The sequence below is a fragment of the Neolamprologus multifasciatus genome, chromosome 4 (assembly GCF_963576455.1).
Source record: "Neolamprologus multifasciatus chromosome 4, fNeoMul1.2, whole genome shotgun sequence".
In the NCBI taxonomy this organism is placed as follows: domain Eukaryota; kingdom Metazoa; phylum Chordata; class Actinopteri; order Cichliformes; family Cichlidae; genus Neolamprologus; species Neolamprologus multifasciatus.
This window is the reverse complement of record NC_140442.1, coordinates 26,273,055-26,390,946: the sequence shown is the minus strand read 5'-3', so window position 1 is coordinate 26,390,946 and position 117,892 is coordinate 26,273,055. Positions and strand designations below refer to the sequence as shown.

Below are 117,892 nucleotides of genomic sequence, written 5' to 3'. Positions count from 1 at the left end.
AGCTATGAACAGTAAATAATGTACTTGCATTTATATGGTGCTACTTTTAAGATTAGGCTTAAAACTCTCCTTTTTGCTAAAGCATATAGTTAGGGCTGGACCAGGTGACCCTGAATCCTCCCTTAGTTATGCTGCAATAGATGTAGGCTGCCGGGGGATTCCCATGATGCATTGAGTTTTTCCTTTCCAGTCACCTTTCTCACTCACTATGTATTAACAGACCTCTCTGCATTGAATCATATCTGTTATTAACCTCTGTCTCTCTTCCACAGCATGTCTTTTATCCTGTCTTCCTTCTCTCACCCCAACCGGTCGCAGCAGATGGCCGCCCCTCCCTGAGCCTGGTTCTGCCGGAGGTTTCTTCCTGTTAAAAGGGAGTTTTTCCTTCCCACTGTCACCAAAGTGCTTGCTCATAGGGGGACATATGATTGTTGGGTTTTTCTCTGTATCTATGAAGCGCCTTGAGGCGACTTTTGTTGTGATTTGGCGCTATATAAATAAAACTGAATTGAATTGAATTGAATTGAAATGGTGCATTTCTCATCTTACTGTCTCAAAACATACAAATCACATGTTTACCATACATTTATACAACAGTTTATTCTATAGTCTAGCACAGAATAATCAATAAATAAATATATATGTTTTGGAATGTGGGAAAAAGCTGGAGTACCCAGAGGAAATGGACACTAGAATCCATCCAGTCCCCAGTCAAGTTATGAATCAGGACCTTCTTGCTGTAAGGTCGGGGCAATGCTAAAATCCTGAGTCTGCAGACTCAGGAAAATGAATGACATATTTACTGCAGAGATAGACATGTACACAAGACCAACTAATCATCACATTATTCAGTAAAAGCACTGGCTGTTAGAATCCCTGACAATGCATTGCTTTAGATGGAGAAAATCTTGGGGGACGGCTGTTATGAGGAAAAGCAGCCCAGAAACTACCAGCGGCACACATCGTTGTGTGCCTTAACTTTTGTTCTTTTACTCAAGCTAATCTGCCATTTTTCCTTGGTTAGGTTTGGGGATTAAAGATCTAATCTAAATTATAATATTAAAATTTGGGACATATCGTCAGTAGTGGACCTTGGATTCATCGGATATTTCGGCCATTATCACTAGACACCCTAATCCTAGGAGGCCCTTCCAGGGTTGATCAGAAGTGTGTCAATGGTTTATGTTAAAATTGTCATTTCTCTTCTCCTTTCTGCTGTTTAGTTTTCTACAGTTTATTCTATCTATTCACTGCACCTGAGAAATGCTTACCTCTTTAACATTTATGGAGCCTCATTTTTATTTAAAGGGACAGAAAATGTGATAGAGAGAAGTAAGACAAGTAAGTAAGATACGCTTCCAACACCTCCTCGCCAGATTGGGCTGTACGCTCTACCTCCCCACTGCCTCCCAGAAGAGGGAAGAAGAGCAGTGGGGAGAAGAGCGGAATATTTTTCTTTCCTATTATTTCATTCCTCCTTTTAGTTTCACTACCATGAGATTAACTGCACAGTCTCCAGGAGGCTCTGAGACAGCTCTAGAGGCTTCGCTGAGGATATCTTGACCACAACAAGAGCCTGTGTTGCTTCCCGAGGCCATCTTCACAACACCAGGACCTGTGCTGCTGGCTGAGGCAATCTACACCAAAGCGTCTGTGAAGGTTCTCAGTCATCCAGGTCATCGTAGTCAAAGGAGCTTGCAAAGAAAAGCGTCTGGACTTCTTTAAGTTACTTGAAGACGTTTCACCTCTCATCCGAGAAGCTTCTGCAGTTCTAAGGTCAAATGGTGGAGAGACCCAGATATAAACCTGGTGGGAGTGTCCCCCCACAGAGGGACAAAAGGACCCCCTGATGATCCTCTAATCGCCTGAGCCAAGGTGTGGAACTGGGTGTGGGTCCCAATCAGCCAGAGTTTCGGGTGAGTTCATTGTGAAACCTGGCCCCACCTTATCATGCGAATTCCTGAGGTCAGATGGCCCAGGGTGTGAGTGGGCGTTAAGGCGTCTAGGAAGGGATCTCAAAACTGGATTATAGATGGCAGAGAGTTGGTGTCGTAAACCACCGCCTCTGTTCAAAGATGGTCGCTCACAGTGGACATAGATGGCTTCTTTCACTCCTCTTTCAAACCATCTGTCCTCTCTGTCCAAAATGTGAACATTGGCATCCTCGAAAGAGTGTCCTTTATCCTTAAGATGCAGATGGACAGCTGAGTCTTGTCCTGTGGAGGTGGCTCTTCTGTGTTGTGCCATGCGCTTGTGAAGTGGCTGTTTGGTCTCTCCAATGTAGAGGTCTGGCATTCCTCGCTGCACTGTACAGCATACACCACATTGTTAAGTCTGTGTTTTGGCGTTTTGTCTTTCGGGTGAACCAGTTTTTGTCTGAGTGTGTTGCTGGGTCTGAAGTACACCGGGATGTCATGCTTGGAGAAAACCCTCCTGAGTTTCTCTGATACACCGGCTACATAGGGAACTACATTTTTTTTCGTTCTTTCTGAAGCCAGATAACACACACCAATTAGTTAAACTGCAGGAATGTCTTAAAGACATAAAGACTTGGATGGCCACTAACTTTCTGCTTCTTAACTCAGATAAAACTGAGGTCATTGTACTTGGCGCTGAAAAGCTTAGAAATATGGTATCTAACCAGATTCTTACTCTGGATGGCATTACCTTGGCCTCCAGTAACACTGTGAGGAACCTTGGAGTCATTTTTGACCAGGATATGTCCTTCAACGCACATATTAAACAAATATGTAAGACTGCGTTCTTCCATTTGCGCAACATCTCTAAAATTAGAAATATCCTGTCTCAGAGTGACGCTGAAAAACTAGTTCATGCATTTATTACTTCCAGGCTAGACTACTGCAATTCATTATTATCAAGATGTCCAAAAAACTCACTGAAAAGCCTTCAGTTAATCCAAAATGCTGCAGCAAGAGTACTGACAGGGACTGGAAAGAGAGAGCATATTTCTCCTGTTTTGGCTTCCCTTCATTGGCTTCCTGTTAAATCCAGAATTGAATTCAAAATCCTGCTCCTCACATACAAGGTCTTAAATAATCAGGCCCCATCTTATCTTAATGACCTTGTAGTACCATATCACCCTATTAGAGCACTTCGCTCTCGCTCTGCAGGCCTACTTGTTGTTCCTAGAGTATTTAAAAGTAGAATGGGAGGGAGAGCCTTCAGTTTTCAGGCCCCTCTTCTGTGGAACCAGCTTCCAGTTTGGATTCAGGAGACAGACACTATCTCTACTTTTAAGATTAGGCTTAAAACCTTCCTTTTTGCTAAAGCATATAGTTAGGGCTGGACCAGGTGACCCTGAATCCTCCCTTAGTTATGCTGCAATAGATGTAGGCTGCCGGGGGATTCCCATGATGCATTGAGTTTTTCCTTTCCAGTCACCTTTCTCACTCACTATGTATTAACAGACCTCTCTGTATTGAATCGTATCTGTTATTAATCTCTGTCTCTCTTCCACAGCATGTCTTTATCCTGTCTTCCTTCTCTCACCCCAACCGGTCGCAGCAGATGGCCGCCCCTCCCTGAGCCTGGTTCTGCCGGAGGTTTCTTCCTGTTAAAAGGGAGTTTTTCCTTCCCACTGTCGCCAAAGTGCTTGCTCATAGGGGGTCATATGATTGTTGGGCTTTTCTCTGTATCTATGAAGCGCCTTGAGGCGACATTTGTTGTGATTTGGCGCTATATAAATAAAATTGAATTGAATTGAATTGAATTGAATAGGGGATGACAATGTTGTTGCATCTGTCCTTCTTATCCTCCCTCGCTGGTGTCTGATCTTCTTTTCTGTGCCTCTTTGCTGACTTTAAAAACGCCCATTTAGGATAGCCGCACGCTTTGAGTGCTTCCTTTACATGTGTGTGTTCATTCTTTTTCCCTTCAGGCTTAGAGGGAACATGTTCTGCCCGGTGGTGTAGGGTCCTAATTACTCCAAGTTTGTGTTCCAGAGGGTGATGGGAGTCAAACAGGAGGTACTGGTCCGTGTGTGTGGGCTTCCGGTAAACTTCGATGTTGAGGTTGCCATTCTCTTCAATGTGCACAGCGCAGTCCAGGAAAGGCAAACAGTCGTCCTTTGTGTCTTCCCTGGTGAACTTGATGTTTTTATCCACAGCGTTGATGTGCGCAGTGAAGGATTCCACTTCTTGTGTCTTGATTTTGACCCAGGTGTCGTCTACATATCTGTACCAGTGGCTGGGTACTCTTCCTTTGAAAGAGCCAAGAGCCTTCCTTTCCACTTCCTCCATGTAAAAAGGTTGGCTACAATAGGTGACACGGGGGAGCCCATGGCACAGCCATGTTTTTGTCTGTAATAGCCTTCGTTGTATTTGAAATATGTAGTGGTGAGGCAGAGGTCTAACAGTGTGCAAATCTGATCGGGTGTAAAGTTGGTCCTGTCCTCCAAGGAGCTGTCTTCTTGTAGTCGTTTTCTGACAGTCTCCACTGCCTCCGTGGTGGGTATGCACGTGAAGAGAGAGACTACATCAAAGGACACCATGGTTTCATCTGGATCCAGGGTAAGTTTCTGGACCTTGTCAGTGAAGTCGGTGGAGTTTTTGATGTGGTGTGGGGTGTTCCCCACGAGAGGAGCATGGATGGTAGCAAGGTGTTTTGCAATGTTATAAGTGGCTGAGTTTATGCTACTGACTATGGGTCTGAGTGGTCTAAGTGACAGCTTCCTTGTGGATTTTTGGAAGTCCGTAAATGCAGGGTATGGCATCCCCTGGGTAAAGGCGGTGGTAAGTAAGGCGGTCAATGATTTTGTCCTTTTCCAAGTCTTGAAGGCAAGCTATAACTTTCTTTTTGTAGTGTGGGGTTATGATATTATTTTATGCCATGTTAGACCCCTAATTAAAGATTGTGAATTATTATGTAGTTTTAGTTTGCATTATGCTCCTGAACTAGAAGAAGGTGATAATTATTACATTTGGTAAACTGATTTGCATTACATTAGACTGTTGATTTATTGTGAATGAATGATATTGTTTTATGATGCATTATACTGCTGAGTTATAAGAAATACTGTTCACAGAAAGTCATCGTCTCATTTGTCTGATTAGAAGAGAACAGAGCATACTGCCCCATTTCATCAGGAGCAGATAAACAGGGAGCCAAGGTCGTAGCTTAGGCGCTGTGTGAGAAAGAATGTTTAGGCTCTGATGATTAGGTGGGGGCCACTAGAGGCTATAAGAGTTTGATCAAGGCTCCACCATTTTGAGATCTGATGCTGTCTGCTGTATGGTGTCCATCTCCCACGCGTGTGTTCATTAAATCATCGTTTGACTTGACCCGGCCGGACCAGTGTGGTTATTTTGGTTTTCCTCTTGTATCCATCCCCAATATTTGAATCCGTAACAGTTTTGGGGGCTCGTCCTGTGGTATTGGGGTGGAAGTTTTGGAGGCTTGGACGGTCCGAGGTGGTCAGACGGGCAGACATTATCCGGCAATCGAACTGAGTGGACAGGCGCCTTTATAAAAGAGGTAGGCACAGGCCTGTTGATTTTATCCGAAGTGTGCTGAATTGGACGATAAAATTAAATGTCTATTCAGTAAAAGTTGCCGGTGAGTGTCTGTTTTGATTTTGATGAAAAATCTCATGAGTTTTGAAACTTGAAGTAAGGTTACAAGTAATAATACTGGGTTAGAGTCCCAAGATAAAGTAATAATACTGAGTTAGAGTCTCAGGTAAAGGTAATAATACTGGGTTAGAGTCCCAAGGTAAAGGAAAATAATACTGAGTTAGAGTCTCAGGTAGTTGGATAGGGAATTGGTCATTTTGTGAGTTAGAGTCTCCATTGGTCTAAGGATTGCATCTGTGTTGGTCATTTTGCGAGTTAGAGTCTCCAATGTCCATAACGTTGCATCTGCCTCAGTCATACTCTTGTTTTTTGGGTGTTGTCTGTTGTTTAAAAGTATTATAAATTTTGTTAGAACGGTGGTTAGAGTCCACTAAGAGGCGCATAGCCCGGAGGTTACGCTCCCTCCTGGCCGCGGACGCGCGACCTTGACCTGTCGGCGAACAGGGTTAGTTCAGTTGGCTTGACTGTGGGGTACAGGGCATCCTGGAACAAGCTAGGAGTTAGAGTCTCCTTATCTGCGCTTTTTTGGACACTTTAAATTGAGTTAGGGATTTTAGAGATGAGGCCAGATACAGTTAGAGTCTGATACTGGTTAATTGATTACAAAAAAGTTGGACTTTCTTCGGTTGGACCCGTTATCTTAAATTTGTCAAAATTGTGTAGGCGCTAAAACTTTCAGGCCTGAGAATGATTGTAAATATAAGACGTCTTTGTAATATAATAGAGAGTTGAGTGTGAAACGAGGCTGTGTGTGATGATAGCGCGCTGCAGGCTATTTTTAGATAGTGTGTGAACATGCAAATGAGGTGGCTGCTGTGAAGCCCACAGAGGACTTCCTGTTTAGCGTGTTATTGAGTTTTATAAGTATGATTTGCAAACAATGATACATGCCTGTAATTAAAACGCTGATTTTGCTGATTATAATATTACAAATAAAGTTTTGAATGACTACGGTGAATGTTTAATGTTTGGCTGAGTTTTGATATGGGAGAGACGGCTTCGCAGCTGCTGGGGGTAAGTGACCGGAAACTTGCATGCCCATAAAAGGCAACTGCCTGACTGTGTGAACTATGCACCAAGAGAGAGTAAAATCTAGGTGGATGAATTAAATGGATGTTGTAAGAAAAATAGTAAATGAATGTTTTAGTCTCTTAATACAGGTGGATTTCTCTCAACCTGGAAACCTGAGTACAGCAGCAAAAGGATAGATTAACAAAATTGGGACGACAGACAGGCCAAGCTCTGGCTCAAAATTTTACAGCTTGACCTCTCACTTTGTCCCCACCTGAAAAAGAAGCTTAAAGGACATCTTCTCCTCCAGTTATCAGTTACCATCACTGGAAATTTTCAGGCAAGTTTTTCACTGAATTGTTTTTGGCACCATGTGTCCCTGAATCTCACAAGCAAGCTCTAATTCCTGGCTGAAGACATGGAATGCTGTTATTTAAGGTGGGAAATCAAAATTTGGGAAACAAAATTAAAAACATACACAATTAGAGAAATGCCTTGTTTGAGAAAAAAGTTAAAATAACCCACCCACAAACGCACACACACGTAATGAAGAAACAGCTTACATTCATGAACACGTGAAGATTTTCCAGCAAGCTTAAAGCAGCAAAACTTAACATACACCTGATGTTAAATGATAAAGTCTATCCACTACTAACAATTAAACTCTCTGGGTTGCAGGACAACAACTTGACTTCAAAATGACAGACACTGGTAAATCACAAACCAGTGATGAAATAATAAATTTAGTGGTTAAAAGAGTCTAATTGTGACATGTTTTTTTTTTCTGATTGAATAATACAAGAGATTACTGAATGAAATAAAATTCCTTTTTTGAATTATTAAACATGATCTTAAGAATTTTAACGTGTACCTGTGTTGTCCTGTCAACTTGGTGGGTTATGAGTTGATTATATAGTGAGAAAAAACAAAAAAAAAAAAGGGGGGGGAGAAGGCTGACACAGGGCCTGGCCCCTCTCTGAATAACACAGCCAAAACAACATCATTTTCCTGTTCGTCTGTTTTTGTTTTGTTTTTGTTTTTTCTCTTTATGTTTAATTACAGGCTGCTTTGTCGGCCCGGAAAGCCGAGGCTGACCTGGACTCCTGCTCTCCCCTCTATCATCTTTGCTCTCCCTTCTACCATCTTTGATGTGACCCTGACCAAATGCTACAGCAGCTGGACCCACAACAACAGCCTGAGAATGTCAACAGTGCTGCAGGAAAGCGATCTCATGCAGCGGAGACGGAGAACGTTAAATCCAAGGCCCGTTTCACGACACGGGGGAGATTTCCAGACAGCTTCAGCTGACAGAGCTGTGACGAGACGCCTATTAAGCCCAGATGAAAAGTGAGGCCGAGCAAAAGAATGCTGACCTTAACAACTCTGCATTAAAACTGTGCAGGACAGTGACGGACCAACACGGATGATCGGGCAGCAAAAAGGGCGTGCCAGAGACACGAGGAGTAACTGAGGTCAGAAGGCACCTCAGATTGGACAAAAGCAGCAGAAGAACATAAGCTGAAGGCACAGGTGTCGGGGCTCGGTCAGGAGCTGACCTCTGAGAAGAGCCGAACAGCAGAGCTGCAGAAGGCCGTGGAGCAAAGCAAGGAAAACATCAATAAACTTCAATCTGACGTGTACGGAAAAGACTCTGAGGTTTCTGCCCTCAGTGAGAGCTCAAGACATCAGAGCAGAAACTGAGCATGGCTCAGGAGGAGCTGGCTGCTAATCGAACCCATCAGTCAGGCTTGGAGTCCCAGATACAGGACTTAAAATCAGGCCGGCGCTTGCTGGAGCAGGAGGTTGCCAAACCTGACGAGAAGCTCCAACACAGGAGCAAACCCTGAAGGACCTACAGAAGCAAAAAGGGTCAAGTTAAGGAGGAGCTGGACAAGGAGAAGATGCAGGACACTGGAGAAAAGGACTGCCTCAATTGGGGTCAGAACCAGTATGGAGAGAACTTTGGGCAGCAGCACCAATGGACCCAAACGGACTGAAAAGGGGGAGGGCAGGACCCCAGAGCACGCTTCAGGCCATGGTTTACCCAGAACACCAGAACAGGAAAGTGATGAACACAAACACACACACACAAACACACACATCTACATATACTGACTCAGAATCAAGAGAAACACACATATGAACACATATGCACTCGTTGATTGACTGAGAAATGACACACACACACGCACACAAATCGAAATGCTGATTCAATTCACTGAGAAGTGACACACACACACATACACACATACATATACATGTTTGTGCAATGAAGAGTGATACACACACGCTGTTGCAATGAAGAATGCTTTACTAACAAATGCTATGCTGATACGCAAAATGCTGCACACAAACGTCCAAATACAGAATTTGTTACAACAACAAGAAGCCATTGATTGTTAATTGGTTAAATGCATTTCATGTCAGCCAGAGGGCATTTGTGTAGATTTAGGGGACAGGGTCTAAAGCAGTTTGGTTATGAAAACAATGTCTGTGAGTGATGTCTGTTTATGGCTCAAGGCCTCGACTGAATTGTTTACTGTGCTTCACACAGCCTGATAAGGAGCAGTGGTACAGAGTGAAAATGATGAATTAACGGTGTGAGCCTTATTTCGGAGCACCACATTTTTGTGATTGAGATTTAATTGAAGGAGGAACACACTGAAAAAAAATAAATAAATAAAAGAAAAGAAAAAAAGAAAAGGGGGCCAGCCCTTGGATTTATGTAAGCATCCCACATGTATTTAACACAATTGCCTCAGGCTTTAAAGATCTGTACAAAATTCAACAGGAAATAATAGCTTCCCTGTATTTCCTACATTGTTGGCATGCTGGTGAGTGCTGTTGCTCCACAGTAAGAAGGTCCTGGGTGCAAGTCCACAGTCTGGTTAGTTTGCAGTGGTTTCTCTCTGGGTATTCTGGTTTCCTGCCACAGTGAAAAGTCATGAAGCTATTAGAGTTAGGTTAATTGATGATTCTAAATTATCCGTGAATGTAAGTGTAAATGGTTGTTTGTTTCTAGGTGATAAACTGGTGACCGGTTCGGGTGCACCCTGCCTCGTAACCTATCACTTTAGAGTTATTTCCCAGCCCTTGTGCAATTAGGATAAAGATAGGAGGATGGTAGTTGTTGTAGACCCATTCAATTTTTATGGTAACCAGAATTTAGACTTTGTTGAACCGTAGGCAATATGAAGACAACATGTAGTATGTAAGGGACCAAGTAGAATTTGGATAAAAGTTATTGAATAGTGTTGAAATAAAATGACAGAATTGTGAAGAATTAAAATATTCCAGGAGCTCAACTTACTCCATCTGAACATGTCTTAATCGTGTAATATGAACTCAAAATGCACAGGTTTACTGAATATGAAAAGGTTGTGTTGATTTAACTCAGTTGTTTAAGTTTCTACCAAAGCAAAACATTTGTGTGCAACTAGTGTCCACTATTGACTGAAATAAGTCCAACATGTTTTTGTCAGTGCAAAAAGAAGTTACGGTACCTGTATGCTTACACAATATTGTCCCGGGACGGAGAAAAACTTTCTGGTGAAGTTTTGGTTGATTTTGGGTTTTGCTTAACACTAGGTTGATTTTATCAGTGAGGTTTGGATTGTTTTCTTTCTCTAAGAGAGAGAAAGATGGTTTTATGCTTGGACATGTTTCCAACGGGCCCCAGTATTTGTTATTATATGAGTATTTTATTGGTTACGTTTGTCTTTGCTTTTGTTACAGTGCACTGAAATAAGAACATCTGAGAGGAGTGATCCACCGGTGGTGATATTTTGGTATTTTGTGAGTTCCTGATTTAACAAATCAGCTCTTTAATCCAGGCCTGAGAGATTGAACTTTAAAGCGCTATAAAACATGATTACTAGAAACAGTCGCAAAGTATTTTTCTCCATGATTATAATGGGCTCTGGAGAAATTCACTTATATGGGACATTGATCACATGAGAAGTCCTGAGCCTAAAAGGATTGCAGCGAGTCAATCCAGTCCAAAAAAAAAAAACAAGGAACTGTTTTCCTTTAAAATGATGACGTCATCTTGCTGGTGATGGAGCCTCGAATAGGTTGCGTGTGAGACTCCATTATCAGCAATATCTGGTATGAATGTGTGTGAATGTATGCCTGTGACTGGACTGTGATGGACTGACGACTAAAAGTTTTAACTGACTTGACACTGAGACAAAAACGGTACCGACTTTAGGATTAGTAAATGCCCACAAACAATTCACCCCGCCTGTAAAAGAAGGGTGGATGTTTTGTCTTGCTTTGTTTTGTTTTTGCAGGAGTAGAAGGAGGACAGAGACTAAAGGGGGAGGCTGTAGCTTCACATGAGTGTGAACTGCAGACTTAACCCTTTGGTTGCTAATTTTGAGCTACTGATGTTTCCATTAAGAAAATTGTGTTTTATTAGTTGTGTTTCGATTAATGTATCACATTATATTGTTGGGAATGTTAAATGCTAAAGTGAAGAGAAGCTTTGATTTCATTCAAGACTGAACAGGTTATTATTAACCATAGCAGGCCACTGTAAAAAAAGCCAATTAATTTTGATAGAGAAAAAAGCAAAAAAAACCTCTATTGATGTCTATGAATAACAGGGGAATGATAGACTTGTCACATTTAAAATAGAGATATGTAATGACAAACACTGGTCCATGTCATTTAGGTTCTCCATTGAAATAGTCAATAATTTAGAAAAGTAAGATAGAACCGACAGGGGCATGTGCTGAGATGTGGTGCTGCACAAGAACAAGAGCAAAATAAAAAAAAAAATTATTGTGTTTAGCTTTGATAAATTAAAATTAAAATGTACCATTACACTCAGAGGATCAATATGAAATTCAATATATGCTAATTTTGTATGAAGTACATGACTGATAACTGTTCTGTCCTGAGCTTTTGTTTTTACAGCACCCACTTGACCACACCAACAGTTTCTCGCCACTAAAAGGGGGTACTTGCAAAGAATAGGAAGGAATATCATCAGAAGTGGGAAAGGTAAGCCCCAATGGGGGTGATAACATCATTAATTTCACGTATGGTCAAATTCTTAAAACTTGACCCCTAACATGAAAAATTCTTCAAACATTTAGAGACAGAGTGGAGTTCTAGATAAACATAATGTAGCAAACCACACAAGGATGGAGCGTTGGAATTAATAAGATGGTGAAAAAACACGCAGGAAAAATGTTGATCATGTTGATTATGTTTATTCCAGTGTGCAGAGATTGGCTAATCTGACCAGGAAATGTTATAAAATGGATTGTCGGAACAGTCAGCGTTAAAGTCACCTTTGACAGTCCAGACTAAGATGGCGTTGGACATCTTCAGGGCGGAAAAGTGTTGGTGTGACCAAGGTGGGGTTTGGCTTGTTGTATGTATATTCCAAGATGATATGGCTCTGGATGGACCAGTTACCAGGGCATGGAAGGAGGACAGACTCATTAAATGAGGAGAAGGAATTTTCTGGGATTGGAGATCCTGTGGGTGAGTGGTTGACTAAAAGCATGCAGAAAATAAGAGCTGTCGTTTGTTATTGATTGGTAATAGATTGATAATTGGCCACATTTATAGCTGCATTGACTTGTAGTGGACGTAGTCTACTTCATGTTTAAGCACTCTAATTAACAGATTGAAAATAGTGACATTAAAGGAAGAATATGCAGCACCACCCTGTCAGATGCCAGTGCCGGTGGGGCTCAGTGATGAATCAGGTGAGCTTCATGGCTGAATTAAAACATAGATGCCCCTGCTGTGGTCAGTAAGGGATAAAAAGGGCGTGTTTTACTGTTATTTTAGCATCAGCATTATTGTTACATCAGAATCATATAACAAGCATTGCATTGAACATTTATTGAAGCTATTGACATATTAACATTTGTATTACAGTGATTGTTATAACCCCATGTTAATCTTCTATCTACAGGTGTCAAAAGTAGTCAACAAGTTCATGTTGAAGTGAAGTTCATAATAATATAGGTTTTGTTTGTAGACGATTGTGAAGACGCAGGCTCTGGGCAGAGCCAGGAGTTGAACAGATCTAACATGACAATTAAATTGATTTCATTCCCTAACACAGGATAACAAGACTGGAGCAACGACACTGGATAGGAGAAAGTCTGATACTTTTTGAGATATGAGGTCACTAACCTTTTCTTTTAATTTTCTAGCTTCATTGAATGGACACATGTTAGAATTAGAAATGGCTAATTTGTTTATGTCTTTTATTAGAATGAGTGGGTTTAATCATTTTTATACATATCTTGCAAATGTGCTTATAATGAGTTGGCACTCGGTTTTTTGAAGGTCATAAGCTTCGTTCGGCGATAGTCCGGACTGATAAAGTGTAGGAAATGCCTTGAGTGCAGCAGGCTAAATGCAAACACGCTTACACACACATACACTAAATTAGGATAAGTCCTTGGGACATTCTGAATATTTTAAACAAATTCTGAATCACCAAAAGATCAGTAGACAGCAACATTAGATTGTTAGAGCTGGGAAGAGAGGTGTTTTGGTTTTCTGTCTCTTACAGAGAAAGGAACAGACACCAGACGAGGTTACAGATATACGAGGATCCTTGGCAGCAGAGACAGATACGGTGACTGCAGAAACATCAACTGGGTTCAAGTGTCATGGCATTTTGGGCTCCAGTTAGTCACCTCAAAAGGATGGATCCCATAAACACAGCAATAATCATGAAGGGGTTGACGGAAATCCAGGAACACCACACCAACGACGTTCGAGAGGCTGTTGGTCATAAGGAGAACACCTTTCTGTTCCTTTTCCTGGGGAACACAGCTGTGATCCCAGAATACACAGATCATTGTTTGAAATCGGGGCAGAATAATCCCCTGATCTGTGCAACGACTGAAGGGTTGTCTAACCCCTGAGGTTGAAGGAAACAAGAGCAGAGGATCACCCGACTGGAAGACACTGGTGCCTACAGCAATAAAATAAAGGTTAAAAGCTCCTCGGACAGAGGTTCTAGTCTGAGTACGTTTGGAGGGTATAAGGTAGCACCGAAATAAAGCTGTGGGAGAACTGGGGAGTGATGGGAGTATCATCTGTACCTACTGTTGTTGTTGTAATAAAAGTTTTTCTTGCATCTGAACTGCGTAAACACAGAGGTCATCTCACATATGGTTCACCCAACAGGGGGACAAAAGGCCTCAGGAGTAAGGAGAAATGAACCCGGCAACACTGGATTGCAGGGTGTAAGTGAGCTCTTTAAGTCTAAAGAGCTCATCAGGGGGAATTGTGGGGTTATGATATTATTTTATGCCATGTTAGACCCCTAATTAAAGATTGTGAATTATTATGTAGTTTTAGTTTGCATTATTCTCCTGAACTAGAAGAAGGTGATAATTATTACATTTGGTAAACTGATTTGCATTACATTAGACTGTTGATTTATTGTGAATGAATGATATTGTTTTATGATGCATTATACTGCTGAGTTATAAGAAATACTGTTCACAGAAAGTCATCGTCTCATTTGTCTGATTAGAAGAGAACAGAGCATACTGCCCCATTTCATCAGGAGCAGATAAACAGGGAGCCAAGGCCGTAGCTTAGGCGCTGTGTGAGAAAGAATGTTTAGGCTCTGATGATTAGGTGGGGGCCACTAGAGGCTATAAGAGTTTGATCAAGGCTCCACCATTTTGAGATCTGATGCTGTCTGCTGTATGGTGTCCATCTCCCACGCGTGTGTTCATTAAATCATCGTTTGACTTGACCCGGCCGGACCAGTGTGGTTATTTTGGTTTTCCTCTTGTATCCATCCCCAATATTTGAATCCGTAACAGTAGCTGCTTGTGGGGTCTCGCTTTAAGGCTTCATAGGTATTGTTGTCACTGAGGAGAGTAGTGATCTTTGTATGGTAATCTGTAGTGTTTAGGACCACGGTGCATCTTCCCTTATCCACTGGTAAAACAGTGATGTTGTGGTCTTTGCTCAGGGAAGCGACGGCCTTCTTTTCCTGTATTGTGAGGTTGGACAGAGGGACTTTGGCACTGGAGAGGGTGGCTGAGACTTTCATCCTGATTTGCTCTGCTTCTGTCTGTGATAATTTATTAATCCGTATGGCAGATTCTGCAGCTGTGATGAGGTCCACTATGGGCAACTGTTGTGGAGAAATGGCAAAATTGAGACCTTTGGCTAATACTCTCTTTTCAGGTTCAGTGAGATTCCTGTCTGAAAAGTTCTTAACCCATTTCTCCTGACTGTCTTCAGGTGTGTTTTCTTCTATGGGTTGTGTAGGTTCAGATTCAGAATGAGGAGTGTGTGTTTTTGAAAGCAAGGTGTGAAATTTCCTGCGTTGTCTTTCTTTTCCTTTCGAGTGTTGGGCCCGCTGAGCCTTGTCCACAAACTTGTAAACCTCTTCTAAGATTGGAGAGGGTAGACTCTGCCAGTTCCTGCAGAGTCTGGCTGATCTTGATCTGGAGGGCATCTATAGTGAAATGGACCTGTCTTATCCTGTCACTTAAAAGGTGATTTTGCGCTCTCTGTAGAATCAAGTCTGCTCTGTATCCCCTGACAGTGGATCCAAGGCGCAGGCTCTTAGGAACAACTCTGGTTTGTCTGCATCTTAGGTTGAAACGGAGATGGTTCCTATAATCCGCTAGTTTCCTTGATTCCCTTTCATACTCCCGCACCAGTTGAAGGGTGTTCCTCCCAAAATGTACGGCAATATGTCTGTGAAGGTTCTCAGTCATCCAGGTCATCGTAGTCAAAGGAGCTTGCAAAGAAAAGCGTCTGGACTTCTGACTTCTGGACCCCTGATGATCCTCTGGGGATCATCAGGGGGTCCTTTTGTCCCTCTGTGGGGGGACACTCCCACTAGGTTTATATCTGGGTCTCTCCACCATTTGACCTTAGAACTGAAGAAGCTTCTCGGATGAGAGGTGAAACGTCTTCAAGTAACTTAAAGAAGTCCAGACGCTTTTCTTTGCAAGCTCCTTTGACTACGATGGGCTCCCATGGGCTCCCCCGTGTCACCTATTGTAGCCAACCTTTACATGGAGGAAGTGGAAAGGAAGGCTCTTGGCTCTTTCAAAGGAAGAGTACCCAGCCACTGGTACAGATATGTAGACGACACCTGGGTCAAAGTCAAGACACAAGAAGTGGAATCCTTCACTGCGCACATCAACACTGTGGATAAAAACATCAAGTTCACCAGGGAAGACACAAAGGACGACTGTTTGCCTTTCCTGGACTGCGCTGTGCACATTGAAGAGAATGGCAACCTCAACATCGAAGTTTACCGGAAGCCCACACACACGGACCAGTACCTCCTGTTTGACTCCCATCACCCTCTGGAACACAAACTTGGAGTAATTAGGACCCTACACCACCGGGCAGAACATGTTCCCTCGAAGCCTGAAGGGAAAAAGAATGAACACACACATGTAAAGGAAGCACTCAAAACGTGCGGCTATCCTAAATGGGCATTCGTAAAGTCAGCAAAGAGGCACAGAAAAGAAGATCAGACACCAGCGAGGGAGGATAAGAAGGACAGACGCAACAACATTGTCATCCCCTATGTAGCCGGTGTATCAGAGAAACTCAGGAGGGTTTTCTCCAAGCATGACATCCCGGTGTACTTCAGACCCAGCAACACACTCAGACAAAAACTGGTTCACCCGAAAGACAAAACGCCAAAACACAGACTTAACAATGTGGTGTATGCTGTACAGTGCAGCGAGGAATGCCCAGACCTCTACATTGGAGAGACCAAACAGCCACTTCACAAGCGCATGGCACAACACAGAAGAGCCACCTCCACAGGACAAGACTCAGCTGTCCATCTGCATCTTAAGGATAAAGGACACTCTTTCGAGGATGCCAATGTTCACATTTTGGACAGAGAGGACAGATGGTTTGAAAGAGGAGTGAAAGAAGCCATCTATGTCCACTGTGAGCGACCATCTTTGAACAGAGTCGGTGGTTTACGACACCAACTCTCTGCCATCTATAATCCAGTTTTGAGATCCCTTCCCAGACGCCTTAACGCCCACTCACACCCTGGGCCATCTGACCTCAGGAATTCGCATGATAAGGTGGGGCCAGGTTTCACAATGAACTCACCCGAAACTCTGGCTGATTGGGACCCACACCCAGTTCCACACCTTGGCTCAGGCGATTAGAGGATCATCAGGGGGTCCTTTTGTCCCTCTGTGGGGGGACACTCCCACTAGGTTTATATCTGGGTCTCTCCACCATTTGACCTTAGAACTGAAGAAGCTTCTCGGATGAGAGGTGAAACGTCTTCAAGTAACTTAAAGAAGTCCAGACGCTTTTCTTTGCAAGCTCCTTTGACTACAACAAAGCAGCACCTGTGCTGCTGGCTGAGGCCATCTACACAACAGCAACACCTGTGCTGTTGGGCAAGGCCACCTGCAGCACACCAGGCCCTGTACTGTTGGGTAAGGCCATCTCCATCACACCAAGGCCTGTGCTGTTGGCTGAAGCCATCTATATTACGCCAGGGCCTCTGCTGGTGGCTGAGGCCATCTTCATTACACATGGGCCTGTGTTGCTGGCTGAGGCCATCTTCATTACACCAGGGCCTGTGTTGCTGGCTGAGGTATCAACAGTACACCAGGGCCTGTGCGGCTCACTAAGGATATCTTGACCACAAGAGAGAGCCTGTTTTGTTTCCCAAGGCCATCTTCACAAAACCAGGGCCTGTGCTGCTGACTGAGGCCATCTACGCCAAAGGAGCACCCGTGCTGCTGGCTGAGGGCATCTACATTACACAATGGCCTGTGCTGGTGGCTGAGGACATATTCAGCACACCAGGTCCTGTGCTGCTGGCTGAAGCCATCTACACGACAGCAAGACCTGTGCTCTTGGGCAAGGCCATCTACATTACACTAGGCCCTCTCCTGCTCGCTGAGGCCACCTAAATTACACAAGGCCTGTGGAGCTGGATGAGGCCATCTACACCACAGCAGCAAATGTGCTGTTGGGTAAGGCCATCTCCATCACACCAGGACCTGTGCTGCTGGCTGAGGCCAACTACGTTACACTAGGGCCTGTGGTGCTGGATTAGGCCATCTACAGCACATCAGGGCCTGTGCTGCTGGCTGAGGCCATCTACGTTACACTAGGGCCTGTGGTGCTGGCTTAGGCCATCTACAGCACATCAGGGCCTGTGCTGCTGGCTGAGGCCATCTACATTAAACTAGGCCCTCTCCTGTTCACTGGAGACCAGCCGACCTGGCTACATCAGCCAGCCAACCTGGACACATTATCGAGCCGATCTGGCTACATCAGCCAGCCGACCAGGACACATTATCCAGCAGACCTGGACACATTAGCCAGCTGACCTGGAGCATAAGCCAGCTGACCTGGGTACATCAGCCAGCCGACCTGGACACATTATCCAGCAGACCTTGACACATTAGCCAGCTGACCTCGACACATTAGCCAGCTGAACTCGACACACTGTCCAGCCGACCTGGCTACATCAGCCAGCCGACCAGGACAAATCAGCCTGGCGACGGGGACACATTATCCAGCCGACCTGGGACATAAGCCAGCTGACCTGGGTAAATCAGCCAGCCGACCTGGACACATTAGCCAAACGATCTAGACACATTAGCCTTCCGACCTGGACACATTATCCAGCCAACCTGGCTACATCAGCCAGCCGACCTGGAAACATTATCCAGCAGACCTGGAAACATTAGCCAGCCGACCTGGCTACATCAGCCAGCTGACCTCGACACATTGTCCAGCCGACCTGGCTACATCAGCCAGCCGACCAGGAAAAATCAGCCTGGCGATGGGGACACATTATCCAGCCGACCTGGGGCATAAGCCAGCCGACCTGGACACATTAGACAGCCAACCTAGACACATTAGCCTTCCGACCTGGACACATTATCCAGCCGACCTGGCTACATCAGCCAGCCGACCTGGCTACATCAGCCTGGCGACCGGGACACATTAGCCAGCTGACCTGGAAACATTATCCAGCCAACCTGGCTACATCAGCCAGCCGACCTGGCTACATCAGCCAGCCGACCTGGACATATTATCCAGCCGACCTGGCTACATCAGCCAGCTGACCTCGACACATTGTCCAGCCGACCTGGCTACATCAGCCAGCCGACCAGGACAAATCAGCCTGGCGACGGGGACACATTATCCAGCCGACCTGGGGCATAAGTCAGCCGACCTGGACACATTAGACAGCCGACCTACACACATTAGCCTTCCGACATGGACACATTATCCAGCCGACCTGGCTACATAAGCCAGACGACCTGGCTACATCAGCCTGGCGACCGGGACAAATTATCCAGCCAACCTGGAGCATAAGCCAGCCGGCCTGGAGCATAAGCCAACCGACCTGGACACATTATCCAACCGAGCTGGCTACATCAGCTAGGCGTCCTGGACACATAAGCCAGCCGACCTGGACAATTCAGCCAGCCAACCTGGACAATTCAGCCAGCCGACCTGGACACATGCCCTGTACCAACACAGAGCAGAGCAGCTATCTGAACGCTACCCCAACAGAGGTCGATTATCTTGTTAATAATTTCACCTCCTCACTACGTACGACTCTAGATACTGTAGCTCCAGTGAAAACTAAGGTCTCTAATCAGAAGTACCTGACCCCGTGGTATAATTCTCAAACACGTACCCTAAAGCAGATGACTCGTAATCTGGAGAGGAAATGGCGCGTCACAAATTTAGAGGATCATCATTTAGCCTGGAGAAATAGTTTGTTGCTTTATAAGAAAGCCCTCCGCAAAGCCAGAACAGCTTACTACTCATCACTGATTGAAGAAAATAAGAACAACCCCAGGTTTCTCTTCAGCACTGTAGCCAGGCTGACAAAAAGTCAGAGCTCTTTTGAGCCAACCATCCCTTTAACGTTAACTAGTGATGACTTCATGAATTTCTTCACAAATAAAATTTTTATTATTAGAGAAAAAATTACCAATAATCATCCCACAGATGTAATATTATCTACAGCTACTCTTAGTACCATTGATGTTAAGTTAGACTCTTTTTCTCCAATAGATCTTTCTGAGTTAACTTCAATAATTACTTCCTCCAAACCATCAACTTGTCTTTTAGACCCCATTCCTACAAAACTGCTCAAAGAAGTCCTGCCATTGATTAATTCTTCGATCTTATATATGATCAATCTATCTCTAATAATCGGCTATGTACCACAGGCCTTCAAGGTGGCTGCAGTTAAACCTTTACTCAAAAAGCCATCTCTAGACCCAGCAGTCTTAGCTAATTATAGGCCAATCTCCAACCTTCCTTTCATATCAAAAATCCTTGAAAGAGTAGTTGTCAAACAGCTAACAGATCATCTGCAGAGGAATGGTTTATTTGAAGAGTTTCAGTCAGGTTTCAGAGTTCATCACAGCACAGAAACAGCTTTAGTGAAGGTTACAAATGATCTTCTTATGGCCTCTGACAGTGGACTCATCTCTGTGCTTGTCCTTCTTGACCTTAGTGCAGCATTCGATACTGTTGACCATAATATCCTATTAGAGCGATTAGAACATGCTGTAGGTATTACAGGTATTGCACTGCAGTGGTTTGTATCATATCTATCTAATAGACTCCAATTTGTGCATGTAAATGGAGAGTCCTCTTCACACACTGAGGTTAATTATGGAGTTCCACAGGGTTCAGTGCTAGGACCAATTCTGTTTACATTATACATGCTTCCCCTAGGCAGCATCATTAGAAGACATAGCATACATTTTCACTGCTATGCAGATGACACCCAGCTCTATCTGTCCATGAAGCCAGATAACACACACCAATTAGTTAAACTGCAGGAATGTCTTAAAGACATAAAGACTTGGATGGCCACTAACTTTCTGCTTCTTAACTCAGATAAAACTGAGGTCATTGTACTCGGCGCTGAAAAGCTTAGAAATATGGTATCTAACCAGATTCTTACTCTGGACGGCATTACCTTGGCCTCCAGTAACACTGTGAGGAACCTTGGAGTCATTTTTGACCAGGATATGTCCTTCAACGCACATATTAAACAAATATGTAAGACTGCGTTCTTCCATTTGCGCAACATGTCTAAAATTAGAAATATCCTGTCTCAGAGTGACGCTGAAAAACTAGTTCATGCATTTATTACTTCCAGGCTGGACTACTGCAATTCATTATTATCAGGATGTCCAAAAAAACTCACTGAAAAGCCTTCAGCTAATCCAAAATGCTGCAGCAAGAGTACTGACAGGGACTAAAAAGAGAGAGCATATTTCTCCTGTTTTGGCTTCCCTTCATTGGCTTCCTGTTAAATCCAGAATTGAATTCAAAATCCTGCTCCTCACATACAAGGTCTTAAATAATCAGGCCCCATCTTATCTTAATGACCTTGTAGTACCATATCACCCTATTAGAGCACTTCGCTCCCGCTCTGCAGGCCTACTTGTTGTTCCTAGAGTATTTAAAAGTAGAATGGGAGGGAGAGCCTTCAGTTTTCAGGCCCCTCTTCTGTGGAACCAGCTTCCAGTTTGTATTCGGGAGACAGACACTATCTCTACTTTTAAGATTAGGCTTAAAACTTTCCTTTTTGCTAAAGCATATAGTTAGGGCTGGACTAGGTGACCCTGAATCCTCCCTTAGTTATGCTGCAATAGATGTAGGCTGCCGGGGGATACCCATGATGCATTGAGTTTTTCCTTTCCAGTCACCTTTCTCACTCACTATGTATTAACAGACCTCTCTGTATTGAATCATATCTGTTATTAACCTCTGTCTCTCTTCCACAGCATGTCTTTTATCCTGTCTTCCTTCTCTCACCCCAACCGGTCGCAGCAGATGGCCGCCCCTTCCTGAGCCTGGTTCTGCCGGAGGTTTCTTCCTGTTAAAAGGGAGTTTTTCCTTCCCACTGTCGCCAAAGTGCTTGCTCATAGGGGGTCATATGATTGTTGGGTTTTTCTCTGTATCTATGAAGCGCCTTGAGGCGACTTTTGTTGTGATTTGGCGCTATATAAATAAAATTGAATTGAATTGAATAAGCCAGCCGACCTGGACACATCAGCCAGCCGACCTGGACACATTAGCCAGCCGAACTGGAGAATAAGCCAGCCGACCTGGACACATAAGCAGCCGACCTGGACACATCAGCCAGCCGACCTGGACACATCAGCCAGCCGACATGGAAACATCAGCCATACGAACTGGCTATATATGCTAGCCGACCTGGAGACATTAGCCAGCCGACCTGGACACATCAGCCAGCCGACCTGGACACATCAGCCAGCCGACCTGGACACATTAGCCAGCGGACATGGACACATTAGCCAGCAGAACTGGAGAATAAGCCAGCCGACCTGGACACATCAGCCAGCCGACCTGGAAACATTAGCCAGCCGACCTGGACACATTTTCCAGCCGACCTGGCTACATCAGCCAGCCGACCTGGACACATTATCCTGCCTTCCTGGACACATTATCCAGCCAAACCTAGACACATTATCCAGCAGACCTGGAGAATAAGCCAGCTGAAATGGACACATTAGCCAGCCGACCTAGATACATACGCCAGCCGACCTGGACAAATTATCCAGCCAACCTAGACAAATTATCCAGCTGACCTGGAGCATAAGCCAGCCGACCTGGCTACATCAGCTAGCCGATCTAGACACATTAGCCTGGCGACCGGGACACATTATCCAACCACCCTGGCTACATCAGCCAGGCGACCTAGAAAAATAAGCCAGCCGACCTGGACACATCAGCCAGCGGACCTGGACACATCAGCCAGCCGACCTGAAAACATTAGCCATACGAACTGGCTATATATTCCAGCCGACCTGGACACATTATCCAGCTGACCTGGCTACGTCAGCCAGCCGACCTGGAGCATAAGCCAGCTGACCTGGACACATTATCCAACCGACCTGGCTACATCAGCCAGGCGACCTGGACACATCAGCCAGCCGACCTGGAAACATTAGACAGCCGACCTGGACACATCATCCAGCCGATCTAGACACATTAGCCTTCTGACCTGGACACATTATCCAGCCGACCTGGCTACATCAGCCAGCCGACCTAGCTACATCAGCCTGGCGACCGGGACACATTATCCAACCAACCTGGCTACATCAGCCAGGCGACCTGGAAAAATAAGCCAGCCGACCTGGACACATCAGCCAGCCGACCTGGACACATCAGCCAGCCGACCTGGAAACATCAGCCATACGATCTGGCTATATATTCCTGCCGACCTGGACACATTAGCCAGCCGACCTGGCTACATCAGCCAGCCGACCTGGCTACATACGCCAGCCGACCTGGCTATATATGCCAGCCGACCTGGACACATTATCCAGCCGACCTGGAAACATTATCAAGCCGACCTGGACACATTAGCCAGCCGACCTGGACACCTCAGCCAGCCGACCTGGAAACATTAGCCAGCCGACCTGGACACATTTTCCAGCCGACCTGGCTACATCAGCCAGCCGACCTGGACACATTATCCTGCCTTCCTGGACACATTATCCAGCCAAACCTAGACACATTATCCAGCAGACCTGGAGAATAAGCCAGCTGACCTGGACACATTAGCCAGCCGACCTAGATACATACGCCAGCCGACCTGGACAAATTATCCAGCCAACCTAGACAAATTATCCAGCCGACCTGGAGCATAAGCCAGCCGACCTGGCTACATCAGCTAGCCGATCTAGACACATTATCCTTCTGACCTGGACACATTATCCAGCCGACCTGGCTACATCAGCCAGCCGACCTAGATACATCAGCCTGGCGACCGGGACACATTATCCAACCAACCTGGCTACATCAGCCAGGCGACCTGGAAAAATAAGCCAGCCGACCTGGACACATCAGCCAGCCGACCTGGACACATCAGCCAGCCGACCTGGAAACATCAGCCATACGATCTGGCTATATATTCCTGCCGACCTGGACACATTAGCCAGCCGACCTGGCTACATGAGCCAGCCGACCTGGCTACATACGCCAGCCGACCTAGCAACATACGCCAGCCGACTTGGACACATTATCCAGCCGACCGAGACACATTATCCAGCCGACCTGGAAACATTATCAAGCCGACCTGGACACATTAGCCAGCCGACCTGTACACATCAGCCAGCCGAACTGGAAACATTAGCCAGCCGACATGGACACATTAGCCAGCGGACCTGGACACATCAGCCAGACGACCTGGATACATCAGCCAGCGGACCTGGACACATTAGCCAGCCGAACTGGAGAATAAGTCAGTCGACCTGGAAACATTAGCCAGCCGACCTGGAAACATTAGCCAGCCAACCTGGACACATTAGCCAGCCGACCTGGCTACATCAGCCAGCCGACCTGGACACATTATCCTGCCTACCTGGACACATTACCCAGCCAACCTAGACACATTATCAAGCCGACCAGGAGAATAATACGCCAGCCGACTTTGACACATTATCCAGCCGACCGAGACACATTATCCAGCCGACCTGGAAACATTAGCCAGCCAACCTGGACACATTATCCAGTACCGAGACACATTATCCAGCCGACCTGGAAACATTAGCCAGCCGACCTGGACACATCAGCCAGACGAATTGGATACATCAGCCAGCCGACCTGGAAACATTAGCCAGCCGACCTGGACACATTTGCCAGCCGACTTGGACACATTAGCTAGCAGACCTGGACACATCAGCCAGCCGACCTTGACACATTAGGCAGCCAACCTGGCTACATCAGCCAGCCGACCTAGCTACATACGCCAGCCGACCTGGAAACATTAGCCAGCCGACCTGGACACATTAGCCAGCCGACCTGGCTGCATCAGCCAGCCGACCTGGACACATAAGCCAGCCGACTTGGAAATATTATCCAGCCAACCAAGACACATTATCCAGCCGACCTGGAAACATTAGCCAGCCGACTTGGACAAATTATCCAATAGACCTGTACACATCAGCCAGCCGACCTGGAAACATTAGCCAGCCGACCTGGACACATTAGCCAGCCGACCTGGACACATTAGCCAGCCGATGTCACGTAAAGGAATGTTATTTTATTGTCACTATGTTATTATTCACATGCACGGTCATTATTTCATCATTACTTCATTAGTCTGCATCACTTATCATCAGGTTATCACCCATATTATCATGTATCATTTATCATTTAGTATATTTGCCAGAGCACGCAGAATAACACATTCGAGATGCAATACTTCATCATGCATAGCACCAGCATAGTGGTGGGTCCACAGTAAGTCAGATGAGGACGCTGAACTTTCGGTGGCCGGGACCTACAATCTTATACAACTGCACACTCGTCTTACACAATTGTTATGTTCCCAAATACTGATGATGGGAAACATCTGGTTTCAAGTCTGGGAAAGGGTTGTTGTTGTTCTGATAAGATGACTCCCAGGAATTGTTCTGACGTCATAAAGGCTATAAAGCTTGTTGTAGCGAACAGAAAGGGAAGTCCGGCTTCCCACACTGTATAATACGTGTGTGTTTAATAAATCACTTTTTGGACACCCCCTAGGACTCTGTCTGCGCTTACTTTTCTTTCCAAATCAAAAAGAACCTTACACCGACCTGGACACATTAGCCAGCCAACCTTGCAAAATCAGCCAGCCGACGTAACTACATACGCCAGCCGACCTGGAAACATTAGCCAGCCGACCTGTACACATCAGCCAGCCGAACTGGAAACATTAGCCAGCCGACCTGGACACATTAGCCAGCCGACCTGGACACATCAGCCAGCCGACCTGGATACATCAGCCAGCGGACCTGGACACATTAGCAAGCCGAACTGGAGAATAAGTCAGCCGACCGGGACTGACAGGGACTAAAAAGAGAGAGCATATTTCTCCTGTTTTGGCTTCCCTTCATTGGCTTCCTGTTAAATCCAGAATTGAATTCAAAATCCTGCTCCTCACATACAAGGTCTTAAATAATCAGGCCCCATCTTATCTTAATGACCTTGTAGTACCATATCACCCTATTAGAGCACTTCGCTCCCGCTCTGCAGGCCTACTTGTTGTTCCTAGAGTATTTAAAAGTAGAATGGGAGGGAGAGCCTTCAGTTTTCAGGCCCCTCTTCTGTGGAACCAGCTTCCAGTTTGTATTCGGGAGACAGACACTATCTCTACTTTTAAGATTAGGCTTAAAACTTTCCTTTTTGCTAAAGCATATAGTTAGGGCTGGACTAGGTGACCCTGAATCCTCCCTTAGTTATGCTGCAATAGATGTAGGCTGCCGGGGGATACCCATGATGCATTGAGTTTTTCCTTTCCAGTCACCTTTCTCACTCACTATGTATTAACAGACCTCTCTGTATTGAATCATATCTGTTATTAACCTCTGTCTCTCTTCCACAGCATGTCTTTTATCCTGTCTTCCTTCTCTCACCCCAACCGGTCGCAGCAGATGGCCGCCCCTTCCTGAGCCTGGTTCTGCCGGAGGTTTCTTCCTGTTAAAAGGGAGTTTTTCCTTCCCACTGTCGCCAAAGTGCTTGCTCATAGGGGGTCATATGATTGTTGGGTTTTTCTCTGTATCTATGAAGCGCCTTGAGGCGACTTTTGTTGTGATTTGGCGCTATATAAATAAAATTGAATTGAATTGAATAAGCCAGCCGACCTGGACACATCAGCCAGCCGACCTGGACACATTAGCCAGCCGAACTGGAGAATAAGCCAGCCGACCTGGACACATAAGCAGCCGACCTGGACACATCAGCCAGCCGACCTGGACACATCAGCCAGCCGACATGGAAACATCAGCCATACGAACTGGCTATATATGCTAGCCGACCTGGAGACATTAGCCAGCCGACCTGGACACATCAGCCAGCCGACCTGGACACATCAGCCAGCCGACCTGGACACATTAGCCAGCGGACCTGGACACATTAGCCAGCAGAACTGGAGAATAAGCCAGCCGACCTGGACACATCAGCCAGCCGACCTGGAAACATTAGCCAGCCGACCTGGACACATTTTCCAGCCGACCTGGCTACATCAGCCAGCCGACCTGGACACATTATCCTGCCTTCCTGGACACATTATCCAGCCAAACCTAGACACATTATCCAGCAGACCTGGAGAATAAGCCAGCTGAAATGGACACATTAGCCAGCCGACCTAGATATATACGCCAGCCGACCTGGACAAATTATCCAGCCAACCTAGACAAATTATCCAGCTGACCTGGAGCATAAGCCAGCCGACCTGGCTACATCAGCTAGCCGATCTAGACACATTAGCCTGGCGACCGGGACACATTATCCAACCACCCTGGCTACATCAGCCAGGCGACCTAGAAAAATAAGCCAGCCGACCTGGACACATCAGCCAGCGGACCTGGACACATCAGCCAGCCGACCTGAAAACATTAGCCATACGAACTGGCTATATATTCCAGCCGACCTGGACACATTATCCAGCCGACCTGGCTACGTCAGCCAGCCGACCTGGAGCATAAGCCAGCTGACCTGGACACATTATCCAACCGACCTGGCTACTGTCGGGTGAAAAGGGGTGTTTTATTTCATTTTTAGCAGAATCATCATCATTATATCAGAATCATTTAATAACCATTGCATTAAACATTGATTGAAGTTATTGACATTACATTTAACCTTTGAATTACAGTGATTGTTATAACCTGGTGTTAATCTTTTATTTACAGGTGTCAGAATAATTATATGATCTCTCTTTGCAGGTGTAAACATGATCACCTTACACATATGGCAGTTTGTTGCTTATTATAGGGTTGTGCCCGAGTTAATAAAGGTCAAAAACTTCAGTCAGCGCTATGACTGGCTGATCCATGGTGTGAGATGACTTTGGGCCCAGGAGGTTGCACGCGCTTACATAACACTGATATTATGTGATTCGTTGTGATTTTTTATTCAGTTATATCTTTTATTAAGTTTTTAAGTAATGGTAGTTCATTAAACCAACATGTATTTAATATTGTGTCCCTGACTCAGCGTATTATATACAGGTCAACTTGATCATTTGGAAAACCTTGCAGCTGTAATGTTGTGTCTCCGTAGGGGACAGTCCGCTCCAAGGAGAGGCACTGGAGCCAGTGTCTGTCCTCGAGACGAAGAGAATGTTTTTCTTGATGTGTCTAAAGTTGTCAATATTGACTGTATTGTACTATCTGTACGCATGAGGGGGCGTTCTAATACCCTGATTTCTATAAAACAATGAGTGTGTGGAGTTTGTATTGAGATCTGATGCTGTCTGATGTATGGTGTCCATCTCCCACGCGTGTGTTCATTAAATCATCGTTTGACTTGACCCGGCCGGACCAGTGTGGTTATTTTGGGTTTTCCTCCTGTATCCCTCCTCAATATTTGAATCCGTAACAGTTTTGGGGGCTCGTCCTGTGGTATTGAGGGGGAAAGGTTTGGAGGTTTGGACGGTCCGAGGTGGTCGAACGGGCAGGCACGAGCCAGTGGTCTGACGTGAGTGGGCAGGCCAGCACATCTAAAGGTAAGGCACAACCTGTTGAATGTAAATCCAAACTGTGCCAAATTGGATTGTATAAATTAAAAGTCTACTCACTGAAATTACTGGTGAAGGCCTGTTTTGATTTTGATGAAAAAATCTCATGAGTGTTGAAACTTGAAATAAGCTTAAAAGTAATAATACTGGGTTAGAGTCCCAAGGTAAAGGAAAATAATACTGAGTTAAAGTCTCAGGTAGTTTGATAGGGAATTGGTCATTTTGTGAGTTAGAGTCTCCATTGGTTTAAAGGATTGCATCTGTGTTGGCCATGTTGAGAGTTAGAGGCTCCATTGTCCATAACGTTGCATCTGCGTCGGTCATACTCTTGTTTTAGAGGGTTGACGGCGGTTTAAAAGTATTATAAATTTTGTTAGAACGGTGGTTAGAGTCCACTAAGAGGCGCAGTGCCTGGAGGTTACGCTCCCTCCTGGCCGCGGACGCGCGACCTTGACCTGTCGGCGAACAGGGTTAGTTCAGTTGGCTTGACTGTGGGGTACAGGGCATCCTGGAACAAGCTAGGAGTTAGAGTCTCCTTATCTGCGCTTTTTTGGGCACTGTAAATTGAGTTAGGGATCTTAGAGATGAGGCCAGATACAGTTAGAGTCTGATACTGGTTAATTGATTACAAAAAAGTTGGACTTTCTTCGGTTGGACCCGTTATCTTAAATTTGTCAAAATTGTGTAGGCGCTAAAACTTTCAGGCCTGAGAGTGAGTGTAAATATAAGACGTCTGTGTAAAATAAGATAGAGAGTTGAATGTGAAACGAGGCTGTGTGTGACGATAGCGTGCTGCAGCGCTGCGTGTCTGATTGGATTGTGTGTGAACATGCAAATGACGTGGCTGCTGTGAGGTACACAGAGGACGTTCATTTTTGTTTAGAGTGTGATTGACTGTTATAATTATGCTTTGCAAGTACTGTTAAAGCCCTGTAAATAACATGCTGGTTTTGTGTATTATGATAATATAAATGAGTTTTGAATATTGCTGTGAATATATGATTAATGACTGTGGTTGGCATATTTCTCTTGTGTTACATGGCTGAAAAGTGAAAAGTTTAAAATGCTTTTGATTCAAGCAAGATATATATGAAGTTATAAGACTGTGAGCGTCTTTTTCTTTCAGTGTGAGACTATAGACAAGTATGCTTGATTAACCCAGTTGCTTTCTTGTGATAATATAAGATATAATACATATAACTCTGAAGTTATTGTGGTGTATGCGGAGGTGAGTGTTTACAATTTGGATCAAATGGTAATGAAATAATTTGAGACAAAATTTAAGTGTACTTAGAAAACCACACATTTATTCCCGTAGAAGAATATTAATCAATAATACCTTTAGATAAAATTGTTAAAAGGTTATGAGCTGTCTTGATACAGAGAAAGTGGAGTTTGTCACCCTAAAAAGGATGAAATGATGCTCTAACTCTGTGTTCAAGTCTAGACATAAGTTTAAGTATATATGTATATATACATCTTACACTGCAGTATAAGAGTCCCGCCACTAAGAGGCACTACAGGCTTTCAAACCAACTGTTTCTGTTTCCAGAGCGACTCCAACCATCACCACCGATCATCGTACATAACCTATGGATGTATGTTTGTGTCGATACATAACTTAAAGCCACCGCTGTGAAAGCATCACATTACAGGGGTTGAAAAAAAAAACAACCTTTGCACTGACTATAGAAGTACTACAACCCGGCCTTTAAAAAAATACAATAAATTGCAGTCCTCTATTTTAGAAATGTTGGTCGTTATCTGCTAGAATAAGGGTTCGGGTAAACACTTGTGATTGTGTGTTTTTAATCAAATATGTTTTATTACTGATATTGAAATGGGTGTTAACCAGGTTGGTACAGTTCTTGTTGTTGGATTTTCCCACACAAATACCTCTGGGATTTACAGAGAATGGTCAGGATGAGGGGCCCCACCTTGTGGCCAGTCCCCTTAATATCAAAGGACAGTCTTATATCCTTTATATTGGAAGCCCTTGTTAATGTTTTGTGTGTTCGGTGTTCAGCGAGTTCTGGTTGCAATGTTTTGAGGTCTGGGTTGATTATGTTGTATTCCACATGTCCAACTGATGGTTTAGAATTTCTATAAAATGCTGCCACTAAATGTAAATGGCCTAAATAGTCCCATTAAAAGAAGCAAACTAATTGCCAAATTGAAAAAGGAGACAGTAGATATAGCATATTGGCAAGAAACCCATCTAGGCAATGCAGAACATGAGAAATTTAAAAAAATGGGTTTCAGACACACATTTTATTCATCGTATAGGGCGGGGAAAAAACGAGGAGTGGCTATCCTTATCTCAAACAAAATAAAATTTGAACATATATCTAACATAAGCGATAAGGAAGGTAGGTTTGTCTTAGTAAAAGGCAAGATAGATCACAAGGCTGTCACACTAAATGTCTATGCACCCCCAGGAAGCAACACAAGTTTCTTCAAAAAGATATTTGATTTGATCTCTAAGGAAACTGTGGGAACTCTCATTCGTGCAGGAGATTTTAATTTACTGTTAAACCCCCAATTAGACTCAAATAATAGTGGCAGGGAAAGCACGTCTGGAGAGAAACAAGTTAAAGGAATGTTAACAGAATTAGGGCTTATTGACGTGTGGCGGTCTAGTCATGGGTCAGCATGAGGGTTTACCTTTTACTCTGCTCGACACTAAGTGTGCTCAAGGATAGATTACTGTTTTATGTTTAATAGGGATTTAAACAGGATAAAAGACTGCAGAATAGGTCCAAGAGATTTCTCTGACCACAGTGGAATTTATATAACATTACATTTGGATGGGAAACGGAGGACAACCTTGTGGAGACTAAATACTGGTATGTTAAATGATCCCGCTTTTGTGAAACAAATGATAGCTGATCTTAACTTGTACCTGCAGGACAACGATAATGGAGAGACAAACCCCAGTATCGTGTGGGATGCAGCTAAAGCTGTCCTCAGAGGAAAAATAATTGCGTGGTCAACCATGCTTAAAAAGAAAAAGTCACAAGAACTGTTACAACTGCAGGATAGATTAAAGGTCTTGGAACAGTCAGGTCTGAAGGATAAAAATACAAGAGTAACCCACCAGATCAGACAGATCAAGCAGGAAATAGATAAGATATTAGGTGAAGAAGTAGAGAAAAACATAAGATTTATGAAACAGAGATATTATGAGGCGGGACCTAAAGCTGCGAAGCGGCTAGCATGGCGGATTAGAAAACAGCAAGCTGAAAATAATATTTATAAGATTAGAGACCCAGTTGGTAATAAAGTTGTAACCGACTTGGACAAAATTCTAAGAGCATTTGAAACGTATTACAAATCGTTATATAGCCAGTCTATCCAGGGTGATGTAAATAAGATAACTGACTTTTTGAACTCTTTAGACCTGCCTACAATTGGTCGGGAAGCAAATAATAGGTTAATGTCTTTAATATCTCAGGAGGAAATAATTAAAGCTATTTCTAGCCTTAATTCCAATAAGTCACCAGGTACCGATGGGTTCCCTGCCGAATGGTACAAAACCATGAGGGAAAGCCTTCTACCCTTGTTGGAAACCAGTTTTAATTATATCTTGAAAGGAGGACTGGTACCTCCCTCCTGGAAAGAGGCCTTCATATCTGTTTTGCCAAAGGGGGGACAGGATAGAATAAATTGCAAATCTTATAGGCCAATAAGTGTTCTGAACTCAGATTACAAACTATACACAACTATTTTGGTAAAAAGAATGGATGCTGTAATGCCTTCATTAATTGATGAAGACCAAACGGGTTTCTTGAAAAATAGACAAACCCATGATAATATTAGGAGAGCTTTACATATCACAGAACACATTAATAATAGGAAAAATAGCTCAATTATTCTTAGCTTCCATCCATCCATCCATCCATCCATTCGCTTCCGCTTCTCCTTTTCAGGGTCGCGGGGGGCGCTGGAGCCTATCCCAGCTGTCATAGGGCGAGAGGCGGGGTACACCCTGGACAGGTCGCCAGTCTGTTGCAGGGCTAACACACAGGGACAGACAACCATTCGCACTCTCATTCACTCGCACATTCACACCTAGTGGCAATTTGGATTATCCAATTAACCTATGCCCACAAGCTGCATGTCTTTGGACGGTGGGAGGAAGCCGGAGTACCCGGAGGGAACCCACGCAAACACAGGGAGAACATGCAAATTATTCTTAGCTTAGATGCTGAAAAAGCTTATGATTCAGTGAATTGGGACTTTCTCTTTGATGAAAAGATTTGGTTTCTGTAGTGAATTTATCAAATGTTTCCAAGCTCTTTATTCTCTCCCTACTGCCAGAATAAAAATAAACGGTAGTCTCTCCAATACCATATTTTTAGAACGCGGATGCAGGCAGGGGTGCCCAGCAAGTCCCTATCTCTTCAATTTGTTTATCGAACCCCTAGCCCAGGCTATACGTCAGGAAACATCGTTGAAAGGGATTGTAATAGGAGGGGACGAGTACAGGGTATGTCTATACGCAGACGACGTCTTGGTAACAATCACAGACCCCAGCTCAGGTGTACCAGTATTAATGAAGATGTTAGAAACATATGGCTTATATTCAGGGTATGTTCTTAATGTCGAAAAAACACAAGTTCTGACGTTTAATTTCTCTCCAGATCAGACACTATTGTCAAAATTCAAGTTTAAATGGAAGGCAACAACTATCAAATATTTAGGAGTGTTCCTGCCTAAAGACCTAACACAACTGTATGATATTAATTACAGTCGTACTAATAGAGAAATATACAGTGACCTCAACATTTGGAGCCTGCTCCCTCTCGACTTTGGCAACAGGATACAGATAATTAAAATGAGCATTCTTCCTAAATTACTCTATCTCTTCCTTGCTTTACCTATTCCAATTCCAGAGAAGCAGTTCAGGGAATGGAATAAACAGATTTCGAGATTCATTTGGCTTAACAAAAGACCAAGGGTAAAGTTTTCTACTTTGCAGTTGCCGAAGGAGAAAGGGGGCTTGGCCATACCTTCATTAAGGGATTACTCCTTTTCTGCTCAGCTGAGGTCTTTGGTGTGTTGGTGTAACCCATCCTTTTGTGCAAGGTGGAAGGCGATTGAGATGTCTCTCTCGGACACACCGATCCAGTCTAGACTTGGTCACGCAGCTTCTGAGTTGGACAATATCTTGACAACCAGCCAATGGGTCAATTTTACATTAAAAAATATGGAGGGGGGTGGTCAAGCAGGCACAACTTCAGGAAGAGATAAAACTTCTGAGGTGGCCAGCGTACGACCCTGATGTTTTACCTGCCTCCCACGACAGTAGATTTAGACAATGGGTATGGCATAGAATTACTGCTGTGTGTTGTTATTGTAAAATCTAAAATTATGGCCTTTGATACCTTATGCAAGACTTACGACCTCAAGAAACAAGACTTTTTCCGATACTTGCAATTCCGTGACTATATTGGCAAAAGAATAAACAGCTGTGTCCCTGGAGACTTCTCGATTGTTAACATCTTCATTGACGCTTATGACTCCGGGAGTAACAAAGCCCTGATAAGTAAACTGTACAAATGTATTACTAAGCTCAAAAGGGACTCAACAATTTACATAAAACAGAAATGGGAAAAAGAAATGGACATTGAGATTACAGAAGATGGGTGGACACGGATTTGGGAAACACAGTTTACCACAACTAACTCCAACATGTGGCGGGACTTTTGTTGGAAGAACATTATACGCTTTTTCATAACACCTAAACAAAAGTCTAAATTCAGTGCTACACCTGCGCTTTGTTGGAGAAACTGTGGGGAAGTCATGGCAGACCACAGACACATATTCTGGTCCTGCCCATCCATACAACCCTTCTGGATGGAAGTTGTAAAAATAATCACAAAGGTACTTGGATTCAATGTGACTTGTACATTTGCATCATTGTATCTGGGATATTTTGCAGAAGATTTAGTTACAGATGATGTTTATCTCCTGAGAATTCTCTTGGCATCTGCGAAAAATGCTATAACATGAACTGGAGACTCGGCTTTGCACCCTTCTCTCACCCTTAGCTAGCCAGGCCCCTGTAGCTGGTGCAGCCGAAGATAGCGTAGGCCCCGCTAGCTGTTCCCTGGCAGATCCCAAGCAGCTGGGGAAAGACGGCTGGGTAACGGTGAGGAGGAAGCGTAGTCCTAAACAGAAGCCCCAGGTACACCACCAACCCGTTCATTTGTCTAACCGTTTTTCCCCACTCGGTGACACACCCGCTGGGGGTCAAACTCTGGTAATTGGTGATTCTGTTCTCAGACATGTGAAGCTAGAGACACCGGCAACCATAGTCAATTGTCTTCCAGGGGCCAGAGCAGGCGACATTGAAGGAAATTTAAAACTGCTGGCTAAAGGTAAACGTAAATTCAGTAAAATCATAATTCACGTCGGCAGTAAAGACACCCGGTTACGCCAATCGGAGGTCACTAAAATCAATATTGAATCGGTGTGCAACTTTGCCAAAACAATGTCGGACTCTGTAGTTTTCTCTGGTCCCCTCCCCAATCAGACCAGGAGTGACATGTTTAGCCGCATGTTCTCCTTAAATTGCTGGCTGTCTGAGTGGTGTCCCAGAAACGATGTGGGCTTCATAGATAATTGGCAAACCTTCTGGAGGAAACCTGGTCTTGTTAGGAGAGATGGCATCCATCCCACTTTGGATGGAGCAGCTCTCATTTCTAGAAATATCGACAAATTTATTAAACCCCTCAAATTATGACTATCCAGAGTTGGGACCAGGAAGCAGAGTTGCAGTCTTACACGCCTCTCTGCAGCTTCTCTCCTCCCGCTACCCCCCCAAAAACCCATCTCCATAGAGACTGTGTCAGCTTCCAAAAAGACAAAAAACAAACTAAAAACCAGCAACAAACAACTTAAACATTTACAAAGAAAGAACAATACAGTATCCACATCTGAACCAAAGAGTAAAACAGTGAAATGTGGATTATTAAATATTAGGTCTCTCTCCTCCAAGTCTCTGTTAGTACATGACTTAATAATTGATCAACAAATTGATTTACTCTGCCTTACAGAAACCTGGTTGCAGCAGGATGATTATGTTAGTTTAAATGAATCAACACCCCCGAGTCATTTTAACTACCAGAAATCTCGAAGCACAGGTCGAGGGGGCGGTGTGGCAGCAATTTTTCACACCAGTCTATTAATTAATGAAAGACCAAGACAGACTTTTAATTCATTTGAAAGCCTGATGCTTAACATTGTCCACCCCAGCTGTGAAACTCAGAAACCAGTCTTACTTGTTATCATCTATCGTCCGCCTGGGCCTTACACAGAGTTTCTGTCTGATTTCTCAGACTTTATATCTGATTTAGTTCTGAGCTCAGATAAAATAATTATTGTGGGTGATTTTAACAACCATGTTGATGCTAAAAATGACAGCCTCAACATGGCATTTAATCTGTTGTTAGACTCAATTGGTTTCTCTCAAAATGTAAAAGAACCCACCCACCACTTTAATCACACTCTAGATCTTGTTTTAACATATGGCATAGAAACTGAACATTTAACAGTGTTTCCTGAAAACCCTCTCCTGTCTGATCATTTCTTGATAACATTTACATTTACAATAATTGATTACGCAGCAGTGGAGAGTGGACTTTATCAAAGTAGATGTCTTTCTGAAAGCGCTGTAACTAAGTTTAAGAATATAATCCAGCCACTGTTATCATCGTCAATGCCCTGTACCAACACAGAGCAGAGCAGCTATCTGAACGCTACCCCAACAGAGGTCGATTATCTTGTTAATAATTTCACCTCCTCACTACGTACGACTCTGGATACTGTAGCTCCAGTGAAAACTAAGGTCTCTAATCAGAAGTACCTGACCCCGTGGTATAATTCTCAAACACGTACCCTAAAGCAGATGACTCGTAATCTGGAGAGGAAATGGCGTGTCACAAATTTAGAGGATCATCATTTAGCCTGGAGAAATAGTTTGTTGCTTTATAAGAAAGCCCTCCGCAAAGCCAGAACAGCTTACTACTCATCACTGATTGAAGAAAATAAGAACAACCCCAGGTTTCTCTTCAGCACTGTAGCCAGGCTGACAAAAAGTCAGAGCTCTTTTGAGCCAACCATCCCTTTAACGTTAACTAGTGATGACTTCATGAACTTCTTCACAAATAAAATTTTTATCATTAGAGAAAAAATTACCAATAATCATCCCACAGATGTAATATTATCTACAGCTACTCTTAGTACCATTGATGTTAAGTTAGACTCTTTTTCTCCAATCGATCTTTATGAGTTAACTTCAATAATTACTTCCTCCAAACCATCAACGTGTCTTTTAGACCCCATTCCTACAAAACTGCTCAAAGAAGTCCTGCCATTGATTAATTCTTCGATCTTATATATGATCAACCTATCTCTAATAATCGGCTATGTACCACAGGCCTTCAAGGTGGCTGCAGTTAAACCTTTACTCAAAAAGCCATCTCTAGACCCAGCAGTCTTAGCTAATTATAGGCCAATCTCCAACCTTCCTTTCATATCAAAAATCCTTGAAAGAGTAGTTGTCAAACAGCTAACAGATCATCTGCAGAGGAATGGTTTATTTGAAGAGGGTCAGTCAGGTTTCAGAGCTCATCACAGCACAGAAACAGCTTTAGTGAAGGTTACAAATGATCTTCTTATGGCCTCTGACAGTGGACTCATCTCTGTGCTTGTCCTGCTAGACCTCAGTGCAGCATTCGATACTGTTGACCATAATATCCTATTAGAGCGATTAGAACATGCTGTAGGTATTACAGGTATTGCACTGCAGTGGTTTGTATCATATCTATCTAATAGACTCCAATTTGTGCATGTAAATGGAGAGTCCTCTTCACACACTGAGGTTAATTATGGAGTTCCACAGGGTTCAGTGCTAGGACCAATTCTGTTTACATTATACATGCTTCCCCTAGGCAGCATCATTAGAAGACATAGCATACATTTTCACTGCTATGCAGATGACACCCAGCTCTATCTGTCCATGAAGCCAGATAACACACACCAATTAGTTAAACTGCAGGAATGTCTTAAAGACATAAAGACTTGGATGGCCACTAACTTTCTGCTTCTTAACTCAGATAAAACTGAGGTCATTGTACTCGGCGCTGAAAAGCTTAGAAATATGGTATCTAACCAGATTCTTACTCTGGATGGCATTACCTTGGCCTCCAGTAACACTGTGAGGAACCTTGGAGTCATTTTTGACCAGGATATGTCCTTCAACGCACATATTAAACAAATATGTAAGACTGCGTTCTTCCATTTGCGCAACATCTCTAAAATTAGAAATATCCTGTCTCAGAGTGACGCTGAAAAACTAGTTCATGCATTTATTACTTCCAGGCTGGACTACTGCAATTCATTATTATCAGGATGTCCAAAAAACTCACTGAAAAGCCTTCAGCTAATCCAAAATGCTGCAGCAAGAGTACTGACAGGGACTAGAAAGAGAGAGCATATTTCTCCTGTTTTGGCTTCCCTTCATTGGCTTCCTGTTAAATCCAGAATTGAATTCAAAATCCTGCTCCTCACATACAAGGTCTTAAATAATCAGGCCCCATCTTATCTTAATGACCTTGTAGTACCATATTACCCTATTAGAGCACTTCGCTCCCGCTCTGCAGGCCTACTTGTTGTTCCTAGAGTATTTAAAAGTAGAATGGGAGGGAGAGCCTTCAGTTTTCAGGCCCCTCTTCTGTGGAACCAGCTTCCAGTTTGGATTCGGGAGACAGACACTATCTCTACTTTTAAGATTAGGCTTAAAACTTTCCTTTTTGCTAAAGCATATAGTTAGGGCTGGACCAGGTGACCCTGAATCCTCCCTTAGTTATGCTGCAATAGATGTAGGCTGCCGGGGGATACCCATGATGCATTGAGTTTTTCCTTTCCAGTCACCTTTCTCACTCACTATGTATTAACAGACCTCTCTGTATTGAATCATACCTGTTATTAACCTCTGTCTCTCTTCCACAGCATGTCTTTATCCTGTCTTCCTTCTCTCACCCCAACCGGTCGCAGCAGATGGCCGCCCCTCCCTGAGCCTGGTTCTGCCGGAGGTTTCTTCCTGTTAAAAGGGAGTTTTTCCTTCCCACTGTCGCCAAAGTGCTTGCTCATAGGGGGTCATATGATTGTTGGGCTTTTCTCTGTATCTATGAAGCGCCTTGAGGCGACATTTGTTGTGATTTGGCGCTATATAAATAAAATTGAATTGAATTGAATTAACAAAACGCTGGCTTTGTAAACGCCCTCCCACTATAATACTTTTTACCTCTATAGTGGAAGACATCAAATTGATGGAATGTATGACTTTCACCCTGCGACTTCAGGGAGACTTGGGAAGGAGACGTTGGAGAAAATGGCTGGGTTTTACAAATTGTGGCAGCACTCTTTAATGCATAGAACTTGCAATACCAAAGTATTGATATATGTATGTGTGGATGTGCAGCTGTATACACGGGCATATATTGTCTTCCCATGACCTCATAATATTTTGGGGGTTTTTTTTCTGCATAAAAATGTTCCTAAAAGTATAAAAAAAAAAAAAAAGAAGAGAGGATGGTCAGGAAGGCAACAGCAACTCAAATAACTGCTTGTTACAACCAAAGTATGCAGAAGAGCACCTCTGAACACACAACAAAGCAAACCTTGAAGCAGTAGAGCTCGCTAGGTGCCCCTCATGTCAGCTAAGAACAGGAACCTGAGGCTATAATTTGTACAGGCTCACCAAAATTGGACAATACAGGACTGGAAAAATATCGCCTGATCTGATGAGTCTCCATTTGTGGTATTGGGTCAGATTTTGGGGAAAACAACATAAAAGCATGGACCCTTCCTGATCAGCTCAGGCTGATGGGTGATATTTTCTTGGCACACTTTGGGATCAGTAATACCAGCTGAGCATTGTGTAAACATCACAGCCTTCCCAAGTATTATTGCTGACCATGTCCATCTCTTTATGATTACAGTGTATTCATCTTCTGCTGCTTCCAGCAGGATAATGCAACACATCGCAAAGCTCAAATCATTTCAAACTGCTTTCTTGAACATAATTGGCTTCCACAGTCACCAGATTTCAATCTATTTTGGGATGTGATTTAACAGGAGATTCACATCATGGATTCATATCAAATCTGCAGCAACTGTGTGATGCTGCCATATCAATATGGAGCAAATAATCTGAGGAATGTTTCCAGCAGCTTGTTGAATCTGTGCTACAAAGGCAGTTCTGAAAGGGAAAGGAGGGCCAATCTGGCACGAGGTGCAACTAATGTAATGGCTGTTAAGTGTATTTACTACATGGTGGAAATCACTGGAGGCAAATTGCCTTAGACAAGTCATTTAACCCTTGTCCTGTACTTTTATTAACCAGCAAATTCCAAAGATCAACTGTTCACTCAGCACCAGGAAGTTTCTATCCAGACTCTAAGTGTCCAATGAAGCCAGAGTCCAAATTTATACACGACTAAACCAGGGTGAGAAACTTCAGCTTTGCTAACAGTTTCTATGTAGGTAATTCATGCTGCCTGAGTCAAACACAGAAGCCTTCTTATTTTAAATTAAAGCTGCCATTTGCTCCAAGTTATACAAAAACATGTAGAATTTCACATTTAGGCTCATGTTTCCTGTCTCAATGGTTTCAGATAAGTTAAACTCTCTAGTTAAAAGTAAAAGGTAACCTCTATATGTCCAATGTGTTTTCTTGTGTAATAAAGTGTAATAAATAATAAATTAGTCCCTTCTTACCTGTGCTTACCATCATAGCTTCTGTAAAATGGCACAAATGCTTGCAGCCAGTTCAAAAACTCCCAGAAATGTGGATTTTATTTAAGAATCAGTCACTTTTAGACCATATAAACATATCATGTATCAACTTTGGTGCTAATTTACAAGCTGAAATGTGCAAAACGGACACAAGCAAACAAAGAAAAAATCCCCCTTTCAGTGCCCAATATTGACAACAGGTTTTGTTTCATTATCACAATGAATACATTTATCACTGAATTCCTCATTAACGGACTACATTAAATAATCATTGGTCAAATACACAGTGTGTGTGTGTGTGTGTGTGTGTGTGTGTGTGTGTGTACAGTGTGCTTAGCTGATTAAGTAGATAGCATACATACATAGATGTTTACATGGATAAAATACATTTGTTAATCACATCTATTAGCTAGATTTAAATGTAGCAAAAATAGATTTGTTACATTAAATTATTAAATCTGATTGCACAAGACTTTCATTACAGGAAGTGATAAAAAAAATAGAAAGATTCCAGTGATTTAAGGGATTTCTCTCAGGCCTTTGTCCTTTGTAGTTAGACACTTTCAGATTTTATCCTGCAGTAAAGGATCATTGAGACAGCCATGGCACATAACTGAAGGAAATAAAATTTCAAAAATAAGGTAAGAAAAGGTGCCAAAAGGAGAAAAATGAAACATCCATTTACCATATAGTTCAACTTAATGTAACGGTGGTGTCATACCTCCAGAGCTGCAATCCCGAGCGCCACTCCCACTATAGCAGCGGTGTTATCGTCAATCAGCTTCCGGATCTTTGGGAAGCAACCAGTGATTGTCTAAAGAAAATATGTAGTAGGTGTAGATTAAAGAGATATCGTAATTATAAAGACATTTTGAATATTTTTTTTCTACTACTTTGAATTGTCCTTACCCCATTAGTACATGTGCTTCCAGGGTTCAAACAGCACTGTGGTGGAAATGTATTGTTGTGGTTTTTATAGTAAGGAGAATCCTTGAATTCTGATGAGTTGTAGAATCCACAACATTTAAACTAGCGTAGACAGAAAAAGTGGGCACGTTACCAAAAGTGTTGCTGAAAACAGAAGCCACTGACTTTATTGTTTAGCAGATTTTTGTACCGTGCTCATTGTCGAATTCCACAGTCCTGTGATGTCAGTATTGTTCCCATAGCCCTGCTTGATGCTCTTCACTGCTTCCTGACCAATCTTGTTAAACAGCTCCTCAGCCTAACATACACACATGAAGCAAATTTTGCATTCAAATAGTCATGATAATGCAGCTACTAAGATTATCTCTGTAAGTTCTTTAGAGACTTACCAGCGGTCTGAATACCAAAATAACCACTGCTCCTGCCACCTCTGCTATGAAGATCAACAAGACTATGATAAAAAACTGTTGAGGAGATAAGAATATCCATTACTGGAATGGGTTTGTTTAAAGTGTAGCTTAAATAAAAAATAATAGAAAAAAACTTGTTTGAGAGAGCATTTTAAAAGAAATTTTTTGACCTTTTATTTTCACAAAGTATCCATAAATTAATTTTCTTGCTTAAAGAATTACAAACAAACATGGAGGTATAGCCAGCAACTGGCTAGCTTAGCAGAAATAATGTTTTTAAAGTGTTGGTGGGGAGCTTAGTAGTATTCTAACCAAGCAGCAATCTCAGAAGGTGGAACATGAAGCCAAAGCTGAAGTGCGAAAACTAATTACGTTCCTAATAATTTTGCCTGCTTCCTGTCACAGACTTCCAAAAACGTTTGTTCTTCATTTTGGTGATTAAACAATACAGCTATTCATCTGGTTACTTATGCTTTGATCCATTTGAGGTGGAAAGTCAGGAATCATGAGTTTTCTTTTGAAATGATCAGGAAGTCAGACTTCCTACTCTGATGGTCAGAGCAGCCACACCAACACCAACTTCACAGTTCAAGATAGCAGAAGTGGGCGTAAGCAGAAAAACCTGTAATCTGTCCTGCCACTGTTGTGTAATTTTCTTGGTAAATTAGCCATACAGAGATCACGGACCAAGCGTTATCCGTTAACCTGCTGCAGCAGTGTTTTCAGTACAAAGATTAAAGGCAATGGATTGTACTCCAGGTCAAGCTGGTGTCGGATAGATGGCTCCACATATTCTACCTTAAAAAAAAGAAACTCCACTATTACTGCAGTGATTGCACTTATTACTTGCTATAGCTGGTGGTAACATGTGGTCTAAGTAGCAGGTACCAGGCATCTGTGTTTGTCTGTTTCTCTTTTTAAGGGTAAACTATTGCTCTGTAGTGTCTCTGTACACAGACTAGAATAAAGTTTTGCAAACTGTTGTTTACATGTTGTAGTTGTTTACTGTCACTAGAGAACAGTGTCACAACCATCCAGCCTGTGGGCAACCCTAGCTTGAGTTGTTGGTCCTTGGAGAAGCGTGGAGAAAAGCTGATCTCAGTTTGTGTATGAGAGGAAGAAAATGATGGTCCGCATTGTTGATATAGACATTACTTTTATTCCTATTGCACAAAAGGACAAGGGTGCAATGGTAAAGTGCAAACTGCATCTAGGACAGAAACAACCACATTACGCTTCAGGTCTTTGCAAGCATCTGCATGGACAACACGTTAATATTTGTAATGTGCAATTTACAGTTTACAACTCTTGTTGGTGGTGTAAAAATAACTAGTGATTTGTATTTGTATGCTTTTGTACAACATTCAGACTACACAGTACTGCTGAGTCACACTTATAGAAAATTGTAAGTAACTGTCAGCATCCTTCAAACTTAAATAAAATTATAAAACAATGAGGTCTTTGCAAGCATCTGCATGGACAACACGTTAATGCAAAGCTAGCCAAGAACCCTGAGTGATGTTAAAGTGTAGCACTTGCTGACCCTAGCCCAGCAGCCAGACCGTGAACTTCAGCAGGTAATAAACAGATGAGCAGTGAGGCTCCAGCCTCTGTTTCTACCTCTTTATGTTTCTAAAGTAGGATCACTGTGGTGTTCGCTTTGAAGTCTCTTTGGGCTGGTCTTCATCTTTGTGTTGTCGGCTTTGTGTTTATAATACTAAAAGAAAGATCCTACATGTGTCTTCATAAGGATAGGGATTTGTGTTATTAGCAGAACTGAAGCCTAAGGCTTATATTGTTAACTGGTAATTATGTACAATTCAGGTAATTTTATAGACCATACATTTGCTAAAGGTCACAAGTGCTGTACCAAAAATTCTCCGTTAGAGTTTATAGATATGTCTTGCTAACCAAGCTTGCTAGCAATAACTGACAACATAGTTCCTTAACCTTTATATCGTAACTTCTGTATTGTCACTCAAACTCAAACTCAAAACTGAAACCAGGCTGGTGAGTCATCTCCCTTATTTGTTGGCTGTATGCATTTTACGCAATGAATGATTATGTTTGTACTAGATGAATGGACTTGTGTACTGAGGGTGACTTGTTCCCATAAAATAAAAATTATTGCCCTATTGACCTTCAAGGGCTCTACAATCAAGAAAGTGTGCCAAAATGTCAAAGTATTTCTTTAAGCCTCTATAAAATAGCAGGCAACAACCTACCAGCAGTAGCATACACTTGCTCTCCCTCATGGCTCCACAGCAGCCTAGAAAGCCGATGACGACTAGCAAGATCCCAATTGCAATCAACAGGTAGCCCACATTGAGCACCTGGCTTAGCTCTGCTGGCATGTTGTCAATTTTCCCAAGAAAGGTAAGGATGGAACCGCTATCCACCTTCACCCAGATCCCAACACCCAGGATGGCAGCACCTGCCAGCTGAAGAAGAAACATGTGGAGGGTGGAGAAGTTAAAAGAGCACTTCACAGATTTTATGCATAAGAGACAGTCTTTGTTGTCACGGTGACTGCTACCATGCTTTTGTCTGTTAAGACTTAGGCAGGAAGGGTTTTGCCTTGAGACTGTCTGGTAGAAAATGCATTTTTACTCTAATAACTTTAAAATGGATAAGTCCAATACTCAATGTTCTGAAAATATTTGTAATGTGCAATTTACAGTTTACAACTCTTGTTGGTGGTGTAAAAATAACTAGTGATTTGTATTTGTATGCTTTTGTACAACATTCAGACTACACAGTACTGCTGAGTCACACTTAAAGAAAATTGTAAGTAACTGTCAGCATCCTTCAAACTTAAATAAAATTATAAAACAATGAGAGTCTTTACTTACAAAGATGATGCCGTTGAACGCAAACATCATGAATTTGAGGAATTGAAAGCATCCCATTTTTGCTGCTGATATTTCTACCTACAGTCAGAGGAAGAATGATAGAGACACATTTTTCAACTTTAGTCTGGTTTTATCTCACTAAGAGCACTTATTTAGCAACACTTTGCTTTTACCTGCATGAATGTCTTTTTCTGTAAAGAGCATTAATCATCCTGCTCACCTGTTGTCTCAGGTTTCACTTCTTCCTTGAAGAAGCAAATTAGCCAATGAATTAGTAGAGCTGCCTCCTCTGTGAGCAGGGAGGGCACGGGGTGGGGTAGCTTCAAACTCTTGTCACCTTTTAGTCTTTGTGAGCTTAATAACTTATCTTAAACACTTGAGCCTGTCATTTACACTATGAGGTCACTCACAATGCACATGTAACTGTGAGCGCTTTTGGTTTAGCAGTAATCGGAGAAGAGAGGTGACGATAGAGGAAGTAAATCTCACTCTATACTGGAAAGTTTGTCACCGCACAAAACAAAACAAAAAAGCCCAGTGGCATGCAAAGGAGGGGAGGAACCCAATTCGGAAGATGAACACTATTGATAAGCAAATGTTCCCTATTTGTGGACTTTTTTTCATCTCACCAGTGCACTTGCTATGTCCTTTCATAATATTTTGAAATGTTAAGAATAAAGAGGGTATAGATCCTAGTAAAAACACCAGTGTATGTATTTGCATAGGGAGCGAACTCTGTGGCCAGCCAGCGCACCATTCCCTGAACATGCTGTGGGGGTGAGTTGATGTTTGAGTTTAGGCTAAACTGAGGTGTAGTGTGACAACCCTTTCACTAACTCTGTACAAGGCTCTTTACTCCAATGCATCATCCATCAAACTCAGGCACACAGATGACAGCATGCTGTCACTAAGTCTTCTCCTACCACCCTCTGTTTTGAGTCACTTAAAGGTTGTCACTTACAAATGTGTGTGTGTGTGTGTGTGTGTGTGTGTGTGTGTGTGTGTAGGTGTGTGTGTGTGTGTGTGTGTGTGTGTGTGTGTAGATCTCCCAGAATGGGAACAGCACTCTGTGTGGTGTGAGGAAACAAGACAAGTTGTTAACAGCTATGACTGAGCAGAATCCGCCTGTGTACAGCAGCAGGCTGTCTTCCTAGAATTTGGATATTCCCTGTGCCGTCGTCTCTGCATTACCTCTCTTGGAAAATTTAAACCACAGCAGCCTTTATAGTCCTTCCCTATCAGCTTACACCAAACATCCATTCATCCAAACATATCACATTAACCAAAACCAGGAAGTAGTTTCTCTAATAATTTAGCTCTGCTGCTCTGTTAGAATAAAGCTGGTTGTCATCAAGTTAATCATACATTCAGATGCCAGGATACTGCTCCAAGCATAATGACTTGTTGCCTTGACTCCCCCAAACTTTAGCTTGTTCACTCCTTCAAGCTCTTCCTGCTTCCTTAAGGTCACTGATTCACTCTGACACTGAGGAGTGGGCCTGGTGATGTATTAATGAGCCGAAGTCACAGAATAATCTCAAAATGCCTCCGTGATTACTGTAAAAGGACCCAACGGCGTACTGACTGGAAGTAGCAGTCTTGTCTGGAGGTGAGATATTTTACACTTTATGCGTTAAACATGACGTGCTGTGTTTGTGTTTTTAAATGGAACCTCTAAACTGTCTCCAATTCGACAACCACCATCAAAGAAAACACAGATGGAGAAATCTCAAAGGATGCCATTGAACAGAATAATTGCAGGCAGGTCTCAGGAGACAAAGGATCATTGTTGGGTGGATCTCTCCCTGTGCGGGTACAGCTCTCAAACAAAATAGCCAGACTTGCACGCTCACAAGAAGCAGCCTCATAGAACAGTTCAACAGCAACGAATCCAAGTGAAGCGGCCTACCTTTTCTCAAGTGTTATCCGAGGACGTTCTCCGGCTCCTGCATCCACTGCTGTGATTCAGACAGCTGCTGTGGGAGCGCACCGTGAGGTAACAGGAGCACAGGTGTCTGTTGTTTTGCTGTCCTCACAAAAATGACCCACACTGTGAAACGTACGTCTCGCTTCTGTGGCTGTGGCACTGTGTTATGTGTAAACAACTTGCAAGAGACTTTTTCAGGATTCTGCTCTTATTTTTGGGCTGTTGGCTGATTATAAGCAGAGTGAAGGGAGGGGAGGGCACAGGGTGGGTGTGACCGAAGCAGCTGAGTAATAGCACATCACCATGGATCTAGCTTTGTAGCTCCCAAGGGAGGGAGGGAGGAGGGAAATGAGGGAGGGATAAAGATCACCTGTGCATGGTCAAAGCAACCATTCAACATTTGCTCTGTTTCAAGGTGTTAATTTGAGCACAGCATGTAAATATGGCATAATTATGTGACCAGTTGTAATAATTTGCAATAACCACAGGCTGATCTTAAAGTTACTGAAAACTAAATGTTTTTTTTTCTCTACACAAAATAAAATGTCTAATATGGTTTCAGATGTATCTATATACATAGGTCTGAGAGTTTAACTTCAACATGATGTAAGTAATACATTACAAACAAAAAAAACACACAAGCAAATAAGCTCACCCCTGAAAAGGTCATGGACCAAAGGAAGCAAGGCCCCATGGTACACTTTACAGGCATGTGCTTTAAAGAAAATATGAAATCAAATGGAAAGAAAAAGGTGGTATGCAAACAGTGTTGGGAAGGTTACTTTTAAAATGTATTCCATTGTGGTGGACCACTGGAGGGCTCCACTCACACCCAGTTCTCAGGAAGTGTTGTTGCTGTGTTTTGGAGGGAAAAGTGTTCAGTTGTGTGGTGATAAGTAATAAACGAGCAGTGTCAATCGAGAGCTCTCGTGTCGTCTGTGTTTACCTCCACATTGGTGACCCCTGACTTGAACATGTTGCAGTCCGATGGTGGCACCGACTCCACTCTGGATGCATCAGCAGCCGCCAGCCCTCTGCCTCCGGCTGCAGCTACGTTTGCTGTGGCGCTCGAGCTGCCGGACTTTTGGCTTCACGATCCCCCGTCGTGGTTCGTGCACGTGGAGGCTCAGTTCGCCCTTTGTGGCATCTCGGCTGACGACACGAAATATCACCATGTAGTGGCTTCTCTCGACCCGCTAGCCACCCGTCGTGCGTTGACTCTCCTCCGGGACCCACCCACCCGAGGGAAGTACGCCGCCCTTAAGGAGCTGCTTCTTCGGCGCTATGCCCTCTCCGACGCAGAGCGAGCCGAGAAGCTCCTCTCCCTCTCAGGCCTGGGTGGCGGTACGGCTCTCGAACTGATGGAGCACATGCTATCCTTTCTCGGACCGGATGACGGGGGATTCCTCTTCGCCCACATATTCCTCCGACAGCTGCCGGCGGCCGTGAGAGCCGGCCTCGCCAACTCTCCGCTTCTGGGCACGAAGGATTATTGCTCCCTGGCTGAGGACGCGGATCGTATTCTCCTGGCTACCCGCACTTTCCACGATCACGACTTAGTTCCAGCTTCGCCGGCGGCGCCTTCCACTTCCCCACTGACCTGCCCCGACGTCTCCGATCCTTCGCTGACGGCAAAGACCGCGGCACAGCGACACCACGGATGGGACCTCTGTTTCTACCATCAGCGTTTTGGCGCCAGAGCGCGCCGCTGCCTGCCGCCTTGTGCTTTTCCGACCCTGGGACATGGACCCCGCCAGCGCGCTGTAGCGGCCGCGACCGCTGGCGACAAAGAAAAACTGCTCTTCATAGAAGACTCGCGCTCTGGGAGACGTTTCCTGGTCGACTCCGGCTCCCAGAAGAGCTTCCTTCCCCCGTCCGGAGCCGACAGTTTGGCAGCGGGCTGCGGACCGCAGCTTATTGCGGCTAATGGCTCTCCCATCGCAACGTTCGGGGAAAGGTTCGTGACTGTTTGTTTTCATGGTCGGGATTTCCAATGGAACTTTGTTGTTGCCGCTAGCTCTGTACCTATTTTGGGCGCCGATTTTCTTTGTGCCCACGGACTGCTGGTCGATGTCGCTAACAGATGCTTAATCGATGCACTGTCTTTTTCTTCAATACCCTGTTTCACTCGCGCCATTGAGCCCCTGAATCGGGCTAATTTAGTGACTTCAGGGAATGTTTTTCAGCGTTTGCTCTTGGAGTTCCCTTCACTGACTGTTCCTAATTTCTCGAACACGGCAACGAAGCACGGGGTTGAACATTATATCCCGACGGTCGGTCCGCCGGTGTTCGCACGCGCGCGTCGCCTCGACCCCGCGAAACTCTCCGTCGCTCGGGAAGAGTTTGCCGCAATGGAGTGCCTCGGCATAGTGCAGCGCTCTAATAGTGCCTGGGCTTCTCCGCTACACATGGTGCCCAAGTCAGACGGTCGGTGGCGGCCGTGTGGGGATTTTCGCCGTTTGAATAATGTCACGGAGAACGACCGTTACCCCATTCCCCACATCCAGGATTTTTCCGCCCACCTCGCCGGCACCTCGATTTTTTCTAAAATTGACTTGGTGCGGGGGTATCACCAGGTTCCCGTGCGCGCCGAAGACGTCCCCAAAACTGCCGTTATTACCCCTTTCGGCCTGTTTGAATTTTTGCGCATGCCGTTCGGCCTGAAAGGTGCCGCCCAGACTTTTCAGCGGTTGATGGACTCTGTTTTGCGCGGGCTGCCCTTCGTCTTCGTGTACCTGGATGATATATTAGTGGCCAGCTGCTCTGAGAGTCAGCACGTGTCCCATCTGCGTCAGGTTTTCCAGCGCTTGGCGGCACACGGCCTGATCGTCAACCCCTCCAAGTGCCAGTTCGGCTTGCTGGTTCTGGATTTCTTGGGCCACCGCATTTCCGCTGACGGTGTGGTTCCGTTGACAGACAAGGTCCGGGCCGTTTCGGCTTTTCCGCGTCCTGTGTCCGTTAAAGCGCTGCAGGAGTTCTTGGGGATGGTCAATTTCTACAACCGCTTTCTCCCCAGAGCTGCGCACCTGCTACAGCCTCTCTATGCTGCCTTGAAGGGTAAAACAGCTAAGGACCCGATTGATTGGCTCCCTGAACGCATCCAGGCATTTTCTGGGGCCAAGACCGCACTGGCAAACGCCGCCCTGCTGGCCCACCCGTTTCCGTCAGCGGAGATTGCGTTGACCTCCGACGCGTCGGACGTGGCGGTGGGCGCAGTGTTAGAACAGCGGGTCTCCGGTGTCTGGCAACCGCTCGCTTTTTTTAGTCGCACGCTTAGGGACAGTGAGCGCAAATACAGCGTTTTTGACAGGGAGTTGCTGGCCCTGCACCTGCTTTAGAGGCATTTTCTGCGACACGGCATTTTCGTTTTTTTCTCGAGGGTCGGAACTTCACCGCATACGTTGATCATAAACCTTTGACATTCGCGATGTCCAAGGTCTCTGATCCGTGGAGCGGGCGCCAGCAGCGCCAGTTGGCAGCCATTTCCGAGTTCACAACTGACATTCAGCACGTGGCTGGTAAGTCCAACTGCGTGGCTGACTGTCTATCCCGTGTGCTGGTCTCTCCCGTTTATGTTGGCATAGACTTCGAGGCTATGGCCGCTGACCAACAAGCCGACCCGGACGTCCTTGCCCTTCGGTCTGCGCAAACGGGCCTTGTATTGGAGGACAGACCCGTGTGGAACGGCGGGCCCAGCCTGCTTTGCGATGTTTCCACCAGCCGTCCACCCCCTGTAGTCCCCCTTTCGTGGCGTCGTCGCGTTTTCGACTCCGTACACGCCCTCTCTCATCCAGGCGTCCGGGCCTCGGTCAAGCTGGTCAGCTCTAGGTTCGTTTGGCCGGGCCTTCGTAAATCAGTGAAAGAGTGGGCAGCCGAGTGCATCCCATGCCAACGTGCTAAGATCCATAGGCACACACAGGCGCCCCTCGAATCCTTCCGCGTTCCAGGGAGGCGTTTTGATCATGTGCATGTGGATCTGGTTGGTCCTCTGCCGCAGTCACAAGGTTTCACGCACCTTTTGACTGTAGTGGACCGGACAACCCGCTGGCCTGAGGCAGTGCCTCTGGTGTCCACTACAGCAGCAGCAGTGGCCAGGGCATTTTTGTCAACGTGGGTTTCGCGTTTCGGTCCCCCCGCCGACATCACCTCTGACAGGGGCCCCCAGTTCGTTTCCGAGCTTTGGTCTGCCATGGCTGACGGCCTGGGGGTCAAGGTCCACCGAACCACTGCGTACCACCCGCAGGCCAACGGGATGTGCGAACGTTTCCACCGGTCGCTTAAGGCCGCGTTCCGTGCTTCTCTCACAGATGGCAACTGGGTTGACCGCCTTCCATGGGTTTTACTGGGGTTGCGCTGCGCGGTTAAAGAAGACCTTGGGGTTTCTCCGGCTGAACTGGTCCTCGGTCAGCCCCTCCGGGTCCCCGGGGAATTCTTGCCTGAGAGCCCACCCCCGTGCTTCGCTCCATCTGTGCTGTCTCTCCGTCCCCCAAGAGACTCGTTTTCTTTTCCTGGCCCAGTGCACCATTGTGTGCCCGACACCTTTGTTCCAAGGTCGTTGGACTCCTCGCAGTTTGTTTTTGTCAGGCATGACGCTCATAGGCCTCCGCTGCGTCCACTGTATGACGGCCCCTTTAGGGTTATTCAACCGGGCCGGAAGTATTTCCTTTTGGATTTTGGGGGTCGACAGGAGGCTGTTTCTATTGACAGACTTAAACCAGCACATGTGCTTCTGGATGATCAGGTGGTGCCGGCTCAGGCCCCCCGCCGGTGGCCGCCCGCCTTCCACTGGACCGGACAATCCTGCTTCTTCCTCTGGGAGCGCCCCCCACCTGGCGGGGCCCGAGCTATCTTCAGTTTTTCCTGACCGCCCATGCCAGCCTGGCCCTCAGGCTCGTTTCCCCTCCGCCAGCTCTCCACCTCCCCGGTTCAGCCGTTCTGGACGTTTAATTAAAGCGAGGGTTCTGGACTAGGGGATGACCCTACTGGGTGTTCGGGGGGGGCATGTGTGGTGGACCACTGGAGGGCTCCACTCACACCCAGTTCTCAGGAAGTGTTGTTGCTGTGTTTTGGAGGGAAAAGTGTTCAGTTGTGTGGTGATAAGTAATAAACGAGCAGTGTCAATCGAGAGCTCTCGTGTCGTCTGTGTTTACCTCCACACCATTACAGAATACAGAATACATGCCCCAAAATGTATTCTGTAACGTATTCCGTTACGTTACTCAATGAGAGTAACGTATTCTGAATACTTTGGATTACTTAATATATTATCATGCTGTTTACAACTACATGAATGTACTATTGCTGTGATTTATTACTGTTACTGAAGGTTCGTGGCTCTGAACCGTAGTAAAGGGACCTCTGGCTAATACGGTGGGTTCTGTGTCGGGCTCATAGCCGAAAACTAGCTTTACTTTGTTGTCTGGGTCAACTTTGCTAGCGAGAGACAGAGAGAGGCGTTGAAAGGCTGCTCCAACAGAACTTATTGCTTTTGGAGGAAAACACGAACACGGTATACAGTCGAGTCTTAATAGCTTACTTACAAATGGGCTCGTCAGGCACTCTTCTTGGCTGCAGTGGTTATTATTATATTTACATGCTTCCAGCTCCTGTTTCTGCTTGATGACAGCTCATACTTTTCCTTTTTCTCCCTCCCTCGCTCACAGACACATAACGGGTATGGCAGTCCATTCTCCCTGCAGCACGGACTACACTGCCTATGATGCTACATTCTTTAGAGCTATACCGGTAGCATTCTGCCTATTAGCTTAGCACAACAACAACAAAAAGGCCTCTCTCACCCAGGAAACACGCAGAGAGAGAGAGAGCGTCACCCTGTAACCATGGCAACCTGGAACACCAGAACGTAGCCGTCAAACAAAACCCAAACAGGCCTGACCCGCCACAATATGAAACAGGGAAGTACCGCCGTGTAATCCATTTATTTCAACAAAGTAACTGTATTCTAAATACCACCTTTTTAAACGGTAACTGTAACGAAATACAGTTACTCATATTTTGTATTTTAAATACGTAACGGCGGTACATGTATTCCGTTACTTCCCAACACTGTATGCAAATCTAAAATCATCCTTTCCAAAGATTTCTCTGGCTCATTTCCAATCACTGAACTCAGCTTATCAAAGCCTGAAAACCCTGAAATTCTTGAAAAAGCTTTTGCAAATTACATACCTCCTTGCAGTCAGGGCATACAGCACATCATATCACAGAATCAGAACTGGTGAAAGTTGCTATTGATCTTCAGACAATAATCTTTTTTATTTTCCTGTCAGATCTTAATGTAGGTTGGAAGACCACTGATGACGTTTTATTCCACACAGGAATGTTTCATTGGGATTAAGGGATATGCCCTACTCTGGTTTAAGTCATATTTCTCTGAAAGATCATAATTTAGTTATGTAAAGAATATCTTTAGCTTTAAAGTTTCACACAGTTCTCTACAAGTACCGGCGCTCATCCATTACTTAGATGGCTATGATAATGTTCTAATTTGGAATAAAGAGGCAGGTGGGATATATCACATGCTGTGAACCCAGAGACCGTGGTCTGTGTCTGAATTCACTTGCTGTTTATTACCTCCGCAGAGGAGGTCATGTAGCGTGTGTGTGTCATTCTGCCAGCTGCAAAATTTGCTTTACATTCACCACAAGTCTTTAAGGTTAACTTAATGATTCATGAGTTAAAAAAAGCCTTATCATTTAGAAAATATTATTCTGAAAAGTGTTGTGTGTACTGTTAACATATAGAAAGAGTTTAGATGAGGGTCACGTGGTACGCCCGCCCAGGATGGCAGCTTAAGTCGGAGCAAAGCTCGTATTCCTCCCAAACTCTCGTAAAAAAATAAGTTAAAGTCCATTGATTTTTTTTTCTTTGGTCTAGGTCCTGCAATTGCAGTGTAATGAGTTAGAAAAGTCATTATTTCACACATACCCAGCCGAGTACCTCGCAAAGGGAAAGCCAACAATTCTCAGGCTACTTCGTTATCCAGAATAGCCGAGTCACTAAATGGAGCTGACGTTAGGAGTTCATCCAAAGATAATGTGGCTGCTGAGTTGACTTGCATAAGATCTATTCTGGAGCTGATAGCTCATGACATGAACGCAGTGAAAGGTGGAATTGAGTCTCTTAATGAAACTGAACAGAATCTCCCGCTTGGAGGAAAAGATGGAGTAAAGATGATTGTTTTCCCAAAGCTCCAGTATAATCTGTTTAAGTTACCTATAATATTTCCACTCAACCTCTTCAAGCTTTATAATACAGTTGTGGAGGGGTATGTGTGGGCAGGCAAAAAACAATCTTTCTTTGGTCCAAAGTACATGCTGTCAAAGATAGTGGTGGATTAGCACTATCCAAGATGGACTGGTACCATTATGCGTTTTCTCTCTCCCAATTAGCTAAGATAAATAACTCTCCTGAGTGGAAGCTGTGCTGGGTAGTGACTGAGGAAAGCCTAGTGACTCCGACATCTTTAGAGGCCTTTTTCTCTCACAGGGGAAGACCAATACTGGCTTTTAAACAAGAGACTTGGTTTAGAGCTCACCAGTTCATTAATACCAATCCTTATCTTACCTCTAAAGCCTCTATTTGGTATAATAAGAAATTATTAATTGGTAAGAAACCGTTTACGTAGGCTAGTGCAGGAATTAAGTTGGGGGATTTATTTGGTAACCAAAGAATCAAACCGTCTAAATTCTGTGGGATCTTCAGAGAGGCACAATCGCCTGTCTAGAGGGGCTGAAGCTGGGCTGGGAGAGAGATTTGGGAATCCAGATTTCAGAGGACAGTTTGAAGAAGATGGTTATATGTTGGTATGGTTGCTCATGCCACACGCAATCACAGCGTATCCAGTACAAATTACTCCACAGAAGCTATTGGACCCCTAGCAAACTATTCAGACTGAATTTAGTTGACAAAGACACCTGCTGGAAGTGTCAGAAATAAGCCGGGACTTTCGTTCATATGCTGTATGCATGTGAAAAAAATGTCCACATGTGCGATGGGATCATTAACCTTTTGAAAGGTCCTTTTCAATTTGATCTCTCGAAGTCTTCCACTTTGTGTGTCCTGAGTCTGTTACCAGATAGCATTAATCTATCTGGAAGACAGAAGCTGTGGGTGCGTCTGGCCGCCATAACAGGGTGCAGGATAATAATGGCACACTGGACGTCATCTAACTCTTGCTGCTTTAAGGAATGGACTGAAAAAAATGGCTTTATATGAACAGAGAGGAGAGAAGATATCTTTGATCAGGTCTGGGGTCCCTTCTTGCACTACATAGAGGATAGGTCTGTTTAGACAGATATTGTGATATGTGTTTTGTATTGGATGTAAACGTTTAGTATACCCAGAAGTCAAGCTCAAGCTAAGTTTATAAACACTCTGTTTTTACTTTTTTAAAATTTTTGTTTGTTTGTGATTTTGTTTTCACTTTTGTGCGATATGGTTTTTTTAAGTACTATTCAAAAAACAGGACAGAGACTTGACTGTATGGGGATAACTATTCCTGTAGTCAATGTTTTTATGTTCTGCTGTCAGACAAAAACATGAATAAAAAAAGAAAAAAGTAATTTATTTAGAATTTAGATTGAAAAAAATCATGTCACATCTGACCTTTGACCTTTTCTCAAAGGCCAGTAGATTAATCTGACGGTTAGTGACAACAATACTATATAAAGCTTTGTAAAATATGTTTAGCACTGCCATTGCTTGTATTGACAATGTCTTGATGCATTCTCAATCATCCAGGAATATAATCATCCATTATATTGACAATATATAGACAAATAGAGAGTGATATATAGGGATTATAAATAATATTCCTAATAATATTAACCCAACCTCAGATAATATTCCTTTGACCTCTTCTTCAAGGTCAAATAAGGTCAAATGTTGAGAGAATGTCTTTTTTATATTTAAAACTTTGCTTTGAATTCTGCTGCCGTTGTTTGTATTGGCAAGACTTTGGAAATGATACTACTAAATGACATGTCTAAATGTCCCACTATGTAGTTGACATCCAAAGATCATGCCACAAACTTGACCTCTAATTTCAAGTCTTCCTTTCTTTCACGTTGGCATTAGAAAAAATGCGTTAAAGAAGAGAAGTAAGAGAAACAGAATGAACTGCCTAGTTAGTTAGAAATATACTGCAGTATAATATTATATAGTAAACTCAAGTTATTCATACCCGATTATTTATAAATTAGAATCTAATATCATCCATTATCTACTCCTTTATAAACTGAACATTTGTCATGTTACCCGTATCTGATATTTACTGCATCACAAACTTCTTAAAGTACACTTAAAAAGAACAAAGAAAACAACATGAATATATACAAAATACAAAATGATTCGCATAAAAGTAAATACTGCAACACATTACAGTGCTGTGTCATTAGTTATTTAACAAAAGTGAGCTAAATTGCGGTAGCAGTGTGTGGAAAAACTAAGCACACGCTTACAGCTTCCATAGGAATTAAAAAGGTAAGTACCGACCAGGTGCTGATAATCAAATGCAGTTGCTTAACTGATCATCAGCTAGTGTGAGCACCTCTATAAAAGCAGGAGTTCTGGCAGTTGTTTGCTGCTCTGTAGCTTTCACGTGTGTGTTAACACAATATCGTATCAATATCTTCCAAACATCAGACCGTGCAATGCTCAGAAAAACTGTCAACCCCCCCCCCCCCAAAAAAAAAACAAACAAAAACCAAACAAACAAAAAAACAAAGGTTATCTCTCAGACTCTACAGGCCTCAGTTAGCATGTTAAATGTTAAAGCTGATGACAGTATAATTAGGAACAGAGTGAAAAGGTGTGACTTATTTCTAAAACGAACAAACACGGTTTAGGTTTGCAAAGCTGCGTCTGAACAAATCACCAGAGTATCCTTTGGACTGACGAGACCAAAGTGGAGATGGCTGGCTATAATGCACAGCGCCATATCTGGCGAAAACCAAACACAGCATATCAGCTCAAACACCTCATTACAAACTGCTCAGTTATTGCTGCTGAAGGTTATTCTACAAGCTATTGAATCATGAAGTATACTTTCCCCACTCTGCCGCTGGATTAGGTTTTGTTAAATAGAATAACACACATGCTGTTGTTCATCTGACGTTGTATTTACCTAATTTTAAGACCTGGTAAGGTCAAGATAATTTATTATGTCTTGAATCAGATATAAACTTTAGAATCGACAAAGGGTTTAACTTGCTTTAACCTCCTAAGACCCGAACTTGTTTGTTTGTTAAAACTGAAATGACCATTTGCAGAATAATTAACAGTGATTTTTATACCAAAGTGATATGAGCTTTTTCCCAATTGGACAACCAAACAAAAGAAAAACAAAACGGTCTGTGTCTCGTGCTCAATTGGGGAACCCGATTATTCCATCTGAGCAGGGCAGGCCACCTATGAAAGAGGCAGGGAAAATATGGGACAGTGCTTTTCTATTATAATGTGAAAGAAGTTGTTTACCATGATGACGTACTGAGGGAGTGGCAGTTTGCACAAGCATCAGCAGAGCGGCTATTCTGTGATATTTCTCAGAACAATAGGACTGCTTCTTGACATTTAAATAGAGCTTTGTTTGTACGCATGCACACATCAAATATATTCCGTCCTTCATTACAAAATCTTCATCACTACATTCGGTAGTCCTACTAAGGTGTCTGTTTATGATGCGTTTGTGATTATAGAGTGGATGGAAACTGTTCATCTGTGAGTGGGGGGTATTTTTATTTCCATTTACAGTTGTTGCTGTTTGCCATGTCCTGTACTTCCTTTCCAAAGGTTTTGGTCTCATGAGTTTTGATTTCTGCTGCATCAGCAGTTCACACTGGTGGTGCCATAAGGATAGCTTCTTGGCAAATTAACACTAATTGAGAACTGTTTAAACTATATGGCCTAACCTGAGTATTGTTGCTGACCGTGTCCACCCATTTATGGCCACAGGGTACCCAAACTTCTGATGGCTGCTAACACACAACGTAACAAAGTTTAAATCACCTCAAACTGGTTTCTGTATATGAAAGCATAATAGGTTTACTTTCAATAAATGGAAAGTTAGTTAGTAGCAAGATGACTGCTCCTGAGACTTTGGCCTCATGTTGCTTACACTGTGACTTTTGTTTTACTTGAAAATCACACAAGCTAATAAAAAAAGATCAAAGAGGGTCAAAAACCACTCACTCAAAATTGTTAAAGAAAGAAGAACAGATCAAAAACACTAGAAAAATGTTCAGTTAAGGCGCAGCAGACGTGAAGACTAAATAAATCTTGGTAGCCTATTGGATGACCTCATATTTCACTCGGAAAACCTGTAATTTCTTTCCTAAGCATCTCATCTCAGTATTTTAATGTGACCAGGAGGATTCTAATGTGCCCCAAGCTAAACGTTTTACTGAAACCATTTTCTAATGTTCAATATTCTTCTGACTCACAGGGTCCACATCCTGTGAAAAGATTTCATAACTAGGTGTCATCTGCATGGTTTTCATGATGCTTCTTACTCCTTATGCACACCCACTCAAAAGCACACACATACACACACCCTGGGTTGCATTATGTAACAGGCACAAACAGCCTGCATATTAATCATGTGTCAAATAGGTGTCATTAAGAAAAAAGAAAGAAATGGCACAAACATGAGTCATAGTGACATATTTTTTACTGATTCACCAGTTAGCCAAAGTGACAGAAGAGAAGAAAAAGTGCATTTTCTTAAAAAAAAAAATAAAAAAAATACAAAAAAAAAATACAAAAAAAAAAAAAAATCACAGGACAAGAAGACAAAGTGAATTTTCCTGAGAAACTGTCACATCAATCTCACATGCTTTCCCATTGGACTCTGTCAAATAAATACTGCTCTCCCGAGCAACGCAGCTAACAGTCGCCTTGAGTGACTAAAACAGAAAAGCCTACATTTGAATTTGTACATGCAGTGTAGACAGACACAACCTACAGACCAGTTATGTTACCTGGTTCGATCAGTTCTGTGATTCTGCCCATAAAAAGCAAATTGCTCCTCTCTGCAAACGTGCCAAAACCACTCTCTTCCAATTTGAATTTAGTTTTGGCGAATAAGCAGGAAGCCAAATGAAGCAAGTAGAAGGGTTGGGAATTAACTTTGTCAGGATGGATAAAAATTTGAATTTTACTGCACTGACAGAGAGCAAACAATAGTTGCTGTGTTTGAGGAGGCCATTTCCAACTAATCAGATAGCTCAGGACTTTAAACTCTAACTTGTAAATGACAAAGAAAACTGAAAATGGTTGTTTGTTTTCCAAGTCACAGACAGAGATACAGGTCTCCTTAACAGTTATGACTCATAGGTCAGTCTAGTGAGTCCATGGTGTAGTGGCTAGCACATTCATCTTATGTGCAAAAGATCACTAAATCAACTCCAGGAGGAGACACAAACCCAGCCTCAGCTGGTCCAAAGCTGCTGTAGTCCTGGTACTGCTCCCAAGGCAAGATATATGCTAGAGTTGCACCAACCTCATATAATATCTGTGCTAAATTAAAACCTGCAGATTCATCAACTTGGAAAATATCAAAGGAGCTGAAAGTACTTTCTTAGTCATTTTGACACGAAAGTCGATTTTACCAGGACCACAGATGCAAGTGGTCAGAATGAGACTTCCAGGGATCGACTCAAACATAGCAATGGTGCTTCGGAAAAGGACTGTGAATTTGAGTTTAGCTATATTTAAATCAGCTGAGGATTTTGCTTTTTAACGAACAAAGCCGAGAAACCAATGAAGTATTTTTGTTCAGAGCAACCCAAATTTTCCTTTTTCATAAAGCTTATAAACTAGGGCTCGTCACAATGAACCATCCCTTAGTTAAGCTGTGATAAACCTAAGCTCCAGGGGGCTTCCCGTGATGCACTATTTTGACCTTTTAGCTCTATGCCATTAGTGTCTTTTGTCCTGTTTCCCACTGGCTGCCCCTCCCTGAGCCTGGTTCTGCTGGAGGTTTCGTCCTGTTAAAAGGGAGTTTTTCCTTCCCACTTTTGCAAAGTGCTTGCTTATATGGGGTCGTCTGATTGCTGGACTTTATATTGACTTTACTATTTAAAGCACCTTAAGGTGACAGCTTTTGGGATTTAGCATTGTATAAATGAAACTGAACTGAATTGTTTAAGGAAACAGAGATCTTCATGGTTACACATGAAAAAATACATTTTTGTTTTTGTATGTTTTCAATATGCCCTTTATGTAACTGCAGGACACTTTCCAGAGCCTACAAAAACATTTATTATTACACGACTGTCTGCTCACGCCAGAGGAAACAAATATGGTTGCTGAAAAAAATTAGCATCCTGAATTGGTTCCCACAGATTGGGGAAATACTACCCGGTGTGTGGGCTGGTCATGGATGTGACCGGTTCTTTTACTTAATCTGTAACCCCAAATAAAAATTAACATGTAACAAAGCACAACTAGCTCAGAAAGCAACAGTTACTAGCAAGCTAGTTAACGAGCCTTGCTAATGTTTACAGCTATGTTTAATCACTTCTTCTTTTTTAATATCGGAAATTGTCCTGAAAAACAAAACAAAAACAGAAAACATATCAAATTAATTCTGACTGATTTTGCCAAGTCTGGTATGTGAATAGTTGCTTGAAATATTTAGGAATCACTCTTTACCAAATGAGGAAATTAGCCTCTGACACAGCATGCGTCCTGCACAGCTGTTAGTCCGAATCACTCCTGCCTTCATCCTCAGCCTGTAAGAACACGGCTGATGTTCATCGCCCTGGACGTGCAAGGCAATACAGACGCGGCAAAGTCTCTCTCTTCACTGGAAGACTTCCTTTGGTCTCGGAGGTGTCCAGCCAGTAATGCTTATGCACCTCAGGTTGCCTGCTTGTCTGGGTGACTCTTTAACTTGTGGAATTTAACACTGTCCAGCTTCTCAAACCTCTTGTCACAGAACTCACAGGTGAAGTTGTAGTGGGCCTCTGGAGTGTGTTTCTTCATGTGCCAGTTCAGAGATGCGCGCTGGCGACACTGGTAGCCACAGATTTCACATCTGACAGATGAAGACGATGACGTGGGTGACAAGATGTATGTGAGAATGTTAATATTTGGGGCCATGTAATAAATTTAGCTCCCAGAGAGACTAGTGACTCAACAATTGCTCCACATTTTAATTCCAATATAAAGCAACAGTGATCTGAACTTCTGAGTGTTTAATTACTAAAAAGAGTAACAATAGGATCTGTTTAAAGCATTAGTAACTTACTGGAGTGGTGTTTCTCCTGTGTGGGTCCGCCTGTGAACCTCCAGGTGATTTTTGCGTTTAAATGACTTTCCACAAGTCTCACAGATAAAATCTCTAACGCCTGTAGGAAGATTCATGTTTACATTTGGAAGTATATGCAGATAACACGCAGGAAATACACAGGGGCGTCTTTTGCGAACTCACCAGAATGGATGATCATGTGGCGATGCAGATGGTTCGACAGGTAGAATTTCTTTCCACAGCCAGGGTGGGGGCAAACCTTTGTCCTTCCTTTCCTGTGAACTAGGTTCACGTGATTCTACAGAGAGCAGACATTTAGATCTCGTGTGTGGAAACAGAAAAAGCTCAAATGCAGAGCACGACTAATTAACTTTACCTGAAAGCTGCTAATTGCTACATAGACTTGACTGCAACCCTCGTACGGACAGTGGAACATCTTGAGCATCCCATCAGCCTCGATCACAGGGCCTCGTCTGCTTCTCTTTGACCTGACATTGCAAAAAGGGGCAGTGGACTGAGTGGCACACTAAGGAGACCAACTTATAACAGTGACCTGATGACAATGGCATTCTCTATTTGCTTTTAAGATGATGTTGAGTACGTAAATCTCAAACCTGCTCAGACTCCTCTGCAGCTGTCTGTCACTGCCCAGCTCCAAAGTGTCAACACTGGGCTGCAGCAGTTGTTTGTCAGTCATACCTGCAGGGAAACGACAAGTAAATTCTTTTAGAGAAAACATAAAGACTCCCATTAGTCAAATCTGAGTGCTGGGAAGAAAATTCAAATCATTTAAGTCAATATCCAAAGTGTAAAGAAAACAAAATGCAAATCAGTGCACATTACACTCAGCTACTCTTTCTTGGTATTAGGTGTTGGCTGGATTTAGTCAGAAACTATCAGACTGGTGCTGCATGTTGCAGGAGAGCAAAAGGGATTCACACAGGTAATCTAGAACTTCCTGTTTTACAAAGTTCATGCCCACTGCGAGCAGTGGCGCTAAAATGCATGTGATTTAGACATATATACACTGGCATGAATTTATATAAATTTATATAAACATAATCAAATATATGCTTATATAACTTGAATTGACACATCTCAGTAGCACGAACATATCATAACATTCAAGTTCTGTGTTTTATTCACATGGAAATCAATGGACGGGATGTTTACATGAAACAGGTATGATTCAAATCTATGTAAATATGCTTCTCTTGAGTTTGCTGACAGTAAATAAACCCAAGACAAAAAGAGGCACTTTATTGCATTTCCAGTGACGTCAGTTATGGACATGTGACAGTCTCTCACAGAGTCAGCCAGCAGACTTAGTGAAGCCGATTACTGTAAGCATCTTTTAAAAGTGGAAATCATTCCCAGAACGGATGTGCTTCCTATTAGAACCTAAACTTTCACAAAATGCTTACAGTTTTCAAGATGCGCACAGTTGAATATTTTAATATTCAACAGCAATATTTAATTGCTGTGTTTTTATTAGGAACTTACAACAACTTACAACTTCAAAACTTCTTCAGAGCTTTTATGCTCATTTTAGCAACAAATGTTACATTTTAAACATAAAACATCAGATAATTTTAGTTATGCTTTATTTATTACAATAAGACTGAACACTTTGAGTATCAAATGATCATCAAAAGACTGACAGATATAGGAATATTTCATTTCAAAGTCCAGGAATTTCGAGTTCCAAAGTAGCACACCTGTCATGGAGTCCTCATCCTCTGCTGTTCTGATTTTCGAGTCAGCCGTGCACACCTGGTTGTAGGTGACGCCCCCGATGACGGTGCAGGTGACTTCCTCCACATTTCTGCCTCCCATGTTGAGTTGGATTCCCTCGGATGCCAGGGCTTCGTAGCTGGGGCCAGTGATGATAATTAACTAGGAACGATGGGAAATGTAGTTTATGAAAAAGAGTAACACACTCCTCCTGCAGTCTTATTTCTGTGAGATACTCGTTTACCTACCTGTGAGCCCTCCAAAGCAGTCCTCTGGTCAGGAATCTCACAGCCGGTCACCACCGTTTGCAGAGTCTGAGGCTCAAACAGTTCGCTCTGCTCTTGGACCTGCATAGTCGGTGGGACTGACAGTTCTGTCTGAGCACTCAGGCGCACTGAGCCACTCAGGCTCTGCGACAGCACCAAGTCCTCATCAGACTTGTCAAGTTCATCAGCTAAGGATGCCGTCATAACGCACTCGTAATCGTGCCTAACAGTCCTGACTTCCTCTTCTCTGAGGTGTTCTTCTTCCCCTCCATCCTTACCTTGCCTCAGATCTTCAGTCTCCTCCTCTTCCTCTGTGGGGACGGAGAGAAAAGCCGCTGTGAGGGAGCCTTGCTGTCGCACCATCTCCACTTCCCAGATAGGCTGTCCTGTCAGTGGAGCATCCTTGGAAGAGGCCAGTACGCTGGCTTCAGGGGTTGGAGCTACAACCTCTTCTACCTGGCTTACAGTTTCCTGATGTTCCTCAGAAACATCCACATTTTCTCCCACGTCTACAAAAAGAAAATGATTAATAAAACGGCAAGTTGGTCATTAAGAAATGTAGGATTTACTGAAGTCTACACAACAAAACAAACACTTACAGTACGATTCTACACACCTTTCAACTGTCTGTGAGCCTCCTTCCTTCTCTTCCGGCTTACTATGTTTTTTGCTTCAGACACGTCTGTTTTGACTGCACACTCTCCCTCGCTGTCCCTGTTCACTCCCTCCTCATGCTCAGAGTCACTTGCCTCCCCCAGAGGTGAGAAAAGGTATTGCACAAACGAGTGGTTGCCTTCACATTGCCAGACTGCAGTGGTGGAGAAGTTGGACTGGGTCTCTAGAGCTCTAAGCTGGGGCTCGTGTGGGCAAGAGTGCGAGTGCTGCTGGTACCAACACACCAGGCTCTGGAGGCTGGACACACATTGCTTCCTGCCTGAGCGTATATGCCGGGTTGCGGGGTGGGGGGCATATGAGATGGATGATGAATGGCAGATTAATTTTTGTTGGATAAACAGTTTATAGAATGAGATTAACCACATGTCAACTAAGACTCAACACGTGCAGTAATAGCGTACATGAAAGTTGATTCCTTAGCAAAGAAGAATAAATATGGAGTCAGTGTAGACATGCATAAAGCAAAAAGATTTAAATTTGGTCACAGTTGGCTTCAAGGTGACCTTTCTGTTTGCAGAAATGCTGCCTATTTTAGATCACTCCATGGAAGTCCTGGTCTAACATAACTCTTGCACTAGACCTCCTCCAATGAGTCAAAACAGCAATGCTTCAAGTACAAGTTCACTTTGGTGAAGCAGGGATGCAAATGTGGCAAGTACTGCAGGTAGTGAAGAACAATATTGCCCTAAGCAGCATGATGGCACAACAAGTGCCAAAGTGCCACAGATCAGGATATTTATTGAAGGATTTCTCCATGCAGCACCACAGAAACGAGCATGCTCCTGCTTGCACTCAGGCTTTGACATGGAAGACATCTTCCAATGTTTGAAAGTGTCTTCTGAGTTGCAGACAGTCTCTAATGACTGGTGAACGTCTGATCAGTCTGACACAGATATGACTGTTTGCTCTATGCCACAGGTTTGAAGTAGATGGATAATTTGCAGATGGAGGGTGCAAGCGTGCAAAACAAGACACCTAGGGTGTGATCTAAGAATAGTAGCAGCACTGAAAGAGGGGCACAAAGAGATCGATCCCCTTGAAAGGGAGACCAGCCGAAATTTAAAGAAGTTCTAGTTGTTTGACTGCTTTGATTACATTTCACATACAATTATGTAATTAATACTATTTTTATTTTTTCATTTTTCATAACATGTTGATAATGTTGAAAACTTGATTTTTAGTTATAAAACGTTAGAAAATGCAGTAACATTTGCGTTCACACTTAAACAATATGAGAAACATTTCATGCATATCTGCTTTAGGATAGGGATTTGTGTTGGGATGTGGCACTGTACTCAAGTTTTATGTTGGAATAAGTAAATAAATACTCACACACTGCTTAAAAAATAATGACAAATGTGTAATAAAATACTCTTTTTATGTTATAACCTCAAAACTGTTCTTCTGGATCTTTGTGAAATTTTGGATCTTTATTGTCTGTGTATTTAACTTGATGCAAGCACTTTTCTCTAGAAAACATTTAGACAAGCTCCAGTTTGATACACCAAATAACTGAGCCGCTTTAAACAGACTTCATTTCCAACCTCAAACCCTACGTGCTTAATTTGGAAATATTTCCATGTAATAATGGCTCCACACACCTCTTTTCTGTTTTGCCGAGACTTCTGGGGTAATCTTCTTCCTACAACACAGAAACACATCATTTGGAAAAAACAGATTAGTCACTACAAACAAACAGTGCTTATCTAAAGTTGAACTTTTGTGCTTTTGATTGCTTTTTATCATACTGTTACAATGGTGGGTACTCGTATTAAAAATGATGTTACAAATTGCAACATTTATTTCAAACCTTCTGTTTGCTATATGCAGCAAATCAGGAAAGAGTTGGCTTAAGGGGAGGGGGAGTGAGAATGAACAGAGGGACTGAACTAGGGCATAAACAAAGATTATTTTTGAACAGTGAATTATGAAAATATACCCTCGTAGAGTCCAGTTATAACAGTAAGTGCCCTTTAAGATGAAAACTAGTACAAATGTGAAGAGCAATGTCTGACAGAAGAAAACAGCTAGTCAATATACCACTCTGGTTAGATAACGTGTCTGCAGCACATTCCTACCCGCAGTATTTCTGCTGGTATTTTTCTCCATAGGTGGAGTTGAGTAGGATGAGATATTCTGCCAGCCCGGCGTCGCTCAGACCGGTCCGCCTGCGGAGATCACTCCACAGCTTGTGCGACTCTCCGAGGTACACCCTCCTGACATCGTACTTCTTTCTGGATTCCAGCCGCCTCTGCGCTCGGTCGGAGTCTGTGAGCCTGGGTCTCCCCCTACAGCGCCTCAAAACACCCTTTCCTTGCTCCCCGGCTTGGTTTGTGTCCAGGGGAGCCTCCACTTCTGCCAGCTGATGCGCCATCTTGGCCATAACAGCTGATGCTTTGATTATCCGACATGCCGGAAGTTGTGTAAGGACTCGCAGGAAACACTGATATCAACGCATTTTGAGCTCGTCTTCCTCGCGCTATAGATTCATAAACTTTGCGTTGGCAATATCTAGTTTTTCCTTTTAAGCTAGGCGAAGACATCGGTGAAATGCTAATAGAAATATGAACCGTGTGGACCGAGCGGAACGTAACAATGGACACAATGCGTTGCATCCGGACTGCAGTAGCACGAACACCATCGTGCACCATGTAAACAAAGGCGGGAAGCTTGAGCCAGAGCATCATTTTTGGTTAGTAAAGTGTTGATTGTGGGATTGTGACACATGGCTGATATTTTGACGCTCGTTTTTCGGACGTTTATGTCACAATCCGATTTAAAGAAGGACGTCAAAGCTATTACTCCGTCACCAATGACCTGCAGCACCCTGGTGGTCGGAGACCACAGCCTCAGCCGCTCCGTGCTGCTTTTGGCTTCCGTCACAGCTGCCGCGGAGATGGGCATAAAAGTGATGTTCTTTACCCAGACTCAGATCCAGAGCCTTCCACCGTCTCTGCAGAGATGTGTTCCCAACCTGAGCCCAGAAAGTCTAAAGGTAGGGGTCGTTTTATGTTTAAACTGTGGCCAAATTCGCAAAAGTTTTTTTTTCACTACTCGTGATAAACAACATTTTAGTAGCCCAGGTCCCTTGTGTGTTAGTGTTTCGAGGGTTGTTGTCATGGAAGTTTTCTCTTCTTCCAACATAGGTGCTTGCATTTTATTTAATTATTTAGTCATTTAGTTGCAGATCATCCAATCTGTGAATGCTATTTACATTTTATAATATGAATATATAAACGTTACAGACCTGTGCAAGTGTTTAAAATGACATTTGAGCAGACATGATACCCCTCTTTTTTTAACTCCCGTTTTTATTGTTATCTGTTAACCTTTTTTGGGTCAGGGAAACAAATAAATATTATAAGAAATTAGGGCTGCCACAAACGATTATTTTGATAGTCGACAAGTCACCGATTATTTTTGCAATTAGTTGACTAATCAGATCATGCATCCATTGTACATAAAACGGACAGCTTATTGCACCAGCATGCATCTGCTCTTATATAATCATAACTAGCTTACAGCTTGAAGTGTTTAAGGTATGTGCTAACTAAAAATAAAGACAAGATGGTAGTTTATCAAATTTTAATTAAATGTGCAGGTTGTTTCGGTGGAGTTTAATAAACTCAGCCGATTTACTCAGGAACAAATAAAATACTGAAAAAAGCCAAACAATAACATTTTTAAGTTATCTAAGTGACTTGTATATCATGTTTAACCTGAGTAGCGAAAGATGGCGGTGGGTTTGAAAACGATTTGCCGGGAGTCCGGTGTTCTCACGGGCTCTAGTGAGCCTTGCCCCCGGCTAGCTATCGAGCTGGTGGGTAAAAGACGTCTCCGACAACGTCGGAGCGCTTTTGAAAATATGTGGTGTCTTGATAAACTGAACAGATATTTGAAGTTTAAATAGCTACATTCTCGCCTGAAAACACGTTAAACGTTTATTTTGTGACCCAGAAAGAATAATAAGAGTAATATTAAAACTAACTAGCTGGGACGCGCTATGAATTCTGGGACACAGCTTCTTCTTCTTCTGGGTTTAACGGCAGCTGGCATCCTTGTACATGCAGTGCTGTCATCTTATGTTTCAGTCCGTTATTACACTCTTAAATCCTACTACTTATTCCTGCGTCTTTTGGGATCTTACAAAGCTTCAAACGACACGTCGACTATTAAATTAGTTGTCGATGATTTTGATAGTCGACATAATCGTGACTAGTCGACTAATCGTGGCAGCCCTATAAGAAATAACTGAGGTCTAGTTTAGGTTGAAAGTATAGCATAGCAGAACGACACCAGCCACTGCCATGGTTACAATTACTGTACGGCTCAATCAAAGCACATAATAATTGAATACACTTTTACAACCATGGATATGGTGCATTATGTTAACTGGTCACTGACTTGTTAATATCTGTGATATCAATATCTTTGATTGCAGTTAGAAAATTAGAAACTCACAAGTAATTGAACAATTGAGCATTTATCACCACATGTCACGTGGAGCTGGATAAAGCAAAAAACACTAGTATTATAATTGTGTTTTAAGCCTTTGTAGATGAAATGGATCAGGTTATGATTATAATACAACACAGGCAACAATGCCATAATAATTTGCTGATCAATTATTAAAATGTCCAAAAAAATTATTGCCTGAAAAGTTACCCAGCAATTAAAACAAAAATGTAATTGTAGCCCCAGATTTAAAAAGTATTTTAGGTGTGATAAAATTAGGTGGTTAAATCAATAATCTACCATGATTTATTTAGCTTTTCATTTTTTGTGTGTTTATGTATTTATCATTATTATTGTTGTTGTTGTTATTATTAATAATCTATTTATTTATATATTTCTTGTCAAAGAAAATCAAGTTTTCCTATCCCAGGACAGTGGAGGAACTCCTCCAGCAGGTGGCCAGCCTTCATGAGCCTACCAACACGTCCCCCACACCTCCTTCACTCATCATAGTCGACAGACTGGAGAGCTTCCTGTGTGGTCCTGGGGGCAGCAGCCAAAGTGGATTTCACCCTGGGGAGAAGTCTTGCGCTGCGCACATTGCTGCGCTGTTGTGTGACACTGCTGCCTTTCTCACGCAAGTCCTGGAACAGCGGGGTTCAAGTTCAGCCCCCTGCCGCATTATTGCCTCTTTCTTGTCGGAGGTGAACGCTGGTGGGGATCCATCTGCAACAGATCCTATCCTTGATGTACTTGACCGCTATTTCCAGGTACGCTGTACTCTGGACCAGGACAGCAGCTATGAAGCTACAGCAGCTGCTGTACAGGAAGTGTGGCACATTTACCTTTCCGGGAGAGGAATCACAGACCCTTCTTTTACTGAAGACTATAACGACAGGCCAGGTGTAGCCCAAGAGTGGAAGCTCTTCATTTTTCCTGATGGTTTAATGGAGTTTAAGTTGGTCTGAGAGAAATCTTGTGTAGAGACGGTAGTCACAGCTACATTACAGTGTCACAGGATTATCAAAAAATGGAGGGAAAAAGCTCTTCCTTTCAGATATCAGGTAAAAGGACCATAACAGCTGTAGCAGTACAATATTTAATGAGTTTGAATTTTAAATGACATGAAGGTCAATCAAAAACATTAACAGTCTTTACAAAGACGTTTAAGGAATGTGAATGTCTTAAACTAAACAGTGGTTTTCCAACATTTTTGGCTGAGAGTGCCTTAATAACAAGACAAAATGACACAGAGCAAAAAGTCTCTAAAACACATTGTAAATTCTAATAAACACACAGTGTAATGCTTTTCTGTTTGTCTTTCTTTTATCATAATTTGTGAAACTCGAGACTTCAGTAGCTGATATCACATTCAAATAAATTACAAAATGAAAAAGTTTCTCTTATTATGTATATTTAAGCATAAAGAAATACACATTGGGGAGTTCCCCCTAGTAAAGAGCTAGATCCTGTTTGTAGGGGAAAAGACAACTTTATTATAGAAAAGCTCTCGCAAACTAACTGTGAAAGCTAGCGAGTTGTCAGTTTTTGCGCTATAAAATTTGTTTTCCTGCCATATCACACTTTGCTGGACTAAAATAATTCAACAGTGTTGAGAATCGTGCTTTTAGAGTAACTACAATTTCAGTTGCTAGATATTTTGAAGCAACAAAATCAAACAAGGATGTGCAAAAGTATGGAAATCAATTTTTTGGAGTGATTGATGAAAATGGAAATTGGCTTAAAATGTCCCCACGCCCTGCATTAGTAGTGGTTACTAGATTTCTTTTACTTCAAGATCCAAGGTTTTCTTGGAAATGGCAGCAATTTACAGATTTGATCATCCTCTCAAACAATTGTGATAAAAACAGAAAACAAAAACTGTATTATTATGTACAAGTACAGTGAGTTTCACACTTGGATATGATCCAAAATATTCAAAAGTTCTTAAAATTTAAAAAACCTCAAATGAACACCTGCAAATAACATATTAAAAATATATATTACTTATCAAAAGCAAAGCCAAAATGCAGGAGCAGTATAGAAAGACTGAGTACACCTGTCACTTAAAGCTCAAGAACTGAGATCAATTCAATTATATTTTTATAGCGTCAAATCACAACAAGATTGCCTCAAGGCCCTTTATATTGTGAGGTAAAGACCCTACAATAATACAATGGAGGTTCCATTAACTGAAAGAGGGCATGCTTTTTCATAACTGCAGATGGCTGCCAGATTTGCCATAATTATTTTTAAAAAGACAGAGAGCGTTATAGATTTTAGCAAATGTTAGCCAAGCTAAGTTTATTTGTCGTTTTGGAATAATATACACTTGATGCTGAGTAATCTGAGTTTGAAAAAAAAAAAAGAACTTTCTTTTTCACAGCAGTGATGATGAAAAATTAAGTAACAACAGCTGTGATGACGAGCTTGTTCTTGCACAAAGCCTTAATTAATATTATCATCAAAAACCTGCTCTGGCAGAGTTTTTTTCCAGGCCTTCATTCAGTATTTAGTGGTGAGCTGAACAAAAGTATACATAGATATTAATAACTGCTATATGTATGATGATGTTTGTACAAAGTTTCTTCTGGTAATTGGATGATTGAGTAGGTGCTATTTCACAGTTTAATGTCGGTAATGATACAATTTATCAAGTTTTACTTTACAACAATGTAAAAAATGTGAAAGTCGCATTACTTCTAACAAGAAGACATAAAAGCTAGAGGCAAACTCCTACTGCTTTGTTCACCTAAAATTCTGTTATGCTGCACGGAAAGCATTATATAGAGAATGCTGCTCTAACCAAGCAGCATGAACTGCTGCAAGTTCATTTTTGTCTGTGTAGCTTTTGTGATGTGTGAATTAGGGTGCTAAATTGTGCCTCATGCTGAGAAATATAAAAGCTCTATCAGCTGAAAATTATAAAATTTAGTTAAAGCAGTACATTTATTCTATACCTTAAACATGATATGAAAACAAAAGTATGCTATCAATTAATAAGGAGAATGGTGTTAGCGGTGCCAAGTTTGTACTTCTTGCTCCTTTGCACCTCTGTCAACCTACAGGTTTTTTAACACTATTACAACACTTACTTAACACTTACTTTTGTGCAGTCTTTCACAAGAATACCCCGTATTCATTAAATGCTATAAAAGGAAAACTGCTATTATATTGGCAATATGTTATGAATAACTACTTCCTTATTTACCATCAATGAGCAGTAATTAGATAGCAAATTAATTATTTTTGTAGTATATGGTGCAGACTGCAGCATCAGAAAGTGCTTTATAATGACTAATAAAGAACCAGTCTGCTACCAGTATGCATGCTAATAAGAAACCTGTTAATGGTCAATATGTATGCCTTAACATGAAGCTTTACAAAATTCTTCATGGTGGAGAAACTCAAGAAGTACAATCCCTCAGTGTCCTGTACAGAGTTCTTTAGCTTACACTGTGGTGTCAGTCACCTCCCCAGTTACTTTCGAAACAGTTGATGGGAAGCCATGTTGCCTTGGGTGAATATCCAAATTCCCTTACAGAGTATGTTTTAAAACAGTTTAGCTTCCTCTCAGCCATCACCATGGACAGGGTACTGCCTCACCAAGAACGGTTTCCTGTGAGCAGGGATCGCGTTCTTGTACTCGTTAGTGTAGACAGGCACTTTTCCATTTTCATCAACTCTGCTCATGGGGCTATAGTCCATTGAGACCCCAGAGTCTGCCACTGCCATGTAGGTGTACCCGGGGCCCTTGGCCATCCAGGCATGGTTTGGGTACTCAAAACTGGACTGGGAAGAAATGCAACCTGATCCAGAGCTTTGAGGCGCTGATCCCAGGTCAGAGTGAGATTCACACAATGCTGTATTTCCAGAGGGAAAAAGAGCCTCAAGGGGCAAGGCTTCCTCAAGGTTGCTATCCACGGGCTCATCGTCACTGTTGTTGTTGGCACTGAGGGTGACGTAGGTGTCTTGAGACTCCAGCAGAGAAGACTGCGAGCAGGGAACCTGGTGCTGGTGGAGTGCCCGCAAGCGGTCCAGTAACCAGTGGTGGTGCGGTGCGGCTCTTTCCCCATCTGTCTCGCCATCTAAATTGTCTTTTACCAACAGTGCTCTTTCTTCAACCCCATTCCTCAATTCCCTGCCCTCATTCCTGACTGCACTCAAAGCTCTAGAGGCCTTGGGTGGCAGAGGTGGAGAGGGCAGTGAGGGGCATAGGCTCAGTTCTGAGAGTACTTCCAGAGAAGAGGGGCATTCTTCTGAGTAGATGAAAGCTGGCGTCAGCCACAAACCTCCATTGGTTTGCCCTAACCACTCCTATAGAAAAAGACATAAAGAATATGATGGTGTTGATGTGAGCATGTTACATTAAGCTCAAAGTGTCATTGTGCCAGGCTAAGGCTCAGTCTGCATGGCTGTAGACTCTTAATATTTTTCTTACCTGAAAGTTCCCACCATAAATGGTAAAAAGACCCTGAAATTTGCTGTCAGGAGTTGGAATAGCTGGCCAAATCTTCTTTATAAGGAACCTAGAAAAGGAACAGACTCTTAAGATATATTTCACAACTTGTGTTTTCTGTTATTGCTACTTAAAATTCTTGAAGGACATTTTTTGAGACCAGACAGTAAGCAATCTGTTTGTGTGGGCCAGGCTTACTGACCTATGATGGGACAGGAGCATAGCAAGACACAGGACAATGAAGATGAAAGAGATGATGAGCGTCAGGGAGATGATGAGTGGATCAAATTCTAGGGGAGGAACAGAATGATCAATGTGTGTTAGATCTCTGAATACGGTAAACAAAAAAGAAACATGGCATCATTTAGTCCCTTTCATGAGTTGCCAGTGCTTTTGGGGGTACATAATACATTTTTGTTATGCATTTTGATGTGAATAACCACCTGCAGGAAGAGTTTCCATGAACACTGGGTCACTCCAGGCACTCCAGTAGCCATTGTAGCTAACTCCATCCAATTTTACACGGACTTGAACCTTGTACTTTCTACTGGACTGCAGGCCTCTCAAGATATATTCTGAGCATGCCCGGGCCACTTCAACCTGCAAAAAAGCCCCAAAAAGTCCATGTGCGGCCATCATTAAACCTGCTGCTCAGAGTTTAACGTTCAAATGGGTGAGGCTGCTTTACCTGCCCGATGTGGCTGTCAGCCAGAGAATAGAAGACCTCATACATCATGCTGTCATCCATGTACTTCAGAGGAGGTGGCACCCAGCTGACATTCAGCTGGCCTTGCTGACCTGTGCTGCTCACTGTTACATTAGCAGGAGGATCCAGAAGAACTGCACACAGACATAGAGTTGCATAGCAGTTAAGGGAAGAGTCTCACTTTGAAACACTTCCCCTCAATCGATAGGTACCTTGATGTAATGCTGCATGCATACTTAGTAGAAATGGGCAGATGATGGCAGTTATTTCAACCTACAGTACACAATTTTGTTTTTAGGCACTCAGCAGGTGCATAGTCCCTTTAACCGTCACTTTGAACCATGTTCGTGCAGAATGTAAGGCACAAATACTTAAAAACGTATTTAAAAAGCATTAATCTAGTGCTAAGCTTTGCAGAATTTGTTGGCAGGAGCACCGTTTGCAGGAAAAAAAAACATCACTTACAGACGAGTTCGATGAGGAGGCTGCGATTGTGTATCAGTATTCCCTCCCGATGAACTTGGATGTCCATTTGGACAAACATCTGAATTCGGTTCAGATGGCATACAAACAGCATTTTCCCACCTGCTGCAGGGACGGCACTGAGGGGGCACCTGCTGCTGTTTTCATTTCTGCTCAGGATAGAGGAAAATGGGAACATTGTGATGGTAATATTGTATTTTAGTTTTTGTTTTGTAAACAAATCAAGCATTTGGATTATTTTTTTAATAATAGGCTCTGGAACTGAAGCTGTGAAAAAAACCCTGAAAGTATAAGGGGTATCTCCTGAAACCACCCAAATCCACTAACCCTGAAATACTTTCATTGTAGGTTGTGTAATATGAAAAAGAGATAAAAGGAAAAATCACCACATAGACTCATTTTATCTAATAATGAGTGTGACTTACTGGTAGGTGTATGTAAAGGAGTACTGATGCACAGAGCCAGCTCTCTCCTCATCTTCCTCCCAGAAGCACGTGAAGTCCTTCCTCCCTTCAGCAAAGCATTTGGGGGTTTCTGGTTCTTCTTTCAGGAGAATGGACACTGAGGGTGGCAAATTGGAAATGTGAGAGCACTATGTGAAATGGCATGATAGGAGCACACTAACGCCTTCCTGAAAAGTTCCAGAAAAAAACAAAACCAAAAGATGCCTTACCTTTCTCCTCGAAATCTCGAGCGTCTTGGAGGGTGGAACCCGCTCGCGCGACGCAGGCTATCACGCAAAGTGCCAACAGTCTACTCAGAATCTCACATGTCATCATGTCTTCTCGGGGAACAGAACGACCTCGGCCCTCTATTGTCCACCTGCATCACCGGAAAACAACCTGCCACAAACACATCTGCCGCAGCTCTCTCCTCGCTTGTTTTGTGTTTCGATACCATGCATAGCGCAGCGCGGTTATTACGCGCCTGCTCGTGAGCGATAAGGTGCTTATACGCCGAGCTGTTTACTTTCTCCTTGAGTGAGAACAGAAGAGGTGGGGCAAATAAAGTCTTTCAGAAGTTTTTGGCATGGTGGGCGGGAATCACGCGCTCATTGATGTTTACAACATGTTTGCGATGTCTGAGATCTGTTTTGCGTAAAGGCGCGCAGATAGAGAGTTCGATCGATAGCTAGATAGATGGATATTTAGATGGATAGATAGATAACACTCCTTTTTGAGGAAATGGTGCGCAAACACTGACTGGCCCGAGGAGGTGGTCTGTCCCCTGCTGTCTCCTGGGACAGTTTAATTCCTGCATGTGCTCATGTAACAGAAACCGCTGAGTACCCACTCACACTCTGTACGAAGCAGGCCTAAACGGTTCCTTATCTACTCACTGCACCCCCGTGTTTTCTTGGTTTGGCTAGTATTATCAGAGGTGCAGACAGCCCTGTTTCTTCACCCAAGATAAGTAGTCTCAGCCCATCCCCGTCAGTTTAAATGCAATTCAGCACGTCTTTACATCACTTACAAAGGGCAGTATAATGACTGTGAGATGGGCACCGACGTAAGAGCTACGTTTTGTTTAAATAATGACACATTTGCATACATTTGCTCACTTCAGTTTCACATCCCTTCCAGTCAGCTAAGTGAGAATTCTGTTTAGAAGCAGAGGCCTCCCTTGCATAGGGAAGGGAAGTTGTGTCTTATGGCAGGAAGAAGACATCTGTATTGTTGCGGAGGACAAGGACAGAATGTGGTTTCTCTGTTTCTTCAGATAAAACAGATGTTTGGGGTTAGGATGTGTGATTCCTGGTCATAAATTAAACCTTAGATGTAGCCATGACCGCAAAGACACGTGTACAGGTTTCCGAACTCATTTATGAGATGAACAGACTATTGTGCTCTCCCCTCTTTTTTGTAGTGAATATATTCTTTATTTTCATAAACAGATTTCTACATCTGTCCTTGTTTATAAGATGCACTTTTTTCTTTCCAAACAATGGGTTCACCCTGCACATTCAGAAAATATAGTAAACAGCACAAAGGATCTAATCTCCCATCTTTTAGAAAGCTATCAATCAGGAATGTAAGACATTAAAATACATATGCCATAAGCATAAGAAAGAAAGAACATCTCTAGGACTAGAGATGAGGTTCAAACAGGTTTGAACCTCAGCTTTTAAGCTGAGGTTCAAACCTGTTTGCACAAGAGTGTCTGAGCACAATGGCAGATACCTGCTGAACTAAAATGTGATATCAGTGGACAGAGCAGAACAGCATGTTTCAAGCAGCAGTCCCCATCAGAAGCTCAGTAAGAGAAACATGATTTTTGCATGCCATATACACTGCATTTAATACACTGCAAAACTGCATGATATAATACAAATAGTGTTATGAATTACTGATCTTGCACACAACTTCCCTATTTTAGACCCCTGCATCAAAGCGCAGCATGCCACAGACACGTGATATGATAACATCTAATACCTGTCAAACTATATCACTATTCAGCAGCACATGCTGACACAAGCGATAAGTGGCCGCAGGCTCGTACAGTAGCAGGGAGTGGGCTGACCAGCAGTTAGCAGTGTGAGGCTGCTATCGCTGTACAGAGGCTATGGTTAATACTAACTGATAGTCAACAGTCTGCACATGGATGGTAATAATAAAAATAAAAAGATTTAAAAACAAAACAAAACAACAACACACAATTCTTGTATTCCCATCCCTGATTTGTGGTGAAATCCAAAAGACGCTCCAAATTTCAATCTTTCCCATCAGGATGACGTTTTCAGGAGGGTCAAACTGACCTTTCAACGCTGAAATCTTGTCCAAACAGCAGGAACAAAACAAGATGTATAAAATACAATTATGTGGAGTCATTCTAAAACTGCATTTTATTCACATTGATTTATAACAGTAACGGGGAATAAAGTGATGCTCTGCACCGGCTCACTGTTCCTCCTGATAGTTGCAACAGCACGGTTGGTGTCCGGACTTATCGTCCTCACAGATCAGTGGTTGTCCCCCTTTCTGGGCACAAACACACGTAATGTGCTGCACTTCTTGAAAACAGTCGTATCAGTAACAAACAAAGGGAAAAAAAGATAATTTAACACATTGTAACTGCTCACCTACTAAACACAGTGCCATGCTACAGTTAAGGGAGCAGTATGTGTGTGTTTGTGTGTGTGAGACAGAAGGCGTTAAAGAAAAGAGTGGCACAATGGGGTGACTGAGGACATGTCACATCAAGGGCTTGCTGACACTTGTACATCACACTGTGTGGCAGACCTGACATTTAGTAAACAGCAAGAGGAAGAGGTGAAGGGAAGCTCTAGACTGGTCACACGTGTTTGTACAGTAGTTATTACGCTTTTACTGCAGCTGATTTACTATATTCTGAGTGGGGAAAAAATCAGCATGTTTTGAATATGAAGTTTAGTATATCAATGTCTTTATACTTGACTAAGTTAACCAGCTCTAGGCAGTAGCTTTATTTACCATATGCAGCAGTGGTACTTTTTTTTTTACTCCTGACAAGAAAGCAAAGTTCTTGTCAAACTTGCCCTTGAGGGTTGGCAATGCTGAAAACTTTCAGCACGCTGTGCAAGACTCATTCATGTTTCCTCCCTTTAATCAGTCCCTAGAGCATCCTGGACAAGACTCATCAAGCACAAAACGTCTTGGACCTGCTAAAATCCATCAGAAATCAATACTTTAATAAATATTAGACCAAAGAGAAGTCCTATTGGAACATGACATTACTGGTTTCTACAGTATAACATATTTAAACAGTTCATCAATCAAATCAAAATTTTCAAGATAAACTGATAGCTAGCTTGTTGCTGTATATAAAAATATTTGTCTAAGAAAACTGAATGCACTGAATAAATGTTTCACTAGATTTCACGTGGTAGTTAATGGCGCTACAGCAGTCAAAGAGGTGTATGTGGCGGCTTAAAGTCTGCAGGCTTAAAGTCTCCCTTAAGAGAAAGAAAGCGACAGAGTGGGTCTCTTCGAAGAAAAGACAGGTCTGAGGAGGAGGAGGAGGAGGATGTGCTGAAGATTATCTGTGCTGTGTGGATGGGGCAGAGCTCGGTATGGCTCAAGTGAAAGGGGAGGTGCGGCACTTTTCATGGTTGAGGCACAGACAAGTTATTCTTCAGTGTGTGTGTGTGTGTGTGTGTGTGTGTGTGTGTGTGTGTGTGTGTGTGTTGGGAGACTAAGAAGGCAGATGGTTTAGCAAGCACAGCCCCCGTGGCTCTCTGAAGGTGAGTCTTTAAGGCCCTGGTTGCTGTGGTTGGCTATGAGGTTGGCGTCTCCTTCCATGCTCTCGTTCATCTTCTCACAGATAACATCCACTAGATGTTCAAACACCTGCTTGACGTTGATGTTGTCCTTGGCACTGGCCTCAAAGAACTGAAAACCTGACATGAAGCAAAGTCACAAAGCTAAATGGTATTTCAGTTCATGTGCTATGAAAAATAGATGTACTAATGTCAGAATCTACAAAAAAACAAAGTCAGACGTGTCTGCAGACTCTAAGCTAAAAAGAAATAACACTGTGACACTAACAGCTTTTACCTAGCTCCTCAGCCAGGCGCTGGCCATCCTCTGTGGGTATAAGCCTGTCATCCTCCAGGTCACACTTGTTACCAACCAGGATTACCTGAGCATTGTCCCACGAGTATGTCTTGATTTGTGTTGCCCTGAAAGACAAAAGCATAGTTGCAAAGTCTACATGATTAACAGCAGAAATTTTTTTTATATATATAGGACACTCTGATTAAACTATTCTTACTATAATGATCAAAGCATATGTATATACATATGTCTGCATGAACTGTATCTCTTAACGGGTAAGCCAATCAGAATAACATAACGGGAGTTACGTTCTAAAAATAACCTGCGATAGGTGAAATCCGTGAAGCAGCCAACTTTATTTTTTACAATTATTATAGATGTTTTAAGGCTGTAAAACCCCTCACTACACACTTTATACACTTTTCTCAGACAGGCATGAACATTTTCACTTTTCTCTCTTGTTTAAACACTCTCAAAGTTCAAACCTTGCAGACAAATAAGTCCAGTATTATAGAATGAAACCAAAGGCACCCGCAGGTGATGACGTCTTGTCGACATTGTTGTGTTTGTTGGGGAGAAAACTTACAAACATACAGTACAGCACTTCAGAGTCACGTTGCTAGCGATCGAAGATTTATGTAAATTTGACAAGCTGAACGCATTCTGTACTGTGCAGGAAACACGGCACGAGGTCAACTGAAAATAGTCTACAGCCAATCAGGATGCAGAGCTGTAAAAAAAAAAAAAAAAAAAAAAAAAAAAAGTATGCAAAATTGCACACACACACACACACAAAAAAAAATCAGCGAAACAGCGAGGTGAACCGCGTTTTACTGAGGGACCATTGTATATGCAAAACATTGTTACATATACAACAACTATTAATATCTATATGTTAAAAAAACGATTTATTATAAATCCCACTGTTTTACATCCACATATACATCCTTTTTATTCTGTTATCTCCTTGCCAATGCAGTGTTGGGTCACCAGCGCCCAAAGCCAAAGACATTTTAGCAACCATCACGACTGAATGAACCCTTCAGCAAGTAATACTACATTTTGTCTAAAACTTAATTTTTCATTTTAAATATTTTGTGGGTTTTGCTAATCATTCTTGTTTTGAATAAAGAAGAAAATAAGATATATAGGGCGAGTTTTTCCTAGTGTCAATAAAACTGTTGTTTTGAAAGCTAAATGTTTTCTCTTCTTTCTTGGTAAAGGATTCCAACTGCACAAAACTTTTCATTTTATAATGCACCAAATGTATTCATTATATACCAACCCACACGGTCCCAACCCTCTTTAGTCTGAGGACGTGGCATCCATGATTCCCACATTTTGAATCATCAGTCACAGAAATGGTAAATGGTAAATGGACTGGTTCTTATATAGCGCTTTTCTACTCATCTGAGCACTCAAAGCGCTTTACACAACTTGTGCATTCACCCATTCAGACCCATTCGCACAAGCACATCTTTCTAAGTGCTTTATAGCTAACATTCACACACATTCATACTCCGATGGATTGTCTGTCCCTGTGTGTTGGCCCTGCGACAGACTGGCGACCTGTCCAGGGTGTACCCTGCCTCTCGCCCTATCACAGCTGGGATAGGCTCCAGCGCCCCCCGCGACCCTGAAAAGGATAAGCGGATGGATGGATGCATTACTGGTCTCTCATCTAATCTCCAATGAGCATTTTTTTTCTAAAAGCTATATGATTTCTCAGTTTCAACAGTTTATATGTTGTCTTTGTACTTTTTGTATTGTCTACTGTACTTTGTACTATTTTCAGTTAAATATAGACTTTATTGTACATTATTTACAAATTCTTGCATGGCAATGCATTTCTCATCTAATTTGGGCTGCAACTCCAAACCACAAGAATCTAAACCCCCTGCAGAGGGTTGGTGGCACCCCTCAGGCTCCTACTAGATACATTTATGGAATCAATTTCTAAATCCTGGGTGACGTCCTTCTCAAATTATCGCATTCACAAGACTTTCAGAAAACTTGTCCTCTGCCCACTGATCTTGACGCTGGGATCACTGATTTTGAACTGTTTTGAGATTTTTAGTAGATATACCTACGGTATCAATTTGAAACTCCTACATCCCTTTGTTCTAAAGTTCACAAACTTCGGTGTCTACGTCAGGGTGACGACAATTACGGCTGAGGGGTAAAAACCAGCTATCCAGTGCTGTTCAGTGTTTTTAAATAAACATTTTTATTTAGAATCATCCAAATATGATAAGTAGCATATTTGCTGTAGATTCACTAAACTCTTTGGGAAATCTGGCGAAAAAAAATACATTGAGGTCCATACCTTGTTAGACAGTGACACAATTTTGAAGTTTTGCCCACGTACACCATTGCAGTGGGTGTTAAATGATCAAGATATGATTGAAATGCAGACTTCCACCTATAACTCAGCCATTTTTATACAGATGTTTTCAGATGTTCAAAATGAATGGGACAAACTAACATGCATTTAAATATAAAGACTTTTTTTTTAAACCTTGTTGAAAATCCTTTTCAAACAGTGACACCTGAAGTCTACAACCCATGGATGTCACCAGATGCTGCCTTTACTGCGGCCACCTTCAGCTGCTCTTTGTGGATCATTCTGCATTCAAATTTTAAGTTAATAACTGGGAAGCGATCTGCTAGGTTGAGATCATGTGACTGACTTGGCATTTGACGTATCTCCAATTTCTTTGTGGTATGCTTCAGATCATGAGCAGTTTTCTCCTTCTCCACACTTTTCTCTTTCCATTATTCTGGTACGTTCATCTTGGTTTCATCTGTTCAGAGAATTATTTTCAGAACTGCACAGGCTTTATTAGATTCTTTAGATGTTCTTTTGGACTTCCTCTTCTTGAGACAAACAGGAAGTTCTATATTTACATTCACCCTTCGTGAATGTAAATATAAAAGGACTTGTTAGATACCTTCTATATATACATTCACAAAGGAATCTCTTGATTGTAGACCTTGACAATGATACCTTCTCAAGAGTGTTTTTAACTTGGTTAGATTTGTGAGGCTTTTTGGTATTGCTGAGGCGGCCACTGCATTCATTATTTTGAAGAATGGCTCCTCCTAAAATAGTGCTGTCTCAGCGATAGGTTTACTTTTATTTTTCTGCCTTTTGATGGCCTCCCTCACTTGCACTGACATCAATGGCACCATCTTTGGGCCTCATTATAAGTCACGTTACTATTAAACCATTAAAGATTTTGTTTGTTCATTTCTTTGAATTAAAGCTGAAAATCTGCACTTCACTCATATCTTGATTGTTTCCACTGTGGCTGTGTACAGAGATAAAACTACTTAACTTTGTACAATATATTATTGCTCTAACTGTATATAAAAAGGACAAAGAAGAACAGGGATGTCACTCTACGCCTCAGTTCACAACTGACCACATGATGGCACTAACATACCAAAAACGTCTTCATGTTCCATCAACTGGCATCAACTTCACACTTTAGATAAAATACTCGAGAACGTATTTTTTTAAATTGTTTTTTTTAGATAAAACAAAATTACAAATACATAATCTAATGTAGACAGTATTAATAGTAAAGCTTTTCACTCATTCCACACTTACCAGTCCTGAACTGCGTTGAAGGAGTCCTGGTTAGTGATATCATACATGAGCAGGAAGCCCATGGCTCCTCTGTAGTAGGCTGTGGTGATGGTGCGATAGCGTTCTTGCCCTGCCGTGTCCTGCAATTATACAATAATACACAGTCCATGAAATACTTTATTCTATCAGCTTCATTCACTTTACATTTTTAAGGTTAAAAATCTCCAGTATATGATTTTAGACCACAGGGGGGCAGTATTGCCAAAACTAACCCTGGACTCTTTCCAAGTAACAGTTATCTAAGGTGTCAGCTTTGACTTTACCAAGTGGAGCTGTTTGACAGTCATCCATTACAGCATTAATGCCCTATAATTGCATTGACATCCTATAATTTAGAAATATCTTGCAGGGATGGCTATTTTTTTCATGTAATGATGCTACTAGTACTCCTAGTTTCACCAGCTTTGATGATTCTTGTTAGTACTGGTTAGGTAAGTTCTATTCAAGTGTTTTTAAGTTAAATTCAAGTCAGATTTGTATTTGGTTTTATTAGACATGTACTGGTAAATATCAGGGTAGGTCAAGCCTCAGCTGCACTCTGCGAGACCTTCATGTAGTTTTTTTCTTCCAAACCAACTGGCTGCATTGCTTCAAAATGCCATTTCTCTGCACCACACAGTCCAGGGGAAGATGGCATTTAGATATGAGCTCCTGCCACAATCATTTCTCATCACACTGGGACTTGTGGCTTGGATTACTAACCACCTGGAGGCTGTGTAATATCACAGCCAATGGCTCAGTTTATTTATTGGACAATTAAAGCATAAAACATCAAAAAGGTTGACTGAGTTGGTTGATTATCTCGCCGCCACTCTCGTGGTTACCCGGTAACCTTTCTAAAGTCCTTAATTTGCATCAGGGGCCTGTGTGTGTCTGATGTTTTCCTCATTTTGATGAGGAGGAAGAGTGTGTTGTCCAGGTAACCAGAGGGCATTGAAGGTTATGCATGTTCCATTACAGCTAGGACTGCTCTAGGTGGACAACCAGAGCGATCCTTCTCACTTTACGAAAACAACCAACACAGAGGGCAGTCTGCTGGTAAAATCCCTCGAGCAGAGCGATCAAGCTTTATTCTTTAATCTTTCCAGAGCCTGCTCTGTCAGAGGTTATTTTTGTTTCAGTAACGTGTGATATAGCCCAGGTCCATCTTTATCTCATCCACGAAGGGATGATCAAATATTTGGCAGCATAATAGCATTACTAACCAAACAGTCAGTCTCCAAGGTTGCTACAATAAACCCCAAACAGTAAACAAAAGCTGCTCCCTCGTGTGCATATATGCGATGACAGATAGGGAGGAGTTTAAATTAGGCTTGTGCACAATCAGAAGCTCTGACGTCTCTGGGACCCTGATCTTTAAACATGCGTCACCTGCGTTTATATAAGCGACCGGCATGAAGCAGTGGCACACACAGGACATCATCCCCAGGGATAGCACGCCCGGGCATATGTGCGGCAGTATTTATGCTAAATGTGCAAAAGGTGTGTGTGTTTGCTTAAAGAAAGGAAATGTATTTCCATGACATGAGAGCAGGGATGTACACAGTGTGTGTGCACAGTGTGTACATATTGTACATGAGTTCCTGTATGTTCATGCACTGTGCAAGGGCCACGTGGTGCGTTATCAGACTACTTTCCATGATACACACAGTGAGGCTGGCAGCTGGCACAATGGCTTAATTTGCAACTCTCTTTGTCAAAGGCTCTGGTGAATTCTCTTATGTTAGGTATCCAACTTTAATTTAGCATTCCTGAATTATTACAGAGTTAAATATTAACACGATGTAAGAGAGTGCTTGTTTTAAGACATGCCTGCTGCTCCCACACCCTTTAAATACACTACTGAGTTTGCAGTCGATCTTCGCTATGGCTCAGTGAGACGCTGATAAGGAACTTCCTCTGTTTCCTGAGCCTAGGAAATACCAGGTTTCTTTGTCATCCAACAGCACCATCAGTACTTCAGGGCTGCTTCTGTAGAACCCCATAACAATGTCCTCTAATTATTGAATACAAAGTACACAGTCAAGTTAGTTACTGCTGTTTTTTTTCTCCCTCCTGATCAGCTGTTAGACTAACACCACTAACACTGCATGTCATTTATAAGAGACACAGTTTTAGTAAATGGTAAAAATGGCCTGTATTTGTATAGCGCTTTACTAGTCCCTAAGGACCCCAAAGCGCTTTACACAACCAGTCATCCACCCATTCACACACACATTCACACACTAGGTGACTGTGTGTTTTGGTGTGGGCTCCTCTCGGCTGCTGATTCATTCGGGTCACTGTTTGTGGATCATACAGTGGCTCACAGATTGCTGGTTTGAATGAATCATCTGTTTGATCAGCCTAAACAATGTATATAGACAGGATTTGTGGCATAGTGTGAGGGAAGGCGAGCTGCCAGGATACACCTTATAGTACAATATGAAAGCCCATTCCAAAGTTAACTTTGTTAGTAAAGCTGTCAGTGGGGCTGATCAATCATAGAAGCTGATTCCTGCTGTTTCTCAACTGCTAACTGTAAAAAGGTGTAAAAGTATTGTCTCAAAAACTGGCACAGACATATTTAAAGGTACCCATTATAGTTCTCTGAAGGTGGAAGTTTAAAAGAAGAACAAAAAGAAACTGGGGTGAAACAACAGAGTTTGACATATTTTTTTTGCCCCAGCCCTGGTCCAACACTGAATCCTAGATTTCCCATAATACAACTACCCATCGATTTTTTAAAAACTAGTAATCCACCCATGCCATCCTGTCACCATGTTGCAGATAAATTTGAGTGACTTAACCAGATGTTACCATAGAGTTTAAAAAGTGGGGTCAGCCATTGAAGTTCCTTTTGAAGCCCCAACTCTATTTTGGCTGTTGTTATGGCGTGGGGTGGATCCTCATATAATAGTGACCTGTCAAAATGCTTTTTCATGTAATTTACTCTAAATAAACTAAAATTTAACAAACAAGCATAATGTTGTGTTGAAGTTAATAACTGAGGCGGAAAACTCATTGGTAAAGTGTTTATTGAGGTCATAAATCAAGCGAGAAGCAGGGTTATTCTTTCAGAGACTTCAACTCAGTTTGACTTCTTTTTGCAACTACGGCAGTAGTTCCTGAAAGCCAGGGTTGTGCAACTACATTTAAATGAAATTACAATTAGAACTTCTAATGATTATGGCCAAGACGACAGAAAGAGAGACTTTGGTTAACAAAAAGATTCGAGACCTTAATGCTGAACAAAATAATTATGATTTTTTTCCACAATCGAGCAGCTCTATTTAGAATACAATCTCACCGACTTCACTTTTCAGACCTTTCCGGAGTTTGCATCCACTCTACAGTACATCATCTTTTAGTTATAGTCTATCGTGCTGACCCACAGTAGACATTATACAATTAATGTAAGGCTTAACAGTTTTATTCATAATAATCGAACTGTTCACAATCTAATTATGTGTGTTTTGATATTTTTATCTTAACTGTATGACTATTAGGGGAAGTAATATCTGCTTGCCCGTCAAAGAAATGACAAATTCATGAAAAGCATCAATAGCAAATTCTCCAAAATCATGTTCTTGTGTGATAAACATGCATGACAAAATGAGTTAGCAAAGAGGAACAGTGGTGTGAAGTACAGCAACAACATCAACTGTCGAACGCAACACCCAACAATACTACAAACTGTAGCTCAGAAAAATAGCTGAATCAACACCTGAAGACTTCAACAACAAGGAAGCATTAGTGCTAATGTGACTGTGGAGCTACTGTACTGTTTCAGATGGTGTTTAACTTACAAACAACACCATCACAACACCTTGCCTGCTATAAATGCTGCACACAACGTATTGCGTCAGTGTCTACGTGAAATGTACAGCAACTAAACAATGAATACATCTTACTTTCTCAACCTTGGAAGCAAAAGAGGAAGGAATTTGTGCCCAATTTGTCAAAACACATTTTATATTTAAATGAAGAGGACATCATAACCCACGATAGAGAACACTTTTCCACCTTGGCATCCAGGTGACACTGTAATCAGCAGATAAAGTTAGTTAAAGCTAGTGAACAGTCATGTGAACAGCAGCTAAGTATCCAGAAATTTATCTTAAGATTTAGTAGAAATTGTATCTGCTTGGACAGTGATGTCAAACATAAGGCCCGGGGCCAGAATTGACCCGGGAAAGACAATCCGGCCCACTAAACGGCTTTGGAAAATTTTTTCTGTTAATTGACAGAAACCTTCTGTTTTATAAATACAACACAGTCTGGAGATTGAGCTACCAGAACTTTTTCTGTAATTTTACACATTTACCTCTTACAGCTTAAGTCCAAATCGTATGGACAGATTTTTTTCATTTACCACAAGAGCATTTCTTTAGCATGTAGAAAACGTAAGAAATACTGTTGAAATTGCATGTATGTAAATGTGTAGTTAATAATGGATTGGATTTATATAGCGCTTTTCAAGGCACCCAAAGTGCTTTACAATGCCACTATTCATTCACTCGCACATTCACACACTGGTGGAGGCAAGCTACGGTTGTAGCCACAGCTGCCCTGGGGCAGACTGACAGAAGCGAGGCTGACATATCGCGCCATCGGCCCCTCTGGCCATCACCAGTAGGCAGTAGGGTAAAGTGTCTTGCCCAAGGACACAACGACCAGGACAGAGAGCCCCGGGGATCAAACCGGCGACCTTACAGATACGCTTCCCAACCCCCTGAGCCACGGTCAGCCCACAAGTTAAACTGACAGAAAAGGCAGATCCACTTGTCCAGCCCACGTAAGATCAAAATATGGCCCACAATGTAAAATGAGTCTGATGTCCCTGTTCTAGGCTAACACGTTCACCATACCGATACAAAAGGTGGTCAAAAAAGTGTCAAAAAACATTCATACCATAATGAATGCGTATAAAACATGAGGAAGTCATGCTTTTTACATTTACACAATTCACAGGTTACACTTGCACAACTGCCAAACCACAGTTTGAGAAAAATGTATTTTTAAGACTTTTGTTCAGTAAGAGGTGAAAGACTTAACATGTTCTAAACCAATAACACCTTTAGAAGTATGGAGCTTCCACTCTGATTTACAACAGCTTATCACAGAGTACACATGAAGCTCCTCTTCATTCTAGCAAACAAAAAGGCAGAATGAACTGATGCTGTAGCTTGGCAGAGAGAACTTCTCATTTATCTCAAATCTACCCACCCAGATCTGCAACTTGATCCTCTTGTCATTGCGGAAGACAGTCTTGACCTTGAAGTCAATGCCCACGGTGCTGACGAAAGCGGAGGTGAAGGAGTCGTCGGCATAGCGGAACAAGAAGGAAGTTTTCCCCACGCTGCTGTTGCCAATGATCAGCAGCTTGAACATGTAGTCAAAGTTCTGGTCGGCTGCATCCTTCTGCGAGGGCTGCTGCTGGAGCCGCGACTCAGTTGATGCCATCTGGAAAATTTACGAGAGGGCAAAGTCTATGTGAATAATCAGGATAAACTAAAGCACTTGCTTGAAACATCCTACCAAAATCATCTAACGGCATCACAACTGCATTATCACATCCTTCACACTGGTTAGTGGTTACAACTAGCAAAGCAGCAGCTGCATGGACAGACAATCAACGCACAAACATAACACCTCTGTTCACAGCTCTCACACACATAGAAAAATGTTTAGTTTGCAGATTTCTACTGAGGAAAAGCAGAAATCATCATTAATTTAAAGAAGCAGAGAGGAGGAAGTGATTGGCATGTACGCACGCTGAATGACTACTTCAAGAAGTTGACTTGATGATGTTGTGACTTAACTAAGTCACTAAACAAAATTGCTGATTGTATATATTTTCATTCGATGTGCCATTTATACACACACTAAAAACCTGAAAATTTCCTTTAAATGAAAGTACAGGACGTCCTGCCATCTGTCCAATCGCTTCATTATAGCCATTAATCTCAGTGTAATCTCTTCTGGGGCAGGTGTGAGATTACCTGCCATCAAACCTTTTATTGTCAGTCAACCAAACACAGGGAGGAGGAGGGTAGAGAGCTGGCCATGTGTGTCCTTTCAAACAGACACACACACACACACACACACACACACACACACACACACACACAGCAGATCAATCGTTGCAGCTCAGCCGTGCCTCTCTCTGGTCAGACCCGTCTCCGTGGAGACCAGACTTTGACTCAGCTGCCCACAAGACCCATTAGCGATCAAGGCAGTCAGTACGCTCAGCTTTTAACTGGTCAGATGGAGGTCTCCAGAGCTCGACACAGATATCTATCTCACTACCATGAGAGCTAAAGAAAACAAAATAAGGAGGAAAGAGTGTATTCACTCTCTACTGTCAGAATAATTGCCATACAGGGCATAAGAGGACAAGTCTGTGTGTTTCACTTGTTAAGAACTCTGTCTGTATATAAGTGTAAGACCACCTTTTTAAAAGTAGCTGCAGTTTAGCTGGAGGGTTAATCCAGACTTTAAACCTCACTTCAGTTGAGCATTTTAAATTGCCTCTGTGGGTTTTGTATTGTGAAACTGTGTGAAAGTAAAACAAGTTTTCTTTCCTGCTGAATGTGAGCCCTAGGCACACCTGCTATACCCTCTCACGGTTCTTTTAAATGGAAAAATGTGTTTCTAGGTATTAAAGGTCCTGGGCCCCACACCATGTCTCCCAATTCTTTCTAATCTCTCAGGATACTGGCTCTGAAACCCTGAATCACATGATGCCTGTGCAACTTGAGGTACATTTTTCTGTCTGTCAAGTTCTGTGTCACTTGTCCTTTGTGTTTACTGTGCAGCGTAGAACGCCTGCAGGCAGAAGCAGACTCACATAGGCTTGCTGACGTTTCTTAAAATTTTAAGAAACTAAAACTTTAAAACTTGTTCATTACATGTTGTAGAGATTACAAGAATTTAAAGTGCTTTTTCTGTTGTGGTGTTGCTCAGTTCTGCAGAGTCAAGTTACTTCTGGGTATGCAAATGATCTTTAAAAAAAAAAGACTATTGCAAAGCAGGACAGTTATAAAGATTTCTTTCTATGGTCAAAGTACCCAATGGTGTCTCTGAAATAAGTAGAACAATATGAGGAAATAAAAGCAGCTTATTCAAACATCACCACAGAACCAGGTCTCAGTGAGCAGTTGGGAAGACTAAGACAAGCACCTGCTCTCATACCACAGACCAGCCATCCTCCATGAAGTGAAACTGGCCATTCAGGGAGCTGCAGAGTGGATGAGAATGGGAGCTCCTTTATTGCACAAAGGAGCGTCATTATCCCCAGTAAAACAAATAGAGGCCATTATGGTATATAGAGCCTGATGGCAGTGCGGCCAGATCCCTCAGCTGGCATTGTTTGCTGAGCCAGAGGCAGCAGTCTGCCTGAACCAACAGGAAATGACCATTATCGATTAGTTGGCAGCAGCACATCTGTTCTCTCATTAGGAGCGGGACCGAGACACAAACACAGATGGAAAATTCAGGTTTAGGCTTCAGTACTATCTCGATACTGGGTGAAAACAAAACAAAACAAAACAGATAACAGCTTAGTCTATGTCAACATATTTCCTGCAAAACGAGAGTGTGTATTATTACTCTGTAGGGATAAGCCTATTATCCATAAAGCAGGAAACACTGAAGTTTTAGTAAAGGTTCCCAGTTAGTAGTCGGACATGAAGGAAGCACTGTGCAGGAAAACAGCTGGGAAGGGAGAAACGTACCTCTTTTTTTTGCGGAAGAAAGGAAACGTCCAACTCTGTTCCCTTTCTACTTCTGGTATCTTCCGTCCGGTCCGGCAAACGACCTATCAAAGTCTGCTAATAAAGTGCACCTGAAATATCCCTCCCCAGCGGCAGCAGCACCCGCAGTAGCCGACCTGTTTCCCTTCCTCAACAACTACTTTTTTTCCCCCTTCGCTTCGCTGTTCGCGGACTACAACCTGCTCTCGGTTTGTGGACAGCTGGGGCTGAAGCCGCGGCTCTCGCTGTGACAGAGTTGGTGCGGACACTCAAGCACCCTAAACGCCACGACACTGTGTAGGTCTGCCACCAGCGCGAGGAGGAGAGAGGGCTGACCAGCGTGCGTGCGTAAGTGCACGCGCGAGAGCCACACACCCTGAATAAACAACACAAGCAATTTCTAATATCCTTACGCAGACGTGAACGACTCAGTAGTTAGTTCAGAATATTATATTATATTATATTATATTATATTATATTATATTATATTATATTATATTATATTATATTATATTATATTATATTATATTTACTCCTATGTTTTCACTATAGGCAGGGCTGCATTAGCATGGCAACACCCCCCAGTTCGCTGTGTAACCCTGTGATGTTTTCATTAATTGTTTCCTTTTTTGTGAAAGAGGTGATACTTAGGTTATTTTTCTTTCCCCCAGAGAGTTTGATGATAACATCACTCTGCCCCAGCAGCTGTTGCACGTATGGAGATTAGAACTGGGGGTGGAAACAGCTAACTCCTCTTTGTTTAATGAATAATAAATCCCTGTACAAGCACCTTTAAAGGAGTACAGCAAGAGCCTACTATGAATGGATAACAAGCAAATCTTTATTTGCTTTATTTGTGGTCAGGCTTAAAGCTTACTGTTGTATTTTGTTCAATTGGTGCCAGTAAAATGATACTTTGTGGTTCTGTGCTGAGTGCCAGACTGACTTGTCAGGGTATAGTGGGGGTCGGGGAGCCAAACGTTCACCGTGTAGTATTCACTGTAACCAAGATTCATCCTTCCAAGACAGATATACACATTAAATATAAAGGGATCTAACCTGTGCTTGCTGACATCTTTTGTTACCCCCCCCCCATCCCTTTTTTTGTCCTGTGATTGACCCTTTAAGCTTATATACAAGATAAGATAAGATAAGATAAGCGATAACATGAGAGATACAAACGAACCTGTTAAGTAGAAGGATAGATAAGAATAGATACTCAACATTAGAAGAGAGCCTAAATGGTGCAAACACTGGCATCAGGAAAAATGTCCAGCAGCTATTATCACAAAATCTCAGTTAAGACGTGGAGCTTTGCTCATTTTTTTTCTCTGGTGCACACTGCAGAAAACTTGATCATGTCTAAGGTGAAGCTGTGTGAGACCTGGCCCTTAATGCTTGTATCAAAGTGAGCAGCAGAATCCTTTGACAGATGGTTCTATTAGGAGCTCAGTGTTTTATGATGCATAGGTGCATTATCCATCACTGAAATCAGACAATTGCAAATTGGACCAATTTCTCCACAAGACATGATGGAATAAAGCAGCTTGAGACTTCTAGACTCATAATTAATTTAACACACTATATTACTGCAGGGCTGCACTGCAGTACCATCATGACAAATAATAGTCCCCGACAAACTAGCAGGCGTTTTCAGAATACCGACTGCAGTAGAGACTCTTACGTTCTCGGAAACAAATACAGACTCATTTCCTTGTGTGACTCAGGAATGAGGGAGGAATGGTTGGACCTGTCTGCTAGGAGGCCCCAACAATTCCTTTTGTTCTCAGCATTCTTTTGTTTTATTTTGCACAGCCAGAGTTGAGGAATTTTAGCTGTTTTTAACATCGTGTGTTCATCCATATTCTCTGTGTCCACCTTTTTTCCTCATACAAAGAATTCTTGTACCATTATTAACTCTTATAATATATAATATAATCTTAGAATCTTATAATATAATCACTAACAGCTCTGTAACTGCATGAGAAATATTGAAGAGATCAGTGAATAAACCTTTTCCCTGGTTGAAAAAGGTTTATTTCCTGATTCCACTGCAGCAGATAACCTGATAGGCAGGTAAAGCTCTTACACTCCTCAAAAGGTTGGCATGTGTAGCTGTGCTGTTTCCTCAAGACTCTTTGACTAACTTCCTTGTTTATTTTGTGACGTGACTGCATGGCACATCAGTGTTTTAGTAAGATAAAACTGTATGTTCAACAGCAATTCTGCCAGTTTATACAATGCTGTTTTCATTGGGTTGGAAGAAAACATTAAAAACCTGATCACAGCCTTAAAAGGACCAACATTAATTGCATTGGGGACAAAGTAATTCATTTACTTTCAGCCTCTAGCCTATGCTTTTTATATTGAAATGATTTCACTACAGTCCATTAGTGCTCATATTCTAATAGCAATGGTGCCTCGATTATCCTGTAGTTGGTCGGCAAAGCTCTGTTCCCCACATCCAAGGCTGCTCTCCTCAAAACCTGACGTGCATCACCGAGAATTTAATTAAAACCTGCTTATTCCGAAAGCAGGCGCTGTCTGTTTGGCCTGGCTTTATTCATCCACAAGGATCATAAGACCACTTCTTCCTAAACCAATTCTTTGAAATAAGTGTTTGCTTTTAAAGCTCGTGTCACTAGGCCAAACACCAGAAAGACTTTGACATCACTCGGTTGATCCAAATGGAAGAATCAAAACAACACTTTAATCATCCAGTCATAGTTTTCATTAAACAGTGGTGACAAGTTTAAAATGCACTACAAGATCAAGAAAGTCATGGTGCACATGAAATAGCATTATGCTGTGTGCTATGATGGATCTGAAAGCTTTGTCCAAATATCGCCCCCTACTGGGAAGGGACGTGCATTGCTTCCATGTCACTTGGTACTTTTCTTTGCTTTCTGAGAAATAAAACCAACTACGTTAAAAAAAAAAAAAATACAAAAAATAAAATAAAATTATACAAGATTAAAAAAAACATATTTAATTAAAAAGGTTAAGAGTGCTTAACTGACAGCAGTGAAGAGCACATGATGAGTTCTGCATGCTCACTGGAGATAGTTCTTGCACATAAGGACACTTGGGGCAGATAAAGTGATTCAGAATTCTCTGTAATTACATTTACAAAATGTCACATATACTGCTATTTATGATTCACGCTTCATATTCAACACTGATATGATAGAGAAACAGTTGGCAAAATGATTTTGTAAATTAAAGTACTTCCAATCCAAGTCGTATGAGTGTGTGTCCTAACCCTACTGTATCATAAAGTGATAAAAGAACCAACAAATCCTGCACATTTATCAGTGTTCTGACCCAGAAAGACTGTTAGATAACAAAGTACAAAAGTGTGCACGGCATTTTAGTGTGTGTTAAAGTGTGCACTATCTCTACTTTTAAGATTAGGCTTAAAACTTTCCTTTTTGCTAAAGCATATAGTTAGGGCTGGACCAGGTGACCCTGAATCCTCCCTTAGTTATGCTGCAATAGATGTAGGCTGCCGGGGGATACCCATGATGCATTGAGTTTTTCCTTTCCAGTCACCTTTCTCACTCACTATGTGTTAATAGACCTCTCTGTATTGAATCATATCTGTTATTAACCTCTGTCTCTCTTCCACAGCATGTCTTTTATCCTGTCTTCCTTCTCTCACCCCAACCGGTCGCAGCAGATGGCCGCCCCTCCCTGAGCCTGGTTCTGCCGGAGGTTTCTTCCTGTTAAAAGGGAGTTTTTCCTTCCCACTGTCACCAAAGTGCTTGCTCATAGGGGGTCATATGATTGTTGGGCTTTTCTCTGTATCTATGAAGCGCCTTGAGGCGACTTTTGTTGTGATTTGGCGCTATATAAATAAAATTGAATTGAATTGAATTGAATTTTGGTTCTTTATCTTTTCTTTAATAACTAAAACATTGTCTTTAAATGGTGGCTAAATTCAAAGCTGTGTAGACCAAATTAGTTGTGGTGCAGAGGAATCCTATCAGGTTGCAGAGGCTGGACAACCCATGGTAACTGCCAAACTTGCCCCTGTAGGCTTTGTACTTGGGATCCTGCTCTTTGAGCTTGGCGTAAGCCTCTTTCTGGCTGCCCAGGCCGATCTCTTCGCCGAGGTTGTGCTCCTTCTCTACCTCCCTCATCAGGAACATCAGCTCAGTGGTCTCTGGGCCAAACCACTGGGCGTTCAGACCTGCAGTGATCAGCGCCACGAAGAACAGAAGCATCTGGAAGATGAAAAGGGAAAGCTTGCAAGTCGATGATGATTCACTCACAAAATGTTTTCTTTTTTCCAATCAAAAGTGCTCAGTTTTTTCATTCCTAGCAGCATGTGATATTTCACCTGTACACTTTCATGCCAGTCCAGCAACTCTCTGGGATGGTACACAGCATACACAGCCAGGCTGACAAAGTTACTTCCCAGCACGCAGTAGAAGTACACCGGGAAAAGCTTACTCTGCACCAGGCCGAAGGTGTGCCGAGTTACCTGCCGAATCAACACAAAGCCTGCAGCCACAGACGTTAAACACGGTGTCAAAACAGGAACGCATGCATTTTGTTGAAGCCATGCCTTGTTGCTCTGTGGCCCACTTACCTGCAATGAAGGAAACCCAAAGCTGCATGCCCCAGGTGAAAGAGAGAACTAGGAGGTGCAACACTTTAACAAAATCTGTTGGCTCCCCCTCCGTCACCATGGTGTCACCTTTCAAAAGAGACAAGACATGCTGTGTGGGACAGTCCAGCCAAGGTGTTTGTTTTTCAGGTTTTATGAGTGAAATTCTAGTATTTTAACCGCCTGCTACTCCATGCTAAAGATAACATAACACTCCACCCTTGTTCAAACGAGGTCCTGGCTACAAAAAAAACTAATAGAGTGTGGGGCAAATTGCAAAGACTTAATTTTTTTCCCCCCCTTCTGATTTTATTAAAATTTATTTTTAAAAAAAATGTATTAGAGCCCTTCGCTGTGCCACAAACCAAGTTTGCATTTGATTGAGATAATAAAACAGAAAAGACAACAATTCCAATAACAAAAATCTAAACAGTTAGGATTTCTGCTGTATAAAAGCAGTCACAGACGCATGCTCATATGATCATACATGTCCCATATATGATCACAAATGTAGATGCAGCTTCTGGAAATCAATATACAGTGTTCCACAGCCAGAGTGTTTTACAGGCAAATCTCTTGCAGTACTGTGCAAAAATGTTGCATCACCCCTCCTTTCTTTACAATGTTGCTTGGAAAATGGGAAATGTGTTTACCGGTTACCTTCTAGGTTGTTTTGGGTAAATTATAGAAATAACGCAAAAACAGATCTGTACAACTCTAACAAGCTTGAAAGTCAATATTTTATTCTTCAAAACAGTCTGAATTCTCTTGTCATTTCTTTAAGTAGTCTTCCAAAATAGTTCTCCAGACTTCTCCAAGGACATTCACAGCTCCTCTGTGGATATTGGCTGTCTTTTGTACTGTTCTTTGTCAAGATGATCCCTTACTGCTTCAATAATGCTGAGCAACAGTTTCTGGAGAACTATTGCTCAAGACCAGTTAAAAAAAATAAAATAAATAAATATTCTAAGAAAGTATGACTCATTGAAAGCAAATGTATAAACATACAACTGGGCATCACATTCATTTTATAATATATTGTTAGGTTTTCTTTTTTGAGCTATAAAGTCCAAGGCTCTGGAAGAGTCCAAATATTCATCCGTGATAATAAAATGGCGCCAGAGAGATAAATGTGTCATTTGAGGGTGGTTCTCCACATACGCAGCAGACCTGATAAAGTCCACAGATTAAGATATGGCAGGAGAGGCAGAGCAGGAAAAATACATATCAGAGTATACTGACAAATGAGCAGCCCGAATGCAAAAGTTCCTTAAAAGACAACGATAAAGAACACAACACGGCAGAGAAGCAGGCAGCATGTCCTCTGATAACAGCAGGCAAAAGTCTAACGTTATGTCAAGCTAGCCAGGTTTAGCCTCAGAGCTAACAAACAGTTGCTTAAGTTTTATATCAGCGGCGGTGCTGGCTTCGTTTTGGACCTCATTGTGACAGGTACAAGCGCTTACTACTTGTTACACAAACCTGCACTTAGCTGTTTTCCTTTCCTCTGCGTTATTCTGAATGAAAAGGACCAACTAATAATGTCAATGGACTCCAAGTTTCAGCGGGTCATCAGGCGCTTCCTCTGTCTTCTTATCTTGCCTGCAGGTCCCGCCCCTCCACCGAAGACGAGCCAATGGTAGTCTATGAAAATGAAAATTTTATGATATGCGTGTTAATCATTGGTTCCCCTGTGATGTTTACATTCAGGGCCCCTCCCCTGTACTTACCCGCTACACAAGTGTGCCCTGCAGATGTTGGGAGGATGATTGGACCAGCGTAATCTGCAAGTTTTTGGTTAGCTCAAAAAACGTCAGTTTAAAAATAAATCTAGCAGTTACTGAACTTGCACTACAATATAGATGTATCAGTTGTGTTTTATATATTTTTTAATCAACTGATTTATTTATTTATTCATAGAATAATTATTAAAGGTCATAGTGGATTGAAGATTTACTATCTAATCTGTGTACAGTGCGTGTAGAATCATTCTTTTGCAACTTTGGAAGCAAGAAATAACAGAATCTTCCTTTTACAGTTCACATATCAAAATTATAGTTTTGATATGTGAAGGCTATGAAGCGCCTTGAGGCGACTTTTGTTGTGATTTGGCGCTATATAAATAAAATTGAATTGAATTGAATTATAGTGGACGTAATATACTTTAGGCACTGGTGTATGGATCAGTATGATAAGTAGCTTATGATAACAGAGAAGATGCTGACTTTCTGTTTCGTTCTTTCTGTAAAATTGAATAGCAATTTATACAGCTTGATTGAGTGGGTGTTCCCCAGTTTTCTGTGTAACACTATTAGGGATATTATGTTGGACGATTTGTGAAGCAGTTTGATCTGAGAGTTTGTCCTTGCGACCCAATGCTAAGCCTTTTGAAAATGTTGCACCTTAAATAATTTTTAAACGAATTTGAGACAGGAAGTCAAATATTTAATAATGATAATCAGTTATTTCCACAGAAGACAAGTGATTTCATACAGGGAAATGATTTACTGTCAGTTTGGACACAAGCCTTGCTGTGGCTCATACAGAATTTGATGATTATGCACTCTTTAGTAACCACTTACCTCTAATTTATTAGTCATATGGTCAGGCGTTAATAAACCTTCTTACATACTTTCACATTTTCTTTGGAGTAGTGTTCAACACCCTGTAATGTGTAATGTTTTCTCAGAGTACATTTTGATTGGAGTGCTTTCATGAGTACTGGGGTGCTTTTTACTACACTCAAAAACAATCTGTTGTTGGACGAACACAATTTAATCATGGCACCTTTTTCCATGTGATTTAACAAAGTACAATAACCCCTTTTTTGACCATGTCAAACCAACACATTTGGCATTTGGTGGTTTGATGTAATCACATTAAATTGGATCAACGTAGTATTGACTTGAAGTGATTGATTTAAGTATGTAGAGTGAAATTTGTTTTAATCCATTCTACACAAGTTAAAAACCTTCAGGAAAATGCAATGAAATCTTATTGTTTGAACAACTGCTTTGTTAATCAAGGGAAATACTGCTAGTCTTGCTTAATGAACCAATATGCAGGTTGATGATTTCATGGAGACAAACAACCATTTGCACTTACATTCATGGGTAAATTAGAATCACCAATTAACCTAACTCTAATTACACACCGCAAACCAGCCAGATTGTGGATTTGAACCCAGGCCTTTCTTGCTGTGAGGCAACAGCACTAACCATCACACCACCAAGCTGTCAATCCAGGATTAACAAAACTAGGAAAGCTATGATTACAAGGCTTGATGCAGACTTTTCTGTACATTTTTGTCCTTGACAGGTTAAACCACAATAAATAGCAATAGCATACACGTGGTGTGGGTGTACCTGTCTGCCTCTTAAAACTCTTTCCTGCAGTTTGACATCTAATGTGATCTTGTAAATTTCGTGAGTCCAGGCAACAAACCACTCTTACTAGATTTTATCATGTCATCTCAACAAGAACAAATTAAGCTGCTGAATTTCATGCAGATGCTACATGATTTTATTATGTTCACCATAGAAACATGAAATTATTTAGTTCAAATTACAAGTTTGAATCTTGTACATGTAACAATCACCCAATTTAATTTTTTGAGTGTAGAGTATATTTTAAATTAAATAAACCTACTTTTATTTAAGGACACTTTTAAGCACCAGGAGAGCACTGCAAAGTAATCTGTAGAAGGTGCTGTGGCATAGGGGGTAAAAATGTAAAGAGGAGATGCTGGGTGCAAATCCCAGCAGTGCCACAGTTAATATCATGTTCTAGGTAAGTGAAAAGTTACTTTACTGATTCATATACGGAACTATGAAGATGCCTGTGCATGTGATCTATAGTCTACATATGTGATGTCAAACTCATTTTACCACATGGGTCGCATACGGCCCACTATCATCTCGACCAATGAAACTCCTCTTTCTATTACAAAAGCTTTAAACACGGGGACATCCTAATATCAGAAAAAGAAGTGCAATTTAGACATTTTTCTACATGACGGAGAAATTGCTGTAGTTGATTCTGCTCATCTGTACGTAGCGTTTTAAGTGGGAAAAACGTTTCGTAACTCATCCAAGTGACTTCTTCAGCATCAGCTGACTGAAGGTTTCCCTCAACCCTGTAAACAGCAGTGATTGAAAGTGATTGAAAGAAATATGCGAGCATGATTGCAGTTGGGATTAAACTGCAACAAATAAATATGTAAAACTACAGAAAATCTGCTGATTTCTTATAACCTAGGTGGTCCTTTGTAAAACTGAAAGTATTTCTAATTCATGTAAAATGTCATTTTTATACTGTGGACCCAACATTTCTAGAGTAGATTTAAAAAACAAAAAAACTTTTCTTCCATTTAAGAATTTATCTGTTATTTAATTACGTTGGTGTGGTTTTAATGGTCACGGTGGGGTGTCTTTATCAGGAAGGAAAGCTGTAAAATTTACGAAAATACAGGTCCAGAATTTCAGCCCTCCTTCACATTTTACAAAGCAGTCCAGAGTCCTTCGTTGGCCCGGTTGCTGAGTCCGGGGCGGTTTGATGTCACTAATCTACAGTATCAGCTTGTTTATCAATCTGGAGGCGGATCCCCAGAAGACAGCCAATCAAAAGCCTGACCAAACTCCCACCTAACCAATCAGAAGCGTCCTCAGCGAGACGCTGCATCTGTACCAAGTTGAACAGCGGAGCATCCTCTGCCGAAAGACATCTCGTTGGTAAGACAACCGTCACGTCGTCGCTCAAATGTCAAAAGCTGTAGTGCAGAGAAGCGCACTGTGTTTACCGGTTACCTTCTAGGTTGTTTCGGAAAGTAACTTTTTGCGTCAGTCAGAATCCTCATACATGATAGCAGCATGTTAGCGCGTTAGCTGCTAACATATAGCGGTAGCTTTTTGGCGTTTATAGAGCGAGCATCTCCGCATCCCGTCTGTTATTATTTTAGCTCTTTGGAGGAGTGTCCACACTTCGAAGCTATGACTATAATAAAACACATTTCAGGTTTTGTTTACACATTGGCAACAGCGTTGGTTATCGTTTCTAAGATATTTTAAGTAACCCACATCTCGCGGCAGTCATTGTTTTGGAAAATAAACTTTTACTGATAAGCAGCTGCGTGCTGGGATTGCACTGTCTGCTGTGTTAACAGTAAGCTATGTAAGTGATGGGTTAGAGCCGTCTCTGTTTAGTACAATATGTGAAAGATTCATGTGGTGTTGAAATAATCGGAAAAACGAGTTTCCTGTGGGGACATTTTAAACGAATGTACACTCAGGCCTAGCAAACAACTTGGAAATTCGGAGAAATTTTAGTCCAAGACTTTCTCTAAAAAAAACAAAACTATAGCAGATGAAAGTAAATAATTGATTGCAATTTTAATCAACATTTCAAGTTCGTGTTTTGTATGATGGTTTTTGCTAATCTTAGCTGCTCATATAGGATAGTAATAGTTGCTGTCTACTTATATTAGTCAGAAAAGTTGTTTTATAACAGCCATACTTGCAACAATGCAGATAAAGTGTTTATATACTGTGTGATTATGTTGAATATAAAAACACACCAAGCAATAAAATCGTATGAGATCAATGTAAAGGCGCATAAACACAACTTCAAAGTCCATATGAGTGCAAGACACCACTGCAGTGACTAGTCAGATAACATGGATCACATAAGTTAGGCAGGACACACAGATACATGTCTAAGAAAATCTTCTAAATGAAATGGAATGTGAAAGCGTAATGGAAACACCTGTGTTTTTTTTGTCTACAGAGATATAATGGGCCGCAGAAAGTCAAAAAGAAAGCCACCTCCTAAGAAGAAAATGACAGGTAACTTGGACACCCAGTTCACTTGCCCTTTTTGCAATCACGAGAAATCCTGCGATGTCAAAATGTAAGTATCGCTCCAAATTCTTGAAACATTCATGCATCGGGGACATCCTGCCTAAAGTAACTGTCTCCTAGGGAACGAACCCGCAACACTGGAATTATATCCTGCAGCGTTTGCTTGGAGGAGTTTCAGACTCCCATAACATGTATCCTTTTAATCAACAAAAGATGCTGCCTGCTGCCAGGGATGTTTGATTTTGCTTTTTATTTAGAAGTATATTTCAAAAAGTATTAACTCTCCGAGGTCTAAGTTATCAGAGGTGGTTACTCGACCCCAACTTTATATTTTGGGAAAAGGGAAAACATACTTTTTTTTAAATTTTTTTTTTAAACTAATCACTTGAACGATTAATTTGTTTGTTCTCTGGCTGCCATGACTTGTGACACAGACATGTGATTGCATAGAGTTAGGATTGGGTTTGTCTGTGATGATGACTTAGACCTCAGAAGGTTAAATCCACTCTGCACTTGAATACAGTTCTGGATGCACATGCACATAAAGCACTTTCATTTAAAGTAATACATTTAAGGATTGATCAACTTTGATGCAGCACGTGTGTGTTGAATTTTTGAGCACTTGGTTTGGTCCTTAACCTTTTCTCAATAGATCTGTCCGAGCCGGTGGACGTCTACAGCGACTGGATCGATGCCTGTGAAGCAGCCAACCAGTAGCGTTCCTAACTGACCTTCTAACCTCAATTTCTGCTTCTTGAAGTAATTCCTGTTGAGCTAGCACAATGTAGCAAACATTTTGTTTTTCTCTTGAGTCACCTGGTGTTCTTAGTTTCTTTTAGGTTTGTTTTTTTCTTGCTGATTATGACACGTTACTCTGGTTGGGCTAGAGTGTGGCCATGTTCTTCTGACAGTAACATGTAGCTATAAAAAGATCAATGTAAATGTTTTCATATCTTATGTTAGTGAACTATTGTAGGACTTAACCTTCCCTTCTTTCAGACCAAATTGTTATATAATAGTTTAAAATGTAACCTATGAAATATTTCTTTATATATCTTCTCTTAGATCGTTTCAAAGATTTATTTAGCATCTAGATGTTGACATATTTAGATTCTGGTGACACAATCATAGAATAACTTTTGTCACATGTAGATTTTGTTTATTTTTTCCCAACTGTGTCACTATTGCACTGAAAACATTTTTTTCCTTTTGGACCAATTTATATTTTTACTGCTAGATTTTCCTTAAAAACAAACAAACAAACAAACAAACAAACAAACAAACAGACAAAAACAAAACCACTTCATGTATCTCTTGTACACTACTTTGATGTATTTGTGTACTTCAAGTTGCTGACAGTAGTAAGAAAATAAAGTCACGAAAATGCTTTGTGTGTTTTTATTGCACAAAGGTTTATGAATGTTTCATGTTTAGTGAAAAGCATATTGATAAAGAAACCAAGAGCCAGCATGTCAGGGTGAAATGTTAATGAATCTGTACTTGTCAGTGCCAGTATCAGCGGGTTAGTGATGATGAAAAATTAATATGCTGTTTAAAAAAATAAAACAAAACAAAAAACACTACATTCTTAGCTAGATTGTAAAGCTTGTACAACACTAGATGGCACACCTCTACAACTTATAAATCATGGAAGCTTTTGAATGATGGGGAGCTGAGAGGAGAAAAAGCATGCACCACTTTCTGTAATCCAAAGCCAGTCTGAAAGCCAGACAGCTGAAAGTAGCAAACAGTTTGAAATTGAGCTCAAATGGGATTTAAATGTTCTCGGGTTATTTCGCCCCAACAATCTCCAGCACGTAATGCTGCCAGATTTGCCCCTCAGATCGAACAATTCGACTGAACCTGAAGGTCACTTCCTCTTTCATGCTGTTTTTGAGTGCATTAATGGTTAATGGGAAGAGTACATACAATAGCTAACTTAACTTATTAAAGGCACGCCCATCTTTGATGGTTAGGCTCTTCGTGTGATGAAGAGGTGATGGCTGTGCTATCCACCTGCTGAACTATTTATTTATTAAAATAACAGTCTTGGTGCTTATACAAACTGTGCTGTGTGTGTAGACTGTTTCGTTTTGGACAGCAGTCCTAGTTTGCAGCAGTCGTTTTGACATAAAAATAGTAGGGTAGCAGGCCTAGCCAACAGTTCTGTCCAAACTGACGTCAGTGAGGTTATCTAGAAAGCATATTCTCACTTTTCCATCACATGTATGATTTTATTTAAACTGGGATTAAAAAATCTTTAAAAGTTTAAAATGTAAGCAAGAAATTTAACTTGCTTATACAAGCAGACACCCTGTGCACATATCATGAACCCTGTGATAGGCAGTGGGACCTCTAGCTTTACAAATAACGTTACATTCAAGACATTCGGTGGGTTAAACAGTATGTTGCAGAAACCTTAAAAATTCTGCATATTTGTCATGACTTACATAAGGATATATCTGCAAGCGCATGGGTCTGCTTTGCTGTTGCTTTTCCCAGCCAGAGGTGAACAAAAAATAAATAATACTTCATTATAGGTCCTGCTTATGAAAAATATCCCCCTGTGTGTGGTAAACTGTATCTGTGTTTTATTCTTTAAGTATAGTTAATAAATAAATGAAGTAAAAAGGAAAACACTATCTGGACTGTACAGCAGGAGTGTCATCAAATGGAAAATATTTAAGTTTAGGTGCTCGAATGTGTAACTAATTGTTCGGGCATCATTCCAACACTGGTGGCGTGTGGCCAGGTAGAAGTGCAACAGTAAAGCCAAAGTTCCCAAAAGTCGAAATATTACAGGACTATTTTTTGCAGTGCAAAAACAACTGGTGACCACGTACCAAACTTCAATCTGGATACCACCACACCTGCACGTACTCCTTTATAAAAACCAGTGCACCGTGTCTCTCAGAACCTTAAAAAAAAAAAAAAAAAAGACTCTGAAAATGCTCCACAACAAGCCATGTAAATGAGCCCTGCAAAAATGGCACAATGGGTAATTTAGCAGACTTAACATTACTATTTGTTAGTGCAGGTGCTCGCGGTGAAAAAAAAAGCAATGTCCGCACAAAAGCTGCGCATCGCGATCAGTCTGTGGACCCGGAGCTTGTGTGTCATCCAAAGGAGTGGTATCCTGGAGCCTGCAGAGCTCTTAATGTGGACGTGTTCCAACTGGGTCAAAGTTCAATAGCACCAACTTGTTTCCCCTCCAGGAACTTTGCATATTTTGCTTCATTATGTTCAAACTGGACTGGTTACACGGGGGTAAAAAAAAAAAAAGAAAAAAAAAAAAAGAAATTTTCTAAATTACAATGCAAGTATAAAAAGCTTTAGGAAAAAAAACTATAAATAGTAAAAGATCAAAGATCAAAAAGTCTGCTTCAGAGCGTGGTTATTTTTAGCTGTAACAATAACATCATAAACTAGAGCGACTGAACTTGGCCACCACAATTTTTTTTTGTGACGGAAGGTCAGTGTAAACACATTTTTTCTCTTTTACTCACGGAAAGCCAAACAATAAGCTGAAGAGTCAAAAACTTGTTTATAAAAGACAGGAAATGAAGCAGACAATGACGTCAATCGATCTGAAAGGTCTGATCGTCGCAAGGACAGTCGCGGCTGGCTGGCTAAAGTAAAAGCAAAAAAAAAAAAGAAAGGAGGGTGAGGGTTGGGGTGAGGGAGAGGGAGGTGGGAGGGAGGATGCTGCTGTCCATGGTTTTTCCCCTTAGTCAGAGTACTGGTTGTAGCCATCGAACTCCATCTCGCTCCCGTTGTTGCAGTTGGCCTCAGTGGGGTTGATGCAGTACTTGTTGTCGTAGACTTGGCGGGGCAGGCCATAAGTGGTCATGCCCTGTTGAGAGGCCCCTTTGTTTGTGCCCATCTGCAGAGAGATGGTGGTGGTGTCACAGTCCTCCAGCTTCAGGTTCTTGTCAAAAATATGCCTCCTGGTTCCTGGAGCCGTCATGCCGGACTGTAGCAGAGAAAAGCAAGATGGAGGGCGCAGCGGTGTAAATACACTATACCGTTGCATTCACGACAGAGATGTGTTAACAAATCCAAAGAATCCACCAAAACTAATGAAGTGATCTGAGCAACCAATTTCTCTATATTTCAGCCTGACGTGTCTTAGTCCTCCAAATGCTATTAAAAAACAGTCAACAAGCACGAGGATGTGACTCACTAAGTGTCCTTATAATAAGATAGTCCAGTCAGAACCACATTAGTCAAAGAAAGAACAGTTATCAAATCTGTGATAACTGTCTGACTGTTTGGAGCTCCATGTATATGCACAAAAAGGCAAATGAGGGAGGGCAATACTGGCAACAGATGTGCAATCACTTAGATCGGACACAGTATGAAATGTAGGAGCTGAGGATGGAGGTGGGTTGCAAAGTGGCTTGCAGGAGTGCAGCAACTATGGTTAGACTAAACCCTGTCAGATCAACTCAAGTTGCAGTTCCTCCTAACATGTTCCTAATGTGTCTTTTTAATAAGTGTATATATTTTGTGTAATAACATTTTATCTCTTTGATGCAACAATAAAAAGGGATTTTGTTCATTTCAAGATACATTTTAAAAACGGCAATACATACTAACCATGCTAGAGCTATATCACCAAGAAACTGTGTAGTGAACAAGTGTTACTTTAGTCTAAAATTATACATCTCTTCTCACCTGGCTGGCTCCCTTGTTGGTGCCCATCTGTAGGCTGATAGTAGATTGGTCAGGGGTGTCCATGCCTATTTTGGCATCATACAAATGGCGTCGTGTCCCGTAAGAGGTCATGCCCTTTTGACTGGCAAACTGGTTAGTGCCCATCTAAATACAGAGGAAAATGACAGGATTTACATGACATGCAATGTAGTTGCCACGGTTATTCTTTGGAGTGTCTCCAAAAACATCACACTTTAGGATCACATATGAGGTGTGGTTATCGAACTGTCCATTCATTCATTCATTCATGCATTGTTCCTTGTTTGTTGTTAAAAAGTTGAGAAGACTGTTTGGGGAATATTCATTCAGCAAGAATCCAGCAGGGGGCACAATAACAACACACTGAGAACAGGCTTGGCCAGCAGAACAACGCTGCACCATGACAGCTTGGCCATAACACAGTACATTACACGTTTAGCCCTTTTGCCACTCTGACCTGCAGGCCTATGATGTTACGTCCCTCCCTGAGCTTCTCGGGAGCGAAGCGCCGCTGCTGTTTCTCTGCGTACTTCACGCCTATATCGTACTTCGAGTGGAAACCTTTGGACTTGGCCTGAGAGACAGAAGTGGTGGTGACAGAAAGGAAAAATGGTGGTAATAAGAATGCACTCTTCATACCCACATTGCTTTTATTAGATCCATGCTGTTGCCATGGAAATCTAAGCAAAAAAAAAAAAAAAAAAAGTATCAAGATCAAATAATAATGTGCAGCCAGTGGTGATTTCAGCGAGATGCCGACGTATGTGAATGTGTGTGCACCGCCGCCCTCACCATTCCAGCCAGAGCGATGAGTGTGCACTGGACCTGAGTGTGGTTGACATTCTCAAACAGATCGTTGGCCTCAAAGATGTCGTGTGGCTTCAGGCCGTACTCCGTGATGGCACGGACGAAATTCCCTATGTTTTCCAGCTGAGAGAAAGAGCAAGAATACAGGCTGGAATAAGATCTTTTGGGCATTTATACATGCCTGGATATATTGGCAGAACAATGGTACTGGCCAGTCTGGCCCTGCTGACAGCTGTCAGCCTATTTGCTATCGGCAAATAGTGACATTCAGCAAAAGGCAGAATGTCCAAAAATAATGTAATAAAAGATCTGAAAGGTCCTTTAAATTTTTTTTAAACTAGATTTCTTTGTTTCCCTGGTACAAATGATGGGATCAATACAAACAAACAAAATAAACAATTAAAATATCTATCAGTATATCAACCAAATTAATATTATTTTAAACTCTTATGTTACCGGCCCAGAATTTCATAAGCAATCCATGCCTTTTACAAACTGTCTGAGTAGATCCTGTGTTTTTCTTCCTAGAATAAAACCTTGCATAGCAACAGAAAAATCTGTGATGGTTGCCATCTTGTAACACAAGAAGCTCTGCAGTTTCAGAAATGATCTTATTCGCCTTTTTTTGTGATCTCATGTCGGAACTGAGGCTACAGCTCGTGGGCAGTCAGCTTACCTTGGCACCAAGTATTAAGATTCAAGCTCAATAACTTTTGCTAAATATTGACTCTCTCGATTTGCGCCCATGCCCTTGGAGAGTGCGACTGTGTGACGGTCTGTGTGCATGTGCGGCAGTGTCAATATCACAGCGAGAACTTTCTGAAAGGCGTTTTAATCAACGCTTAAGAGCTCTGTTTGCTTTTTCCTGGTCCAATACTAGGCTAATAAAAGCTGTGCCAAGATGAGCCTCATTTGATATGGAAGCTACTTTATGGAAGGTAAATAAAAGTCTTTGTTGTCAGTGCGGGAGACAAACCAAGTTCCACTCTGTGTGGAAAACAGGCCTGAGTTTTGAGAGCTGGAGCATTACCTGGTGCCAGTTTTGACTGGAGTGGTTGATCTTTTTCACAGAGCCCGGCTGGAGAGCATTTATGAGCCTACAAAAAGACAGAGCGAGAGAGAGATTTGAAGAAAGTTCCTTCTTTAAAAAAAACAAAACAAAAAAACCCCAAGGTGGCGTCCATCCACTCACTCGCACAATAGTACTCCATCTTTCAGGCTATCCATGAAGCTGTCCCCGGTCCTTTTGCCAGTCACATCTTCAATCCACAGTCTCAGCTCCTCTTCCTTATGTGGGTCATATTTTCCTGCAAGCTGAGAAGCAGAACAGAGCAGAGATGATCGCTCAAACATGATATGAATTTAGATTTTTTTCTGGTTTTGTTGATTCAAAACAGTAAGACATTAAAAAATTAAATAAATAAAAATAAGACAGCTTCCCCTTTTATGGGCCCTGTAGAAGAACAAAGAGGCATTAATGTGTGTCTACAGTGAAATAATATCCAGTGGATCATATATACATTAAACATTTATATTGTATTTAGTGCGTATTAGACTGTGCCTGCTCTGACCAGAACAATGTAACTGTGTACAAGCTGTAAATATTCATCTAAGACAATGTTCTCCAGGCACGCTGAGATAGTGCAAGGACATTGGTATTAGAAGCCTCCGTTTAGTCTTGGGACCTAGTTAAAACAAGGTCCAGTTTCAATCTCACCCAGGAGCAAAACTGTAAAACATCCAAACAAAATACACAAAAAAAGCAGAGCAAAATAAAGAAAGGCCACTTTGCAAGTGATACCATTTCAAATTATGCAGTGCTAGAAGGGCTTAATTATATTTCCTCATTCAGGGGGTCACGTTGGGGGTTACTGCATAGGGTCTGCTTTGCAGCATCGATTTATTTTTTTCCCCCCATCAGGTTTCTACTTCATCTGCTGGGCAACTTCTCTCCTCAAGAGACTGCCAACTGATGCATAGTGTTCAGAAAAATGTTATACAACTCACAACAAATTTTTACTTTTTGTAAACTGATTCAACTTAAGATTATTGTAGACTAAATCTAATGATATTTAGTCAACCAAAATTAAAAGAATTTAAAAGCCTAAATTATGACTCAAAGAATTTAACAGTTTAGTCAAAAGACTGACTAAAACTAAATCAAAACTGACACTGGTCGAGTCCTCCATTAACACAAAGAAGCCTTGATGTCTACAAATCTATGGGAAACGGTGGCTGGGTTTCCTTGACTTATGACCTCCATAAACACTTTTTCAATGAGAATATGGTTCCAATTGCTTGTTTCCAAGTCTTATGGAACATATAGTGAAGTCCAAATATTGTCAGAAAGAGTGATAAAACAGGCCACACTTAAAGGCAGACCTGCTTTGTGACTGACAAGTTGCTGTGATGTGTGTTGTGTGTTTGAGAAGCTAAATCTTTATATTTTTCTGGGAAAAATGGCTGCTGCAATTTATTGAAGCATGCAAACATAAAGAAAAATGCTGTATATATGGTAACGTTTGTACAATTCTAACAAGCTTGAAAGTCAACTTTTGGTATGACCACCTGATCTCTCTTAGGCAGCTTTCTATAATTTCTTTAAGTAGGCTTCAGGAATAGTTCTCTAGGCTTCTTGAAGGACATTTCAAGCTCTTTTTTGATGTTAACTGCCTTTTGTTCCATTCTCTGTCAAATTGATCCCACATTGCTTCAATAATGTTGACATCCCAGCTCTTGGGAGGCGAGTGCATAAGTGATAAAGTTCTATTGTGTGTGTATGCTTTTATTGCATTCGCAGTGTCTTTGGGAGCATTGTCATGCTGAAAAATGAAGCTGTTGCCAATCAGATACTTGCCCTATGGTACTGAAAGGATCAAACTTGACAGTATTTTTTCAGTATTCATAATTCCATCATTTTTGACAAGAGCACACCACTAGCTGAAATGTGGCCCTAACCTCCACCATGTTTTGCAGATGGCTTAACCCGCCCACTGTTATACCCCTCTCCTGACGTTCTCCATACATATTGAGATTATCTGAACCAAAAGTTTCAAATGCAGATTTATTGCTTCCTCAGACTGGCTTCCACTGATTTTCTTGTATAATGTGACATAGCCCAGCCTTTTCTTCCTGTTTCGGTTCTTTAAGAATGGCTACTTCTCAGCCATCCTTCCACTGACACCTTTTCTGATGAGATGGATCAAAAGGACCAGATACATCTCTCAGGTTCTGAGTCAGATCTTTGCTGGATTTCTTCCCCAGTTTCTTGATGTTCCTAATGACTTTTAAATAAAGTTTATCTGCTGAAGATATTATTTGGTTTTTTTTCTTTTCTTTTTAAGACCTGGCACTTTCTTTTGTTTACTTGTCCCTCCTTTTAAGGACACACAGGCTGAGCTTGCTACATTTTCAGCTAATAGCTCTTTGGGAATCACCTTGTTGGTGCAAAAATACAATTTTATTCCCCTCAAACTCATATATTTGGCAAATTTTATTTTATTATTTATCAAAAGAAACATGAACAAATTAGATGTTTCTTTGACAGGCTGCTAGTAACAAAATGCCAAAAGATACAATTTAAAATTGGTTCTTTTGGAAGTTGTCTGTTATGTGTCGACACAAGACTTTTTTTTTTTTTAATGCTTGATGATTCAGAGGTCAGCATTAAGTGACTTAACAAACAAACAAAAACATTCCTCTGAAAATAATACAAGAACGGGACTGAAAATAAGTATAAAAAACAAAACAAAGAAAAACTCTGAAGAACTTAAAAAAATATTCCTCAGGACCTCTTTTTAAAAAATGGCAACAAAGTCAGCCTCCTGGGAGGTAAAATATAAAGAAATGATGAGTGGCTAAAGAGTTTTGCGCATTACTGTATGAGATGGATTATTTAAGTGCACTAATTGAAAACTGGCCTCTCCGTTTTATCTCAAGGTGGAGTGCCTTCCTATAGATTTATCAAGAAACTATGTATAATTTACACATATGTATAATAAAGTGTTATCATTCTTACTGATAGTTGAAAGTATAAGGATACTGTATGTGAGAAATTGGTATGAGAATAGTAGAGTCTGTAATCTAAAATACAACATTCAAATCCTTAAATACGTGAATAGCAGCTTCTTTCATGCCTCAGTGTCTCACAGAGGATGATGCTCCATATCTGAAAGTCTTACTATTTACTGAAAAATACTCTAAGCTGAGGTGCATAAAGAGAACAGGAAGAAAAATGAAATGTGGACATTTCTGCATGCAGAAACACACAGGCCTCTCCCTCTCTCGCTCCATGCATTTCCTTATTGGCACAAACACACTGCCCTAATACTTTGAATTCTGGCATGGGGGTTTAAGGCTGCCCCCCCCCCCCCCCCCCCCCCCCTTTCACTGCACGCACACACGCACACACACTCTCAGCCCCTATTCCTGAATGTTCTGCAGATAAGTCTTCACAGTCTGGGATCAGCAGCCAACACAAACAAGTATTTCAAAGCAGCAGGGGATAGCGTGGACTCCAGTCCATCACACCAAACTTGGGAGAAACAGCTTTTCCTAAACACTCCTCCCTCTCCCTCTGCCTGTCTCGCTCCGTGTATTCGATTGGCTGCGCTCATATTTCTCCCTCACAATCTCTCTCCTTCTTCTTCTCTCCATTTGGGTTTTCCAGAATCTGCCCTTTTACAGCGAGTTGACTATTCAGGCACCCAATGTCCGATAAAGGCACACCAAGTCAACAGGTCCCCCTTCCAGTCGGGGGGAGTTTGATTTAATTGTGCTGTGTCTTTTGATTGCCGAACACCACTGCCACAATAAAAGCTATTTTAGGCATGAAACACACAGAGAGAAAAGGCAAACAGAACAAAAAATGATCTAACTGTATACTGACGGATGTTATCGAGAGCATGTAACACTTGTAATTCCACCATGATTGGTAATTACAATAAATAAATAAATAAAAAGAATCAGTAACTGTAAGATCGTAACAAAAGCTATCAGAACATTATGCTAGCTGTCTTAGCTTAGCCAGCATTAGCTAAAAGTAGCCCCACGTGTGGCTGATCATACCAGACCAAGTAAGGCTGTGGCAGTAAATCTTCTGACTGCACTGAACTCCAGTTTGGTGCATTTAATTTCTTATGAATAGAACTTTTTATTTGATTAATGGTGGTCGGCTCTTTTTAAAGGGTTAAAAAGTGGCACGTGACGCTAAAAAACCAGTACAACCAGTACAAGATTGTCAGCAAAGTGTGTCAGGATGTCACGTGAAAAGTCAAATGAATTACTCTGAAGAAAACTCTTAATAATAAATCATCATCCCTGAGGGGACACCCAGTATCAATATATAAAGTCAGTTTTGCAGATAACTGAGGTGAGCCCATGTTTGTCTGCTTTATATACAGTTAGGCAAATACTACAGTATATTGATTCTAAAACCATGGGTTGGCCCTTTCCTGAAGATTTGAAATAAAGGATTAACAAGACATTGTAGGATGATTAATAAATGAGAAGAAATAAAGCAATAGCTCTGTAATTCTTTTATAGTTATAATAATTTAGATTTTTGAACAATAAACTTAAAAGGGAAAATAAGAAAAAGCCCCCAGTAACCCCAACATTTTCACAGGGATCAATAAGACCAAGAGGTTTAGCAATTGCTGGCTTCATCTCCATTGATGTATTGCATGTTTGAGATTTATCACTTCGTTTTATGAGTGAATTTTCTGCTAATTTGGTGTTTTCTTCAGATGTTTTGTACTTCAAATAAATATATATTCAGTAATCTTAGAGCTTACAGCCAATTTTATTTAAGGAGTCATACGGTGCGGCTACAGCATGGATTTATTAAGAAAACACATTTAATGGGATTTTGAAATATTAACCTTACACTCAAAGACCAAACTGATAGCCTGCCTTAAAGCACAACTTGTCCCAAATAAAAGTGGACTGCCCTGCACTGTATAGTGGTGAGTTCAAAAACAAGTGTAACAATAGGAAAGAGCAACAAAGTGCCAGTAAGCTGAAGCAGCCATGTCACACACGTCACCTACACAGCAGTTTGCAGGAGGAAAAACTGCCAGCGTTTGTCACCATAAGCTAACGGTCAGTTCGAACCAAGTAGGGCTGCGCAGCTAAACTCTGGGTGTACTGACTGTGGCAGTGGACTGTGACAGAGAAAATTAAACAGGCTCACAAGAATGGCTCCAAAGCTTTGCTACACTATCACAGACCATTTGCCGTAACTGCTGGTGTAAATACGCAAGTTGAGCTGTTAGTGCCTGATATGTGGATTTCCGCCCCTCCCTCATTTATTTGTTTGCATCGAGTCTCCTTGGATTCATTGTGTGAACTACTGGCATGGCCTTGTCTTTGCTATCTATCGCCTATCTGTCTCCTGTCCACCTGTGTTCTATCAGGACAGTGTTTTGTCATTCTTGACTTGGATGTAAACTGTTTAGAGTGAGCACACTTTCTCAGGTTCCAAGTCAGAGCCCAGTCACTCCATAAAAGGCCATTAGATGATGATCATGTACCTGTCAGTCTTTCTGCTGCATCTCTGCCCCTCTCTGATGTCACGCTGCTGGAACGCAGCATCCCGCCATTACTCTCATTTAAGCCCTTAGGCTTAAATAAAAATTGTATATCCCCCTCCCCCCAACACACACACACACGACCCTACTTCTCAATTTCCACTCACCGTGTGTACGTGATCGGCTTGGAAATAGCACAGTGGTGTCGGTAAAATAGCAGCCTGACTGCTGAAAGGAATGCGGACTTCATAGAGTGCATGAGACTAAAGCACAGCTGAGAGATGGCACCATTCAGGGAAGAGGCCAGGGCAATGATGATTATAATGATGATGATCTGGGTATTGGAACAGTCACAGGCTGACCTTTGTCATTCTGGCTGTTAGCAGCTGTGACTCATCCAAACATACAGAGTCACTGCTGTCACCGCACAGGCAGAAAATCCCAGTAATTTTATTCACACTCACTAAGTGAACACGGCCTAGCTTCCCCACAACGGTGACAACACAAAAAAGCTTGAAAAACAGGATTGTGCATGTTTATCCTTACCAAGGTACAAACTGATTTAAAGGTGGAATGTGAGTCAACACTTGTCAGGTGATCCGGTCAGTTTTTTAAAAAATAAAAAAAATCCAGTAATATAATGTGCAATGGCACAACACAGATAAGTTCCACCCTGCCAAAATAGTAAGAAATTAATTTTTCAAAGTGATATATATATATTATATTGTATTTGGTATATTAGCAACAATATTCCACATCCCAAAATAAATACTCTCACTGACCTAATCATTACAATCTTTCAAAGCTTACTGAATGTAATACTTGTGTCATATGTAATTATGTATATGGAACTGCTTTCCAGTTTTCTCTCTCACATGCACATCCATTTACGTCTAAGAAAAGGTTCATAAAAGGTGGAGGATGTGAATTTTAATGTAGTATAATTAGTGAGGGGTGCACACTCACTAATGATACACTAAGTTTTTAATGTTGGCGTGTGTGTAGTTTGCATCTAATTTCTCTGTTCAATCCCCTTTCTCACTGCACAGTGCAGCTTCAAGCTCAGCCTTTGTTAGATCACACCTTCTTCTATGTTTCAGTCACTTTTTGATTTCTCTGAGGGGAGATCAGCCAAACAACAATAACAGAGCACGTCCTCCACCATGTGCTTCACTCCAGCACACTATAAAGCCCTGACCCTGCATAATCGCACGAATTATTTGGCCACTAAAGTCTGTTTTCTGCTCCAAAACAATCACCTCCTTCACTGTGTGATCTCTTACCAAAAGACAGAAGTGTGTCACCGCAGCGGTTTTCCCAACCCCACGCAACCTGAAATTAAACTGGAATGAGATCACATCACCGATGACATCCCCCCCCCCCCCCCCCACCCTCTCGGCGTAACGTTAGGATACATGTAGGAGTTCCTTTCCAACTGTTTGATGCAGAGCCACAGGCAGCAACACAACAGCAGGTGTATTTATCTCTACGTCTTTTGCTGCGAGCTGTTTCAACATACTGGACTATAAAAGCAGCCACAAACCCTCTCTTCTGTTTCTTTGTATCACAGTTAGTTTTGTTGGAAAAACTGCCTATTTACATCAAGCATAGAGAGCTTGTTGTTTGCTTTGCTATTATACTGCGTAGATCAACCTGTTACTGACCCTTTGTGGACCTCTGACCCCCACCAGAGGAGCCCATGCTTCTCCTACAGCGTCCAAACACACTCTGGATAACTAATATTTAAAAAAAGAAAGAAAACATACCTTACTCTTGACCTCGGCGGAGAGTCCGAAGGCCGGGCCGCTCCTGAAATGTGTTGTCATTCTGTCGGGTTTTCTTTTCTTTTCGTTTCTTTTCTTTTTCTTTTTTTTTTTTTTTTGGCTATTTACAGTGGAGCTAGGGGAGAGCTTTAAAAATGGAGAAGCAGGTTAGAGCTCTCTGTCCAAACAAGGCAGGGAAAGCACGCAGAGAAAGTCCCAAAAAATCCGCGGGTATCTTTTACCCCCCTTTTCTTTTCTTTTTATTAATAATATTATTATTCGCCCCAGTCGTGCTCGGACCTGCTGGTGGAGGCTTTTGGACAACTTTCCAACACTTTTCCGAATGTTTTTAAAACGCTTCCCATGTGTGTGCTCTCTGATTGGCCGCGAACTCCGTCCAATCCGGACGCAGCCCCATCACGGAGGGGAGTGATGTCACCACTCGGGTATTGGATTTAATCAGTGTCACTTTTTCCACCTTCATACCGGTCCGGGATAATTCACACGTGTGTTAATATGCAGTTTGAAGGAGTTATGTCATTGCCATGTTCAGATCAATTTCTGTTTTTACTCAAGGTCTTAAAAGGAAATTCACGTAGCAGTAACATTTAATTCAGTAATATGAATAATTAAATATTAAGGACATCTATAGCCTAGATAACTGCAATACAATCTTACAGTAACATATTAGAAAAGGAAGTCTTAAAACATCTTAAAAATACACGCTCAGATATATAAAAATACTAATATATGTCTAAAACTGGTCTACTATGTTAATAGAACTACTAAAACACATTATTACCAAAATTGATTAATCACCCATCATTGAATTCAGGTGTTCCAATCACTTTCATGGCCACAGATGTATTAAATCAAGCACCTAGGCATGCAGAGTGCTTTTTCAAAGATGGGTCGCTCTCAGGAGCTAACTGAATTCCAGTGTGGAACTGTGATAGGATACCACCTGTGTTATATATCCAGTTGTGAAATTTCTTCTGTATTAAATATTCCATGGACCTCCAAATTTCATGTGGCCATCAGTTTAGCTCAAGAACAGTGCATAGAGAGCTTCATGGAATTGGTTTCCATGGCCGAGCAGCTGCATCCAAGCCGCATATTGCAAAGCACAACACTAAGTGTTGTTTGCAGTGGTGTAAAGCATGAGTGATGAATTGTGCTTCTCAGTCTGGTATTCCGATAGATGAGTTTGGGTTTGGCAGTTGTCAGGAGAACAGCACTTGTCTAACACCGTCATTGTGCCAAGTGTAAAGTTTGGTGGAGGGGGATTGTGGTGTGGGGCTGTTTTTCAGGATTCCGGCTCGGCCCCTTTGTTCCAACGAAAGGAACTCTTAATGCATCAGCATACCAAAACATTTTGGACAATTTCATACCCCCAACTTAGTAGGAACAGTTTGGGGATGGGCCCTAATATAAGTGTGCACATTCTAATATAAGTGTGCACTATTGCACAAAGCAAGACCCATAAAGACATGGATGAGTGAGTTTGGTGTAGAAGAACTTATTTGGCGTGCAAAGAGTCCTGACCCCAACCTGACAGAACACCTTTGAGATGAATTAGAGTGGAGGCGGTGAGCCAGGCCTTCTTATCTAATATCAGTTAGTGTCTGACTTCACAAAAGTGGTTCTTGAAGAAACGACGACTATGACTATTTTTGGCCATATAGTGTATGTAATATACCAAGCAATGATAAGCGTGGTGCATAGTTGGTGAAAAAGAGCTGTACGAGCCTACAGCTAAGCAAACCTTTGAGATTAATGCTAACAATCAGCACACTAACATACTCACAATGAAAATACTAACATGTTTTGCAGGTACTGTTTGCTCTGTTCTGTATCTTAAATTATCATGTTAGCATTTGCTAATTAGTACCCAACACAATGCAAAATGGAGGTTGGTGAGTGTGGGAGGGAAAGGATTTTACCACTACCCTCCAGTGACCCTATCAGATCCTAAAATTAGTCAAATACAACCTCAGATGAACAGTAAAACATTATATATTACACTGATTTTTTTATTCAACAAATGCTAAGCTAAAATGCAGACACAGTATGTGAAAAAGTGCTCCCAAGTAGCTTCTCCTACAGCAGTCAGGCACTGATCAAGCACTTAATCAATTTATCATCAACATATGTGAGCATCATCAGTTGTGTCAGTTGCTTACTGGTCTGGAGTGTTCAGGTGTGTGTTTACACGATGTCTAGGAGGAAAGACATCAGCAATTATCTTAGAAAAGCAACTGTTGATGTCTGTCAGTCTAGGAAGGGTTTTAAGGCCGAATCCAAACAATTTGAAGTCCATCTACTCTGAAGATTATTCAAAACATGCAACACCATTGCCAATCTTTCTAGGAGTGGAAATCCAAGCAAATTCAGCCCGAAGTCAGATTGTGCAATACAGAAAATAAAAGAGCTACGTCTCAGACTCTACTGGCTTCTGTTAGCATGTTAAATGTGAAAGTTCAGTTAGAAAAAGACTGAACAAAAACGTCTTGTTCGAAGAGTTGGCAAGAGAAAGCCTATTCAGTCTAAAAGAAATGCAGCACGTTTTCGGTTGCAAGTTTCATCTGAATAAATCACAGATACTTGTGGAACAACGTCCTTTGGACAAAAACACCTAAGTGGAGATGTTTGGCCAAAATGTGGAGCTCTATGTTTTGAAGAAACTAAACATAGCATATTAATACAAACCCCTCATACCAACTGTTTGTTGTTGAGTTGGCCATCAGCTCCTCTGTATACCGAAGTATTTCACAGTCAAGGCCATTAGTCTGACAGCTAAAGCTTGGATGAAATTAGGTCATGCAACAGGACAATGATCCCAAGCACAAGAGCAAATGTACAACAGAATAACTGAAAAAAAGAAAAGAATCAGGTGTCTCTACAAGGTGATGAATCGTGGGTTGTGTGTAGTTTTCACACATGGCTTATGCATTTTGTCTCAGTTTTTGTAACCGTGTGTAATGCATGGTGATGTTGTTCGTGTCAGGTTGTTTTTAAATCACTTTAGAACCTGTTAAAGATCAGATAATGTTTATTATATTTATTACAGTTAAAAAGGTGTATTTTCTCTTTCACATGGCAATACATAGACCAAAATCAGTATAAACCTAGTGCTATCATAGGTTTGATTGAATTAGGTCCATTAGCGTAAAGAGTTTATAGAAGTCCTTGATGCGTGTCTTACCCTCTCTCTCACAGCTTTCCTGTCTATCATCACTGTTGCTAACCAAGAAATGCCAAGAAAAGAATATTTTTTTTAAAAAGCCAGTAACTTAGGAGGCTGTAGATGACATTGGCCTTGGCTCAGGCGATAGAGCGGGCTATCTACCAATCTGATGGCTGGTGGTTTGATTCCTGACTCCTCCAGTCTGCATGTTTAAGTGTCCTTAAACAAGTTGAAGAGTGTGGATGTTAGACAAGTCACAGAATCAAAGCACTGTTTGAATAAAAGCGTGAACTGGTGAATGAGGCTTGTGGCAGAAAGTACTAATGAGTGTTCAGGTAGAGTAGAACAGCATCAGTCAATCTACCATCTGTAGAATTAAGTATTTTGTTCAATGTAGTTTACAATCCCGCCAAGTTGTGTGAATTTAAATGTGGCAAAGCGACCTAACCATGAGGTTTGTAGTTTCTTAATCGACACAATCGTCCTCAGCTGACTGAAGTAATCAGAACACTTAAAGGACTGGTTCTGGCTGAAATTTAAAGTTTTGCTATTGATTTTGAAGACAACATTCCAGAACAGATCTGGAATGTTTGACAGAATCCAATGAGTGTTTCCATGTTATTTTTCAAGCCAACATAATAATAATGGATTGCATTTATATAGCGCTTTTCTAGACACTCAAAGCACTTTACAATTCCTCTATTCATTCACTCTCACATATTCACACTGGTGGAGGCAAGCTACAGTTGTAGCCACAGCTGCCCTGGGGCAGACTGACAGAAGCAAGGCTGCCATATCGCGCCATTGGCCCCTCTGGCCAACACCAGTAGGCGGTAGGTGAAGTGTCTTGCCCAAGGATCCAATGACCAGGACAGACAGAGCTGGGGATTGAACCGGCAACCTTCGGGTTACAAGATGAGCTTCCCAACCCTCTGAATCACGGTCGCCTCAAACCCCAAACATGGATGAGAAGTTATCAAAATACTTTGTTATGTCAAAGAATAGAGTGCTCATGCCCGTACACTGCTGTGGGACTTTTTTTTCCGCGTGTTTGACGTGTGTTTGACTGTGCGTAAAAGCTACTGTAGTGTGCCTGACGTCACCCTGGGAACAATGAGGTGGTTTTCCTGTTTTACTCCAGAGCGTTAACTCTTCTTTTCCCCAATAGGCGACAGACGACAAGGAAAGGAATGCAGCAGATTCAGGGGGGTCCGTGTAACAGGGAGCCAGGGAGGACAGGGAAAGCGACTCCCAAGTAGCATGTATTCATTCCCTCTTCTCTCTTTTGAGTGTATTTGAACGTTAAGATTATTGCTGGCATGCCAGACTCAGAGAGGAACGTTCTGGAAAAGCCAGAGATGGATGAAAAAGAGAGGAACAAAGAGCAGGATGTGTGGCTGTGGTGGTTGGAATACCCAA

General features: G+C 42.0%; 8 protein-coding genes across 10 annotated transcripts; 2 read left to right on the top strand and 6 right to left on the bottom strand.

The window, feature by feature from the left end:
* Positions 1–39,981: 39,981 nt before the first annotated feature.
* On the bottom strand, positions 39,982–46,534 carry tspan34b (tetraspanin 34b). 2 transcript variants are annotated; one of them, XM_085155852.1, is made up of 8 exons: positions 46,038–46,534; positions 44,129–44,206; positions 43,502–43,717; positions 41,256–41,330; positions 41,057–41,164; positions 40,849–40,968; positions 40,661–40,753; positions 39,982–40,552 (listed from the first exon to the last, which is right to left on the bottom strand). In XM_085155852.1, exons 2-8 carry the CDS (start codon positions 44,183–44,185, stop codon positions 40,493–40,495), a joined length of 729 nt encoding a protein of 242 aa, XP_085011978.1. In that variant the 5' UTR covers positions 44,186–44,206; positions 46,038–46,534; the 3' UTR covers positions 39,982–40,492. The 2 variants fall into 2 exon arrangements, with proteins under 2 accessions (XP_085011978.1, XP_085011979.1); XM_085155853.1 differs by lacking the exon at positions 46,038–46,534 and adding an exon at positions 44,349–46,031.
* An 11,283-nt stretch (positions 46,535–57,817) lies between these two features.
* On the bottom strand, positions 57,818–65,385 carry znf653 (zinc finger protein 653). The gene is made up of 10 exons (XM_085155831.1): positions 65,081–65,385; positions 64,604–64,644; positions 62,944–63,261; positions 62,310–62,836; positions 62,046–62,223; positions 60,942–61,026; positions 60,704–60,815; positions 60,511–60,625; positions 60,328–60,427; positions 57,818–60,114 (listed from the first exon to the last, which is right to left on the bottom strand). The coding sequence occupies exons 1-10, from the start codon at positions 65,383–65,385 to the stop codon at positions 59,937–59,939; spliced, it is 1,959 nt and encodes a 652-aa protein (XP_085011957.1). The 3' UTR covers positions 57,818–59,936.
* Positions 65,386–65,725: 340 nt separating this feature from the next.
* swsap1 (SWIM-type zinc finger 7 associated protein 1) lies at positions 65,726–69,801 on the top strand. Its single transcript, XM_085155851.1, has 2 exons — positions 65,726–65,997; positions 67,865–69,801. Exons 1-2 carry the CDS (start codon positions 65,728–65,730, stop codon positions 68,423–68,425), a joined length of 831 nt encoding a protein of 276 aa, XP_085011977.1. The 5' UTR covers positions 65,726–65,727; the 3' UTR covers positions 68,426–69,801.
* On the bottom strand, positions 68,541–73,893 carry epor (erythropoietin receptor). Its single transcript, XM_085155833.1, has 8 exons — positions 73,779–73,893; positions 73,531–73,666; positions 73,088–73,254; positions 72,605–72,756; positions 72,360–72,516; positions 72,119–72,206; positions 71,899–71,986; positions 68,541–71,774 (listed from the first exon to the last, which is right to left on the bottom strand). Exons 1-8 carry the CDS (start codon positions 73,882–73,884, stop codon positions 71,031–71,033), a joined length of 1,638 nt encoding a protein of 545 aa, XP_085011959.1. The 5' UTR covers positions 73,885–73,893; the 3' UTR covers positions 68,541–71,030.
* A 3,399-nt stretch (positions 73,894–77,292) lies between these two features.
* Positions 77,293–86,734, bottom strand: rab3db (RAB3D, member RAS oncogene family, b). 2 transcript variants are annotated; one of them, XM_085155856.1, is made up of 4 exons: positions 86,498–86,734; positions 81,251–81,369; positions 77,629–77,762; positions 77,293–77,480 (listed from the first exon to the last, which is right to left on the bottom strand). In XM_085155856.1, the coding sequence occupies exons 1-4, from the start codon at positions 86,732–86,734 to the stop codon at positions 77,293–77,295; spliced, it is 678 nt and encodes a 225-aa protein (XP_085011982.1). The 2 variants fall into 2 exon arrangements, with proteins under 2 accessions (XP_085011982.1, XP_085011983.1); XM_085155857.1 differs by having other exon boundaries at positions 77,638–77,762.
* Positions 86,735–91,713: 4,979 nt separating this feature from the next.
* Positions 91,714–95,264, bottom strand: tmem205 (transmembrane protein 205). Its single transcript, XM_085157489.1, has 4 exons — positions 95,120–95,264; positions 93,620–93,727; positions 93,368–93,531; positions 91,714–93,251 (listed from the first exon to the last, which is right to left on the bottom strand). Exons 2-4 carry the CDS (start codon positions 93,717–93,719, stop codon positions 92,949–92,951), a joined length of 567 nt encoding a protein of 188 aa, XP_085013615.1. The 5' UTR covers positions 93,720–93,727; positions 95,120–95,264; the 3' UTR covers positions 91,714–92,948.
* Positions 95,265–98,236: 2,972 nt separating this feature from the next.
* elof1 (elongation factor 1) lies at positions 98,237–102,793 on the top strand. Its single transcript, XM_085157491.1, has 4 exons — positions 98,237–98,367; positions 99,419–99,541; positions 99,613–99,683; positions 100,145–102,793. The coding sequence occupies exons 2-4, from the start codon at positions 99,426–99,428 to the stop codon at positions 100,207–100,209; spliced, it is 252 nt and encodes an 83-aa protein (XP_085013617.1). The 5' UTR covers positions 98,237–98,367; positions 99,419–99,425; the 3' UTR covers positions 100,210–102,793.
* Positions 99,724–113,691, bottom strand: cnn1b (calponin 1, basic, smooth muscle, b). Its single transcript, XM_085157488.1, has 7 exons — positions 113,290–113,691; positions 106,187–106,308; positions 106,025–106,091; positions 104,980–105,117; positions 104,645–104,761; positions 104,170–104,313; positions 99,724–103,465 (listed from the first exon to the last, which is right to left on the bottom strand). The coding sequence occupies exons 1-7, from the start codon at positions 113,347–113,349 to the stop codon at positions 103,220–103,222; spliced, it is 894 nt and encodes a 297-aa protein (XP_085013614.1). The 5' UTR covers positions 113,350–113,691; the 3' UTR covers positions 99,724–103,219.
* Between the last annotated feature and the right edge of the window lie 4,201 nt (positions 113,692–117,892).

Excerpts from the sequence above, each read along its gene's own strand:
- tspan34b (XM_085155852.1), bottom strand. The coding sequence starts at position 44,185 with ATGGGATGCTTTCAATTCCTCAAATTCATGATGTTTGCGTTCAACGGC. Across the intron at positions 40,969-41,056 it reads GGAATTCGACAATGAGCACG|TTTAAATGTTGTGGATTCTA; the intron begins GTACAAAAATCT and ends TGTCTACGCTAG. Across the intron at positions 40,553-40,660 it reads TCGGGATTGCAGCTCTGGAG|TTATGTGCCATGGCTGTCTC; the intron begins GTATGACACCAC and ends TATTTCCTTCAG.
- znf653 (XM_085155831.1), bottom strand. The coding sequence starts at position 65,385 with ATGGCCAAGATGGCGCATCAGCTGGCAGAAGTGGAGGCTCCCCTGGAC. Across the intron at positions 62,224-62,309 it reads CTGCTTTGGAGGGCTCACAG|TTAATTATCATCACTGGCCC; the intron begins GTAGGTAAACGA and ends CATCGTTCCTAG. Across the intron at positions 60,816-60,941 it reads CTGCAGAGGAGTCTGAGCAG|GTCAAAGAGAAGCAGACGAG; the intron begins GTTTGAGATTTA and ends TTGCAATGTCAG.
- swsap1 (XM_085155851.1), top strand. The coding sequence starts at position 65,728 with ATGGCTGATATTTTGACGCTCGTTTTTCGGACGTTTATGTCACAATCC. Across the intron at positions 65,998-67,864 it reads TGAGCCCAGAAAGTCTAAAG|AAAATCAAGTTTTCCTATCC; the intron begins GTAGGGGTCGTT and ends TTCTTGTCAAAG.
- epor (XM_085155833.1), bottom strand. The coding sequence starts at position 73,884 with ATGATGACATGTGAGATTCTGAGTAGACTGTTGGCACTTTGCGTGATA. Across the intron at positions 73,667-73,778 it reads TCGAGATTTCGAGGAGAAAG|TGTCCATTCTCCTGAAAGAA; the intron begins GTAAGGCATCTT and ends TGCCACCCTCAG. Across the intron at positions 72,207-72,359 it reads CATGGAAACTCTTCCTGCAG|AATTTGATCCACTCATCATC; the intron begins GTGGTTATTCAC and ends TTCCTCCCCTAG.
- rab3db (XM_085155856.1), bottom strand. The coding sequence starts at position 86,734 with ATGGCATCAACTGAGTCGCGGCTCCAGCAGCAGCCCTCGCAGAAGGAT. Across the intron at positions 77,763-81,250 it reads TTCAACGCAGTTCAGGACTG|GGCAACACAAATCAAGACAT; the intron begins GTAAGTGTGGAA and ends TTTGTCTTTCAG. Across the intron at positions 77,481-77,628 it reads TGAGGAGCTAGGTAAAAGCT|GTTTTCAGTTCTTTGAGGCC; the intron begins GTTAGTGTCACA and ends GCTTCATGTCAG.
- tmem205 (XM_085157489.1), bottom strand. The coding sequence starts at position 93,719 with ATGGTGACGGAGGGGGAGCCAACAGATTTTGTTAAAGTGTTGCACCTC. Across the intron at positions 93,532-93,619 it reads TTGGGTTTCCTTCATTGCAG|GCTTTGTGTTGATTCGGCAG; the intron begins GTAAGTGGGCCA and ends CTGTGGCTGCAG. Across the intron at positions 93,252-93,367 it reads ACTGGCATGAAAGTGTACAG|ATGCTTCTGTTCTTCGTGGC; the intron begins GTGAAATATCAC and ends TTCATCTTCCAG.
- elof1 (XM_085157491.1), top strand. The coding sequence starts at position 99,426 with ATGGGCCGCAGAAAGTCAAAAAGAAAGCCACCTCCTAAGAAGAAAATG. Across the intron at positions 99,542-99,612 it reads AAATCCTGCGATGTCAAAAT|GGAACGAACCCGCAACACTG; the intron begins GTAAGTATCGCT and ends ACTGTCTCCTAG. Across the intron at positions 99,684-100,144 it reads GTTTCAGACTCCCATAACAT|ATCTGTCCGAGCCGGTGGAC; the intron begins GTATCCTTTTAA and ends TTTTCTCAATAG.
- cnn1b (XM_085157488.1), bottom strand. The coding sequence starts at position 113,349 with ATGACAACACATTTCAGGAGCGGCCCGGCCTTCGGACTCTCCGCCGAG. Across the intron at positions 106,092-106,186 it reads GATGGAGTACTATTGTGCGA|GCTCATAAATGCTCTCCAGC; the intron begins GTGAGTGGATGG and ends GTCTTTTTGTAG. Across the intron at positions 103,466-104,169 it reads CCAACAAGGGAGCCAGCCAG|TCCGGCATGACGGCTCCAGG; the intron begins GTGAGAAGAGAT and ends TCTCTGCTACAG.